This window comes from Columba livia, chromosome 3 (assembly GCF_036013475.1).
Source record: "Columba livia isolate bColLiv1 breed racing homer chromosome 3, bColLiv1.pat.W.v2, whole genome shotgun sequence".
In the NCBI taxonomy this organism is placed as follows: domain Eukaryota; kingdom Metazoa; phylum Chordata; class Aves; order Columbiformes; family Columbidae; genus Columba; species Columba livia.
Window position 1 is genome coordinate 87,957,811 of NC_088604.1, and position 117,272 is coordinate 88,075,082.

The window sequence follows — 117,272 nt, forward strand, 5'->3', positions numbered from 1 at the left end:
CTCAGACCCTTGGTGTGTCCCAGCAGCAGCTCCATACATCCTACATCAGCAGTTGCAGGGTCTGCTGTTGGACAGCTGGTGGGGCTGAGGGGTAACCCTGTCTACCCTGTCGCACCAAGGACAATGTCAGGGCGGTCACTGTGGTGTTAGCTGGACGCTGATGGGATAGGACAGGCTGGGAGCTTGTGCACGAAGGGCTGCTGAGTTGACACTGTCCTTTAGTGTCCTCTTACCCTGTGTGCACCTCATCCCTCTCGGGGTGGCAGAGCCGGGCACTGGCAGGGCTTGGGGAGCTGCCAGCTGCCATCACCGTCCTTGCAGAGCTGTGCTCAGTGACAGATTCACTTCTTGCCACTGCCATCCCTGGCTGCTGGGCATTCCCAGCCCTGCAGCAGGGTGTGGGGACCACGGCGGAGCCCCGGCCGCCCTCCAGTTCCCTTTCAGGGCTGGGCCAGTGGAGCAGGGGAGCCTGAGGCATCGTGCTGGGGGGAGCTGGGTGCACACTGCTGAATTCCTCTGGCTGCAGCTGTCTGTCACCGCCTGTCTACGTGTCTCTGCCGTGCCAGCAGCACTGCAGGGAGCTGAAGGAGAAACACTGGGCTTCCCTCTGTCCCGTCACTGCATTAGGATGTCACTGGCACAGGGACCTGGGCTCAGCCCTGGCATGCTGCAGGCTCTGCTGCTGAGCTGGGCTGCCTGAAAACTGCACACCTGGTGATTTGTTCAACGGCCAGGGCTTGCCTGATGGCTGCAGGGTGCCTTGGAATCCATGAGGAGCCACCTAGAGTGTTCTCAAGGACTTCTTAATTGCCAGCAATGTGCCAAGCCCAGCTGCTGCCTCTGCGCCTGGCCTGTCCCTGACTTGTGCCCTGCGGTGCTTCCTCCAGGCCAGTGTAAAGCCTTCCACCCCAATTTCTAGGCCCAGCTGTATCCTTCTACTGTAAGGCCTCCAGCTTCACCTGCCAGGGCCAGCTCATCCCACTCAGCTGTGCTTTTTGGCTGCGCTACTTGGTGGTCTCTCCTTCTCGCATCTCCCTGTCTGGATGCCCAGGGCTGGGTGATGCTGCTCCCATGGGGCTGTGGCTCCAGCTGCAGAGTCCTCGCTTGTGGTTTTTCTCAGCAAGGAGCCACCAGCATGGGAGCTCCCTGATGCTTGGGTGTGGACAAGGGGGTCTCTCCTCCCACAGCCTGACTGTGGTAGAGAGCAGTGGTGCCTGTATCAGGGACACCCCAAAAATCCCACCCTGTTCTGCTGCTTCATGGCTGCAAACCAGCAGCTCTCAGGTTGAGCTCGGGACAAGTAGCCTGCTGCAGGGAGCTCTCCTGGCTTTTTGGACCTCTGGTCTGTTACGGGTGGCTGATTCCTGTGTCTCTAACAAGACAGGTGAAGCAAATTAAAAACCCAAGTGAGCAATGCAGCCTGGCTGGGCCAGGAAACACCAGAGATGTCTCTGTCTACACGACAGCCGAGGCAAGCAGGCAGGCAGGCACCTTCTTAATTATTGATGGTGCTTATAAATAAATGCTGGGGCATGGAGGAGAAGGTTACAGCGGAGCAGAGGGACTGCTGCTGGGTGGGGGAGGGAACCTGAGATCTCACTTGTTTTAAAGGTCATTTAGTTTTGCATCTCTTGCCCCCTTTCCCTGTAAAACTCGGTGATATCTGAATTGATAGATTATTTTCCTTGTGTGTCTTCTTGCACCTGCCTAACCAGGCCAGCTGAGAGGAGGAGGGAGACACGCACAAGTAGGGGCAGTAAGAGAAGGAGGGAGGGAATGTCATCTGAAATGTGGGACAAACAGGCAATTGAGGAGACAACAAAATTAGTAGAGCAGCAAATCCCAACCCGAGTGTAAATAATTCTTCACCATGTGAAAAGGTCTACTATGTAGGCTCAGATTTATCTTCCCATTCCTGCAGCTCAAGCCCAGGCAACCTCTGACGCAAAGCAAGAGAGAAGTGCATGAAATGAGGCCGGGAAAGGACTAGAAGGAGATGCAGAGATCTTGGTTAGGGGCTGGAATAGTAACCCAGTGTCTGCATAGCCTCAGGGACTTTTGCAGTAGCAGGCTCGGGGTGGAGTGTTCCAGAAAGACCAAACTATCTGATGGCAAAAGCTCTGGGATAGGGGTCCCACAGCCAGCTGAAAACACAGGAAGGGTTTTGGACTGTAATCACAGCAAAACTTTGAGGTTGACAGCTCCCATGGGAGTCAAGTGATTGTGGATGGTTGGACTTCACAACTTAGTCTGAAGCCCCTCAGCTTGCAAAAGGAACACACAAGGTGCTGGGTGCTGTACGGACTCCAGCGAGATAGAAGTCCTTCCAATCCTCCCCACGGCAGACCCTGCAGGACAGGGTCTCCTGCCATCACCTCTCCAGTCTCAAGGGAACCACTACATATGGTGGGCAGCAGCACCCCAATGCCTGGAGCTGGTCATGGGTGTAGCTTTGCTCATCTTCCCACTGGGAGTCTGCTCGGGTTGCATGGTGGCAGGTTGTGGTGGTGCAGAGTGTGGTGGCTGCAGCAGTTGTGGCTCTCCAGACAGTGGGTATGGATGCAGACCAGGTGACACCATGGCAGCCTCACTGGCACACCTGTGCTGACATCCTGGGCTCCACCAACCACACTGTTAGACTAAGACCCAGAATGACATAAATCAATAAAAAATAATCCTTTGATTTCCTCCCAGTGGGCTATGCCCTTTTCAGGAGGGTGGGCTCAGCAGCAGGATGCTCCTGACAGGAGTTGGGATGGTGGTGTGGCTGGTGGTGGGGAGAATGAAGGGGAAGCAGGGCCCGTCTCCCAGCCCTGTGGGCTTTCCCAGTGTTCTCTGGAGGAGAGACGAGCTCGGGTTGCAGCTGAGTAAATCGCACCTCTCAGCAAGCGGCAGGGAAATGCCAGCTGCAATCCAAGCCGAGGAGCTGACTGTGTGGCGCCAGGGAACCAGCTGGCCACAAAGGACACCAGGCAAAGGTGAGCTGCTGGGATTCCCCATGAAGTGCTGCTTCTGCCTACTCTGGCTCTCAGCATGCAGCTGCAGACAGTTTTCTGCTGCAGTGGAAACATGGGTCTTTCCCCAGCAATGCTTCCCAGGAGCTGGGGGCCCAGGGTTGGAGGGGTGACTTGGCCACAGGGCTGCTCCTGCCTTGCCCACATGCCCTAACATGCTGCCTGTCCCTCAGCCAAATACCCTTAGTGCAGAGCCATCCTGTCCTTTCCCAGCCAGCTGGGATGCAGAAGGTGAGCAGCAGCACCCCTCAAGGTGCCCTGAGCTGCTCCCGAGGGATGTGATGTCCCACCTTGCCATGGATCCTCTAGGTCTGTGGTTCAGTGCTGCAGCCTCATGTGTGCTGTGTGGCAGCTGCCTGAGCTTGGGTGCTGCTCAGCGTGGGTGCCCACCTGCTGTGGGAGCAGGGAGCCTGTGTGAGGGGTGGTGTGATGGTGGGAGCCCACCAGAGCCTGCATGCAGGGGGTACCTGTGGGTGTGTGAGCTTCTGGATTGATCAACACCCATACTCAGCACTGGTGAGGCTTCCCCTTGAATCCTGTGTTCAGTTTTGGGCCCCTCACTACAAGAAAGACATTGAGGTGCTGACACAAGTTCAGAGAAGGACAATGAAGCTGGTGAGGGGTCTGGACCACAAGACTGATGAGGAGCAGCTGAGGGAGCTGGGGCTATTTAGCCTGAAGAAAAGGAGGCTGAGGGGAGACCTTATCACTGTCTACAACTACCTGAATGGAGGTTGTAGCATGGAGGGTGTTGGTCTCTTCTCTCAAGTAGCAAGTGATAAAACAAGAGGAAATGGCCTCAAGTTGCGCCAGGGAGGTTTAAATTGGATATTAGGAAAAAATTCTTCACAGAAAGGGTTGTCAGGCATTGGAACAGGCTGCCCAGGGAAGTGGTGGAGTCACCATCTCTGGAGGTGTTCAAAAGACATGTAGATGAGGCTCTTAAGGACATGGTTTAGTGCTAGATTTAGGTTAGGTTATGGTTGGACTAGATGATCTTGAGGGTCTTTTCTAACCAAAATTATTCTATGATTGTGTGCGAACAGACGACTACATGTGTGATGAGACTAGCTCAGTGCGGACTATCGCTATGTACATGCTGCCTCCTGCATGCATGTGAGTACACAAGAGCACCAGCCTGCACAGGTCAGCAGACGTGCCAACCCCGTGTGCTCAGGCTGCAGCACATACAAGTCCCCCTGCACGCAAGGTGACATGAGGGAGATCAAGCCTGAAATAATTCGAAGAGGGATCTGCATAAGTGCAGGTGCAAATTCTTACTTGGGAGGTGTGTACTGGTGTGCAAGGGTGTCCCCGGGCACGCAGGGGATCTGCTGATTCTACCTGCTGGTGGGCTGGTCCCCAGGGGTGCGCCTCAGCCTGGGGACCGAGAGGCTCGATGCCATGCTCAGCTGCAAGCCGGGAGAGCACAAACCTCTGCTGTCCCTGGGTCAAGGGAGGGTAGTGGTGGTTGATGGATGCTGGCGAGGTCTGAGCTGCTCCTGGTGGCCCACTGGCCACCTCATGCAGGCACTAGTGGCAGGGATGAGGTGTCCCAGCTGGGGAGGAGCTGTGCTCTTGTTCCCCGCACCAGCCCCTGAGCTGCTCTCCCTCCCTGCAGAGCTCGGCTTGGACTTGCTGCATTACATTTAGTGTCTCTGGGAGATGCTCAGCTCCAGCCACATGGGACCGAGCCCCATGGCTTTTGAACCTGTCGCTCAGCATGTGTTCACCATTCTCGGCGTGGCTCAGCTCAGCTACCACCACTGCAACTTCAGCGCCCTCCTGGAGTGAGTCCCATGGGACCTGGGGTTCAGCGCCTTGAGTCTCTATAGCAGCCAGCCTTGGGAGCTGGCACCTCAGCAGAGACAGGCACCTTGCAGGGGCTGCGTGCCAGACTCGCATGCTGCAGCCCAAGCTGTTGGGAGCAAAGCTCCTGGAGCAAAGAGTGGGAAGAGAGAAGCAGGTATTTCACCTTTTGCTGGTCAAGTAGTTGCTTGGGATTGAGACTGGCAAGCCCTTGCATTGTACATGCCCTTAAGGGACCTTGGGGTCCATCTGGACTTATGGAGGTGTTGCCAACCTGACAGCACCTGTTCACAGCAAAAACCTCATCATCTCTTTAATTAGTTTCCTGCTTCCTACCGTCCCTTCTGTGTGCATGTGTTTAAGGAAATGTAGGCTGCTATTTTGGCCAGAGAACTACATTTGAAACTCGTGTTTCATTCCCTCAAGCCGTCCCAGCTGAGCATTACCTGACCCGCCACTGAAATGCAGGGTGTTCCAGGCAGAAATGTGGCAGCTACTGCCGCTGCAGCACGAGATATGAACGCATTGTCCTTCTGGGGCAGGGAAAGGGAAGGATGGGAAGCAAGTCTGTGCACTGGGGGTTTGCCAGGAGAGCGGCAGGAATTGCTGCCTTCCAGGTTGAGCAGTGGCCTGGCATGGCCGTGGCTCAAAACCCAGCACTGCTACTGCAGCAACCCACTTTACCAGCCTGGGGTGATGTGGGCACCATAGATACCCCCACAAAACTACTCTTTGGTGGGAAAAGATCCTTTTTCTCCCTCTCTTACAGAGCAGGTTTAGTGCTACTGATGAGATGCAGTAAGATCATGACTCGTTTATGCCGTGACCTCATTGATGACCCACTTAAATCCTTACAGGCTCAGAAACAGGAAAGGAAATCCTGAATTTCATGCCCAGAGAGGCCAAGAGCAGCAAAGGAGAAGGAAAATGTGCTCCAAGCTGGACGGTCACCCCAAGACTGCCCTGGCTGAGGCAGGAGAAGAGCCAGCACCATCACAGCAGGCTGCAGCCCTGCTTGCTGACCGTGTGGTTTTTAATATTTATAGGAAGGCAGCACAGGAGATGCAGCACCCCTGGGCACAGGGCGTGTTGGGGCTGCTGCAGAGGCAGAGGAGGGGCTGAGGTTCCACCTGGGGGTGTAGAAGTTGAAAAATATGGATACCAAACCGATGTGGAGGTGGTGTAGGACTGGCCTGATGGCACATGGTGCGTGGCTTTTGCAGAGCTGCTCTCCCCTCCCCAGCCTGAGCAGGTCTTCCAGCTGACCCTGCTGGTAACCGTGGGCATGGAGAAGTTGAGGAGAGAGAGCTGTGCAGGAAGTTGAGTGGTCCCTGCTCAAAAATGTGCTGCTACCACCTCCAGAGCTGTTTGATGAGCTGTTTGCGGGACTTGGTCCTCAGCAGCCTTCCGCAACTCTGGGCCACCTTCTGGAAAGCCTGGCTGCAGAAGTCACCTGAGACTACCCAGAGACCCCATGTAAGATGGCCAGATTGACATCCCTGCTCTGCTTTAGAAGCCCTATAAGCTTTGCTGGCTGGCATGCAGGCAGTAATAAGGCTGTGGGAGGCCTTTGCTCACCTTCCACCATTGCTTGGCCAAGCTGTAACGGCTGTCACATAATCAACACCTTTTGGTTCCCCAAACGGCCTGGAACCGACCACAGGATCATTAAGCCTTCCCCTAGTGCCCCTGCTTGGGGGGTGGGGGCTTATTTCTCGCTGTAGGGCTTGGTCTGTCACCCTGAGAACAGGGAGCCACATTTCCCATGAGAGGGGAGACCAGAGCAGGAGTGCTGAGCCATCTCATCTTTGCTGCTCACTCATTACACAGTGCTGAGAGCCCAACAGCCCCCACAGTGGAGATGGATCTCCTTCCAGTGGCCCCAGGGATCACTGCTCTAGTTGCCTCTGCAGCAGCCACCCTTGGCCCTTCTGGGGAACAACAAGGGGGCTCAACTTCCCCCTCAGTAAAGGCATTGCCTTCAAGGACAGCCCCTTTAAGGGGCTGGGCAAAAGTTTACAAGGGGTTAGTAGTTTTTAAGCTTAAAAAAAAAAAAAAATGTCGGGCCAAAGTGGGTTAATGTTGTAAGGCTGGTGCTCAGGCTCTGCTTTTGGAGCATGGTACAAGAGCAGCTCAACACAGCATTCCTCTCCTCCTCCTCCTCACACCTACTCTCCAATGCCAGAAGCAGACATCACCTCCTGGAGCAGCTATTAATACAGTGATGCAAAGGCACCCCAGGAAAGTGCTTCCCAGTATGACAGAGCACCCCTTTCCCTCCCCACATCTGGTACCACTGTGGCCCATGAGCTGTGTAGCATGAGGGACTAACACTGCTTTTAACTGATGGCACAAAACATCTCTTGGGTCTCCACACACCCTCTCCAGCACCACTCCGGCCTTGTCACAATATCCCCACGTGCTGAGCTGGATGTTCCAGCTCTCTCCCCTGTTCCTCACAGAGATGTTATAAGCACCAGCAGCACCTCCACATCCAGAAAGGGAAAGAAATTTGTGAAAGCACCAAGCTGCTCTGCTACAGCCTTCAGGAATGCAGGCCAGGTCTGGGGTAAGCAGCAACCTGCCCCACTGGCAGGGTGATTAAAGAATGGGCCCCGTGCACCACTCTGATGGCTGAACTCCTGGCAGCAGGGGCAGATGCCCAGAGACCTCGGCTCATAGCTTCTGTTGCAACAAGCCCTGCTTTAAGCTCTTTGGCTGGAAGTAGCATTTATTGAACAAGCAAGCTCTGCAGTGCAATTGTAGCTATCAGTGCTTTGGGGGAGCACTACCAGCCTCTAAAGGCTCCCCATTCCTTCTGCCTCCAAGGCTCTTAGCCAAGTGCAAAACCAGCTTCCTGGCACTTTGCAAAGATGAGGAGCCTTAGGGACCACATATGAGATACTAGGCTGGACAGCCACTGAGATAGGGAAGAAAACCCCTTGTCCTCTAGTGATGCCTCTAAGTACACCTCAATTTTTCCACAGGTGAGCTGTTCCTTGAAGAGAGAACGGAGATGAGGCTCTGCTCACAGCAGCTTTTTACCCTCTCTCCCTCAAGCAGACAGCTAAAAGAAGCTGAGGACGTCTCTCATTAGGAGGTTGGGCCATTCCCCAACACACCCTCTTAACCAATCCATATCTATGTGACAGCCATTTCCTGCTCCCCATCCATCAGCATCACTGTGCTTCCACCCCTCCTCCTCCTCTCCCCAAATGCATGCAGCCACTGCCTCCTCCACAGTGCCAGGCAACCCTGCCTGCTGCTGAAATTCATCTGTCAGCCTGCTGTTGCTGCTCAGAGTGAAACCTGCTCGTATCACTGTCCTGTTGCACCTTTAATTCAGCTACTGTTTGTGATCTCTAGGTCAATACAGTATCTAAAATAATGGTGCTTTGGCCAGGAGCTCTAGAAATCACTCTAACAATGAAGTTTTAAATGTCTTTATGAGTTGCATTTGCTGCATCTGCTAATGCTCTTGAATAATCATTAGGTTAGGTGGGATGCACACTCACCTCAAGGTAAAGTGACCTGCTGCAGGAACTTCCACACTTTGACACAGCAACAGTTCCCATTCACACAACTCACCAGATCTATGGTGGTTTTTAGGTAGGTGCTGGTATGTGAGATGCCAGGAGTTACAAGGGAGTGGCAGGAGGAAACAAGGATAAGAACATTCAGCCAAAGCAAAGTGGTGGAACCTGGGACGACTTGGTTCCCTCTGTGCTTTAGTACCAAGGACTGGGTTCAGCACTACCCCCTGCACAGCCTAAGAAGGCTGAGCCTACAAGGAGGGTGGGGCTTCTCTTCCCATTTCTAAATTACAGCAGCATTTTTAATCAGAGGGGTGTCCTGAGTTCTGCAGTAGGATGGGACTGCTTAGACAAGAGTGCATACTGACTTGTGGTCCTGCAAGAGTAGAGCAGAAAAAAATGATGCAGCTAACAACAGACATTGGGAGATCAAACACTCTCTGCCACTTAATGGTTTTAGGATAACACTGTGCCACCTCCCCACTATGTTCTCATGGAGCCTCCCAGTGCCAGTCTTATGGCAGGAACTGCACTGTTCCAGAAGAAGCAGGATCTGATGCTGCAGCTGGTGCTTTCCAAGGCCCAGTCCACACGTGTCCATGTTGGTAACAGGCATTATTGTTTCTGTCAGTGCGATCAAGAATGGGGTTTCTGCTGATCCCTGATGGCCAGAAGCCAAATGCTCCAATGCAGTTGTTGCAGTAACGTTCAGTGTGGAAGCTGCTAAACCTTTTAGATCAGCAGCGTTTAACATGTGTTCTGCAGCAGGTGTCCACATAGCTTGCAGCTGGGCTGCATGCAGCTGTCCTGCCCCCAAACCTCTCAGTTACTTCAGAGTTTACTCTGAGCGAACTCTAGTGCAGTAGTAAGGGCTCCCTGGATGTCCTTGGCATTTCCACTGCCCTTAGCGACGATGGGAGAACCTCCTGCCTTCCCTTCCATCTGCGTACAGACAGCCACAGCCCAGTCGGCAGCAGAGAACACAGGGAGGCAATTCTGGGGAAGAGACACAGAGCAAAGTAATTTGGACTGTGAAGGACTCTCTAATCTAGATAAAGAAAAGTAAACACATCCTCTCCTCACCCAGCCTGGGCCCTCACTGCCTGAGGCACTCATGACTGCCAGGACCGCAACAGCTGGGCTTACATGTCAATGCTGTGTCCTGCCCCTGGGCAAACATGGCCTGGAGGATCCAGGGATATTTGTGCCCAGCAGAGACTGAAAGCATATCTGGTCTCTGTATGGTCATCTCAGGTTCTGCCCCTGTGTGACTAACCACCAACACTGGGCAGAAACCCAGCAAAAGCCTCAACTGGGACCTGCTGAGCAGTGGGTCCAGTCCTCCTTTGCAGGTAGGTTCTGTGTATCTCTACCAGGGTTCTGCTCACCTTGGACACCTGACAGGCACAGAGCACCTCACCAGAAGCCTGAGGGCTGAGCAGCAGGACTGATGTGCCGGGAGACTTGTCACACAGCTGGTTCACTACCTTCATTAGGATCTAGAAGAGGCAGAAAGAGAGGTCAGGCTACAGCAAAGGAGACTGGCACATAGCAGAAAACGTACCCAGCAGCTCCCTCTTACTGTATGCAGCACCTGAGGTACTGTTGGGCCAGCATGCAACGTGGGTTACTCACAGAGAGGGAGTCAGCTGGGACAGTATCAATGATGACAGGTTGGTTGCAGTGTTTCGCTAGCAGGCTTTGCACCTTCTCTTCAGCCTGGAGGGGGAAGCACACAGCACTTGAGGGGCTACAGGTGGCACAGGGTGAGCTGAATGGGGATAACATCTAACACGTGTACAGGAAAAGGCAGTGCTGCTCTGTGAGATTGAGGGGAGACATATGTCAGCAGAAGTCAAAGTAAGACTGGCAGACTGAAATCTCCACATGGACACTTGTGCAACCCTCCTTCCTCAAAAGCAAGCAGACATAAGCCCCTTTCAAAAGTGGAATAGACAGTGATCCATTCAGTCCCCAGCCTTTCTCCTGGACCTACACATCACTGCATGTCTCAGGAAGGTTTCTATGGCAAGATGCTCCTACTTTAAGAAAAGGATAGTTCTTACTGAGAACACTAAGTCACCAATAAGTATTTCCAAAGGGCTTTTAGTATAAATTGGCAGAACACAAATGCATGGGAACCCATGGCAGTATCTGTATGTCTGGAAGAAAGGTTCTATTTTGCCACTGTCTTACTGCAGAACCTTGTAAAGCCCACTGTCAGTGCCATCTCATCTTCTCCTCCATGTATAAAGGGGGAGGAGATGCCTATCTGCCTGTTGGTGTTTGCCAAAAGTGCTGATACAGGGCTATCCATCTTCACAGGCAGACAGACACGGGGATTCTGCAGGTGCCAAAAGCCCAGTCAGTCATTCACTGCCATTTTAAATGACAGCCCTGGTTAATGTTAGTGAAATCAACCCAACAGAGGGCTTGTGCTGCACTGTGCATGACTGTACCTGCTTTCTCCTGCCTTCTAATGGGAGCCTGGTGACTGAGTGGCTACGAAGTGTAACAGAGACACTAGGTCCACTGGTGTGTGCCACACAGTGCCGTGAGCAGGCTGCAGTAAGTGTGATGTTGCCAAAGTACCTGCTGGATCTCCAGTTTCCTGATGGCCGTGTTGGCTGTTCGCTGTAGTGCTTTGAGGATGGCCTGTAGTTCTTTTCTTTGCCACTGGGGCATCGCAGTGCTAGCCACCACCTGCAAGATAATTTGCTGTGTAAGGGCACTAAAGTGTACCTAGTAACAAAGTGCTAGTTCTCTTGGAGGTCAGGCTGGAGACCAGCCTCTTCCCAGGCCCTCCTGTACCCCTGTGTCATCAGGCCAGTCAGTCACTGTGGTGTGCAGCCTTGTCTTTTCAGTTGGGCATCTAAAGCCTGGGTAAAAAGCCTGGGATCACTGTTTTACCCTCCCTCCTACTGCCTTTTCTCACATTCCCACTGGCAGCAGGTCACCTGCAACAGAGGCACTACTCAGCTACTGGTGAAAACATTCGCGACCAAAGTAGCATCAGCAGGTAGCAACATGGCCTTGCTATTGACCATGGTCAGATATGAACCTGCTAGGTAAGAAGTTGTGTGCCTCAAGTGTATAGAGCCCAGGCTGGGATCTTTCTGTAATGGAGTGTAATCCTTACTTTGGTCAATTGGCCCACTTCTTTGGAGAGGTTCTGCATCTCAGGAATAGAGGTGCTCCTCTGCTTCATTCGCAGGGAGACAGAGTCCACTTCCATCGCCAAGCACTGGCCTACTTCCCGGGCCTGAAGAGAGAGAACACTCCAAATTCAGCAACAAAACAATGAGCAGAGAAGGAAAAAGTGGGGTGGCAGCAGGGTCATAAACACTGAAGTGCTGCTCAGGATACAGTGGGAAGACACCTACAGAGGCTTTAAGAAATGACTGTCCCCAGGAGACTTTGAAATGGAAGATTGCTCTCTAGATTTGCAATCAACACTAACTGGTCACAGCCACGGACCAAGCTGTCATGCAGTTATGTTTCCTCAGTATCTAGCATCAGATTATCAGGATTTCACTGAGAAAAGCTGGGAAGCCTCGCTTACTTCTTAGTGCTCTTTTTACAATATAAAATGCACTCTTGAAACTACTGACTGAAGAAACAAAGGAAACACTAAAGAAACCTCATCCACTGTCCAAACATATTTCCTAAGTTCAGCTGATCTTGGTGTATTTCTTATTGTGTTCTCCAACACCAATGCTACGATTAATAAAAAAAGCTAATACAAGATGTTTTCAGCAGTGACGATCCTTGTGGTTTGGAGCATTTTCTCCCTGCCAGATCTTTGTGCTCATGATGGTCCTGTGAGACTTCAGATGAGGAGAGCAGAGAGTATATAAGAAAAGCTGTGGACAGCAAGGATTGCTCTGCCAAGCTGGGATACACATCCCTTGTTTCAAGTCACTCCCTTATGCTGCAGTCTCCCTTGTCTGATTAACACATGCACACAGCTCCTCTCGGGGCCTTCCAGGTCAGCATTTCCAACAACGCATGCAGATGTGCCCTGTCGTGGTTGAGACGGACAAACGACATGCACCAAGTTCTTCCAGGATGAAAGTAGTAGATGCCATTTATTGTCACAAGTGCATTTTTATACAGTTTTACCAATTCATGTGTCTCTTCACTATTCGTTACAAGTTACAGCAGTAACATCTCATTGGCTATTTTTGCTATCATCAATGTTACTCTTCTACTCCCTTCTCTCTCATGGGTACATCCTTAACATCTCTGGATACTCCTTTACTCCCATCTTTCTCACGGGTAGGCCTTCATATCTTCAGGGCTAATTTCTGTTCCCATGCCCTCCGTCAGGGAATCCACGGACCCACCGTAGTCCCCCACATGTGCCCTGCAGCTTTTCGTTCCTCTGCACCAAAGAAAGCCTCACTAGGGACACAGATGCACAGGGGACAGCTAGCCAAAAAGCACCAGGGTGGGCTTTGCCTTTAGTCTTCCCAGTACTAACTGGGAGTGAGTCACTCTCCTCTGACTGCAGCCTTAAAGGAAGTGGGCAAGGTTGCGGAGCCCCCGACAGTTCCAGATATTCAAAGTACAAAGCGATCTCACAGACACAATAGTACTTTTTATAGAGGCCCAGCCAGACCAGAATCACAGTTTAGAAGGAAAAAGACTAAAGAAAAGAAGGAAAAGGGCTGTAAGAATGAGGCTAGAACCCCGTCATCATAAAGTGGGAATCCAACTGTGATAGGCAGGAGGTGAAACCAAAGCAAAGGATCATACCTTTACATACCTACCTGCGGACTGAAATTTATAGTCTAGAGGCTTCCTGATATTTTGTGCCAAGTTTCTATCTTGAAAAAGGGTGTCTGAGGGGAAGAATGAAGGTCAAGGAGACAGGAGACTGGGACAGGAAGGGGAGTGGAGGTGAATAGTGAGGTATGGCAGAGCTGTATCCAGGGGCAAAGGAGGAAGCCAGATCAGGCACAGCAGGGAGGCTCCAGCCAAAGCAGCAGGAAGCTGACTGTCTATGCAGGAACCTACAAAGTTGGGTTCTTCTGACATTGCCTTGGCACAGCAGAAGTCTCAGTTCCCCCATTCTTACCTGTTTGGCTTGTCCCCCTGTCACTGCAATGACACGGCTAATCCCTTTAACAAGCTGACGCTCGCTGATGATGGTCAGATCTTCCACAGCTCCTGTTTGTAGAAGGTGCCTGCAAAGTCAGCAGAGAAGAGGAAATTAAACAAGCTGCTCTCTGGGAAGAGAAATCAGGAACACTGCTTTTCTTTTAGGCAAGTCTCAAGACCAGCAGCCAATCTCAAGAGCTTCAATTCCCTCCCATCCCCAAAATCCTGATGGCACCGTCAGGCAAGAGACAGCAGAGTTGAGGCTACTCCAGAGGAACCTCTGTGCTACCTGCCCAGCAGGCTGCTGTCAAATGGCATGACAGCCAAGTTCTGCCTTGCTTTTCTCTCCTCCAGCAGTGGGGTGAATCAGGACTCGTCTCTTCTACTCAGCTGCTACTGAACCTTCTAGAAAGTAATCTTTTCCTTCAACTCCACCAGTCTCTTGTCAGACCAGCTCACAGAGTGGCCAGCAGACTCCAGTCCCAGGCTAGCCGTGCAGTCACAGGGCACCGAGAACCTTCCCTTTCCTTCTTGGCTATTCAACACCCGATATCAAAAATACAGTGTCTCAGGTTCTGTTACCACAAGTAATAATTCCAGAAAGCTTCACGAGAATCGATCACCTCCACTCCCATACAGTTTCTTGTCCCACTACTCCCACAAGAATGATCTCATGACTAGAAACTTGCTCATTTTCAGCTGTATCTGCTCAAATGCCAATTTGTTCTTTTTTGTGTGTGTGTCAGCATTGTCCTAAAATGGATTAACTCTTATTCTATTCTCATTACTGCTAAAAGCAGAAGAGGGCAAAAATAAAGATCTCACAACTGTCTCAGAATCTCCTGCTGGGTCTCCCACCCTTCTGCAACCCCAAAGACAAAGCCCTGTAACTCTGGTATGACAAGTCACACGCCCTTTTCCCACACTTTGCTGGTGCCCTGTGGCTTCCAGCTTGGTTTCAGACTGTGAAGCAAGGAAGAACACTTTGATACTTAGCATTTCACTACAGTTTTCTCACCCTGGGACTTCCAAGTTTCATAACTAGCCCATTCTGTCCTCACAGGATCCTTCTGGTGAGAAAGCTCAGACGCACAGGGACAGGGAGTGGAGCTTGTAAGAATGTCTCTACCTCAGCCACCAGTGCCCATAAACACACCTTCTGACTGCAAATAAAAGTCACTTACGTCCCACAGCAGAGCTCCACAGAGGTCTGCATTGCAGCCTCAGAGTCGCGGGTCAGCACACTCTCCACAGGGACCCCCAGGGACACTATCCTCACTGGATCTGGATACCCCTGACAGAGGAGACAGGGATCAGCAGCTAACAACATGGTCCTTTGGGGACACTTGCAGACTAACTGCATGGTTTCAGGTCCCTGACTCACTTTTCCCCTATTCCAGAGCAGTCCCATAGTCAGGGGCAGCACTGCTTCTTCCCCACAACCAGTCACCATGGGAGAAAGAAACAATCGGGTGACACTACAAGCTTCTGGTCCAAAGAAGTGAGCAAAAAGCCTATGCACCACAAGCCTCCATGTTTTACAATACAGCACTCCTGAGATCTCTGTTCTATTTTCCTTTCTTGAGTTTTGGCAGTCAATTCCCTTGCAGAAACCTGTTGCATCAACATCTCTTGTGATCCAGATGATTCCTGCTGAAAGAAGGCTCATGAAGACATGCGCTGCCATCCTGTCATACCTCATCTACTGCACGGAGTCCCTGAACTTCTCTTGCCAGTGTGAGGGGGACCTCAGCCATATGCACAACCTCATTTTGTTTGATCACATCTTGGACCACTTGTTCCACTTGCTGCAGCTGCTCCACCGTCACAGGGCCCTGAGGAAGTAAATCAGCCACCTTCAGGAGAAGCCTTCTAAGACATCGAGAACAAGAGGGAGAACTGGGGCAGGAACGTCAGGCAACTCGGCTTAGGCACACCACTTCCCCCTTGCATCTCATCTTCCCTACTTGTGAAGGAAATTGTGAGCATCATGACCCTCCCACCTCACCCCCTGAGGAGGGATAAGGATGTTCGATCCAACCAAACTCTTCAAGAAAGATGCTGCAATGAGTGACAGGTCACCAGGACCATTGTTCAGCCCAACCTAACAGCTTTCAGTTCCCAACCCTTCTCACCTGAACGACCGGCACAGACGTGAGACACATGCCACAGCCAAACTGGTGAATCTCTCAGAGACCCCTTAACACTACTCAGGTCAGCCCCACAACCACTGGCTTGCTAAGTCCTTTCCCTTCTGATCCCCATTCATCCCCTCAGCAAACTCTGCTCACAGCCAGGTCAAGGGAAAGCAGAGACAGTCATGTCTAGAGGGTCAAGTCTTATTGCTCAGATGAAACATGACCTATCTCTAAAGGAGTGATTATGGTGAGAGGAGAAAAATCCCTGGAGAGAAGACCAGTACTGGGATGCTCATACTGCTGAGAACAAGAAAAAAGAAGTCCAGAGTCACCTTGGTATCAAAGTCGAAGCGCAGCCGCTCTGCGGTCACATGGGATCCTCGCTGCTCTGTGTTGTCACCCAGGACATGGCGGAGCGCAAAGTTTAGCAGGTGGGTAGCGGTGTGGTTCGTCATGCAGGCCAGCCGCTTGGCCTGAAAGCAAAGACAAATTGGCAGGGAGTGCTGGTTCTCCACGGCTCAGGAGAGCAGGGAATGGCACGAAGAGATACGGGAAAGGCTGCATGTGAGAGGATGGGAGAAAATGGAGGGAAAAACAACAGGTAGTAAAGCTGTTAAACAAATTTATGTCACAGGGAAGACTTAACTTCTTTTCCCATGGGATCACTTCTGTGAAACAGCACAGGGTAGGCTGGATACTTCTGGACAGAGCAATGGCTCACAGAAGATTACAGAGTTACTTGTGAGGTCTCCTTCCCACTGCACATCATAACGAAAAGCAGTCTTGGGAAAACAAGGGACAAGGCTCTGCTGTGCCCAGGTTACTCAGGACATCACAAGACTCTCAAGGCAAGGCTAGGAAAAGGTTAAGAGCAGTGAGTTATCACCTCATCCACAAAGAGCTGCACTTGGTCCCCAGCACGCAGGGTTTCCACAGCAGTGACCGCATGGATCACATAACCACCACAGAGCTGAACAGATTCTACAGGGAAGAGTATGTCCTGACCAAAGAGAGACGGAAAGATGAGTTAGGACACAGGGAACATTCAAAGGCCTGTGCTAGGTGCCTTATTGATCTGACTAGGAAAAACAAACCCCATTGAACTCTTAAATACAGGGATGGGGTGGGAAAAGCAGGGACGAGCTCATTTCCAATGTAACCAGAGTGCCTCAGGCCTTCCCTGCATTCAGCCACTTGCTGCACAACATACCGAGGCCGTCAGCTTGCAGCGAAGGGGCTGCGACACCACCCATCCCAATGAATTTTCTTAACAAGGATGCTTGTCTATGAGAAAACAGCAGCTGCCAAGGTGCCTGTCTCAGGAACCGAAGGTGCCATTTCAGCCTCACTCGGCTGGCAAGACAAACTTGATCCCCACTTCAGCTTGAGGAGAAGTGCTGAGCCAGGCACTATTGCATTCTGCAAGGCTAAAAAGGCAACATCAATGTCCAGGGGTGATTCTCAAGAGCTGGAATGTGGGAGGGGAAAAAAGGCTGCACTCCATGTAACTTCCCGGGAGAGGGCAAGGTTAAAGGAACATGCTGCAGAGGTAGATGTCCTCCCTGATGCTTTTGGGAGGGATAAGAGTTTTTGCAACAGGTCTCAGGTTGGGCAGTGCTTGCAGTCATCAAGGACTCACCAGAGACAAGTTACTCAGCTCATGGACTCTCTGGTCATTGATTGCCTTCTCTCTGCATTGCAGCCCCAACTGGTGGGAGTGCAGCACACTGAAGTGAGACTCAAGAAGACTTTACAGTCTTCCCCAGCAAGCAGAAATTGCAAAGGGCTGAGAGAGACAGAGCAGCAAGTATACCTCTGTGAACTTACTGCTGCTTCTCCCCCACCTCACCAATCCCAATGCAAAACAAAGGGAACTATCAGGAGTCAGCAACTTGCAAATTAACACACTAAAACAGCCCACAAGTTGGGGAAGTCTGCCTGGCCTCAGTATTCATGGCTGCCTTGGGTTCAGGCAGCAAAGGGTCTCACCTGCTGTCCTAAACGCATCATGTAGCCCTGGTCAGAGTCCTGCCCGCCCTGCTCTGCATAGAAGTTAGTCCTGTCCAAGATGACACCACAGCGTTGCCCTGATCCAACCTCCTTCTGGAGAGACTGACCTCTGTACAGCATCAGAATGGTGGCCTGGCACGGGCTGAACTCTGTCAGGTGGAAGAAGATGGCAGCAATTAGTGCACATACCCTCTCAGATTGCAACATGGAAGGAGGAGTCACTTCCCCATGCCAACCCTGCCAACACTGAGTCTATACTGCAAATTGGCACTTTCCTTTGGCTTGGTGGGAGAGGAACAGCTATCGGCAGAAAGGACAACAGATTTGCTGTTCGGAACCAAGTTATCCCTCACTCACTTACCTAGTGACAGATCTGCGAGTAGCGGGTAACCAGGCAGAGACACCTAGTCCAGCTCCACATGAGTCTGACAGAACACGATGTACTACAGACACATTTGTATCTTGCTACACTGCCTGCCTGGCCAACCTGCCTGCCTTCTATGAAGAGATGACAGACTTGGTGGGCAAGGAAAGACAGGGATGCCACCTTCCTAGAAGCAGTGAGTTTCTGACACGCTCTCCTGTAGCCTCCTTGAAGCCAAATTTGAGTGACATGGACTGGGCAGGTGGATCATAAGGTGGGTGTAGAACTGGCTGGGCAGCTGGCCCCACACAGAATTGCTCAACAGTTTCATGTTCAACTGATACTCAGCTACCAGTAGAGCTACTTGGTGGCTGATATTAGGGCCCAAACCACTGAACATCTTAATTAGTGACTATCCATGACAAGATGGGATGTACCCATATCCTGTACGGCAACAAATTTGTGGAGACTAGTTGATACACTGAAGAGTGGGGCTGCTTTTCAGTGGCATCTCAGCAGGCTACAGAAACGGACTGACAGAAACCTCAGGGTCCTCAGGAGCTTGCTGAACTCAAGTCAGCAGGGAGCCCTTGCAGCAAGGAAGACTCACTGACTGCTGGGCTGTATGAACACAAACAGAGCCAGCAGGTCAAGAAAAGTGGTTATTCACCCCTATTTAGCATTTGTGAGACTACATCTAGAGTACAGGACATTCTGGTGGCACATAAACAAAAAAAAACAATTTTTCCCACCAAGAGTGATAATGAACTGGAATAGGGTGCAGAGAGGCTGTGAAATCTCTGTGCTTAAAGATACTGAAAACTTAAATGGACATGGCTCTGAGCAACCCAGTCTGACTGTGAAGCTGATGATGTTCTGTTGATCAGGAGACTGGACATCCAGAGATCTCCTCCAATCTCAATTCCTTCATGATTCAGTGACTGAGGAGGTAGGACAGTGCCCACTTGGAGATTCCAGCCAGTGTCGCTGCTGGGAATTTTTCCCCTCCATTATGCTCTTGCAGTAGTATATATAGTTTGAACTGCCTCACTTTCTGCTTAATGTGGGTTGCCCCCAGCATGCTGGGTAAGAGGGAGCTGGCTATACACAGCTATCTCTAATTGTTTGTGACAGCTACACCACCTCTTGCTCTCTGTGGTTGAGCTTCATGCTTTCCCTAGAGCATCAGCAACCCCAATCACCCTAAATGACAAAAAGCCTGCACTGGCATCTAGTGGTCTGCCAAAGAAATAGCAAGTGCACCGTTTCAGTCAACTATTATGCCTAAACCCTTTGCATAATTATTCGTCATTCTCCTCAGCACTCACACCCAGAAACCTAACTGTTGGAGACAGACTCATCTACAGCAAAAATTGACAGTCCCTGCTTCACCCCTGAATAGTAATACCAACCTGGAGCTCACAGCCTTGTCACCGGCTCAGACCCTTCCTGGTGACATACTAACAGAAATAAAAGCATCTGCTTTGGGATGAGGTGCAGGGGCAGAGAAAAGACACAGCAGCAAGGTAGACAGGTTTGAACCAGAGCACAAGTTCTGCATTCCTGAGTTTCGGTAGTAAAAAGCAGTCCTGGGTGGAATTCCAGTGCCCTCAGGCAGAACTTGCATTACACACAGGACTCGGCTGCTTACCATATTGCCCGTGCTGTCCAAGCCTGTAGGCGTATTTTGGGGAGTCATCAGTAGCAGGTACATTGTCACTCTGCAGCTGAGCCAGTGAGTGCACATCAAGGCGCGTGTTTGTGTCATCTCGCTGTCCTGCCTGAGGGCCACCGGCCTTGCACTGCAGCAGAGCAAAGCACACTTAGATAGGAGATACTCAGGGGCACTCAAACCAGTAGCTGGAGGAGCTACAAGGCTAGGAGCTTCTTCCACCTTCCTGGAAAAGGCTTGTTTAGGTCCAGGCTGATGAAGGCTACTGCTAAACCAACCCCATTCCTTCGAGGCCCACAAGCACTCAATACCACTCCATGCTGGCCTCCAGGCAGCCCATAAGCAAGAACTAATACAGCCCTCTCAGCACAGCTTGCTGCATAGCTGTGAAACTTCCAGGCCATTAAAGCAAGGCCTCAAACCAATTACTGCACTGGGTGAGCAGTGCACGTCTTCTGGCACTACAGAGACTGAGGAGGTTTTGTAAACTCTTCACAAATTGCTTGCTGTTTGGGCTAAGCTGGTTGTGCTTTGTGTGAGGAGTTGGACTACATGACTGACAGAGGATACTTGTAACCTGTATAATTCTATCATAACCTCCACTCCAGCAACAGTCAGCCTCATAAAACACTTCTTCTGATCTGAAGAGAATCACCAGCCAATACTTTTAAGTCCCACATGCACAAGCAAAGGCATTGTGACCCCACTGCTGTTTCCAGCCCCCTCCCCGTTCAGGGAAAAGGTACATGACCCTGTGGTTGCATCCAAAGAGCCTCAGCAGTGAAAGGAATTCTGCCTCCAAGGTAACAGGAGAGAGGGAAGGCTCCGAATTATTCTGACAAGGGAAGTGTCCCTCTTACCTTCGCATCTTCCAGAGCAAGTTCATTAAAAGCAGCTGAATTCAAACTGATTCCCTTTTCTTCAAGCATCAAGTCAATCAGATCCAGAGGAAAACCCAAATTCGCATAGAGAGACCAGGCTACTTCAGCTGTAGGACACAAAGAAGGGCATGAAATCTGTGTGAATACAGAAAGCAAAGGCATCTCAAGATTTGCTTTGATGGGACCAGTCTAGTGTGTGCTTTGGTAACTGGATTCATCTGTCTTGTGTGCAGCTGCACTGGTAATGGGGAAAGGAAGAGAAGCTATGCAGTTATTCTTGTATGGAACTGAGTACTAATGATGCCCTACAGCCCCACCCCTGCTAAAATTCAGTGCAGCACATCTGGACAGGCAGCTGCTCTGGTTGGGCCCTGAGCTCCTTCTTTCAGCTGCATCTTGTGAGGACCCAGTTAATCAGTCAATAAAGGAGCATGGGAATGTTTTGAACTTACCTGGTGTCTAGTTTATTTTGGGAACAAAGTACTAGAGAACAATTGCAATCTGAAGAAAAACATCTGTTCCCCAGGCAGCTGGGGCTAGAAGGTCACTGAAAGCACGTGGAGGAGGCAGACATCCACAGAGTTTTGACTGTGATGCTTGTGAGGACCTGGATCAAACCATCTTTAAGTGCAGCTTGTCAGAGGAGGGAGACTCACCTGGGAAGTTTGTGGAGGGCTCCATCTGCTGCACTGTGCGCTCAATGATGCGCCTCCCACGCTCAAGGGAGGACAGAAAAGCTGCCTCGTTCTCATTGATGATATCCATGATCTGCCCAAGGATGAGAAGAAGGGTTAGCCACACCTCAGGAAGCTCCCCAGCTCAGCTCAGCTCAGCTCTGCTACAGTCAGCTCAGAGAACATCAAGCAGGTGTCTAACAGGAGTGCTGTGTTTGCTTGAAGCAGTCTTTTTGTCCCATAAATATCTACCTAAACACAGCTCAGATACATTACTAAACAGGCCCATTGTGCCTCCTACCACCATTGCTGTTAAAGAAATACTGACCATCCATCTGGGGAAGGCTGGAGGCTGACAAATGCTCTGTCAGATATTCATGTATGTGACCCAATTAAAACTGCACGGCTGGAACAGCCAGAGAAATTGCTCATCAGTTGCTATCAGCAGAAGCAAGCCAGGACTAGCATTGAATCACCACTCCACTTTGGATAAAAGGTACCCAGGCCAGGACATGCTGTACTTGCACTCAATAGAAGAGCTACCCTAGATTTTTTTAGACCAACAGCTGCCTTATGCCTGGACAAGCAGTCCCTAGTGAAGACCTAGTAGAGCTTCCACAAGGAAATATGCCACAGACACTTCTCACGCCCAGGATACAGACATGTTCCCAGCACACCTCAGCCCACCCAAGAGAACATGGTTATGGAGTAGGCTATGCAAACTCCTCCAGCTAAGTCCCAAGGAAGGGCTGACTTCCACCTCTGAGAGCAGTGCCTTGCAAAGATAATGAGAGAGGGGGTTTCTCTCCAGGGGATTCCACATCACTCACCTGGTCTTCATTCTTCGTCAGCTCTGGATAGGCGTTTCCCTGCAGAGTGAGCCTCAGTTAGTGATACCATCCTCAACATCTTCCTCGAGGGATCTCACAGCATGCCACAAGCATTATAGAGGTTTCTCAGGCAGATGTGTGTGAAGGGAGCTCCAGTGCACAGTCCCAGGGGAAGAATCACATGTGGATTTACAGCTGCCATCTCCTGGCTTTCTCCCTGTGACCCACCTCTGCTAGCCCCTGCATAGCATCTCTTTGCAAACACATTCATTCACAACAGGAAGAAAGCTTTGTCTTTTAGGATGCTGTTAGTACTTACAGGGACCAATTTCAGATGGTTTTAACTAGATATGACAGCTTGGAAGCCACTGTCCTCAGGAAACAATGTGCACTTGCATACACTTACATGCACGCTTGTGATGACTGCACTGCTGGTCACACTAAGACCTCTCCCTCCCATCACAAATAATCAGGAGAGGAGATTTTTATTGCTGTAATGCACAGCAGCACATACACCCTCCTGGAGCTCCTTTACATCCAAGACTGTGTCCTGATAGTGTACAGGAAAGGGACGTGGGGCTGAACAGGACAAGTGTGACACTCTTTTTTTTTCCCCCAAAGCAGCTTTTTGTACTCACCAGCACTTCCACTACAGTAGGCACCAGAGAGGCCAGGAGCCCAGGTGGAGCATGAAGGACTTCAGAGCAGAAGCGGACGGCCCTGCGCAGGATCCGGCGCAGCACCAGTCTGAAAGCAGAGCAGGATTCCCCAGTCAGCCACATGAGCATCCCTGCCTAGCTCCCACATGCAGCACACCCAACGCACAGCTCCTCTGGCCTGATCTATCCACACAGACCAGCCGCTCCTCACATGCTAAACCCACCCAAGGATGAGCCTGCAGATCAGAACCTCTTCCAGGCTCTCACCTTCCTGTCTCTTCAAAGCTCATGAACTCCCTCCTCCTGGGCTCACAGCAGAACCTCTCCCTCTGGCTGTCTGTATGCCTTTCTACACCTACCTCCCTCCACCCATTTCCTTATGACCTTACTCTGCTCCGGAGAGGCCTGGGTAGATGCCATCAGTGATGCACACGCACAAGGTGCGCACATGATCTGCCACCACACGGTAGGCCATATTCACACACCCAACGTCAGCATCCCCGACCAGACCTTGGTATCTGGGCCCTCCACAGCCCTAAAAGACAAAGCAAAGAGACAGATTAGCAGAAATTAATGGCTGTAGAAGGAAAAGTTTCAATGCAAAAGGCAGCCAGCTGCACTTGACATCTTGCTTTTCAACTAACTCTGAACCTCGTGCATCTAAGATGGACCCATTAAATCCTTTCAGAGCATTATACACCGAGACTTCTATATCTGAGACATATCAGCCAATACCATGGCGCTGAGGAGTTTAAGAAACTTCGGAGGAAAAACCGATCAGCAATGCTGATATACTAGTGTTTTTTCAACCTGGAGTTCTCCCTAGTTTCCCACAAATGCTGGTCTGGACCTGGCTGTGCAAACCTCCTGTCTCAAAACACCATACAATAAGAGAAGGTTGTACTGGTACCAGGCATACAGTCTGCATTCAAGAAGCTTTTGTTTAGTTGTGAGTCTGAGCAGAAGCACTGTCACCTTGTGAATAGCATCCAAGATGGGAGTGAAGAGATCTGTGTCGTAGTTGGAGCGTTTGTTCTGCAGAACTGTCACCAGCCTTTCCAGACCCATCCCTGTATCCACATGGTGCTGCGGCAGGGGAAGCAGATTTCCCTCCACCTCTCTGTCAGCCAGCCAGCAAAAATAAAAGGCAAAAGAGAAAGCAAGGGTCAGTCCAGTGGCAAAATAAGGAGCAGGCAAATCAAAGACAATGGGAGAGTGACAGGTGATAGGAACAGTAGGTGACCCAACAGTAGCTGACCCCAGGAAGCTCAGGGAGAAGATTAACAGCAACCTGTCTTGGCACTGCCAGGCAGCCAGGATCCAACCATCAGATAGTGTGCTGGTTCGACTGAAAATGGATTAATTTTCTTCATGCAGTTAGAAACCTTTCTTTTTCACAGCTAGCACGCTCATTATTTGGACTTAGTTTGAGAACAAGAAGATAACACGCCAGGACAGAGTTAATGTTTTAATTGCTCTGGTCTGAGAGCCAAGGACATTCTGAGCACTCTGCCCACAGGTGTGAGGCAGCGAGGAAGTGGGGTACGAATGGGACAGAGCTTGACTGACATCTAGACTGATAAAGGAGAGTATTCCATCCCATTAGCATCCTGCTCCAGATTTAAGAGTGGGGCCTTCTGGTTTCTCCCCCCTTTTTCTCTTTTTTTTTCACACTCTCTCTCTCTGGGGGTAGCCAGGGGAGTTTCAGTCTGGAAGTTTAGCCAGGCCTTCTGCAATTTTGCAGTGGCCTCTGGGTTTTTATGTCTTTCTCCTCTTTTTTTTTTTTTTTTTTTTTTCCTCTCTCTCTGGGATCAGCTTTAGGATCAGGTGTGGCTTGCTGGGACTGGCTCAGTTGTGGACAGTGTTCGTGTGGAATTGCCTTGAGTATCTTTTATTTCTATTGTGTATATATATATTTTTATTTAGTAGTAGGCTATTAGTATTTTGTTATTTTACTAAACTGTGTTTATCTCAATCCAAGTTTCTCCCTTCCCTTTTGATTCTCTCCCCTGTTGGGGAGGGGTGGGGGAGAGGGTGAGAGAGCAGCTATTGTGGTTATATTGCTAGCTCGGGTTAAACCACAACAGATAGTCATGACAGACTGTAATGCAGCGAAAAGGGCCTTCACTAAACAGGAGCCCAAGGCCTTCTCCTCCTTCTGCAGGTTCCTCTGGGCTGCTGAATACCTCAAGAGACCTCTGGGATGCAGCAGTGAGGGAGAACAGGCAGCAGAGGTTGAAGGACAACAGGACAAGTAGAGCATAGGGGACCAAAAGCCACACTGGACACATCTCTACAGCTTCCTTTTTGCTCCTGTACTGCCACATCCTAGAAAGCAGTGAGACCTCTGAGAATATACAAATATGATTTTGGAGTCAAACAAGGGAGAAGGCTCTGGAGTTCAGACCTGACGCCTGGTACCTGCTATACTGCATGAAGACCAGATTCCAGATCTCCACCACATCAGGGCTGCCCTTGTTCACCAGCGCTGCAGCATTTCTGCCACCACCCACGTGGTCATAGTGGATCTCTGTGCAGGGACCACAGGGACCTGTGTCCCCCATCTCCCAGAAGTTGTCTTTCAATGGAAAAGGAAGCACGTGACTGGCAGGCACTCTGGAGAGGAAAACAGAGGTTGGCAGTGCTGGGGCATGCACACAAAGCACATAGTAGCTTAGATCACAGAGAAAGTTGGAAAGAATCGTTTCTGACTACTACAAATTCAATAAGCCAACACATAAGGATTCCTTTGCTTCTGTTCACACAGAATTACTCTCCTGAGCAGGAACAAACTGGACCAAACCAGACAGGATTCTACTCACTGCCCAGAATGGCTGGCAAACACAGTCCGGCTCCTGCTGACAGAGACAGGCTCTCCAAGGGGTCTGTGGAGCTGCCCTCCTCCCTGGAGGGAATTCCAGCAGAGCTAAGACCACATCACAATGGACAAGGCTGAACACCGGTAGAGGCACAGAACTGGCTGCTAGGGTTCAAAGCCCACACACAACCTGGAAAAAGCTCCCAAAGCACAGCAGTGCTCTCTGCAGCGGCTTCATCCTCACACTAGGGCAACTACTGCTGGCTCTCAGAGGAGAACGCATGCTCCGCAGCTCATGATGGGGAGCAAGCAAAGGATCAGAGCTCCTCCACACACTTTATCCAGGCCAGCCAGTCTTAGGCACACAGCCCCCCCCCCCACTGACAACATCTGAGAAACAGCTTAAAGGTCAAGTGCCCCAGAGCACTGAGAGCCCAGCTGATTCTAAAAGCCAAAACTGAAACAAAATTAGTTTAAAACACAACTTTTGGCCCCTGCATCTGATTCTCATCAACTAAAAAGCAAACAGGAGACTGCGGAGACTGAAGTGTCTTCACCTGCTGCTCAGAACCTCTTCTCTAACACACTTACCCCAGGCGGAGCCACACGTCCTTGCACTCCTCATCTGCGCTCAGCCCCAACAAGGAGTCTCCGCCAAAATAGGTGACATAGAGACGATCTCTGGGTATCTCGTAAACCTCTGTCAAGAGCTCCCAGGCCATGCTACATGCCTCCTCCTAAGCATGAAGGGAACATAAACAAAGTACAGTAAACCAGGATGCATAGCAATGCAGAAAGGCTCTTTAGAATGAGACTCAAACACTGAAGAAGTTCATTTCAGCTGCTCTCTCCCTTTCCAATTTTAAGGCATATTGCAAAGTGCAGGATGAGGGTCAGGTGAGTTAGACAGCTCACTGCTGCCTGTGGAAAACTGACATTCCTGAACTGTTGGGAGACCTGCAGGATCACAGCGGGGTCTACACTCACACACTTGCCAGCGGAGTTACATGAATTATTTTCTTTCCAAGGAAAAAATGTATTCACTAGCAATACAACTAGCACCCTTTATCCTTCTTCCCTTTTGAAACTTTGTAGCAGCAGACACCAAATGAACTGTAAACCTCTTTTCACTACATTAGATGACCAACACTGGTATTTGCACAGAGAACTTTGACTTGTATGTGGTGTTTACAACTTTGAAAGGCCAAGTGCTCTGAGAGTCTGTAGGGTACATTTAGCGATTCAGCACACCAGCTGACTACCTCTGCTCCAGTCTGCAGAGCGCCCAAGAAGCAATCTATGGGTTACCAAAATGCCTTCTGCAGTCAGTCCCACGGCACTACAGCACAGAACTATAGCCACACTCCAAAAGGAAAACCACATTTCCCTCTGCAGAGGATTCCCTCCCACTGCCTTGCCTTAAAGTAATCCCCAAAGGACCAGTTCCCCAGCATCTCGAAGAACGTGTGATGGTAAGTATCTCGGCCCACGTCCTCCAGGTCGTTGTGTTTCCCTCCTGCACGCACGCACTTCTGGCTGTTCACCACCCGCCGGTGCTGCGCCAGCTCGCTCCGGGGGTGCACCGTGCCCAGGAAAATGGGCTTGAACTAGAAACCGAGGCAGAGAGACAGATGAGCTGCTGGATGCCGCCCAGCGCTTGGTGCTGTGCCTGGGGCTCCCGAGCAGCCGCAGCGAACGGGATGGGGGAGCAGCGCCGCGGCCAGCCCCGCTAGGAGCCCGGCCTCCCGCGCAGAGCTCCGCGAAAGGGGTCACCCCGAGACGGGCCCCGGGAAGCCGGCGGAGGGGACGTGACGGGGCGGGCCGCTAGCGGCGGGGGAAGCACCTGGTTCATGCCCGCGTTGACGAAGAGGAGGCTCGGGTCACCGCGGGGCCGCACGGGGGCCGAGGGCAGGCGGCGGTGGCCGTGGCGCTCCTGGAAGAAGCGGAGGAAGGCGGCGCGGATCTGCTCCGCCGGCGGGCAGCCAGCAGCCCCACGGCGGGGGCCGCAGCGCCAAGGCGCCGCCTGCAGCAGCCGCCGCCGGCCGGCCGCCGCCATGCTGGCCGAGGGCGGAAAGCAGCGCAAGCAGCTTCCGGAAGGGGCGGGGAGAAGCGGGGTCGTTGGTGGGTCTGACGGGACAGCGGAAGACCCCCACGGAACCGGCTGCTGAGGGCGGGGGAGAGGACATCACACGACTTCTAGAACGCATGCGCAGGCCCTGCTCGCGCTCTGGGTTCGATTAGCTGGGCTGCTGGGGTGTGCGCGGCCGCCGCGCCGCCTTCCGCGAGCGCCGGTGCCGCCGGAGCGATTGCTCCTGCCTGCCGCAGCGGGCGGACGCCATGGCGACCCGCGGGGCCTCTCGCCTGGACTGGTGCCTCCGCCGGGTCGGGGCCAGCGGCGACTGGCTGCTGCTGGAGGCCGGCACGCAGGTGAGCCGCGCCGCGCCGGGACGGGCCCCGCGGCCTCGGGCCCCGGCAGGGAGGGGTGGGTGGGCGGGCGGCCGAGGCATCGGTACCGCCTGGGGTGGGGCGAGCGTTAGCGGCGCCGCTTGGCCGGAGCCCCGTCGCGGCCTGCCGCTCCGCGCAGGGCGGGGGCGAGTGGCCGCCGCTGCCCTTTGTTTGGAGCCTCGTTGTTCCTAGACGCGCTTTCCAGGGGGGGAAACCGCCGTCCCGTCCCGGTTAGCGAGCAGCTGTTGTTAATCGGCGTTCGGAGGGGCCGGCTGTTAGCCCGGAGCACGCCCGGCCACCGCGACGGGCGGCTCGGTGGGCGCTCCCACAGGCGCCGTGGCGGGGGCAGCGGCGGCCAGCACCGGCACGTTTATCGCCGGTAACGAGCGGGGAAGCGGGCGTTTGCGTCTGGTGGGCCGAGCTTTGGGCTGTTAACCTTTTTAAACACGATCTCGCATTTAAATTGGAGAGGGTCGTGTGACAGTTAATGTAAGGGGGGTGTGTGGAAGTTATTCCCTATTTAAGATGGTGATGGTTTGGCAAGGTTAGCAGTGTGGCACGTGTTTATGTTTTGTGGCTTACGTTATTCGAGTGTAAAGCAGGTTATATTTTAAATCGGTTTCAGATGTGTTTCAGAATGGTGCAGTAACAAGCCTTTTTCAACAATGACATTTGTGTGTGTTGGGGACGGGGCGCTGGCAGAGGATTGACGCACCAGTGGTCGAAATTGGGCAGTTTGGTGGTTTGGGTTCATGCTGTACCCTGTTCCTTTGTGCCTTCACATTGCAAAAGGTACCTGTCTTAACTCATCTCTCAGTACTAGGCAACTCTTCAAGCGAATGGGTAGTTTTGTTACTCTCCCACCATGGATCTGAAGCCAGGAGGAGTGCAGGTATGCTTAGTGAAGGACTTGAGTTAACACATCTGCACAACGTGCAGCCAGGATCTGCTAATTGCGCAGAGAAGCTCGTCCAAGGTGTTACCGCTCCGATAGTCTGCACAGCGCTGCAATCCTTGTCGCGGGAACAGGGGACTGGCAGCATCCTGGCACTGCAGGCTTGCCAGGTCACTGGTTGGTGTGTTGGCACAGACTGGTTTCACTGGGGATTTAAATGTCAGGGCCAAACTGCGCTGCAGAGGCGCGGGGTTATGCCATGCTCTGCCAGTGCTGCTGTGGGCAGCACCCAACTCCAGCAAGTGAGGGGTAATGCCTCAGCCCCCTACACAGTGTGCACAGTGAATTTGATTGAGAGAAGGTTTTGTGACTGGCCCTGCTTGCATTAGTGTGTGAGGCCATGCAGGTGTGTGTGACTGGGCACTAATGGCACTTCATAAGGGTTAGGCATTTCTGTTGTAACTGTGTGGACGAGGGGAAAGCCAAGTTTATAACTGAGTCTGCCTGGGTCTCTGTACTTCTTACGTATGCAATCTATGTTGACAGAACGCTAATAGGTGTGAAGCATTTAAGAGGGAGGGACCAAATGTGGATAAGTTTGCTTTCATGATCTTAATTTGCTTCCTGGCATTTAATTATGATGTGTGAGTCTGCGTTCTTGTTTTAAAATCAAGGTGAGACCTGCTCAGGTAATGTGTAGTGAATGAACTCTTCTTAACTGCAGCATCTTGCCATCTTGTAGGAACTGGAAGGTGTGACACAAATGAGTTGTGATTTCAGGACAAAAGAAAGGTGGCCTTCATCTAAGGCAGGGGTGTCAAACTCATTTTCACTGGAGGCCGCATCAGCCTCACCATTGCCTTCAAAGGGCCTAATGTAGTTTTAGGACTGTATAAATGTAGGAGTTGTTACGTTTACACAGTCCAAAAATTAAATTTGGCCTTTCGAAGGCAACCGCCAGGCTGATGTGTCCCCTGGTGAAAATGAGTTTGACACCCCTGATCTAAGGCATAAAAATTAGAGTGTACTTTTATAATATTCTTAGTCTGATTTAACAGTGGGCTTCTGCTAAAAGGTGTTTGTCCTGCTTTTCCTGCTTTATTACAGTGGATCCGTGCAGTTGTCTAATGACACAATAAGCTGACTGGAAACTTGTGCGACGCACAGATGAATGAGAAGAGTGTGTGTGATTAGCAGATCTTGCAAAGGAGGCAGTGGAGGGAGGGAGATCAGAGCCATGCTTTAAATGGCAGTCTGCAATTAGATCAGATTTAATAAGATACTATGAAACGGCACAATTAAATGATGTCTCTTCGTCCAGAAGGTGCTATTAGAGTCTAATCAGATTATTTAGATCACTTTTGTTGCAGGTTATGAACTGCATGTAGTTTAGTTTCTGAGCCATAAGATTGATGGTGCGATTTACAAACATATTACACATTTAGAGCACGGTTACATATGCATTTTTTATGATGGCAATTTTCTGGGCTGTGTTTTTCCTGCATCTTTCCTGTCCATAGGCAGTTGAGCAATGCAACTAGCGAAAGAAGAGAGTAAGAAGTAATCTTGAGACCCACAAACAATTGCACTGGTTTGAAGAAATAGTGTTTAGTTAGGTAATGACTAAAGCAGGACAGGGATGGATTGAGAGTTGCTTTGAGCAGCTTTGCTGCTGAGGAAGTTTTCAGTTAAACCAAGGCTGTAACCTGCCTTAAAACAATAAAGTTTTCCTCAGTGGGAGAGAAAGAGAATACTTCAAACTTTGTCATTTTTCATTTTTCTATGTGTGCTTGAATTTAAATGCAAAAAAAATTCATATTATCCCAGACTCCTTGAAATAACTATAAGATGCTGAAATAGTTTTCTCTTGAAAAAACCTATATTTAGCATGTTGTTGCTGATTGCAGTTACTAAACTACTTTATTTTTAGGTAACTATTGGCCGAGGATTAGATCTCACGTACCAGCTGGTGTCAAAAACCTGTCCCTTGATGATCTCTCGTAAGCATTGTGTTTTCCAGCAGAATGCAGAAGGGCAGTGGACTGTCAAGGATAACAAGGTACAGAGACTGATTACTGAAGAAAATATCGTGTTTGGATTCAGACAATGTATGGGCTATGCTATAATATGGTATACGTGTGCCAGAATGTCCATGGGAACATGTCTTGTCTGGTGTGGGCTTCCAGAAGGAAGCTTCAATCTGCTGCAATTGGGATATAAGCCATATTGCTTTCTGTGTGTAGGTTTGTCTCTTGGTTTAGTATTTTTCAGACAATTGCAGTCTCACCAAGGGAGCTTTGCAGTCTGTGAACCTGTTTTGTGTTGCTTTTTTAAAAAAAAATCATATGAATTTTGGCAGTATTCAAAAGGAGAATGTTCTTGTACTGCTAATGAAAGGATAAATTGATACTCTTTATTGTAATGACACAATTACTTTAATCAACTACAATAAGAATCCGTTGTTAGAAAAAAACCATGTTCCAGGTTACGTTCAAACAAGTTCTGAAAGTCTTCCTCAGCTGATTTAAATGCTGACATCAGAGTCCTCAGCTAGGTCTCACTTTGACTTCAGTGGTCTGTTATTTTATATCATCCCTCCACTGTCTTATTCAGGCTGAAAACTGTAAAATCAGTAACTTGCTTTAAAACAGCACTGGTAGAGCAAAAAAATGTTCAACATATTATGGAGATATGAAGGATGTTTGGGTCAACAGTGGATTAGTCAGGAATAGAGCAGCTACTATTGGAATTACGTTGCTCTTGAACAAAACTGTGCAGAACTTGTATAAACTTGAAAAACTTACCGTCTCTGATTGGAAACATCTGTGGTAGGTGAGCTACTGACACTTCCTCTGTTATCACTGCTACCATTTTGTCAAGTTGTTTTATTGAATCTCTTTGAGATGTAGCAATTGTTAACGATTCTGCAGTTCATCCTGAGCATGAATCAGTTTTGCTGATTTTCAAAACTATTTATTGAGGTAGTGCCAAACTTAAAACTCCTTTTTCTGCTCTGTACGTTACCTCTAGAAGAATCTTTTCTTTCTTGTTTTTATTCTCCTTGTATTTATGGAGAAAGGTCTCTCTTTAAGCAGTATAAGCCATTCTCCTTTTTCTTTTCTAGTTTTTCAGGTGGCATTAATTGTCAGGAATAATTACTGCAATATTCTTGTAGGAGTTGACAATGGTCTGCTATAGAGTCTTTTTTTTTTTCTGTTGCTTAGCTCTTCCTCTGAAGCTTTTGGGCAGCTTTCTTTCCCCTTAGAGTTCATTCTTTTCCTTATGCACAATTTATATCAATATTGTTCTTAGTGCTTGTACACAAAATCTGTCATGCGGGAATAACGTATGGTAAATAATATAATGCAGTAACTGTAATAAATGGGACGCTAAGCTAATTAATTGGATATCACAAGCTTTATTTAAAGAGGTGGCTTGTTCTGGTTGCAATACTGAAGAGGTTGGATATGTTTACAGTTGCCAGAAATAACTTGCAGAGGATTCTGTAACTGCATATTGAATTTTGCTGATTCTCTGTTCATTTGCAGAGTCTAAATGGAGTCTGGCTTAATAAACAGCGCCTGGATCCCTCAAAAGCCTATCCAATCACTGAAGGAGACCGTATCCAGTTAGGAGTGCCTTTAGAAAACAAAGAGACTGCTGAGTATGAGTATGAAGTAATTAAAGAGGAATGGGATAAAATCAGACCCTTTTTAGCCCAAAGGAATGACCAGGGGAAAGCTAAGAGTTTAAGAACTAAACGTAAATTTAGCGTGGAGGCATCGGAGACATGTGGATCAGAAGGCCCTTCAAATTCGAGATCCAAAAGAGACAGAGTGTCCTGTGACAGTGAACCTTTGGGAAAACCATGGGGAAGGGTAGAAGAGGCCAAACAGTTAATGGAGAAGATGGATGTCAAGCAGCCTTCTCCTGGACCAAGTGAGGAGGATCGTGGTCCACTGTGTAGTAGCCCTGTGCACTCTGAGAAAGCTGTGCCTGTCCCCCATAAAGACCAGAAAGGCTCTGGTCTTGCACAGTCATGGACTGGCTTGGAAATGCTGAGGAAGACTCTACTAAATATAATGAAGTTAAAGGTGAAAGTGCAGGAGAAGCAGACAGCAGTTCTGAATGTGAAGCAGAAGCGCAGGAAGTGTGCTCAGAAGGAGATCCTGGCAATGGAGCAGGAGCTGCAGGAGTTGCAGGACCAGCTGTGCATGGAACAAGAGCATCAGCAGCAGCAGGTGGAAGAGCTGAAGAGGACGTTCTCTGAAGAGCATCAGAAGTTAGAGGTATAATGGTGGTAGTCTTTTTGGCCTGTGTCTTTTCATTTTTATGGAATGCCTAGTATAAGACATTGACCAAAAATTAAATCTTGAACCATACAATAACACAAATAATGTTTGTGTGAATTACTCCTGTTGAAATTGTCATGGAAGTATTTCATTTCCAGGCCTGTGTACCAAATGAAAGTGCAGAGACAGAAGGGATTTGGCTATATGGGGAATTAGGAAAAAGGCACATATATATATATATATTTTTTTTTTTTTTTACAAACAGGTTCATTACAGCAAGATAGTAAAACATTTCAGTTGGTAAAAAATAATGTTTTTAAATAAAAAAAGTCAAAAGTCTTTGCCTGATCTCCTGTGGTTACTGAGAGTATAAGTTGAAAAGTATTCTCCTGGAGTGTGAATTTCTCTCTAGTATATGCCTGGATTAATGCCCAGTTTGCATGGTAAATCCATTCCCTTTCCAAGCAAGTGAACTGTTCTGTGCCTCAATCCTTGGAGGAAGGGGGACTTTTTTTTCATATTTAAAAAAAAATAAAAAACCTGTTACAATCTGTCTTCAAACAGTATGTATATGTTTATAAGTAGCTTTTTAGATGACAAACTGAAGTCTCTGAGTTTGCTCAAAATCTGGTTTGAAGAAAGCAAGAATTCATCTTGGAGTGAGTTTCATAATTTATCAGTTACTTCCTTTAAAGTTTGCTGCTAAAGGCTAGATACCTGTATCAGATGTGCAAAAAGTCTGGAGTTGTGTGCTTAGGTGCAAGGGGAGGTTCAGCTGGAGCTGTAGGTATGTCTGACCTCTTCGAATGTGCTCAAATACACATATTGGAGTTGTTGCTGACCTCTTTGCTGCTATGAACATGCTGGTGTCTTTACAGCTAAAATAACAGAGGTGTTCCAAGTATGTCACTATAAATGATAGGTCTATTCTAATGCTTCACAGTAAATGATGGCTCTAATTTCTGTCATGCACGTGTAACACACTGGAGTGGGACATCTCAGGGTTTCCTGACAACCAGTGTTGTTTCATATCCTCTAAAGAGAGTGTGCAAAGTAGTCATATTCTGTCCCTTGCTTTCTTCAACTTATTTTGTTGTTGTTGTTTTTTCCACTCGTAACAGATTTCTTCTAGAAAAAAGGTCTTGTTTTGGTTTGTTTTCTCTTCCTCAGGGAGCGAAGTGGCAACATGGGGAAGAGACTCTGAAGGAACAACTGGCCCAAGTGCTGCAAGAGGCAAGTAGTTATCAGTCTAGATTGGGTCTAACTGTGTACCTTGGATATTTAAGTCTTTTTTAGTGCTGTAGCCTCTTGATAGAAGACAGGACTTTGTCTCAGGTGCAGACTGTGTGATCTTCATCTACAGACCCAACTTATGTCAGAAAGTGGCAGACCTCCCTATGTGGGAGTTGCTATTTGCCAGGAAATATTGTGAGAATATGCATTCAGATAAGTAGCTACAATGATTTTTATTTTAATTTGGTCTTTGGGCTGGTGGGCTTTTTTGTGAGATCTTCCTGCTGATTGATCTCTTTTGGGGAAGTTGCTTTAGCAATTTTAACTAGGTGAAAAAAAGTTCACTCTTGGTTAGGAATGTTTTTGGAAGAGCTGACCACACATTTAGGTTTCCCAGGCTTTTTCCAAAAGGCCTTTCCTTTTGGAAAACTAGTCTGAAAACAGCTTCAGGTAACCCTGCATACAGTAACAGGTTTTTGTGATCCTTATGAATCAAATACCCCTTGATACTCAAGTGTCTCAGATGCACTCAAAATTGTGACTGTAAAACCTAATTGAAATGAAGGCGTAACCTGGGAGAGGGAATAAGAAGTGCCATGACACTGGGAAGGTCATAAACTGGCACTACTTTCCAATTTTAAGTTTAGCCTTAACTGTGTTAACATTTGAATTTATATAGATGTGTTGCTGTTTTAGGAGATTAGGAGAAGTGAATATGCCAAACCTCATTATTACTGTCATGTGTATTTAGTAGAGTAGCTGATAACGGCACTCGTAACATTTCTGGGCTGGTATTGTTACAGCATCGTGCTTTGATGGAAGAACTGAGCCGTAGTAAAAAAGATTTTGAGGAGATAATTCGAGCCAAGAATAAAGAACTAGAAGAAACCAAGGTAAGCAATAACTGAATTCTTAGTTTTATTCATAAGTGAATCATGATACGCTGCAGTAGAGGGAATGTTTTATTTAACATTTGTCTTGACTGTATTTGTCTCCTGTAGTGAAATATTCCTGTATTTTGAGGCTGCAGCTTACTCATTTTCAGGGTTGGGAGGGGGTACACCTTGCCTGTTCATGATGTACTGTTGAACAGTCATTACTAGATCTTTCTCAATCATGAAGAAAACCCAGGGCACCTGAACTGTGTGTTGTGCAGGAGGAGTGGGCTCATTTCACCCTTTTTAAAAAACAAAACAAACAACAAACAAGTGTGTTTGAAAAGCAAAGTGCTTCATTTTCAGTTGGAGTGCATTCAAGTAAAACTGCAGGGTTTCAGCAGTCTAACAAGGGAGTGCAGGACTGAAACAACATGGAATTTGAGTAATGAATGAGATAAGCCACATTTCTTCCTGCCCTTGACACAAGGTGATGAGTGGAAAAATAATTAAGGAGATCCTTTCCTCTGTTTTACCCTTGGAAATTATCACTTTGTCTGCTTTCTGGCTGTTTGCTTTATGGGTTTTTTTGGTTTGTTGTGTTTTTGGGTTTTGTGTGTTTTTTTTTTTTTAAATGTTGTCTTTGCAACTCTGTTGCTGTTTCAAGTATAGCTTTGATTGAAAGAATTTCTCTGTCATTTTCAAAAGATAGAGCAGGTACCTTGGAGCCTAATTTAACGCCAAACAAAAAAAATATTGGGCAGTTAAACACAAGTAAATGTTTTGAATTGTTATTCTTTCTTTTTAATATTTGAGGTATTTTGTCTGTTGGGTGTTTCAGTGTTTACATCAGACATAATTAGAATGGTTCTGTTGACTTAAGCCAAATTCATGGCAGGAAGAGGCTGAAAGAGATTCTGGAAAGATTAATCCAACTGGGATTTTCTTTAGGCTGAAGGGAGTTTTGGTAACAGCTGCTGGTTTTGCTTGTGAGTTCTCTACAGTGGGTTGGAATTTTCTCAGTACTGTTGAGACTACAAAGAGGAGAGAGGTTACAGGTCTGGGTATATAACAGACACAGATTGGCATGCAGAGACTCATATTTTTATGTTTTTCTACTTGTATTACCTTCCCTCTCACACACATTTCCCACCAGTGTTCTATTGAGTCAAACATTGCTCTTTGTTGATACATGACCATATGTACCTTTCCACTAGGAGGAGAAGGAAAAGGTGAGAGCCCAAAAAGAAGAGGTGTTGAATCAGATGAATGAGGTGCTGGAGAATGAGTTGCAGTGCACAATCTGTTCTGAGCACTTCATTGAGGTATGTTTAAACTGGCATGGGTTTGCCAGTAAAGACTTTAGAAGCTTTTGCTGGTTCTATTAAAGCATTGGTCAAGCTTATTTCTTTACTTTGCTAGTTTAACAGTTGCAGCAGACCTACAGTGAGTTGTGGGTGAGGGTTGACCCAGAAACCCATTCTGTCTGCCCTAACGCTGCTTCTGGGCAGCAAGTTCAGCTTTAGTGTCCCTACCTGCATAGAGATAAGTGCTTAATCCTAAGATGCATATAGGCTTGCAGCAGTTTTGGATGTTTCTGAACTGGTACTCTGAGCTGCTACTGACAGCCTACTTGGGGAAGAATCATTTTGTAGTGCTTTAAGTTGACTAGGGTTGCACTGCTTCAGGTTTAGATATAGGAAGAGGTTAGCAAAGGAAGGGAGGTGCAGTGTTCAGTCAAGTCCTGAGCTATTTATCTTGTTCAGATAAACTGTCTTTTTGAGAAAGATAAATTGGCCTGCTTTAATTTGATTCTAGAAGTAGTAGGCAGGCTGTGACTGAAATGTATACTGTTATTTCTGTTCACATTTTGCTAGAACTTCAGTTTTATTGCATTAACTTTTACTACAGGAAACTTGGTGTGTCAGCCTTGTTGTAACGGCTTAAGAGCTAAATGAAATTTTAGTTTCTGATTTCTCAGTAATTTGAGGTGCTATTCTGCAGTGTTGATTGGTTTTATTTTTTATTCCCCACCCCTTCAATTTATCCTTTTCAGACTGGGGAACCTCATAATAGAATTATTTTTGTCTGTGTTTTTTATTTGCTGTCATCTATGGTGAATCTGTTAACCAACTTGTAAAACTTGTCTGTACTCCGGCATAGGAGAGTTATTTAATGTGTACACCAAACAAATGCCAAAGAAGGTGGCTTTGGGCTTCCTCTGCTTCCCTTACAGGAAGAGTTCATCTATTTTTTTTTTTTTTTTTTACTTCAGTGTTGTTTTTTCTTGACAATGTGTGTGTGAGCATGCTCTGATAAGGGTCCTTTCCTCTAATTCCACAGGCAGTCACTCTGAACTGTGCACATAGCTTCTGCTCCTACTGTATCAATGAGTGGACAAAACGTAAAGTGGAGTGCCCGATCTGCAGGCAGGAGATAAAATCAAAGACACGCTCTCTGGTCCTGGACAATTGCATTGACAGAATGGTAGAAAAACTGGATGTGGAAATGAAAGAGCATCGCCTGACCCTTATCAGAGAGCGGAAAGGTGAGAGGTGGGTGGATGTGGCATGATGAGTACAATCTCTCATTCCATCTATTTTATACAACTTTCTTTGGCACCTATATACCAAGGAGATGCTCAGGGAAGGCAGCAGAAACACTAGAAAATTAATTTTAAGGTATGTTGTATTACTGGCTTTACTGCACAGTAAAATAAAATTAATAAAACGTTTGGAAAAATACATCAGGATTAATTGCCCAGTCGAGCGGGACAACTTAACTGTGCTAAACGTTATGCTGTTTTAGAGAGATAACTAAATCAAAGCAAAACTATATAGAATGGGCCTTAACATTTACCAGGCACTTTTTGATTAAACTACTGTCTACACCATTGCAAAAACTCAGCAGAGTAGTGCCTGGTGACAAACTCTGAATTCTCTTATGTGAGCTCAATTCATGTAGGAAATCTTTGAAGGGAATATCAGTGTGTCATGTAAGTTTATGGCTGAACTGGCAGCTACTTTGCCATGTTAATTTTTGTGGAATTGACCACTGTGACTTAAATGCATGATCTCTTGCCTTGTTGTAGCTAAAAGACTATGGGTGATGGTGACAGCTTGAAGTAAAACTCCAGTATGGGGTATTTCTGTTCCGCTTCTTGCTTTCAAATTTGTTTGTAGAGCACTTGACACGGGTATCTAGGTGCTGAAATGTAGAAGTATTTTCTAGCTACCCCTTAACAAATGTCTGTTGCAGTGTTCCCTTAAGAAATTGTCTTATTTTCCCCTTGTAGAGGTGAATGCATGATCCTTCATTTTGCAACATGTCAAGCCTTTTACCTAATTAAAGGTTTTTCTGAAACATTTCAGGTTCTCCATGGTGACATAGAATGACATTGCTAAGCAGTGTTAGTTCATACCTGAAATTATCACTTATTTAAGCAATTTGCTCTGATTCCTTCAGGAAATGCTACACTGCTCAGATGCTGCCCAGCTTGGCTTTGTGAGTTGCTGTCACCTCTGCAGAACTGACACTGCTCTTGTGTAATACACACATCTGCAGAGTGTGCCGTAGCACTGTTGATGTCTTGTCAGGTAGCTAATGGTGATAGGATGAAGTGGTGCCTTTGAAGCCCATTTCTTTCCATGTGGTAAACCAGTGGTCTTCATTCATGCTTGTTGGAGCAAAAATAAAATAACGTTATAGCCTACCTTTACATGTGATAGATGCTGTAATTATATGACTACTAGTAGGAAATCATTTAGCTTCACTATGACACACTTCAGGAGGAAGGATGTGCAGTCTTTTTATTCAGCGATAGAAACATGTTGATTGAGATGAAGGTAACTGTGTGTGTAGTTAAACGTTAATTCCTAAGAAGAGAGAGAAATAATGATGCAAGTGGCACTTGGGAGGTTCAGTCAGAGCTTTCCAAGAAGCCTTTCTAAGAGCCCTACTGTAACAGGCACCAATAGGACAACATGCATTCTCAAATGTATCAAGATTTTGATGGGGCCATAAGTGTCCTGAGCAAACAGTACTTGTTGGAGGGCTCCTTGCCACATTTTGTCCCTTCCCTTCTTCTTACCTGGCAAGACACTGTAATACTTAGCCACTCCCATTGCCGGTTGTGCATCAGTGGAGGGAAGGAGAATGTCCCCTTCTTATCTGTGCCATCTTAATAGGAAAAAGGATATAAAAAACTCAAGAAAACAAATTTAAAAAGCCCTTTGATCTTTTAATGCTGAAAATTGAAATGAAAAAGCCCTATTCCCTGCCACTTTGAAAGACCTATTGCAAACTGACAGTGAGAGGCTACAGTTGTCAGAGAACTAGTAATTTAGCAGCGTTTGTGGGTACAGGGGTCACAGCTAACTTCGTATCTGTGTGTTTTGAATGCAGAGAAACAGAATGTGTTGGTGAAACCAGCTGCGGACAATGACAGGAGAGTCATTTCTTCCATCTGCCCCATTGTGTTGATGAGCAGTTGTGACAGTGAGGACTCTGAGGAGGATTCTTACTTTCATGAAAACTACTATGTTATCTAAAAACTCGTACTGCAGACTCATTTGCCTGTGTGCTGCCCAAAACCAACCTAATGGTGTTTGGTTGACTGCTGCTGGATGAGTGGACTGGACATCTGGAAGGAGAGATTCTATGAAGAGGCTGGAGCTGAGAACTAGCAGCATTTGGAGAAAGGACCTTATTTTTTAAATGAATGTATGGAAACTTGATATCTAAAACAAATCCGGGATTGTGAAAGAACAAACTGCTGTTATGCTAGATGATTGACATACAAAACTTAGACTTCCACAATCACTTCTGACTTGCTCGGTGTAATGTATTCATATGCATCACTGCCCTTTCCTTAGTGAATGGCATCTCTAAATGTGTATGTCAGCTTCCCTTATTTCAGGCAGCAGAGGGAATGGCCCAGGCTGTTTGAGAACTTGGCCACACACACCAGCTGGCAGGAGAGCTGTTATCAGGAAAAAGTGACAAAGTGGGTTTTCCTCGTGAATTTCACGTGGCAGCTAGAGTCATCCCAGGCCTCTGGCAGTAAAGGTAACACGGGGTGGGTTATGGACCCTGTCAGCCTTGAGTGCTTAAATGCATTGTAAGTTGAACTGCTGGCCATCTCTTTGCTCTGTTATGTTACTCATTTTTTGTTAGATAGGGATGGAGAAGATTGAATCTTCTAAAATTCCTTAGCTAGTGCTCTTTTCATATATTATTTTTCGTTTGTTCCTTCTTCAGGCTTTTGCATAAAGGGTTTTAGAATTGGGAAGCAGCACATCCAGAAGTTATTACCGATGATTTCAGAAGCACATCTAGCTCTTGTCAGCAGCAGAGAGGAACCTCTGCCTCTTTGGAAGAGCTGTTACCTGAATTGGTGAACTGTCCTGTTGCAGGATAGGTAGGAAGGCAGCATCTGTAGGAAACCATGAGGCACAGAAAGAAGCATTTAATTTTATTGTTTACAAAACATTTGCTGTTGAGCCGTGAGTTGTACTACCCTCATAGCAAGTCACTCATCCCTAGGACTGAGCAAGTCTTGGCTTGTTCTTTCATGGATTTGTGTCTGAATTTACATTTTCGGTGGCATATGCTTTTGACTTAGCCATTAAATGGAAAGGACTGTTTTACACTGTGAGAAGTGGATGGGGGAAGCCCTTCTCATCTGTAAAATTTCTTTGGCTATTTGTATGTACTTTCTTGTTTCTATGTTTATTTTGTTTAAGAAGGAAAATATAAGTCCATTTCTGCATTAGTCTTCCTTGGAGCTAACACTGCAATGAATGTCTTTCTCTTAGTTGTCTTAGATTTTTTTTTTTTTTGAGAAAACACAAATTATCGAATTTTAATGACTTTGCTTTGTGTTTTGATTGCTGTAAGCAGTGTGACTATTTTGAAGTTATTTTAGACTTGTGTATTCAGGAATTCATAAAAGACAATGCAATTCTTCAAGCCTGGGGCTACCCTGATGGTAATTTTGTAGATGCAATCATACCTCTTATCTTTTTCCACTAAAGAAAGATCCCCTTAATGAGGTGCAAAAGTGATGATGCTGTTTTAAGGAGGCAGTGCATTCCGACGGATTTGATTGGTAGGACTTAAACGGCGCAGGTAGGTCTGATTTGTGGGCCAAATTTCTTAAAATCTTAGTGGAAGGTTTATCTTGTGAAGGAGCCATGACATCTTGAGTTTTCCTCTCTCCCTTTTAATGTTCTTTTTCTATATGAGCTCTTGAAAGTTTCTCTTGTGAATACATGCCCTCTAGGATGTCTGAGAGAAGAGTTCCTCAAAACACTTGTGAAATAGCTGACATTGGAATAAACGTTTCTGATGAAGAAGAGCAGGAAGAAAATACTCTGGTACCCTAGGATTGCCAAGTCTTCTAGTGTGTATCTCTGCCACGTTGCTGTGCTTTTTGCTTGTTTAATTTTGCTAAATATATTTATTTTGTTATGTTGGTGTTTATGCATATTGCAGAGAATATGCTAGCAACAGAGTAGTTTCTCAGTGTGCTTTCTGGGTGTGTCTTCACTAGAGTTTGAAGAACATAGCAGACCTTTTCCACTGTTAGCTGTGGGTGCATTGTGCGTAGAGGTCCAGGAAGAGTGGTTAAGTAATAAAACTGGGAAAAGCATTTTGGTGACAAAAGCAGACCTCTCTTCCCAGTTCATGAAGTTCCTCAGTAAAACTACTCTCAGATACAGACCTGACGACTAGACATACTGAAATGTCAGGCAGTGTTCCAACTGTTGAGCTTCTGGAAAAGTTGCCCACATTTCTCATATTCCTTTTGGCCAAGGTCTGGATCTTCTACTTGATTGTACATCTGAATGCACACTTGGAGATGTCATCCCTTGAACTGTTACCGCTCTTGGGATGGTGTCAAGGACTTCCAGTCTGTCATCCAGGATTGAGGTTGCCACTCTGAAGTAGTCACAGTTGATGCGCTGCAGGCTTGATGCAGATTCAAGACTTGCTGCTTTCTGTTGGCAGACAGCTGTCATGTAGTGTGATGATCAAATGCTTCCAGAGCAATATATTGTTTATCAGCATCAGGAGGAACAGCTGGGAGGGAGTGCTAATGGATTTCGGAATGGGGCCATCACAGAGGGATGTCCCCCGCTGTTTAACTTCTGCAGATCTATGAATTCTAAGATAGGTCTCACAAATGCTTTTCGCTTGCACATGTAGTCTACCATGTTAAGTGTTGGTGAGCATTAGCTCATGTAATTTTGCAGAGCACGTAACAGGCAATTTAATAATACAGTCTTCTCTCCCTTCCCCCCCCGTTTAAGTGTTTTTTCCCAAAGGTATGCTCTGGCTAGTCAATGTTTTGTTTACTGCTCGTATTCCTTCTTCCCTCCTGCCAGTCCCTTTTGCTGTGATTTCACATATTTAAGCACATGCCTTCATACAATCATAAACTACACTTCCCGAATAGTGTACTCCTGTCCCTTGGTGCTGCCATGTTAATTTTAGGTTTTAAGATGGATTTTTATCTGTGTACTGAGCTGTCTCCCCCTGGGTTTCAAGGTTAATACAAATTATAAATTGCCTCAATTAGTGCCTGAAATCCTCGTGGCAAATAACCTCTAGATGTGTACAGGCTTTTATTGTGTGAAAAGCTTTATCCTCAGTGGCCTTACAAACCCTGTTCTGTCTCTGCTGAGATAACAGCGTGGGGGTCGGTTAAGGGGGAGCGGGCCCTGGGCTTCCCCGCAGGCGCTGAGCAGGAACCGGTGCTGCCTGCAGGAGCCGTGGGGTCTGCGCTGAGGCGGGTCTCCGTCAGAACCACGAAAAAAGCTGTTTTCCTTAGCACCGTGTCTAAGGCAATGGCTAAATTATTTGTGCGTTAACACGCTTTATATATAGCTTAATATAGCGCGGATTTACAAAAATTAGATACGTAGATATAACATTTTACATCTAATTTACATATATTTTCACCGCTATGCAGCCCTACCTCGGCTCCCTCGGGCGGAGCGGGACGGCCCGGGCCCGGGGCCGCTGCGGCGCCGGCGTTGCTTAGCGACCCGAGGGGGCCTCGCGAGGGGGGCACCGGCGCATTTTCGGCTTGAGGCTGCCCTCGGCGTGCCTGCGGGAAGGAGCCCCCTCGGTGCCGGCGCGGGCGGTGCGTCACTGTCGCGCGCCGGCGGCCCGGGGAGGACCCGTGGGAGGGGGGCGGGGCGGGGGCGGTGACGGTGACGGCGGCGCCTCTGAGCGGGGAAACGAAACGGCCGGTGGCGGCGCAGGAACGGGCCCGCGTTGCCCTGCGCTGGGCCCTCGGGAGACGGGGCCGGACGAAGCCACCCGCCCCTGCGCTCCGCCTTTTCTCCCGTGAGTGCCTCCCGCTGCGGCCGAGCGGTGTCCGTGGGCCCCGCTCCTGCCGCGGTGGGTCAGCGCGGGGCGCGGCTGTCGGCGGCTCCCACGGGCTCCGCGCTGCCCGCGCTCGGCCTGCTCTGCCCGCCCTGCCCGCCGCCGGCTTGCGTGGCTTCTCGTAGCGGGAGCGGGGCCCCTGGCGGGGCGGCCGGCGGGCTGGGTGTCGCAGCGGTGCGGGCTGTGCCGGTAAAGCGCGGGCGGGCGCCTGGGGACGCAGCCGCCGGCGGCCCCTGCGGGTGGCGGGCGGGGGCTTTCCCTGCGCGGGACGGAAGCTGCCTGACTTGGGGTTAATTCTGCGTAGTTTGGGGTCCAGCGGGAAGGCGGGTGCGCCAAGGGGCCGCTCGAAGGGCGGAGAGGGAGCTGGAACCGGTGAAGTAAGAGTGTGTTGACTTATTAAGAGAGTATCTGAGAAGAAATAGAAAGCTGTTCTCAGTTTGTTAGAGATGAGCAAGCAAGGGGAAGACAAATCAAAAACCAAACCAAATCCCCCAAAAAACAAAACAAACCAAAACCGACAAATACCACCACCACCAAAACCCCCTGAACTAACTTGTCTCAAGAGCAGATAAATATGAGTTGGCTGTAAATGAAATTCTGGTGGAAGTCAAACAATGCCTTAGCCGCAGTCCAGTGAAGTTGTGAGATGATTTTGAAGTCGGAGTTATGAGGATGAATAACGAAATTGGGTTTTAAGCTATCTTTTATATGTGTTTGGAAATAATTTTGATAATTGAGCGTTAAAACCAGTGACCTGGGGCATCTTTTCTAGCCCAGTATTCCTGTGTAGCATAATAAACACTGATGGGTTTTTATTGCTTTGTATTGATGGTGAGGAAGTTTAGTTAGTGCTCCAAGCACCTGTGCCTTTTAACTTCCACCTGCTTTCCTGTTCCTTGGTTCTCTTCTGCTGCAGGCCTTCCCAGCTGGCTTCTTTTAAGTCCAGCTTTAGTGTTAGTCCTTTCCCTGGGTTTATGCAAAGTTTATCAGCTGTATCCAGAAGCTTGAAATCTTGCCAGTGATTCTTGGTGAAAAACACAAACACTCCCCAACTTGAGCACACATGTTTAATAAAGTTCTGCTGTAGAAGTCATGTAGGAAAGCTCTTTTGGTGATTAATATTTGCAGAGGTGAGGTCAGAGGTGCTCCGAGTCTCTTGTGAGGAATAGGTTCCACCATGTGTGTTCTCCATCACACTGATCTTATTTCCTCATTTTTTAGTTTTTTTTTTTTTTGATAAAAACAATCTTTGATTCAGTGGTGGTAACCAACTGTCGTATATTTAAGTTATCTAAATGGTGACATCTAGTTTGTCTTCATCTACTAGCGTTTAATGGTAAGTAGGTTGTAGAAATCATTTGAAATTCAGGTAATCAGTAATAGAGAAGTTTCTGCATAGATTTTGTGTTTGTTTAGTTAGACTAGCTGTTAAAATGTAGGTTCAAAAGAAGCCAATATTTTTACCTAGAGCAAACTTAAGTTGAGCAGCATTATACTGAATAATCCATAAAATGATCCATGCCACCGTGCTGCTGCACCTTGCCTGTCAGCGTGCAAGAAAAAGTTAATTTCCTTAATGTTTACCAAATGCGATCACCTTCTTTCAGCAAAAATGAAGAGAAGGACAGAACCTGAATTTGGCAGCCCTCAAAAGAAGCAGAAGAAGAAGATAGAAGACTTGGGATTAACCCTCAGTTCAACTTCAGATGATGAAACTCAATTTAGTAATCATACTACTCAAGGTAAGTTGGAGACAAGGTATATGCTACTGTGGGTAATCTAAATAATAACTAGGAATTGATCCCACGTCTCCTAAATCATAATTGGTAGCCGAAACTTCAGGGGCACGCTCCCTCTTTAGGAGAAACGTTACGTTATTTCTGTTCACAAACTTGGATTGGTGTGAATTTTTTTTAAGCTTTAAAAAAATCTCATGTAAACAGTTTGTTCTGGGAATGATTTCAGGCATAGAAAATGGAACTTGATGTAGATGACAAGTGTGTGGTCCAAAGCTGTAAAGATTCTTTTAATATGTGAGCAGCATTAATCTTTTCAGCCTCAGCAGTTATTTCTGTTTTGGAAACTTTCAGTAGTGAGGAGTTGTAGATGTTGTACCATAAGGAAACAACATAATCCATCATTGTTTAAAAAACCAAAAATAATGAGTGCACTTATTATATTTTTACAGATGGGAGAAATTGAGATTAATACAAGGGTTGATTGGGACTCCTGCATTGTAGCACCATCTCTTTTGCTGGCTCAGTGTGATTTTTGGAGGGAAGGAGGAATTCTGAGGCCTCACAGGAGTTTGATTACAAAAAAAAAAGTTTCAGAGTTAACTAAATTAATTGCCTGCTTTTTCTCAAATTGGAGTGTGCTTTTTGACCTGGAGCTTGGGCTATACCAAAGATGAGGAGAGTGCCCTACACAACTGGTACTGCTGTTGCAGGGTGCTTTAAACTCTCCCAGAGTGGTACTTCATGTTGCCTCACAGCTAAGTGTGCTGCTTCCGAGCCTTGGAATTTCCTATGGTTGTAAAATGCTGTGAAAGGGCCTGAATGCATAAAGAAGCCTTTGTCATGTGAAAAGGGAAGGGGGTGTGTGTGGAAGCTGAGTGGGTCGGTTTGGAAGCAGTCATAGTGGCAGCGTATGGTGTGTGTACCTGGCTGGCAAGGTGGGAGGTGAGTGAGGAGGTCAGAGTTATGGGGTGTGAGGGCTCCTTTTGATTATTGAGTTAATATAGGGGTCAGAATAGGCTGTGAGTCTTAATGTTTAAGAAACAAATTGATACACTTCAAGGACAACATTTTGGGTACGGTTAATTGTTTAGTAGTCTCGCTACTGTGGTGGGTAATGGAGTCAAACTGAAGTCTGATATGGGGATTAAGGGATTCAGCTCTCTCTTCTTTCTGCAGCGTTGGCCACTTGGTAGATCCCTGTGTACTTGATGTGGATATTTGGTTAAGTTAGGGATATGTTTATACCTATAGTTAGGTAGGAAACTGGGGAAAATCCAGTGTGTTTTATCAAGGTGTCAGTAATTGTCATTATTCTTGGGAGAGTATCTCTGTGGGCTTTCGCAGCTCCTCAGGATCATTACAGAGGTCAGGAACTCCACAGTGACTGTGGTTGTGCTGTGGCCTGCTCTGCTGCTGCCGTGGGATTTCCTCGGCCTTTTGCGGGGGCTGGAATCCAGTGGCTCAGAGGGGCTGTATGTGTCCCAGAGACAAAGGGGCAGCTAACCAGGTGTTCGTTCCATGGGGTATTTTATATTAACCCAGCGTGTTTCCTGTAGTGCTTTTGAGATACTGAAGTGTCTGAGATACTCTGTGTGTCTGTTGAGACGATTTAATGAGTGGCACTGTATAATTATTAATGTGATTGCTGGGATGTTGTTCTTCCATTTTTATTTTGATAATCACTTTTCTCAATTTTTTTGTTGTTTTCAGAGTCTTCCAGTAGCAGCAGTGCGTCTGACAGTGAGAATGATGAAAAAAGACCAGTCTTCAGCAATGAGTTCAAACAAGACTCTCTTGTGGAGGGTACTTCATCTCGCTACTCAATGTATAACAGTGTTTCCCAAAAGCTCATGGTAGGTCAAAATAGTTTTGAAGAAAGCCGTTAAAACCTGATGAGAGTGAAGTGAAAAGACCAGTCTGTTTCAAGACATTTGGATTCTGATCCTCCTTGTAGTGGGGTTCTCTGTTTCTTTGATCCAGCTACTGAGCAATTGTGGGAAGCTGAGAGTGCTTGGTTGAAGAAGATCAGTTTAAAAAAGAAAGTTGATTCATGTTCAAGGCCTAAGAGCAGGAAAGTGAATGAAGGGAAGGATCTCTGGGTCAGGCAGCCTGCTGAGCTTGTATGAGAGTATGAGAGTGTGTTGTTTTGCAATGCTTGAGTTAACAAATGCCTTGTAAGAAAGTCTTTAAGAAAGTCTGTGATTTACATCAATTTATTTGTTCTTGGAGACTGGCTGGCATACCCTTGTAGAATTATTATGTTAATTATTAAGTAATTTATTTTTCTTTCAAGTAGTGCCACTCTGCTTTATGTAAGGCCAGAAAGGCCCTTCTAGTAAAGTGTCGAGGTTTAACCTGAGCAAGCAATATAACCACAATAGCCACTTGCTCACCTCCTCCCCCACTGCCCCCCCTAACAGGGGAAAGAATCAAAAGGGAAGGGAGAAACTTGGATTGAGATAAACATAGTTTAATAAAATAACAAAGTACTAATACACTACTAATATATGCATATATATATATATATATATATATATATATAAAAGATACTCAAGGCAATTCCTCATGAACGTGCTGAGCAGCCAGTCCTAGGAAACAGCTCGATCCCAGCAGCTGATGCCAAAGAGAGAGAAGAGAGGAAAAAGGCAGAAGAGCCCAGAGGCCTCTGCAAAATGGCAAAAGGCTGGGCTAAATGTTCCAACTGAACTTCCCGGCTACCCCCACAGAGAGAGAGGGAAGAACCAGAGAGATTGGTAGAGCCAAAACTGGAAGATCCCAACTTCTCCTTAAATAATTAGCATGATGCTAATGGGATGGAATACTCTCATTGATCAGTCTGGATGTCAGTCGAGCTCTGCCTCACTGCTTCACACCTGTGGGCAGAGCATCAGAGCATTCAGATTGTCCTTGGCTCTCAGACCAGAGCAATTAAAAACATTAGCTCTGTGCTGGGATGTTATCTGCTTGTTCTCAAACTAAGTTGAAATAATGAGTATGCTAGCTATGAAAAAGAAAGGTTTCTAACTGCATGAAGAAAATTAACCCATTTTCAGTTAAACCAGCACAGAAAGGCAGGGAATTGTGAACGGTAGCAACTGTGATAAATAAACTTTGAAGGTGATCACCAGCCTCTTGATTGCACAGTGTTAGTGTGGGGAAGAAAGTACTTTTAAGAAGTTCTAAGAAAATGGCTGACTGTCTGTCTCATGGTAGTCCCAAATTCAGCAACTTGTTCCTGAATTTAAAGGCACTAGTAGGCTATGGAGATGAGGAGTCTCTTTTGGTGCATGCTTGTTACACTTATTCTCTGATGCAAACTTCATGACTGTGGTATTGTGAGGGTCTCATAGTCCTGAAAGAATTTCCATTTTTGATAACAACAGAGAAACAAAAATATTATTTCCAAGGGCAGCAGAGATGATGTGGTGTCTAGTTGTGTGTTATTTGAAATGTGACAGGAAGTTTGGAACTTAATGGGGGTCTGAATTCCGGTCTCCTTTTGTTCTGTGCTGCCGCTGAACTCACAGAAGCAGGGGTCAGCAATCTTTCCATCATGGTAGCCCAGCTTGTACCTGCCTTTGCCAAGTTACAAGTTCAGTCTGCTGCTAAAAGCTGGCAAGTGTTAGCTGCACTTGGGAGTGGGAACAGGGAGATGTCTCTCAAGGAGGTTGAACGCTGCTGACCAGCAGGATCATACCTCTACATGAAAAGAACTTTCAGCTCTTGCTGAATTCAAAACTCAATGGGATCCAGAGGTCTGAGAGTTGCTGATTATGCCTGTCTGCAGCTAAATCCTGTTGCTGATCGTTCAGAATCTGTCCACGTGCATTTTTGGCAGGGGGCTGCAGTTTGCTGGTGCTAGCATGAGACTGTCTTTCACTTGGAGAGTTCTCTCCTGAGCCAATTAAGATGTGTGCTGTCAATCACCACAATTTAGGAGCTTTTACTACTGCATTTGGGAGGCTTTTGCTTGTAAGGCCTCATAAATTTGAATATGAAGATTGATGTGATATCAAGTCTAGTTGAATGATTTGGTAGCATTAGATAAGTAAAAATAAAATAGTCCTTGATTACTAGATGACCAAAATTCTCTTCTCTGAAAATCGGTGTATAACAGGCTCGATGGCTGTTGTTTGGGGTACATATGTCAAGGTCTGATTCGGAGCCAGGTAGCAAAGGCAATGGGAAACACTGTATACCTTTGTATAAAACCTGTCAGATGTTCTTGTGCTGTTTCTCATACAGATTGGTAATAAACACTGGTTTTGTTGCTTCACACAGGAAGCAGTGTATGGATAATATTCAGAGTGAAACTTAATCCATAAGTCTTTACTTAGTATCCTGTAGCTGCCTACTGGAGGGAGTGAAAGTGACTGCATCTGTGCTTTTCATTGTTGTTCTCTTGTTGCTAAAATATATGAAAAGCCTGAAAAAATAGCAGTTAATGAACATATTTCTTTTAACCCAAGATATAGGAATGTGTTTCAGGAGCAGTGTGTCTTGTGTTCCTCCTCTGAGTTTTAGGTGAAGTTTTAACTGACGCTTGAAATGTAAGTAAGTGCATGTTCACAACAAAGGATATCATCAAACATGAATTTTTTCCTGTTCCAGTATCTTTTGTTTTATGAACCTTCCATGCTTACTGAACACTGTGATGAGTGGCTCCAGGCTCCTCACTACTTCTCCTCCTGAACAGGCTGTTCCTGCATTACTGAACCTCTTGTAATTTGCTGTCATCTCAAATATTGTTCTTCAGATCTAGTTTTTTCATGTCCTGCCTCAGTGAACTCAGTATTAAGTCCTGAAAGCCAGAACTGAGATTAAAAATACTTAATGCCTTCAAGTCACTTCAGGGTGGTGTGCTGTTTTCCCTGCTAGTCTTTGACCCCAGTAATGGTACGTAAACTCAAGTCCACTTGCCTCAGTGTGCTCCCATTGCTTTCCTTATAGGCCAAGATGGGCTTCCGGGAAGGAGAAGGTCTGGGAAAATATGGCCAGGGCAGGAAGGATATTGTTGAGGCCTCCAATCAGAAGGGAAGGAGAGGCTTTGGGCTGACCCTCAAAGGATTTGATGGGGAGCTCAATATTGATTGGCAGGATGAGCCAGAGGTAAGTAACTCCTGTTTTGAATCCCTTTTCGGTTGTTGTGTTCAGGGTTTGCCCTCTGAGAACAATGTCTAATGTTGTCTGATACCATTAAGTGGCTCTGCTGGGTAGACCCAGGCCTTGTTTTGTCCCAGAACAGCATGGCAAAAGTTGCTTCTTTTTACATGTATTAACATTCTGGCACAAAATTGGTTTCACCTGGATTGTTGCCATGGTTTGTAGGATTTTTTTTCTGAGTTTACAGTGGTGAATGTGATTGAAAATTATCAAGTTCTTTTGGGTTTACCTTTTTTTTAATGTCATTTTTCATGGCTGTGATTTTTTTTTTCTTAATGTTTTCTTGGTGTGTTAAGTAGTCCCAAATAAAATGCTCAGATATTCTATTCCTGTGTCTTGTCAAGCTCTTCAACAGGGAATAACATTGGGAAATGGAAATAGATGTGGTCAGGAAACTAAAGCCCAGGTTTTTTTGGTATTATTTGGTGCAAAATAGCTGCTATATGTTTGTATTAAAAAAAAATATAAAAATCTGAACAACACTGTGTCCTGAGAATCTTGAAGCTAGAGAGTAACCAGAAGATCACCAAAGGCAGCAATGCTTGTCAGGTTATATATGGTGCATGTTACAGTACTTTGCTCTCCTTTCTTTGAATTGTTTTCAGCAGTTGAAAATAATATCAGAGGTTATTCCTTGAAAGCCAGGACTTTGAGACCTGTTCTATAGTCTCACTGGTTTAGGTCTCATTCTCCATTGTGTTTGTACAGCTCACAGCAGTTAAGTATTATATATGATTAACCTTTGTGGATGATATTATTAGAATAAATATAAGAAGGTAAGTAGATCTTAGCAGCCTCTCTTTGGAGGATGTTAGAGAAGTTTTCTATTCTCTAACAAGGAGTAGCATCGCTTTGATCTTAACTGCTAAAACAATTCCTTCCCAAGATTATAAAAATTGTTCAAAGCCTGAATTAAGTTGTAGAATGAGGGAGCATTTCAGATAGAATTGGGAGAAAGAAAGAACTGGGAGAAAGAATGTGTAAAGCACCATCAGGAAGTGTGCTTTTTTGGCAGCTGTCTCTTTTACAGTGTCTCTAAAATGTACCCTGAGAGTACTTTGTCTTGATTACTTATCAGACTCTAATGAAAATGGTGTGGGGTTTTTTTGTGGTGGAGTTTTTTTTTGGAGTTTTGCTGTTCTTGTTTGGATTAAAAAAAAATACATGTTTTAGACTCTGAGGAAAAAAAACCTCTATGGTCGGCCCTTAAGTCATGGCATAATGCCTTATGCTAGGATTGGGAGGCAAACTTTTGGGGAGCAATTAGTTGTTAGTTTTGCTAGCAAAAACATCTTTGGCTCTTCCCATGTCTTGTGCTTGTAGCCCAGTGCCTACGAGGAGGTGGACTGGTGTTTGGAGTGTACCACAGAAATCCCTGATGCCCAGGAGCTGAAGGAGTGGATGACTGTGGGGAAGGTAATGTTTTAGATCTCAGTACTTACACCCTAAGAAGGGGCAGGACTACTTAGCCTGGAACGATTGCCTTGTCAAAGAGTTGTAGAATAACTTGGGCTGGAGGGAACCTCTGGAGATTGCTAGCACAGCTTTCTACTGAAAGCAGGTCTAACTAGATTAGGTTGCTCAAGGCCTTGAGTATCTCCAAGGGTGGAAATTTCACAACCTGTTCAGGTGTCTGCTTCAGTATTTGATAACTCTGTAGACAAAAGAAAATTTCCGTATGGTTAATCGGCATTTTTTGTATTGCAGTTTGTGTCTGTTGTTTCTTGTCCTATTGCTATCTAAGAGGCTGTATCAGTCTTCTCTGTTTTCTGCCATTAGGTACTTGTAGACAGCAATAAGATCTCCCTTTCTCCATTCTGAACAAACTGTTCTCTCAGTCTTTTCTCATACACCAAGTTATTCTGTACCCTTGTTATCTTGGTGGCCCTTTTGCTGGGCTTGCTCCAGTATGTCTGTCTTGTACTGGGAAGTGCTAAACTGGATGCTGTATCCCACATGTGGTCTCAAGATGCCAAATAGAGGAGAATAATTCCTCAGATGGCTGACTACACTTTTGCTGATACTGCCTAATATGTGGTTGGCAGCCTTCATCTACTACTGGTGCATGTTGCGTTCTGAATGACTGATACGGTGTTTGCTAATTGTTGTCTATGTTCTCATCCTGTTCAAGAGGAAGATGGTGATTGAAGATGAAACCGAGTTCTGTAGTGAAGAGATTTTACATAATGTCCTGCAGTGCAAGGTGAGTCCCTTTCTTTAGAAAGGAATTGAAGTTTTGGGGAAGCAAGTGAAATAAGTAATTCAAAAGGACTGAGTAGTTTGCTTAGGTGATTGGCAAGTGCCAGAATGTCCTCTTTCACCTCCATGCACTGACATGACCTCGCATCTTGGTTGTTACTGTCTGTTCAGCAACCTGTTTGCACCTCAGCCTTCAAAGAGATGAATGAAAACACTCTGCCTTTCTTAGTCCAACTGAAAGGCTGAAGACTTAAATAAGCTGAGGAAGTAAGCTCCATGTCTATTCTTCTGTGTTCCATCTTCCTCCTTGATTTTATCATGCCCCTCTAAATTGCAGCAGAGTGTGAGTGTGTGTATATGTGTGAGGGCAATACCTTAGGCTGGCACTGCTTTTGAGGTGGTCAATCATGTTATCAGTCTCCGGAGCTATCAGCACAGAATTCTTCAGTGTCTCTAAATTTACTTAGAAACTGGGGTAGCTTAGCAGAAGGGTGAAAATCGTTGTGACAGAAAAACATTCTATATTAGTGAATCAAACCCTGCGTGGAGTTTACTGTCTAAGAAATACCTATGCCTGCCTATCCCTCAAGCCTGTGTGAGGTCCAGCTCAATTCTGTTTCTCTTTATGCAGAGTGTATTTGATGAGCTGGATGGAGAAGAAATGCGTCGAGCCCGAACAAGGTCTAACCCCTATGAGATGATCCGGGGAGTTTTCTTCCTGAACAGGTTTGCAGAACTTCTGGTAGTGTAGCCCCTTTCCCATTCATGTCCACTTTCAGCCTTGGGAGCCAAGGTTGAAACTTAATAGGTCCATATTTATATGTTCACAGGGCTGCGATGAAGATGGCAAATATGGACCATGTCTTTGACTACATGTTTACAAACCCTAAGGACTTCCATGGGGTGAGGGCCTCTATTTAACTTTCAAACAGCAATGCTTTCTCAGAGAATGGAGAAGGTGGGGAGAAAGAAGAATCCTTAGAATACTAGCTGGGAAAACAGGTGCTTAAAAGAGACTTCTCTGACTGAGTAGTACAGTTCATGGTGTATCTGCTTTGACTGATGGGTGCTGTTACTGGGTCAGTAGAATTTCTTCAGTTTCCTTTTGCAGAGGCCCTTGATAAAGGAGCGAGATGCAGAGCTGCTCTACTTTGCTGATGTGTGTGCTGGTCCTGGAGGCTTCTCTGAATATGTCTTGTGGAGGCGGAAGTGGCATGCAAAGGGATTTGGCATGACGTTGAAAGGACCAAATGATTTTAAACTAGAGGACTTCTATTCTGCTTCCAGTGAGCTCTTTGAGCCTTATTATGGTATGTAATGCATACATGAGTATTACCTGATGGTTTTGCTTATGCTACAGTCTCTGTATTGGGAGCAGGGCTGGTATTGATACCAGCATGGAGATCTAAGAGAAGCCTGTTCATAGGGAACCATTTTGCAAGGTGTAAGAGGGCTGTCATCTGAGAAAGGGGTTGAGATTGCTGAGGCTGCATATATCAACTCACATTTCTGCACTTCCAGTCTGCCCTGGAGATGTGTGTCCCATTGTAATAGCTGATACTTGAGTGCTTTACTTATCTGAAAATTGCAGAGTGCTTTAAGGTTGCTTGACAATATTTGTCCCGCTTCACTGATATCAGCCTGAAACATAGTGAGTGAGATGACTTAGCACAGATCCATAGAATGGTTTGAGTTCCAACCCCTGTCATGGGCAGGGACACCTTCCAGACAGGTTGCTCAAGGCCTCATCCACTCTGGCCTTGAACATTCCCAGGGATGGGGCATCCACAACTTCTCCGCGTAACCTGTTTCTCACAGTAAAGAATTTCTTCCTCATATCTAATATAAATCTACCCTCTTCCAGTTTAAAACAGTTACTCCTTGTCCTATCACTACCTTCCTTAATAAGAAGAGTCTCTCCCCATCTTTCCTGGAGTCTCTCCCCATCTTTCCTGTAGGCCGCCATTAGGTACTGGAAGGCTGCTTTAAGGTCTCCCCAGAGCCTTCTCTTGTCCAGACTAAACAACCTCCGTGCTCTCAGCCTGTCCAGGCAGAGGAGCTGCTCCAGCCCTCTGACTGCCCAAAGATCTGTTAGCAGAGCCAGAGACAGAAACCTTAGTTGCCTGACTGGCAGTATGCTTCTGTATCAAACCTCCCTAGCTCTGCTTTGATAGTTGATTGTGGGCTTTTAGTAAAGATAAAACAGATTTGGGTTAGAGGCTGTATCTGATTCACTGTAGCTAAATGAGCTTCTTAATCCAAAGAGGTTTAAGCTAACATGTTTCACCTTGCTTTTAGACAGACTAAGCAGGTGTACACAGACAATTGCAGCATCTCACCTCATGGATGGTAGCTTGTTAAGCTTACTGATATGTTAGAGCCTTGTATCTGTATAGCCTCTAGGAGCAGGAAGGATAATACAAGTATCGCTAGTATTCCTGCTTCTTATTTCAGACTGTATAAAGGAAACTCGAGTGTGACTGTTGTGTCAGAGAAAGGGGTTTGCTTTTCCACTGTTGTGCCTTTTATTATTTTTTTTTCCTCCCCCTCCACCACGCTGACTCTCGTTGGCTGCCAGTTTTGACACCTGGTCATGAACTCTTAGAGAATGGTTAGCACTTCAGGATTAGGTTTATTAAAGAGAAGGTTCATGGCAAGGGCAGCAAGGCAGATAAACACATTGTTCTAATGGTTGCAGCATTTGGATGTTCATAACTCACTGCAAAATGGTGATCTTACAGAGAGGGGATATGTGGAGCAATGAACAGCCAAATGAATTTGATGCATTTTCTTGATCCCTTTCTGTCTGTTACGCTAGGAAGCCTAGTGAAATGTGTACAAACTCTTTTCCACTGATGGGAAGGAAGTAGAGAGTTGTGATAGTTGTGTTGTGAAAAATGGTAACAAATTCTAGTGTCGGCTTGCTTACTGACAGGATGATTGATGAGGAATTTGGTTATCAAAGCACTATCATGCATCCTGATCTCTGCTGCTTTCTAGTCCTCCAGTTCAGTTAATAGAAGCTGTAGTTGTAGAAGATTTATAGGCACTAATACCAAAGAGAAGTTCAGGTTTCCTCAAAGTCAGAGTTGATGAACTTTAGAATACACCTTAGATTAGCTTTCTAAAACACCCACCTGGGGGACAATGTACATCTCTTTAAAAAGAGCCATATGGGAAAACAGTACAAACATTCATGCACAAACCCTGTTTCCCTTTCCCTACTTCCCTTATAAACTTGTTTGCAGGGGTGTTTTTTTGGTTATATTTTAAAATTCCAGATTGCGTTGTGTCTTGAAATAAGAGTATTGTATTTCTTTGGAATGATTTGAATTCTTAGAAGGTTGCCAATGCAAAATGTAAATAATTTGGACTTGTCTGTAAAAACATGTTATTAACAGGTGAGCTCTACAGTGAGATTGAGCCTTACATTTTTAGTTTCAGCTACGTGTCATTCCTCCTTGAATGAGAATATTATGTTGTCGAGTAGTCCTCATCTCAGGGGTGGGCAGTGAATGATTTGTCTTTTGCTGAGGCTAATGTATAATTCATCATTTGAGCATGGTTACTATGTGGCCTTGTTTAGCCCTTTCCACAAAATCTGAATCATTTTCCTAAATTAACGAGCATTTTTGCTGGTGAACAAGGGAATGGGTTAATGCTTATTCGCCTGCCAAGGTCTGTGTAATTTATAAACATATGTTGATTGAATACAATAGATCACCTGCACATACTGATCTTTTGTCTGTACTTCTAAACATGTTAGTAATTGTCTCTTCTTTTCCCCTCAGGAGAGGGAGGGATTGATGGAGATGGAGACATCACTCGCCCAGAGAACATTACTGCTTTCCGGAATTTTGTTCTGGACAATACTGATCACAAGGGAGTGCATTTCTTAATGGCTGACGGGGTTGGTCCATTTATTTTTTTCCCTGCACTAATGACCTAATGACTGATACCTCAGTCTGCATATAGTAGGATGATTGACACATGTCTGTCCTTACAATGTGAAATTCTTCAAGGCTTACCATTAAAATTCCCAGTGGGAGTGCTTTTTATTTTAAAGGAACAGAAATTACCATGATTCTGTAATTTAGCTGTATAGAATCCTTTACTTGACCAACTGATTTGTGGAGATACTAATCATATGCTATGTGCTTTGCAGGGTTTCTCAGTGGAGGGTCAGGAGAATCTGCAAGAAATCCTAAGCAAACAGCTCATGCTTTGCCAGTTCCTTACAGCACTGTCCATAGTCCGGACAGGTACATTTTATCCATTAATCTTCTTCCTCCTTCTCTAAGGTGTGGGTGGCATTGTAGGAGGATGCTGTACAATTTTTATTAACATGTCACAAAGTCTGCTCTGCAGTGAGGCTAAGCTGCAAAGAACTGAGTGTGTAAGCATCCATCCCAAGATGGTTGTCACAAAGCTAAGAGATCTAGGGCAGAAAAATAACATTATCTATGTCTATTTTGCTTTTAATTAATGGCATGAGGTAAAATGCATTAGTTTAAAGCTCTTACAATGTGTTACACTATATAGCTGTCTTGAGCTAAGGTCACTAGTGTGGTAACTGGCTAATGTATCTGAGTTTTATGGCACCAGGTGGGCCAACTGCTTCCTGAATATTCTAGCAGACTGGTTGGAACAGTGTGGTGTTTATTCAGTTCATCCTGCCCTCTGACTTGTGGCTTTTCTGCTTTAAATCTGCCATCTCTGTGATCAGAACAAGATGATGTTTCACATTGTCTGAGCAGTACCTTGTTGTTGCCAAATGACGGACATTACAGCTCTAACTGGTTTTGATGGCTCCTCTCTTCTGCTGCGTTTAGTTAGCATTTGGCACTGACCCAGAACATAAAAATGCTCGTTATATTATCATTTGTCTTACGCCCTATGTTTAGAAATACCTGAGGCAATGATTACTTAGCAGTAGTCTCAAATGCGATATGGTAAAAGGAGCAACCTTCTTGAAGTCTTTGCTGTCTGGGGAGATAATAGTTCTCTAAGACTGACTGGTTTTTGCTTGGGGAAAGTGGGAATCTTGTTTGAAGGCAAGGGGTGACACAGACTCTTATTTTTGGATGGTTATTCTGTTTAGGTAACATCTGTTAGTTTTTTCCTGCAGCCTCAGGTTTCTTGTTGCACTTATCAGAGCTCCTCTTCTGTTGAGGCTTTGGCATAGCATGCTGCCATTCTATAGGCACAGTCTGGGCCTGGAAGGGGAGGATGGCGGATGGATATAGTGCTTGTTTGTGACACAACGTGCATACTGATGTGATCCTGGTGAGAAAAATGCTTTTCTTTTTGCTGCAGAGATATGGGAAAAGTGGTTCATGGAGCCCAATTGGCTCACTTCATGAATGTGTTTTAGATGCTGTTCGATTGTACAAAAAAACTCTTACCGGTTCTGCAGAAGAGAAAGCCATTGAGGTGCATGGTACCTCCTTGTTTCCTTATAATCTGCTGGTATCAGTGTGCTGTGTCACTTTTTTTCCAGGAGGACATTTTGTCTGCAAAACCTTTGACCTGTTTACTCCATTCAGTGTGGGACTCATCTATCTGCTGTATTGCTGCTTTGAGCGAGTGTGCATCTTCAAACCTGTGACAAGCCGCCCTGCTAATTCAGAGAGGTGAGATCCTTGAGCATGAGGGGCTACTAAAGAAACCCTGTCCTCTAAATACAGTGATAGATGGATTTGGGTAAGTCTAGTGGAAGCTCTGTGACCTGCCTCAGTTGGCAACTGTCGTGGAGGAGGAAACATTATAGATGCTTAGCAAGTTATGATGTTTGCCAAGGTAAAGAAGGTATTTGCCAAATTACCCTTCTGGGGAGAAGGCAGTGGAACTAAATGTATAACAAATTCTGTTTTGCATGAAACAGTTACAGTTCCAGTGAAGCTAGAGCATATTATGTGTGTTGTCATTGTACCTGTCAAATGTAGAGAATTGATTTACAACCTGAGGGAGATTTTTGGATTTTTTAATATGGTTGAGTTTCCCAGTCTTTCCAGATGTAGAAAACGTATAATGATTTTGTGACAGGTGAGATTGCACCTTCCTAGGGATACCCAGGAGGAAAGATTTCCTGGGATTTAGGAAACTGTCTTGATAATGGCAGTGTGGCAGGAAAGGTGGCTGTGTGAAAGGACTGAACCCATGTGATCTCTCTGCCTTGCTCTGCAGGTATGTGATATGCAAAGGATTAAAGCTGGGGATTGATGATGTGCGGGACTATCTCTTCATGGTGAACATCAGACTCAATCAGCTGCGCAACACTGATGTGGACGTGAATCTTGTTGTCCCATTGAATGTGATCAAAGGCGACCAGGATTTCTATGATTACATTGTCCATTCCAATGAAAGGTGAGTGCCCATGGGCAATGAGGGCTGCTGGCTGTAGGCAGGTTAACCAACAAGGCTTTCAGTTGTAGCTTCTTGCACTTACAGAGGTACTTGTTGATGCTGCTACGCTGCTCTGCTTTTGCTCCTTGAGAGGCTTAGCAGAGCAGGGGGACCCTGGGCAGAGGCAAATGCTGTGTACTGTTAGTGACTGGCCTCTGAGCACTGTGTAGAGGAGAGGAGGCTACTGCCTAGTTCTTTCTAGTGGTCTTTCTGTCACTTGGAATCATGTTGGCAATGATGCATAACTGCTCTGAAGTTCAGACTGGCTTCCTCCTTCCTGTTGCCCCAGGACTCTTCCTCGTTTTGAACAGCAGAACAATCTTGGTGGTGATTAACTTGCGTTTTGACTGGAACTTGTCCTCTCTTTCAGCCACTGCAAAGTTCAGATAAAGGCACTAGCCAAAATTCGTGCCTTTGTTCAAGACACGTGAGTATATTCCTTTGGCTTTTGGTGAGGATTAAATTAACCTACTGTAAATGAATTGCTTTACCTTTCTTTAAGGTATTCTTGATTTGTGCTGGTATTTGGCTTGGCCTTTGGAGCCAGGAAGGTGAACAGTGATTTTTAGGTAGCTCCGTTTGTATCTCTGCCAGAGTTATCCGCAGAAATGTGCGGGTGGCTGGAGGAGTCCTAAAAGTTGGTGTTCTGTTATCAGCCATGTTGAAGAAGCTTCCATGCATTGCATGATTTCAGATTACCATAAGCAGGCCCACTTCTTAGCTGGAACGTAAACAGAAAGGTAGCTCCTACCTGCTATGTTAAATTCTACAGTAACCATCTAAATTGGGTGTGGTTCATTACTCTTTGCTTTCCAGGAGCAATTCTGAGTATTTAAGTTACATACCTAGACTTACCTAAAACTTATGGTGTGGATTTCTTGCATGAAACTAGAGCCATTGCACTGTATAGCTGTTTCCCTGGCATGGCTTTTCTGTTCAGGTGTCATTCAGAGAGAATACATAGTAGGAAGTTGAGTGAGTCTGATAGCCAGGAATTATCTAAGAGTTAATCCTAAAATTGAGACTGTGTTTTTCACGGCCTGCAGCAGATCTTCATTGCTATTAGTAAACAGGGCTATGTAGCGAGCTCTTGGAGATGAGCACAAGTTCATACTAATACATAACTTCTTGAAAACATTGATGCCTAGTGATATTTTCATGGGACGGAGTGGTGGCTGTGAATCAGTAGTACAGCCCATGAAACAAAGCTAAATGTGGGTATTAGAGGTGGGCAGAGGGTGGGGAGGGAAGGCAGCATTCTCTTTTGTGTAACCTGTTGAGGAGCGGTGCATGTTTGTCAATTCCAAGCCAGGCACTGAAGATGCAAGTTTTATAGGGCTGGGGTGTGTAATGCTGCAAGAGCAAGGAGGTTTCACCATTTTAACAGTCTGCTCTTTCTCTAGGACGCTGATTGAGCCACGGCAGGCTGAAATCCGAAAAGAGTGTCTCCAGCTATGGGGGGTAAGGAAGCTGCCAAGCAGGGAGGTTGTGACGGTGGGCTTGCTGTCATGAAACAAGAATGAAACTGCAGTACGGAGAGGACTTTCTAGCCAGAGGTTTAATACGTTGTCTTGTAGGAAAGTCAGAGGTCATTTGAAGCTGTTCATGTAAGTGAACATGGCATTTCTGATTCATGATGTGTATGGCTTAACTGAGCCGTCTTCTGTGCTGCAGGTGAGAATATTTAATTGCACACAGAGTGAACTCAGCACCTAGTTCCCAACCAGCAGAGCTCTCCAAAAGGCCTTGTCTGCAGTTTCTCCTTCCCGAGCTTTTGACTGCAGTGGGGCCATAGATGCAGCAGTCAGTTTCACAGCCTAATTCCGTATGTTTGATAAAACAGTACTTCATCAAAACATGCAGGAAATCAAAGATTTAGCCTGAAACTTTCTGAAGTTGCCCGTTGTTTCCTGTGAGACGTGGTATGCCTACATTAAATTTACAAAACATGTGAGACCTTTTATTTGCCAGATGACCTCTCCAGTGACTGGAATCCCAAGAGCAGGAGTTTCAGGGGGCAGGTGTTCTGTCATGTATTGAAACCAAAAAGGTTCCTATGAATGTGCCAAAGAAGAACGCTTATTATAATCATTTGGATTTGTTTTCAGATTCCTGATCAGGCTCGTGTTGCTCCTTCATCTTCAGATCCCAAGTCCAAGTTCTTTGAGTTAATCCAGGTGAGACCTTACCCAGAAGCTTGTTCTGAGTCCTTTCATACAAATAGAACTTTTACCCACAGGAAATAAGAGATGAAGAAGCCAGTCTTGGGTTATGGTTTCATGTAGGAGTTGCATTTACCTACCTGTTGATGTATTGTGTCTAATTTGCGTTTTCCATAATTTGCTTTTTAGGGCACAGACATTGATACCTTCAGCTACAAACCCACTCCTCTGAATCCTAGTACACTGGAGAAAATTCGCCAAGTGTTAGATTACCGGTGTATGGTGGCTGGAAGTGAGCAGAAGTTCCTCTTGGGACTAGGGGTAAGTGCTGAGAACAGTCTGGGAGTTTTACTGGTTAATTTCAGTGCTACTATTCTGCCTTGCAGTTTCATCCCATCCTTTCCTGTCCTCAAAGGCCAGAAAGGATCCCCAACACCAGTCCCTGAGACTGCTAGTTGTTTTATGTTTCTTTCTCCTGACATGAACTGCTTTTCACACTAATTAACCTGATTTTGTAATCACAGCCTACACAGAGACCTGTACTCTTGCTGGTGTCTCTAATTATCTTCACTGTCCTTTTAAAGGTGTTCTATTTCTGGTTCTTTATGTGGGAATGAAAACCCACTGGCAGGTTAGAATTGGTTGTTTTGTTCTTTTGCTGTAGAGATTAAGTTTCTTCCTTAAAACTTCTGAAGAAGAAACTGCCTATGACAGCCTGGGACAAAAAGATTCTCTGAGGGCTGCTCTACAGTTAGTCAGAGGTCTCTCCTCCACCCCTGCCCTCATGAAGCTTTGGCTGAATCTGACTCTGCCTTCTACACACAGAAATCACAGATCTACACCTGGGATGGACGCCAGTCAGATCGCTGGACAAAGCTGGATTTGAAAACCGAGCTGCCACGAGATACCCTTCTCTCTGTGGAGATTGTTCATGAGCTGAAAGGAGAGGTAGGAGGCTATTCTCTCCCTTACCAAGTGGCTGCAAATCTAACGAACAGTTTTGCCTATTCTTTATAAGATACTGCAGAATAAATGTTTCATCTGTGTCAGGTGCAAGGTTTTTTGTGTATGATACTTAGAGAAACGATTTTTGATCAAGTTCCTTCATTTTGTCCAGTGATAGAGATACGAGCTTTTAATGTTACTTTGAAAACACTTCGGACCTGACATGCCACTGTTGTCTTAAGTGCAGCAGCAGATGACATTACCAAGATGACTTCATGTGTTCTGTGGCTCTTTGGGTACATAAGTGCTCAGTAGTCATTGCAGACCTTGGGGAAAAGATTCTTGTGGTATAGTCACAGTGCAAGGTATTGCTGTCTGGGAGTTTGCCTGTCCTCTGGCACTGCAGAGGAGGATGCTGCAGTGCACTGGCCTTTGTGCTGTGGCACCTGATAAGGCACAGAGAACTGGCGATGGCAGCTGCGGTCCTGCCCTCTCTCCCTTCCCTGAGACAAAGCTGTGTAGTCGAGATACACCAGTTTGTGGACGATGGCACGTTACTGTACAACGGGCAACAGGGAATTTGTTTGCTTCTAGTATCTGGAAAGGTGATTTCTTGTTAGAAGAGAATGATGTCCTGTCAAAAACCAGGCTATAAATCAAAGCTGAAATAGCAACAGTCTGAGTAGCAAGTCTGTGTATTACCCTCCCTAGGGGAAAGCCCAGAGAAAAATCAGCGCCATCCACATCCTGGATGTCTTGGTACTGAACGGCAATGACGTTCGAAAGCAGCATTTCAACCAGAGGTATGTAGGATCTGGAGAAGCTTCTTTCTTGTACGTGAGTAGGAGTGACTGGGAAACAGCGTTCACACTAAAAGCAGAATGCTGAGCACAGGGAGGCAAGTGCATTCTGCTGAAACACTGCTATAAAGATGAACTGTGAGTGAACCTGCTCTGAAGTGAAGTGCATATAGCCTTTTCCAGCTGCACCTTTTCTGTGTATGAGGGCAGGTCACAGCTCCTTTCTTAGTCTGGGCTGAGCCAGGCAGTCTGGGTGAACTGAGCATCCTGGGAATATGAATGAGCATAGCCAGAACAAGCCCCTCTGTTCCTTCCTCAGGGACTTGATGTCTCTGCCAGTCCTACTTTCCTGTTGATACATCAATGTGTTCAGCAGCATGTGGGCTTGCAGGGGAAGCTATGGAGACCCTTTCCTAATGGATAACAACCAGTATCACTGGGCGCTGAACTGGGAGGGCAGGGTGAAAAAGACTTGCTCAGTCCTCATTTGGCTAGCAGGGGAGGCAGTCTGCATGTACTGAAGTGTCTGATCGGTTATTCTGCTGAAACTGTTACCTACCTGCTGTGCCAAAGATCTTGGTAAATTGCTGGATTCTCCTTCTGTTTTCATTCAGGATTCAGCTGGCAGAGAAGTTTGTCAAAGCTGTTTCTAAACCTAGCCGGCCAGATATGAACCCCATCCGGTGAGTGCCAACTCCTTCCCTCAGCCTGGCATGGTCTGGTTTCAGTGTGTTAGAGAATGAAGATAAGGAGCTGAAGAAAAGTTAAATTTCAAGCTGAAATTCATAGTTCTGTTATGTTCAATGGAAAGAGGCTAAAAGCCCTTTAAATAACGAAGGTAAAGGTTGATAGTGGAGAAGTTTTGCCCTCCTTTCACATATTAGACAGTCATGTTTTCATTATAGGTGGAGTGGCTGGTGCCGATTTCAAGTATGTGCTATAGTAGGTCTAGCACCCAGTTAGCTTGATCATTGCAAAGACTTCTGCGTCCTTGTCTGCCCTGAAGGGTCAGCAGTAGCGCAGAGATGCTGACTGTCAGTAGATAAATGAAGTGCTGACCAGCAGTTGTAATCTCCAAGTGATTAGCCTGAGGACAAGGCTTAAGTTACAATCCCGAGAAAGTTCCTGACAACGGGCTTCAGCTTTGGTTGCCTCCTGACCTTCCATTTCATTAATTCTGCTCCATTTCATTAATTCTGCTCCATTTCATTAATTCTGCTATGGTGGAGCATAAAAGCATCATTGTGCTGGGTGTCAAAACCAAAACCAGCTTCTGTTTCAGAAGGTAGAAGTGGTGTGATATTGTGAGAGAAGCTGGAGGAATGGAAAGAGGATGTTCTTGGTGACTTAATGAAAGATGAGTTGGATCTCAAACTCAAGACAAACGTACAGTTGCAATAACTGGAGGAACTCAGTGTTGGGGAGGACTGAAGGTGAAGTGAGGAGAGCTGTAGAAGTGGGTTTTAGAGGGGTCCTTTGCTCTTGTGAAAAGGTGTTCAAACTGTGCTCTTTGAAGCCTGATGCTTGTAGCAGTGTATGGGAAATGAGTAGTTGGGATATCAGCTCAGAGGCAGTGCTTTTGAAACTTTCCAATTGTCTCTGTGTCTCAGAACAACAAAACCTTGTATTTTGACCTAATGATAGGAGTAATGATTTCAAATAATGTTTATTGTTTGGGGGGAAAAAAAAATGCTGCTTTTACCTCATATAAGCTAACAAGTTTGTGGTGTCCCTGAGTGAAGAGCAGGCAGTTTAGTTTAGCTTGTATACCTCTTAGAGCAACCCAACCATGAGTGTGCAGGTGTCAGGTTTTCTTAAGCCAGAGAAATAAGGAACTGGAGCAGAAGATTGAGAAGGGTGAACCTCAGTCATGCCTGACCACCTCACACTGTACAAATTAACTGTTTGGCTGCTCCCTGTAGCTGGGACAGAAAAAGAAACCAGTTTAAATTTTACTGTAAATCACATTTTTGTCTTTTCCCCCCAGAGTGAAGGAAGTGTACAGACTGGAAGAAATGGAGAAGATTTTTGTGAGGTATGTGACCAGCAGAAATGAGAGACTTCAGGGCCCATGGAGGTCATCTGTCACCAGTGCAGAGGAATGGGAGGGATGTGCTGATCAATGTTTTAGGAGTCCTGGAGGAAGAGCTGTTAGAGATTTTTCAGCTGGTGGCTGCTGTTTCTGAGATGCTGCGGACTCAGATCATCATCCTGCTGAGTTCTGTTGCTGTAGATGTGGCCAGTGTGCTTTACAGAAGGAGTCGCATTGGTGCTTGAGTTTGTGTGCAGAAGGGTCAGTGGCTTTTCAGTGCCTGGACAGATTAAGAGTTCATACCTGAAATGGGAACCCTTTCATTGCAACACTCGATTTGCTATCTGACTTAGACAGCTCTGGCTGGTTTCTCTGGCCATGTAGGAGAGGTAAGAGACTGAATTATCCAGGGTGTGAATATTTTGTCCTGTCATGTGCAGTGCTGTCGGTTTTACTGGGACACTCTGGAGAGGGTGTTCAGATGGCACATTGTGTTCAAGAGGCTGGTAAAGGAAGAAACAGAGAACCTCTATCACTGCCTTCTCTCAACATTTAGGTTAGAGATGAAAATCATCAAGAGCTCAGGAGGAATACCCCGGCTGTCCTACACTGGCCGAGATGACCGGCACTTTGTACCCACAGGACTCTACATCATACGGACCGTGAATGGTAGGAAGAGAAAAGTCGCCACTCTTATTTAACTTTTCTTTGTATCCTGAAGTAAAAAGTATTGAGCAGGCTCGCTCCTGTTGTAACTTGGTAAAAAATTAATGGGAGTATTCCAATGGCTAGAGATTAACTGTTTGGTTGTAATGATGGTAGCTTGGACCTCGATAAGGTTTAGGCTATTTATATGATAGGTTTTTCTGTTGCAGGTTGATTAGCTGATGTATAGGTAATTTCATTTATTTACTAGACTGACTTTTTTAATGAGATATTTTTTCATTAAAAAGACATTCTCCAAAGTCATAGTACATGGAAATATCCTATTTGGAATGTCAGCTTGTAAATGCAGGGAGAAAGGAGTTTTCTCAGTGAGTAGCAAACAGCTTGGGAAGCAGGTCTTGGGGTAGAGAAAGAGAAAGGAGTAACATAAGGAGTAACATTATTCTTATAGATCCTTCCTCCCTGCTTGCACAGGGTACACGTATTTATACTCTGCTTTTTTACCCCTTTCCATTTTCTGTCTGATCCCTGTGACTCTTCTGCAAGATCCCTGGACAATGGCATACAGCAAAAACTCCAAGAGGAAATTCTTCTTCAACAAAATGACCAAGGCAGCAACATATGACCTCCCTTCTGAATCCATTGCACCCTTTCAGTGAGTACAAGCCAGAACTGAGGCTATGGAACGATAGCTGTGTGCAAGTTTCTGTGTGTGTCTGGGTATCTGGAAGGGAGTTCAGGCACACTGTGCTATATTCTTGGAGTTGTTCGCAGTGCCTGCACAGCTTGGTTACCATCAGGGTGTGCTGCGAAAGTTGGCACCTTCTCAGACTTTCAGGAAACTGCTGATCTGGATATGTGGATTTTGCAGTTAATTGTTATGAGTAACATACTTCTCACAATTTTGTTCCCCTGTCTGCAGCAGAGTACAAGTTACTGAACCTCCCTGCACAGAGGGAAATGGAAATTGAGCCCAGCAACTGTAATTTGCTGTATTTTAAGATTCTTGGTTGAAAGTCACTGATTTAAAAGCAAATCCCAGTTCATTTAGCGCAGGCTCTGGAATAAGCTGTAGGTAGCTGGGATCTGTTTAAAGAAAGAGTGAGAGAAAAGCAGCAGCTCCTTTGGAAAGGATGGAATGGCGGCTTGTCATTGAGCAGTCATTAACACTGTGGCTGCTGAACTCTATCTGTACCTATTGAGTTTTAGGTTAAGGCCATGTCTTAAGTACAGCAAATCCTGAGTCTGAGACACCTTGGGGCTCATGGGTGATGTTCTGCACACCCTGCCCTCAAATAGTCTCAAGAGTTGTCCTCTAACACCACTACCTGGGACTGTGCCTCTGAGCAAGAGCTTGATGTGATTTTCTCACTTTGAATCTCCTTACCTACTTTACAGCAGTGCTTTTAAGAATCCTTAAGCTTTACTTAAGCAGCTAAATGGAAGAATGGGCTTAAAACTGTTAAAAGCAGGGGCACACAATGCTTCTTCCCCTCAGTGTGCCAGGATAAGAGTTAGTTCCGCCCATGTACTCAGAAGTAGGCTGGCATGAACCAGCATGAGTGCTGGAGGTGGAGCGAGCTGTGTGTGGGACTCCAGAAGGGATGTGTTGTCTTGTGGTTAGTGAGTACTAATGTGTCTATAATTAGCCATTGACATGTGCTCTTGTCTCTGTGCTAGTACTGCTTTGTTAGAACAGCAGCACTAAATAAGCTGTGAATATTAAGTGTCAGTAATGGTACATAACTAACACTGCTGTGTCGGCAGTAATTAGCAGCTCTGTTTTCATTATGGCTGGGACTATGTTGATGCAGTGAGGGAGGGCTGTGCTTAATGGACAGGAGTGAGAGATGGCGTTGTAGGACCAGAACTCTCGCAGCCAAGTGGAGCTTGGTTATTTCAGGCAAGGGGAAAGAGGGAGTGATCCTAGCCGCTTTTGTACAGCGTGAAATGCTGTTCATTTGCAAAGCTCCATAGGACAGCTATTACTGATTCTAGCAGGTTTGTGGTGAGTGATTAGATTGCTGCTTGCTGCTGCTGGCAGACTTTTAAAATTCTTCATTAAGGCTTTTTTCCATTGCCTGCAATGACAGTTTCATCCTCTCAAAAACTTGGGGGGAAGTAGGTTTTCCCTAATGACCTGTCTCCTTCCAGCAAATACTGAACTATATATCTTGAGTGACGATAGAAATAACAAGTTTGTTTCCATGGGAATCTCTTAGGCTTGGAAGTTGCTGTAACCTCAGGGCTGTAGAGTTTCTAAGGTGAATGAATGCACTGGCCTTATTGTATCTATGAGGTGCCTTAGAAAAATCTCTGTGCAGCTCCCATTGCAAGAGCAGCTGTCTTTGTAGTGCACTTTGTGGCTAGGATGACAGTGTTTTCTTTCCCCTCTCCTGCCCAGCTAATCTTGCTCTCCTCTCTGCCCACAGCATCTGCCATTACAGCCGTCTCTTCTGGGAGTGGGGGGAAGGTGTCAAAGTGCACGACTCTCAGAAAAGGCAAGATCCAGAGAAGCTATCAAAGGAGGATGTCCTGTCTTTCATCCAAGCGCACTACCCCTAACCCTGCTCTCTTGAGGGATGCAGGGGGCACCGAGCCCGGCTTGGATTCTTCAGGGACTGATGAGACTGGGGAGGCTCCACAACTTCTGGTCTTCTCCAGAGCTGATTTCCTGGAGGTGATTGAATCAAGGGGGGAATATGCAGAAGGCACAGGACGAGGCTTTACCCTGGCGGTGTATATAAGAGTATGGCCCAGGTAGCGCCTGCTGCTGGAGTTCCTGTGGTGACTCCTGGAGCTAAGGCCTAATGCCCTTCTGTCCTGACCTACTGCATGCATGAGGCCAAGGGGCTGGCAGCTTTCCTTGCTCCTTTTCAAACATTCAGCAATGTTTGTGGAGCTTTGTGTGTGCCAGAGCGCTCCAGGCTTGTGCTTCCCTGGCTGTGTGGGAAGGAACAGAGGTGTCTTGGTGGCAGAGCTGGGCAACAGCTCATTGAAGCAGCCCTGTGTCATTCCTGGCAGCTGTCTCCTTGGCCTTGTCAAAGGCCTACACTGTGCAGTGGAGAGTGTTAACTCACTGGAGAATGCTAGCTTTGGGATCAAAGTATGTATTCTTGTTGGGGTCTCCAACACTTCAGCTTATCAAGGCACTTGGCTGGCCACTGGCAGTTCCTGTACGATGGTACCCTGTTGGACAAAGACCAGCGCAGGTGATGAGTAGAGTTCCTGGCACAGATTTGATGTGCTCAGTGCCAAGGATTTCTCAGACTCTAGAAGCTGCTGTGACAGGGATTTCCCCTCCAGGTCAGTGACTGATCCTGAGCCAGCAGCCTGGGGTTCATTTGTGAACATATCTATGCCTCATGGTACTTCTGAGACCAGGGTGCTTTGATTCTTGGTACTCAACACTGTTACCCAAATCTTCAGGGAGGAAAGCAGCTGTGGGAGGGAAGACACAGGAAGGTTGGGATGCTGGAGGTCTTTGGAGGAAATCATGGGAATGTCTGACTTCATTAAAAAGACCCAGGGCTTCAGTGAAAAGAGATCTTGACTTTGACCATCTTTGTTGGTGAGAAGAAATCCTGTCCTCTGACTATACCCACTGGAAAAGTTACCATACTTTCCTTCTTAAGTGTCAGAGTGGGCTTTGTAACCTTCCATGTCTCATTTGGCCCTAGAGCTGCATCTGGGGTGAAGGCACAGAGCTGTGAAACTCTCAGCATGGTATCTGTGTGCCAACAGACTTCTCCATGCACTTCTGTGCTGGGCTCAGTTGTCTTCTGCTGCATGTTTTACCTTCATTTCTGGCTTCCATGGCACTTTTGCCAGGTCTTCCACATAAATCAGAAGACAACACACAAGTTGACTGCTTTCAGCCAAGCAGCAAAGTTGCCCCTCCCTGGGTTGTTTTATTTTTCTGTTGTTCTTGGCTTGTTTTTAAACACAGATTGGCAGACTAGGGAGGAAACTGATTGAGGGGCTGTCTGAACTGTGCCTTAAAGGAACCTGTAGTTCTAGAATCTGTAGCAGTTGTTCGGATTCTTGTTTCTTTCTCTCCACACCCATATGTACAATTTGAGCAAGCTTTATGTAGCAAGACATGGAAATTTTCACTTGTAGGTGATCTGCACGCCAGCCAAAGAAGCCAGAACAAGGATGGCATGTTGTAGAAGTTCCACCTCCACCCTCTTAAGGCCCAGCATCATGTGTAGGTTTTGTGCTCATTCTTAGCACACCGTTGAATGTCATCTTACAAGTAGGTTGTGCTCTCTGAGCACTTCCATGTCTTCACAAGCAAATTGTCTCCATATACCCATGTATTAATTCTCCACAGTTTGGTATAAATGAGCTTAGCAGCTGCAACTCCTTGCAGCAGAGAAAATTACATGCAGGCTTGATCACTGCAGAACCATACCCCTGGCTAAAGGAGCAGCACAGAAGTTGGTGTGGTCTGTTGGACAGTGGAAACTGGAGGAGGTAAAGCTCAGGAGTGGCTACAAAAAGGCAGCTCTGAATTTTGTGCAGAGGAGCTATTCTATTTCTTTTTCTCAAGCTCTGGCCAAAAAGCAAGTGGGTCAAAGCTGTTTTTTTCCTCATTGGTGATTATTAGTTCCCAAACACAGTTCTACCAAAGCAGCTGAGGGACTGCATGCTATTAATGCATCCTGTTGCTGTGCTGTAGACCCCCTCTGCTCTCACGCATTAGTAAAACGTATATGAAAGACATGGTGACCCTTCCCACCAAAAGAACCATTACTGGCAGCTTTGTTTTGGCAAAGACACTTCCATGAGGGATGAGGAGGCATCTTTCCCAGTGGGCAGTGAAGAACCTCCAGCCATGTGGTTTCCATACCTGTGTGCTTTTTAAACCAACCAGTATTTTGAGTCCTGCTGCTTCTTTGGGCTGCCCTGAGGCTGTTCCAATGCCAGCAAAGCATGCTGCTCCCTTTGCCAGGCTCCTTTGTGAAGTGCTGTGTCCTCCACTCAGGGCTTTGGTCTCCTGTGGGCTGGCAGACAGAAGGGTGAGTAGAAGTATACTAGGATGAATATAGGCCTCTGAGGGTGTAAAAAAACCCTGGTTAGCCTGCAGGCTTGCTTTTACAAACAGATACTTTCTGTTTACCCAACTGCCTCCAGCTCTTGCTGATTTTAATTTGCTTTTATTTTAAATTTAATTTTTGATGCACTGAACCTTGATTTTGAATTCCCCTTCAGGAAGGCAAGCATGAGCCACCATGCTACTTGCTTCCCTGCTGCAGGGTAAATACAGAGGGACTATGTTGGGAAGAGGGGTAAGGAGGGTATTGCTGAAGGGAATGTTTATATACATTAATTGCACAATGTATTGTTATTAGGCTGTGTATCATTTTGTGTTGACTTCTCTGCTTTCATTGTCTCTTATTACCAATACAGCCCCTTTAGTTCACAACAGAGCTTGTTGACTTTGCTTCCCACAACTTTCTGGCAAGTGGCACGTGTTAGTGTGGAGACCGAGAAATGTCTTGCACAAGTTAAATTTTCAAGGCAGTCCCCTTTTAAAGGCTTTCCTGGTAACTTAGAGCACACTCAGGCCTACTTAGTGTATGTCACTGGATCAAAATAAGGGGACAGTCTCCAGCACCCCTCTGTAGCATCCTAGGCTGCTTTTCCACTCAAAAGAAGCAAACACTCAAGTAGATTCTGGGCCACAACAGAGTAATAATCCACTTCTGAAACTCTGCTGACCAGGGATGTTAAGTGACTAACCCAGGCTAGGCTTACTGTGGGGCAGTGTGTCCCAGCCGAGAGATGGTAGGTGAAAATAAAGTAGTAGTTGAGAGCTTTGTTACAAAACAGGAAAAAAAGCAAAACAGGAATTTTGAAGGTCAAATTATTTTATTTAAAGCCCTGCAGAGGCAATTCCATCCCTGGGAGTTGATAGTCAATTCTCTTCTGCATGTGTCAGTTCTCAGAGGCACAAAAAAGGCTATCAAGCTCTGCTGCACTGGAGAGGTAGGTACATCTTCTCAGAGCACAAGCACTCAGATCTCAAATTGGTTGCTACTTGCAGAAACAGAGATACCAACCTCCCATCAGTTTTTGTGGAGGTAGGATTCCTTTGGTCCTCTAAGTTAGTGTGGAGGAAGAAACATCTTTGTTTAGCTCAGCTTTGATGACAGGTGCAGTATTTAGGTCACGATATCCAAGTTATCCTTTGAGTCAAAGAGCTTGGTGTCCCTTCAGCTTCTGGCTGAGTCACAGGAACCAAGAAGGTGGCATGTATTCAACTGGGCTGGGCAGAGAGCACTTGCCTGCAACCACAGTGGTCCTGTTCAAAAGGAAGAATGTATTGCTTTCCTGCATCAGGCTGGGTGGTCCAGACTGCATACTGGGTAAGGCAGCACCTTGAGCTCTGCTTGACCCTATTCCCAGTTGTAAGTGTGCTGTAATTTCTGGTTTGTCTCCTGACCCCCTCAGTTCTCAAGAGAAAAAAACTTTTCCTACAATGAGGCTTGAGGATAAATCAGAAGAGCAATTTGAAATGCTGATCCTCACCCTTGGGGGAAGCACAGCAGTGAGGAGGAAGAGTTCTTTGCAGGACAGTCATTTGGTCAGCGGGGAGAATTCTTGAGTGCAATCACATTGTCCAGCAGATGTAAATAAGAGCAATCAGCAACCCCATGGCCACAGCAAGGGCAGCATTCCTGCGATTTTCCTTACGAAGCGCATTCAGTTCTTTCTCTGGGAAACAAACAAAAGCTTTGCCTGTGAGTGTTCTTTGTAGTGCAGCTACATCTCCTTTCAAAACTGTCTTAAAAGCACAATGCTACCTTGGACACTGGCAACTCTTTTGGGATCAGTATGCAAAGCTACTCATTATCAGATGTACTGAATAGGAAGTGAACTGGGTAACTCTCATCCTGTCAATCTCAGTAGCTGTGCTTGGGAATACTTCAGTGCCAGACCAGTTCCTGTTTGAAAATCACCTTGTTGCAGGATCCCGCTACGGACAGAATAGGTCATTGGAATAATTGCTTGTTCCCTAAAAAATGAAGGAGACAGGGTGGAAAGTAATACTTTTTACTGTCTTCCAGACGTAACAGTCTGGTACCTTTGCCTTGTGCTTAAATTTACTTAAATACAACTGTGGCCACCTTTGAATGCTGCAGAATCTGACTTTCCTCTTTCCACAGAAGGATGAGTATGGAATAGGTCTGAGCCTGGATACCCGTTCTGTTGGGCATCTGCAGCTTTTTAGAGACAGGTTACTCTCCCTGGCCCTGGATTACAAAAGAAGAAACACAGATGCAGAGAGGAGGAGGAAGTGGCTACCAGAAGTATGGAGTCCTACCGATCTCCAAGTCTGCTCTGTTCCCTTTACCAAAGGTGAGAACACCATTCTCGCTAGTTCTGTTCCACAAGACTTTGGTATAGGCAAGAAGTGAGGCCTACAGCATTACACACTGCATGGCCAAGCAGCAGTAATTATTTTGCAGGGCAAGGCTGGGTGCAGACTGTGTCCAGAGCCAGACTGCTCTTGTTGCTAAACTCAGCTGCAGTGACTGCACCGGTTACTGCCTCTGCAGTTTGCACCAGCAGCCTCCAGGGGAATGCCTTACTACTGCAGGTTCCCAAACTGGGGCTGCTATCAAAAGAGGCTTTTAGCTGTTCTTTCTGCCTCCATTCTTCACATGCTACAAGCATTCTCATGCAACCACAGAGCAAACTGCTTGAATCTGCAAGGCTGTCGAAGTGGTAGGGGCAGGAGGTCACATAACCCCAAGTGCACCAGTGGCAGCTTAAACTGAAGGAGCAATGCCATTGTCAGCAACTGCAGTTCATGGTCTCAAGTGTGTCAGCTAGAATAAGCAGAGATTTAATCAGAGGCCGTGTAAAAAGGCTGCATGCACTGTCTGGTCTGTTCCAGGAGAAGCAGCCATCACCATAAGGTGAGGCTGTTGCTGCTGTCTGAGCAGCCTGTCAGCCTGCTCTGTTGATGCTCGCAGTGATGGCTGACTGCTGGTATAACAGGGTGGCAGTGATAAGCAGAGTCTTCTGCCATCTCTAGTGGCAGGCCCTTAGGAAACAGCTTGGAATCTGTTTAAAAAAAACCTGTTAGTCTTCTAGAAGAAGTCCTTTAACATGAGTTAAAACAAATTTGCTGGCCATGTCTCAGCTTTCAACTCTCCAGGCCTAGAACACTTCTGCTTCTTTCCCTTGTGTGAGTTCTGGTGCTTGCGCTGCTGCAGAGTGCTGTCAAGCAGTTATCAACACCAGGAGTCTTGAAGACATGCAGAGCAGCATCCTCAGGGGAAAGGAAGTGCTGTAGCTCAGTAGTACTCTCATTTTAACTCTCTACAGCAGTTCTTGCTGTAAGGAAAGACCCTGGCTCTCTGGAATTGCAGGTAGCACAGCAGTGTGGATCCCTATGCTTGTGTGCTGAATATCCCCAAAAACTGATGCAGTGAGAACCTTCCACCAAGGAATGTATACTTTTCTACACTCCAGATAGCACTTGCAAGCTTGTTTAGCAAGCCTCTATTAAAAAAGGAAAAAAAAAAGGGGGGGGGAGGGAAGGATGGTAAAAGCCACTCAAGTTAATCTGTTGGCTAAGACTTTTATCTAAAGATTGGTAATTTGAGGTATGTGAAATGGATATCTTTCCCTCTTCATTAGCTGATGCTTATTTTTTTCCCCTATCATAGCACAGGTAAAGCAGGAGGATCCAGACTCCTATTATAATATGCTGTCTCCCTTTGGTTGAGCCTAAATTCAAAGGCAGAAGTCAGAGGTGGCAGGAGCTTGAAGATGAAGCTAAACTGCAGCACTGATCCCATCCAGCCCACAGGGACCATTTTTAATGAAGCTCTTACCATAGTTGTCAGCTTTGGTCATTAGTAAGTTTCTCTCTCTCTCCAGTGACTTTCTGTAATGAGAAGAGGAGTTCATTACCTGCGAGGCACAACACAGCCTATTTCTTTTCTTATATGATGGAAGAGAGACTGTCCCACTACAGGGTATATCTGCTCATAGAATGAGCCCTTCACCATGGAGAGGTGACAGTTTAGAAACCCCCAGCTATGCAAGAGAAGAGATGCAACAGTTTTAGATGACTTTTGCATTCCCCCAAACTGCTTAATTTCTCTACTTTCAGGACAGTGTCAGTGTAGGTGAACAGGCTAGGAAGGGGTCTGTGTGTCAGAGAGCCCCCTACTCTGTTCCCCCAGGTGGGGTAGGAAGTTCTGCCACAGCTGTTGGATTGGGCAGGGTCCTTACACACTCTCTGTAGGATCCTGCACCTCCAGGACATCTGGCTCAGGGCTAGAACACTAATTCTTCTCGCTGACTGGAGCTGGGATCCCTTTGTCAGAGGTATACAATTTACACAAACTGGTCACCTCAAGGAAACAAGCTGAATCCAAGCCCAGTATCCACCAGTTGAACAACCTGTTATTAGACTGAAGACATAGGATAATAACAATAAAGAATAAGCCAGGCCAACCCAACCTTTGTCTTAAACTACACAAGATGATTAATTAATATACAGTTTAAAATATAAAAGCAAAACAGATTGCCTGAAAGCAGCAGCATTTCCATTACAGCAGTGAGGACATGGTCACTCTTTTCAGACTGTGTGCATATAAATAAACATGCACTAACAAATCATCTCCTGGTTCAGAGCAGACAGTAAGTGTAACAGAGTTTGCTGTTCCCCTTGGGGCAGAGCAAGAACCTGTAGGAGGAAAGAGATCCAAATCTCTGTGTACAGCTAGTTGAGTAAGGGATGGCAAGAAAGGAGGCTACAACAGGGCAGCAGCAGAGAAAAGGGCTCTTAAAGGCAACTGGGGAAACAGGGTGCAGCCAGGAGGCAGCGAGAAGTCAGATTTACCAACATAACTGAGCTGCTACTTAAAAACTTGTCTTGTGAAGAGAGTCAAGGGAAGAGGCTTTGAGAATGAGACATGATGAAACCATGACAACTGAACTCAGAATGGGAAAGGAGAGCTCTCCTTTGTGTACTGCTCACTGAATCAATAATTTTGATCCTGTTACCTTCCTCTGGGTTTTTTCAAATGGTCTGGATTAGGGCAACAGAATTTCTGTTTCCATCTCCATACAAGTTGTAAAGCTCAGAAAAGGCCCCAGGAATTCCTAAATCCTAATTCTTTGCTCTAGGCCCTGTATTTCAGAGAGAAATCATACAGATTAATTCCATCCTGTCAAGTTACCACAGCTGTAGGTTTGGTTGTTAGCCACCTCAGTACCAGATAAAGAATACAGAGAGTAAATATAAGAATTTAGGCCTAGATGAAGGACAGGTGAGATGAGGAGCTAAAGAGATGAGGCACAGGACCCTGTCCAGATATGGATCAGGATATTAAACCCCAGTAAAGAAGGAGGAAAGAAAGAGAGAGTCTAGTTCAGGGAATGGCAGACAGAGCAAAATAACAGTATGAAAAGGAAGAACAAAGAAGATAACTTGAGGCTGGTAAATATTGGGGTGTGAAGATGCCACCACTGCCAGAATCACTTCTAACTGTAGGACAGTACTGGAGAGCAGACAGCAGGACCAACAGTACCACTCTCTGGGCCTACAACTGAGCTTCCAAGGCTTTTTACTAGGAGCAGTGAGATGCTGGTGATGATTTGAGAATCAACTGGGAGATCTAGGATCTCTTGCTTCACACTCTAGAGAAACAGCAGGTTCTGCCTGTGTCTGCTACAAAATCCAGGTCAAAGTCCTTGCTTGGGTCTCAGCTCTAGAAGCCTACAGTTGCCTTTTCTGTGCTAGTGACAGATTTCAGGGGAATTGTCCCTCTTCCCAAGGAAAGCCCGTGTATCACTGCATCCCTGCATCCAGACACATTTGTGATGCAGGCAAAGATAGAGTCATTGCCCTCAGCCCCTTTTCCAGATGCATCCCAGCCTGGCTTGGCCCTCAGCAGTGTTGTGGCACATCCCCTCTGACTGAACTCAGGCAGCTTCAGCAAGGCAAGAGTAGCAGTGAAACTTTGCCAGACTCACAGAACTGTTTCCTAGCAGGCCAGGAGCCAGCCCTACAAATGAACTGGAAAGTTTTGAGCACTGCTTGGCTGGTTGCAGTGCAGGTTAGAGTGATGCTGTTCATAAGATAAAGCTCTCCCCATCTATTACTGAACTTCTCACCCTGGCAAGTAAGCTCCAAGTCAAGGGAGAAGTCTTGTAATGGAGAGCCACATTCCCATCCCTTCAAGAGCCCTTTCTCAGTACTACAGCAGGATGACAGCTAGCTGAAGTGCACAGCCACAGCTGTGAAAGGAGGTGGGCATCAATACCTTCCTTCAGGGCTGAGCTTCTCCCTGCGCAGTTTCACATCCACCTCCTCCATGCTCTGTCTGCAGTGCGCCAGCTTCTCCTCCAGGCCGTCAATCTGAAAAACACCACACCAGTCACCATCATGTCCTCTCCCAGCTAATGTGGATCCATCCCCACTCAGACGGGAAGGGTGACAGCTCAGCCACCCTGCCTCCTTCCTCCCCAAATCAAGGGAGGAACAGCCCCAGCTCTGTGTAGAGATCACAGTATAGACAGCCCATCGCCTTCCAGATCAGCCTGTATTACATCCCAGGAAACAGTGACATTGTAATCCCAGACACAGCCAAGCCAGCTCTAACGCTCCCACTTGTGTGGCTGCCCTTTTTGCTAAGATCTGAGCCTGTTCCAGCCTGTTCTAGTTTCTTTGCATGTGGCTCCACAAGCAAAGGTGTGATCTAGGGTATCTTTATGCAATTAAAAGAGGATAAAATAAGAGAGACTGGCTTGAGGGACAAGGCCTTCATTTAGTGCTGTAAATGGATGCAGAAGTTCATGGGATGGGACTACAAAGCACTTGCAGCTGTCTAGTTGGGAGAAGAGGGGACAAAGGGGAAACACTGATACCTACCGTCTCTTCTGTCCAACTAAATCTAAAACAGCAACAGCAGTCTGCACAGTATGCTCAAGAGAGCATTCACCACCACATCTGCACCTCTGACTTGCACCAAGTTTTGACAGCAACATGTTCCCTTGCAGAAAAAACACTGGTCATCTCCTTGTGTCTCCTCCTCAGGATTCCTAACAGCCACCCTACCCCTGTGTCTTCCTGTGGAGGGGAATAACTGTGGATAAGTACAAGAAGGCTGATTTACTTGTGTCCAAATGGGTTGCCCAGGAGTGAATCCTACCACTGGCAACAGTTCTCCTGGGAATCATTCTCCTTTCTGCCTGGCAACCACAGCATAGACATGATTAGGAAAACTCTGTCTTTCAGGCTTGCTTCCAGCAGGGAAACAGTGGGACTAATCAGATAATGTGAACACAACATCCTAGCCTGAAAGAAAATGGCCTCAGAGCTCTGAGGTGGCAATGACCTCTCATTTTAGCTACTTAGCGCAACACTCCTGCTGCATCTGGATCTCCAAGCAAGGCCAACGCTGGCTAAGGTGACTGGCAGCATGGCCTCTCTGGTGGGAGCCTTCTCAAACCAGAAGCTAAGAGGCAGCACAGTCCCAGGTAAAGTACTGAGGTGGAATGAGATACCAGGTGCCTGGACATCAGCCCCAGCAGTGGCCCAGAGCACAAACACTTTCATAGGCAGTGATACGGGAAACAAATCAAAGGTAGTGATCCCTAATTATTGCTGCTTTGGGGATGAGCTTTATCCTGAGCTCATTAGTAATCTCACACCTTCTGCTCAGGAAAGGCAGGCAAGCATTATAAATAAGCAGGATGGGAGAAGAGGCTGACAAAGGGGAGAACAAAGCAGACTGAGAAAAGCAGTTTAGCCAGTTAGCTGGATAGTCTGTGCAAGGAGCACAGTAGAGCTGGGGAGGGGACCACATGTAACAACGCTCAAATCAATCTTTGCATCTTACTAGATAGCAGTGTCAAAGTCCCTCTTTATTAGGCAACTCTGCTAGGGTTGTTGAGATGCCAAGCTCCTCAGAGGCACCTGCACAGCTTCCCCTGAGCCCATGGGGAGCACCAAAGCACATCACCTGATCCCAGAGCACAAGGAGTGGTGCTTCTGTGTTTGGCAGGGCTTGGGTTTGCCTGGATGGGGACACAGATTTTTTTGAAGCATGTTAGCTGAAAATCCATTTGGGCAGGGCAAAGGTTATTGTCCTCCTCCATATCCAGCTCTGCCAGTTAAGAATGTTAACTCCAGCTGCTCATCATTATCTGTCATCTGCTACAGCTCAGTCAGTGAGATGTCAGTCTGCTTCAGAGCCAACCAAGGACTTCATCAAGTCAGCTCTGACCACGCTTATCAGCAAATTAATGTAATGGCAGAGTGCAGCAGAGTGGAGGTGGGTTGTCCATCCAGTCCAACTTAAGAATGACCATCTCCCTCACCAGTTCCTACCATTTGCAAATGACTGTGTCTCTGCTCCCTTATTTTCTGGAAACTCTCACATATACACACAACATGAGGTATTTCAGTATGTGTTACCTGTCCCCTCCTTAGCTAATTAAACTATTACAATGCACCATGCCTTCTCCAGAAACCCATTTAAAAATCATGTTAAATAATACAATTTAATGAGAGCTTTGGTTAGCCAGCTGCCAACCCCACAACTAAATAATCCATGTCACTATAGTTCCTATCCTCTCCTCCAGTACTGCTCCTCCTGCTCACTTTGCAGTTGCTCTCACTAGTACATTCTCTGCCCAGACTTCCATCATTTCATGAGACATAACAAGGGAATATTCTGCCCAACTCTGCCAATGCTTTTACTTTCTGCTGACTAAAAATCTCCAGATTCCACATAATACTTTAAAAGTTTCAACTGTTTTTACTGCTTTTAAAACCAAAGTTGGGTCTCCTGCTGGAGAGCGATAATTTCCTAATAAACCACATGCCCTAGAACTGCACCATCAGCTTTGCTGAGCTGGGGGCACAAGGGACAGAAAATAATTTTTAAAAAGCAAGGAAGGAGAAACAGATTGCTGAAGGAGCAAAATATTTTTCCTCCAGAACCTCACTATTTCTTTTCTTCAGGCTAGTCCGGGGCATTAGGGGTTGTAAGGATGACAAGAGTAAGGATTCCCAGATGTTATCCATTCCCTGTGCCTCCGTATCGCTACTTATAAATTAAGACAATACTATCTGCCTCTTGGAGGTGGCTCATTTACACAAGGGGCCTCAGACACAGATACAAACTATGTGCAGAGCACTATCTTGATATGTCAGTGCCACTGGCTCACTTGGGATTTGGAATCTGTTCCTGCAACCTAGGACTCCCTCAGCAGCTCAGCCACTCCAGTAACCCTTCACTGTAGGGCAAAGAAAAGAGAGAAGTAGAAAGTAAGCACATGGAGAAAACAGAGCAATGCCCGAGAATTACTGATTATTCTTTGGGCTGCTGGGGAAACTCCCAAAGGGGCCATAGCCTGTAAGGCTGTAGCACAACAGAAGCTGTAGAGCAGGGGTGTCAAACTCATTTTCACTGGGGGTCACATCAGCCTCACGGTTGCCTTCAAAGGGCCAAATGTAATTTTAGGACTGTATAAATGTAGGAGTAGTTACATTTATAAATTCTAGGAGAGCAATCCTAGAAGCAGGTGCACACCTGGGCTTGTTGTGGATGGAAAGCTTTCCCTCCTACTAATACATCAGTTGGCTAGTTGGGGCATGTAAGTAGGCCTGCTGGAGGCCTGCATGAAATTGAAGAGCTAAGCTCACCTAGCTGAACCATGACTGCACTTCACACTGGCTTATCTTTTTAGTGGCAATCTCAGCACAGTGGCTTATAAATTGCAAAGACAAACCCTTGCTCCTCTCAGCTCTCTTCTCCATAAGAGGATCCTTGGGGACAGAGCTGAAATGCAGCATGCAGAAAGCTCACACAACAACCCCTCAGGTTCATATGGCCTGTTGCAGGGACACAGGACTTCAGTTGCAGCAACATCTTTAAGTGGTGCCAGATAAAAGGGGCAAGTGAAACAGGTGCTTCACATCTAGGCAGTAGCTGGGGGCAACCAGAGCTGCCCTTCTGCTCCCCAAGAGCCATCCCAGAAAGTCAAGTCCCAGCAGCTTTGGATGCACACAGGGATCTAAAACCAGATGCTTCCCTCCCTCCAAAAGGTATGACAAGGCACTGAGCCATTTTTGTTGAATTCTGGCAATGCTTGCAACCTGGAGACCTTTTTGAATCAGAGAGACCTGGAGTGGATTTTAATCCAAACTGACTTACAGGTTTATTACAAATCTCATTTGTTGGGACCATCTTGGGCAGGGAGCCCAAAATGGCTCACAAAAAGGGAGAGACAAAGAGAGAAGGAAGCAGCTTTGCTTACAGAGTTGAGCTGTATCCCTTTTAATACATTTTGTAATGAATTAATAAAAGCTTTTTTTCCAGCAGAAAGGCTAAAAGCCCTTTTCAAGAACTGGCATCCACCCTTCACTTTTATGAATTCCCTAATTAAGATACTGGCAAAGAGCCATATCACACATACGTCGACATCCAACAGCGTTAGGTAATGAGGTTTTCATCTTCTGACCCTCGCAAAACAGATCAAAGCCAACTGAAGAGGTGGGGGCACAGAAAAAAAACCCTTCCTTGAGCAGTCTTCTCATGCCTTGTCACCTGCCAGCACACTTGAGCCGTTCTTTTCACACAAGAATTAGTGGTTCCTACATCCACAAATTGGGCTGCGCTACTAAAATCAGTCCAGCAGAGATGAGTTTTGTTTTAATGCAAATGCTAACGTACAGTTCATGGATACACTTGCATTTCTACTATGCTCTTGGAATAATTTGGCATGCTGGCAAATAAGTTTGCAGATGTTGCACCCAACAGCGCGCTTGGGAATATTTACCAGGTAAGCTACTACACAACAGAGGATGATCCACCAGCAAAGTCTAAATCCTGCGGATCAGCATTGGTAAAGGAAGAAAGGCTTGATCCTGCATCTCCTCCTTCAGCCTCACAGCAGCTTTCCAGTCAGTCCTCTCACCCTCCCTCACAATACTTTCTCCAAACACACCCTCGACATTTTGCAGCTCAGGCACTGCCTGAGCACAGTGTGTTCTCTTTGCATTTAATAGCCCCCTTTTTTTCAGTTGTTGTCTGAGCCACAAGTATACTTTTAAGGACTACAGCATCCTGTGGCAAGGAGATTTACAGCACAGCCACAGGTTATGGGAAAAACCAACCCTTCCTGTTTGTTCTGAGCTTGTCAGCTGCTACTTTCACTTGATTGCCCTTATTTTGTATTTACAGTGAAGGTTCATTCTTCGTTTAAAATTACAAATATCATACAGACCTATACTGGGTCCCCTTGCAATCAAGGTTTCAAGCTTAAAAGGACCTGGTATGCTTAATTGTTTCTAGCATAGAAGTTTTTTACCCCGTTGATCATTCTTGTCACTTTCTTAAGCTTATTCCACTTTCATTGTTTTGCTACAAAATGGACCAGTCTTCCCAGTCTTTCATTTTCCTGATGGGTTTCCTTGAGAAAGTTCTGTGCAGCTCAGCATTGTCTGTAGCGCTACCTGTTGAAAGACTACAGAGCTATATGAAAGGAGAAGTAGCATGAGTTTAAACCACCACAATGTTACAGAGACACATTTATGTCAGTTTAAACCAGGTCATATCAATTACACCTGCAATCTGTAAATGCAAGCTAATCTGATAAGTGTCCACACACAAAATTGCATTCATTTAGCATCATGACTTCAGTTAAACAAGCATGACTCTGCCTAGATTAGGCCTTTCAAAGCTAGCCATGCATCATGTCATATGAAAACTAATTTGGAAAGCTTTCTTTACAATCATAACAGCTCAGAAGGTAATACTGAACTAAATGAAAGTTTAAATTATGAAATCAATATCTTAGTTGTCATGCATACTGACATCGGAAACACAGCTCTCTCTTCCTCTGGCTTAGAGGGGTTTTGTTTTCTTCCTCCCCAACTTCTGTTCAGTGCCTTTCTCATCACTGCAAGGGGGAAGGATTTTATCTTTTAGTATCACATCTTTGCACTGAGAGGTTAACTTTTCATCTATAATACATCAAAGAATAGTTCTACAATCCTTTCAAAAGTAGTGTGTTCTATCATGACAACTTCTTTTTAAATATATTTATACGTATCTGAAGATACCGCAAGTCCCTAGACACTTCACAAAAATTTTCTATGGTAGCTAAAATCAGTCCCTTTTCATTCTGTGACCAGCAGGTCCATGACAGGGTCACCCTTTTTCCCATCTCTCTTCTTGTAAAGTAGGCCCTATCACCTCAGCTCTCCTTGTCTGTCACATCTCAAACAACGACCACCAAAAATTGATTATTTCACCTCTCCCCACTAACCTCACTGAGGAATAGCTTGGACAATCAACAGAATCACAGAATGTTAGGGATTAGAAGGGACCTTTGAAAGATCATCTAGTCCAATCCCCCCACCAGAGCAGGAACACCGAGGTGAGGTTACACAGGAATGTTTCTAGCCAGGTTTTGAATGTCTCCAGAGAAGGAGACTCCACAACCCCCCTGTGCAGCCTGTTCCAGCGTCTATCACTCTCACTGAGAAGAAGTTTCTTCTCATGTTTAGATGGAACCCACTGTGTTCCAGTTTGAACCCATTGTCCCTTGTCCTATCATTGGTTATCACCAAGAAGAGCCTGGCTCTATCCTCGTGACACTCACCCTTTACATATTTGTAAACATTACTGAGGTCACCCCTCAGTCTCCTCTTCTCCAAGCTAAGGAGCCCCAGCTCCCTCAGCCTTTCCTCATAAGGGAGATGCTCCACTCCCTTCATCATCTTTGTTGCCCTGTGCTGGACCCTCTCCAGCAGTTCCCTGTCCTTCTGGAACTGAGGGGCCCAGAACTGGACACAATATTCCAGATGTGGTCTCACCAGGGCACGGACTCTGGACAATCTTTGGTGGTTATATTTGGGTAAGAGTGCCCAGAAATGTCTGTTTCTCTAATGAAAGCCTAACTAGATGAAATAGACTGGAAAACTACTATAAACTGAACTCCCACTCATAGAACACAGAAGGACACTCACATCTACAGTACCAGCTGACGAAACATATAAGATCAGCCCCAAGTCCCTTCCATAGCCTTTCTACCCTGGTTGTCTTGGTCTGTTGTACATGTGCTCATCTGAAAGACTTCAGGCCACAGAGGTGACCAGCGAGGTTCACTGGATTGATTCTGCCCCATTTCAGCCATTTGTCAGGAAGGCGCAGGCTTCTGCTGTCCCCAAAGTATCCATAAGCCACAGACTTGAACTATGGGCACTCTCTCCACTGCCCCTTCCGAAACAGCCCAGACAGCACTGGTCAGTGCAGCAGCTGGAATGAAGTCTGCTTCAGAGAGACCTTAACTAACATGCCTTGATTTGTTAATACACATACAAAGCTAACCAGCAGCCCTCCTGCCACTCACAAGGTTACAAAATGCCTAAGCTTAACAATGAAAAGGTAGCTTTCAGAAGGAAGGCACGCTCTTAAAAATCAGTATTTTCCCTTTCTCCTTGCTGTGAGTTACCAGCACCTCAGGTGCTGGTTTATCATTGCGTTCCCCACAAGCAGCAGCCTGCTGCTGCCTTCCACCACCACGTGTGCTGGCTGGGGCGAGAGCTCGGCAGGCAGCGCCGTGGGCACACGCACTGACCCCTGCGCCCTGCCCGGCCTCAAAGGCTCCGCAGGAGCAAGGGCACCAAACGCCACCACACAGCCAAAAGCGTGGGATGAATCACAGAATCATTTTGGTTGGAAGGGTTAAGGTTGGTTAAGGTTGAGTCCAAGCGTAACCTAACTCTAGCACTAAGCCACATCCCCAAGAGACTTGTCTATGCACCTTTTAAACCCCTCCAGGGATGGTGACCCCACCACTTCCCCAGACAGCCTGTTCCACTGCTTCACAACCCTTTCTGTGAAAAAAAAAGGTTTCCTAATATCCAACCTGAACCTTCACCAGCTCAGTATGGGACACTGAGCTTTGTGCTCACGGCACAAGCGAGGGCCCAGCCCCCGCCACAACCCTCGCACATCAAGATGGCGGCCGGACCTGGCAGCAGCGCAGCCTGGTCACAGCAGCGCTCCCGAGACCCCCGCTGCCCCGGCCCTACCCAACACCCACTTGTGAAACGCTTCAGCAGCGGCAACAACTGCCTCGCCTCACCTAACCAAGCCGAGCCCAGCCATACCCCGCACCACCGCCGCCGCCGCCCCCCTCACCTCACGGGCCACGCTCAGCCTCTCTCGCCTCCTGCCCATGGTCCCCGGCCCGCACGCAGCTGCGCATGCGTAGGCTGCCGCTCGGCGCCACCGCCACGTCCGCGCGGCCGCCACCATCTTTGTGAGGGACTGCGCTGTGGGGCTGCCGCTGCCATCTTTGTGAGGTCGCTTCTGCCCCAGGCTCCTCCCGTGGTCCTGCCCGGAGCCGGCGGCTGCGGGTCCTGTATTGCTGGTGACTCACCTAGGAAGAAGGCGATCTCCCAAAAAACCGAGACGCCAACAGCATTGCTGTTTGGCTGCGAGTTCCACCACTGAGAATTTCTGATTGCCCTTGGGGCTTCCTTCCCAAACATGAGCTTTATGCTAAAGCAGCTGCAGGAGAAGCCAGCTGTTTGATTGTAGAATCATAGAATCATTTCAGTTGGAAGAGACTCTCGGGATCATCAAGTCCAACCACAACCTAACCTAACTCTAGCACTAAGCCATGTGCCTAAGAGCCTCGTCTAAATGTCTTTTAAACACCTCCAGGGATGGTGACTCCACCACTTCCCTGGGCAGCCTGTTCCAACGCCTGACAACCCTTTCCATGAAGAATTTTTTCCTAATATCCAATCCAAACCTCCCCTGGTGCAACTTGAGGCCATTCCTCTCATCCTATCACTTGCTTCTTTGGAGAAGAGACCGTGTGCCAGGAGACAGCACTTTGTGCACATTAGCCAGTCCATCGCGAGATGCTAATCACAATGTTACGTATGCATGGCAGCTTTTGTCCTCACCCAAGAAAGCTTTTTATGAAACACAGCCATTTTGTATTAGGAAAAAACAAAAAAAACAACACCTGAAATGCATCTGTCTTCAGGGTTAGACATGACTGCTACATGACAGAGAACAGTGGAGCTATTTGCTGACCAAAATAAAATGGAAGGTTGGGCAGCAGCAGCATGTACCAGACACACAGACTGGATTTTCATTTTGGCTAAATGCCCTCTGCTGACTGAAATTTTGCTAGGGTGGCAGGAGCACAGACACCTGTCATAGAAAGAGTGATAATTCTAATACTTAATTTGTGTATTATGGAGCCTACGCTGCTGAACCCAAACGAGACAGAATCCCCACATCCAAGGTGAGACAGTTTTCCCAGCAGAAGCAGCTCAGCCAGAAGGCAGTAAAGAAGCTGAGTAGGACCCTACCAGCATCCCTGGGAAAGCACAGCACCAGGGGGAGGGAGAAGATGAAGAAGGGGGAGAACGCTATTTTTCTCCTCTTAAAAGACTCGCTTAGTGAGTGTAAATACAATCTTAAAATGCATAGAAGTTTGAAGAAAACCCATCTGTTATGGTTTGCAACGGAGTGAAATAGCCATCAGTTCAGCAGAAAGCATTTTCTCCTTTACAAAGGTGAGTATTGATTCAGGGGAGGACTGTCAATTCTCACCATACGTGCTTCTCCACAGAGAGACATACATATACCGTTTTGTGGGCAGACAAGCGTGACCTTTGTTGTCACATCTTTTGGGAAGATGGAAAAGGGGAGCTGGTTCTTCCTTCACAAGAAAGCCACCACTCCCACCATTGCAAGCAGCAGTTTTCAATTCACATGTTACTCCTCCTGGCCTTGCTGAATCCACCAAGCTGATAACCTTATTATGCTTGTCACCTGGTCTTGGGTCTCCCAGTTCTGCCCTGAGCAGGCACCCTCTCTTCAGCCTTTCCTGTGTTACCTCTTAATTTCCTTTGTAATGTCATTTAGGTCACCTATGTGCTGATACAAGAAAGAAAAACTGTTCTTTTTCCTCAGCAAATTTATAATATTTTCCTTCTTGAAACCCAAAGAACAGATCTGGAAGTTTTTCATATGCAATGACATCAGCTTCTGTGTTTTGGAGTATCCACAGGCATGAGTATGAATTCGATCTGTTCCATATGAAGCAGCTGTTGACTGCCCACAAGTGTATTTAAGCTGGAAATCAGAAGTTTCCAGCTGTGAGAGCAATCAGATGATGGAACACACGTCCTGTCAGAGGGGTGAGAGGAAAAGAATGAAATAGTTTTTAGTAATCTCTTGAATGGGATGGTCTAACACAAAGCCTTTAAGAGGAAGGCATAGGATATGATGACGTACGGGTGAACGCCAAAACACACAACCAGTAATGAGCCTGGATAAGGCCCTGGGGAGACCCTGTGTGGGATCTGTGATTAGGCTGTCCCTGCTGTGTTGGGGGCCACATCCCTGCAGCCAATATGAGTGATGAAGTGATATTAGAAACTAAAAATTACACAAGCATCACTCAGAAGCGAACATTCAGAATTGATTCCATCTATGTGCCCAGAGGCAGGGTCAGGTACCCTGACGACACCCAAGCGTGTGTTTGCCTTGCCTGCCCTTAACACATGCCAGGGATGCTACCACCTCCTCGGTACCAGTTACACTGCTCACTGTCTGATAGCTGGGAAGGTTTCCCTCCTCTTTATAACCTGATTGACCTTGTTGCATCTTCACCTATTCTCAGGAGACAAGGGGAACAATTGATCAGCATCTTATAACAACCTTATATATTTGAGGTTCATTATCATATTCCTCCCTCTGTTTTCTCTCTGCTAGACTCAGTCCTCTTCTTTCAACCCTATGCATTTTGCATCTCTTATACTGTTTGTTACCTTCTTCCAATTCAAACCTAGACTAAGCCTCTCTAATTTGGGAGTATTGAGAAAGCAAGAAGTTATCTCCCTAGTCTTATAGGCAGTATACCCTAGTAATACAGCCAAGAATGAAATGTCCCTGTTTATGCAATACTTTCACAATGGCTGTTCATATTAGATTAATGGTCTCTCTAACTCTTTGATCCATTTCTTCAGTGCTGTGGTTTAGCCAGCTGTTCCCCATTTCTTTACTGTTGCATTTAATTTTTTCCCCTTCTCATTGCAGTATTTTGTGCTGGTTTTATGGAAGTTTAGCTGGCTGATTGCGAGCTGTTTCTCCAATTTGTCAAGATAATTTTTTTTTTCCTATCCTGCCTTCAGTCTTGCAAGCTCTTGCAGCCTTGGGGCCAGCTATGTATCTTATAAACATACTTTATTTCATCATCTAAGTGACTGAGGAAGGCAGCTGATAGATCTGGCTGGGCATCCCTGGGACTGATCTCTGTAAACCATCCTCATCTGACTGCAAACTAGTGATAACTAGTTTCAGAGCACATACCCTTGACAAACATCATACAGGATTGTTTCAAATACCCTTACTATGCATCAGGATAGCCTCCATTGCTGCACCTGCTCTCTCAACTATTCCAGTTACTGTGGCAAAGAAAGTTAACTGGTTTGACATGATTTTTTCTTGGCTTTCTCTCTGCTGGCTTTTTCTTATCAGCTGATTATCTTTAAGTGATAACAAATTGATTATTTAATAATTTGTTCCACATTCATTGAGGAGATGGAAAGGTAATGACTGAGGGCTGAGGAATCAACGTTTTCAAGAAGGTTTAGGGACACTTGCTGATTTTTATCGGGGCAGTGCTGACTTTGAGGGTAATTTAATAGAACAGACATTAAGTCTTCACTAGTAATTAAGTCTTTACTAGTAAATTAAACAACACCAGGAAGCGTTCCCAGAATAGAAACTCAATCACCAGTATTTAGTGTCAGCACACCCCTGGCACGATTTGGCTTGGTCCCACTAGGACGGTCCCAGACAATTTCCAGGCATGATTTGGGAGTTATCACAGGCAGAGGACTGTTCCCAATAGGCTTTTGCATGAGGTCACTCTGTTTCAGAGTTGAAGAGAGTTTAATAATATGGATGTGAGCCATTTGGTGTTAGTTTGCAGGATGTGTCTAGAAGAATGTTCCTGGGCACTCCTGATTTACTGCCTTCCTGCCTCTTTTTGCCCTCTCCATCTGTAAGATTCACTGTGCTTTGTAAGCACAAATGAATCAGTCCTCTGACAACTCTGAGAGGGAGTGGAGGCCAGACATCTTACTTTATAGATGTGAAGAGTGAGGCAGTGTCTGACTCAGTCTCTGCAGCAAGTAAGTAGTTGGGCCAGCACTGACTCCAGGGGCCTGACCCCTTATCCTTGGCAATACCATGGGGAGCAGTCCTCTGTCCCCCAAACATGTCCTTCCCTGCTTGTCAGGCAATGCCTCGTGATCCATGACATGGGAGCGCCCTTCCAGGGACCGTCTGAGAACAGGTTTCCCCCACATAGTGGGTGTGCAGATCTAGCCCAGTGCCACGTCTCTTCTTCCCTCCCAGCCCTGCTGTACCAAAAGCTTTTGTGACCACTGGGGTCACAAAAAGAATGAAATCACTGTCCCATGTCAAGGGAGAAGCCCATCTGCAGGGGAAAGTCGAGGTGAGAGCAGTCAGGGCAAGTCTTCCTCTGTCTGCATACTTGCACCTGTGGAGAGATGGAGAGAAGCATCTTGCTGCTGAGGGCAGCTGAGGATGGGTGGTACCCAGGACAGGACAATTCCCAGCACAAAGGAATAAGCAGAAAATGTCACCAGAGGCAGAGACTGTGTGTTGATCTCCTGGAGGAATTAAAAACTGAGTGCAAGGCGGGCAGACAGCAAGCTAAGAGGTGCTGTGAGCCAGAACTGAAGTATGAGCTTTGTTTTTCACCCATTTCTCTCTTACAGGACCAACACAAAAATTCTCTCCTTCCTTCTGAAGCCCTATAAGCAGGGATGAAATTGCATCTTTGTGATGATGACTAGGGAACACATATTCCAGTGCAGATATGTCTGGCCCTGGCAAGGACATTTGCAGAATTAAATGCCACCAGAGAACAGAAGAACAACAGAAAACACTGTCAGATTTTTACAGGCTAAAAGATGCTTGTGTAGGGTGGGGTGTTTTTTTCTTCTGGCAAGATAAATATAGAGAAGTCAATGGACTACGTCATCAGTTTATGTCCATCATGTTCTCTGCTCCCACCTTGATGGGCTCCACACAGATTCTATGAACAGCTTGAGATGATACAATTAATTAAATTAAATTAATTTAATCAAACAACCTACCCAGAGACAAAACTGACATCGGTGAAATGCAGAGTTAGGCCAGGAAGGGATTCTGTAGCCAAGGCCGATGCCTGCCCTCTTCAATAGATTCTGTTTGGACAAAATCCTGCGTCCTACATGCCTCGGTCAAACATGAGGGGCTCAGAGGAGTTGTGTTCCTCACACAAGATCATGGCTGTCCATGCAGTGCAGTAATTGCAGTGGGAACAGATGGAGTCCTGCTTTACACAGAGCCAGGCACAGCATGTGATCATAGATCTTGTTTTGTTGCTGAATGAAGCTGAATTCCAAATCATGCTGTGTTAGTCTGGAGGATGCGGGAGAAATGGAGCAATGGCTTTTAGATGTGATCTAAGAGGGATCCATGGGTACAGTGGGTGCATCCTACTCTGCAAACCTGGGAACAGGGGTACAAATTTGCTCAAATTAATTACTGATAATTTGAGATTGCCCCCACTTTAGTCTCTCCCTGTTCTCCCAGGATGTCAGCCCAAGTTTTCTTACGCCAGATGCCAGTTTGAAGGCATTTTTTTGGCCTGTCCCAGCCATTTATGTTTTTTGTTTTATAAAAGCATTGCTGTTCTCCCAAAAACCTCGAGGGTCTAAGAAGTTGTGTGAGCATAGTTCCTATCTACTGAACAAGGATAAGAGCACAGTTACAAGAAATATCTGATCAAGTGTGAAGTGCTCGGATATATCATGGGGATGGGCCCCTTATAAATATCTGAGCACACAGAGAGAGACCCAAGCAGCTTTATGTAGTGCTGTGTTATTGGGGCCACAACCCCGTGGCTGAGTTTATTCTGCAGCCAGCAGAGGTGCATCCATCACAGAGATGGCTACCGTGGTGCAGAGGCAGCACCGAGTCCTGCTGGTTGCCCAGGAAGTCAGAGGGAGCTGTGTATTTCTGCATCAGGGCATGGGTGAATGGAACAGTGTGCTCTGCTTTTAACATTTTGCAAGTATCAGGGGAAGGAAAGCATGGCCATTGCAGTTCCCCAGAGTAAGATTTCTTCTGACCTGCGTATGGGGTCTTGGAGAGTCTCTTGAGGCAATGACCCTGGGCTTCCATTCCACTTAAAAATTGGGTGAGTGTCTTTATAGCCATGTTTATAAGTCCCTCAGCTAAAAAGCCCTCAGCCAAAGCCCTTTCTTGGAGATTCATCCCCTTGAACAGGCTCCAGGAAGTCAGAAAGTACTTATTTGGCAAATGGGCTGCAGAGATTTTAGAGTGGTGATGTCGGCCTGGTGAGATGGAGCTCACACACGCGTCTGACCAAAGTCTCCATTCCTGCCTCAGTTGCCCCATTTTCACCCACTCTACCACCTTTGCTTGGCAGCTGTTCGGAGTTAATGGGCTGGTGCCTGATTCTCTTCTGTTTCCACCTTGACTTTCCCACTCAATTTATGTGCGACATTTCCCCATCTCCTTGTCCCAGGGGCATGAAGATCTCCAGTTTTGGTGGATGGTGCTGTGAGAGGCATGAGGAAGCTGAACCACATTTGCTGTTTGTCAAAAGTGCCATGTTCTCTTTTGGGATCCCATGGGAGCCTTGTCCTACAAGGTTCCAGGTGCTCTTAGAGCAGTGAAGTGCTCAAGAATTTCCTAGCCTTGCTGACAGAGGCAGGAGAAGGCAAATCTTTGCCTCTTCCTACACTGTCTCTTCTGCAGGCCTGTCATGTGATGGACAAGCTGCTGAGTGCTGCAGCTGATCCAAACAGAGCTGTCACTTATATTACATGTAAATGTATTCCCTGGCTGAGATACCTCTCTGTGAAGTCAGCCTAAGTCCACCCCCATCTGCAGAGGTGGTGAGGGACTTGCCCTCTAATGTGTCCTGTGGTTTTCTGGATAGTGGGATGCTCTTTAAAAAGGAAGCACCTAGTATTTAAGCTAAGCACTGTCCTTCCCAGTCATCCTCCTGCTTCAAAGCACCTCTTGCCTGGTGCTTGCTACTTGTGGTCAGGCCCCTGTGCTCCTAGGAAGACATGGCCAACCCTTTGCTACTTGTTTCCCCTGAGCAATGGGAGAGAGGCTTGTGATGACAGGGAATGTTTGGATCTCCCCAAGCAAGGGAAAGAAAGGAGTTTGCTCCTACACCAAGATGTCTGCAAATGGGAGATGACAGCCCTCTGTATCCCCACATGCTCTTGTGTTGTTTAAGTAGAAAGAGAGCGATTATATCCTTCCAGGTCTCTGCTGCGCTCCAAGGGAACATGTGGCTTGCTGCCTCTGATCAAGGGGCTACTAGGGAGTCTGAAAATAGCATTATTTCTCCTGCTATAATTTCTGCTTCCTCAAATGACTTCCTGGGTGATTGGTGGAGAAAAATCCTCCAGAAATGGGAACCTGGCAAGGAATCTGAATGCCCCTAGGTCTGAGAGGGCCAAAGAGCTGAAATCAGACAGACACGCAAACGTACATTGTTAGCCGCTAGCCTGCATGTGAAATGAATTGAGATTTCCTGAGCTGAGATCCAGCTGGCGCCCTAATGAAGACTTCCCTACATTCTTACAAGCAGACAATAAAAAACAACCCAGATACACCCCAGCTTCCCCAGGCATTTCTGTTATATAAGTAGTCCGGGTCTTCATCACTGCTTCTTTGATTATCTCTCTGCGCCCACATAAATATACCGTGTGTGCGTATACACCAAATCCATCTATTTGCTGGGAGACAGCATGGTCTCCTGAATTTTTTATGGTTCTGCTTAGGTTGGAAACAATCCAAGGGTCAAACACTGTGCTGTATCTCCAGTCACCTTGCCAGTCAGCACAGAGCATGTCTCTCTGATACTTTCTGAATCTCTGATCACCCACAGGGCACTAAATTACAGCTATTACACTGCAATTCACTGTACAATTTTATTCTTTGATACACTACCTGCCTTTGTCTGTCTGCATAGCAGCGAGAGCGGTATGCATTATTTACCAGGCTAAGTATGCTGCTACTGCTACTGTTGGGGAAAGAAAAAAAAAAAAAAAAAAGGAGAACTGGAACAGGCTTCAAATATAAAAAGATGGCACAAATACAGCTTCCTGAGAAACATATTTGTGGTTATATAAAACTTTCTGAGATTTTTGTGGTCCTTTTGCCTCCTGGCACAGGGGTGTGGCTGTGGCCTCCCAAAGCTCATCAGGAAGAACAGAGATAGTGGGGCAGATGGGGAGTTCAATCTGGCCAGTACCCTGGCTTCAGTGGGCCCCATGGCAAGCACTGTGCCTAATGGGGAATTAGAATTAAAGGCACATGGTGAAAAGAGCAGGATTTGCTCCTCTACTCATGGGGTTCCCCAGAAAGCCCTACTTTGGTTTGTGCTCCTTCTTTAAAGCCAGAAATCCTTCTGGGCTGCAAAGAGCTATTCCTGTGTTACTTCAGTTGATATATTCCAGCCTTTCTCCAACTTAACCGTGGTTTGTGTTCCCTCCAGTTTGTCCCTTGAACCCTGAACCTACTGGAGCAGGGATGTGGGGAATAAAATCAGGTCCAGAAGATCTCCATTCAATGCAGAGAAGATTAAAAAAAGATTACTGTCCTCTACTTGGCACCCTGAGAAAAGCAGGCAATAACTGGGCTTTGCTGCCCTGCTTCAACTGCTGCATCCTTTGGGCTTCCTTCCAGGGCAAGGGTCTGTCTGCGAGGCAGCTTTTGGAGCGTGCCCAGGTAGAGCTGGCTGGGTGATGCTGTCCCTGGCTGACCTGCTGAGAGGCAGCTCCAGCCTTCTCTGCAGTGTAGGCAGCTGGTCGAATCCTGGCAGGAGGGCAGGAATAAGTGGCAGAGCCAAGGCCAGACCAGAGAGGGAGAAGCAGGCTTGCTACTCCTGTCTGGTGAGAGGAGGTGGGTTGTACATGGTGATCAAGTTGTTGCTTTCCTTCCTGAACATCCTGCAGATGTTCCCTTCACTTCCCCCTCATCAAAGGCAGCAACAGCTGGACCGACTTCCCAGGGCTCTGGTTTAGGCACTGCCCACGTCAGTGGTCAGACACCTTATCCATCAGGTTGTGAGTACACTTGGTGCTAATTCTTCAGAGAAAGCAGCTGTGCACAAGCTGCCTGTAGGCAAAGCTGAGCAGAGTCACACAGTCAGACCAGCTCCTGGTCTTTTATTTGTTGGGATAAACTGCAGCCAAAGTGGCTTTAAATCTAGTCTGTGGTCAGAAAAATGTTTGCTCTCTGGCTCAGTGTCGTGAGGCAAATTTAGAGGGCAGAGAGTGCTGGGGCTCTCATTATTGCAGAGTTGGTTGAAGTGGCATTGGTGTGTATTGCAGCAGTTGGTGCTCTGATTGTTTCCACTCTCCCCAGTGTTGGGAGCCTTATTCTTTGCATCTGCTTTCCATCTTAGCTGGCCCCATTATTCCTCAGCAATACAAAGCAGATTGCAGATTGCTTTCTCCATTTGGCCCCCAAAGTAGTCCTTACAGGAGATGGATTTCTGATTGAAATCCTCCCTGTCAATTGCTGCTGGGATTCTTCTGACATAGCATGAAGACACTTCTGGTGAAATTGCTAGCAAGAGAGGGCTGTATTTCCACCAGCCTCAGGCTTCCACTTCCTTCCTTTTCCTGACAATGTGACACTGTCCCAGTTTCAGAGATGCTTCACACCCTCCTCAGCTTTTGTAAGGCCCTGCAGTGGGAGCATCAGAACAGCCCACGGAGGAGTGCCCCAAATCTCATCTCTTCTCTTCTCTTCTCTTCTCTTCTCTTCTCTTCTCTTCTCTTCTCTTCTCTTCTCTTCTCTTCTCTTCTCTTCTCTTCTCTTCTCTTCTCTTCTCTTCTCTTCTCTTCTCTTCTCTTCTCTTCCTCTTCTCTTCCTCTTCTCTTCCTCTTCTCTTCCTCTTCTCTTCCTCTTCTCTTCCTCTTCTCTTCCTCTCCCCTCTCCCCTCTCCCCTCTTCTTCTCTCTTCTCAACAAGCAAGACAGTGGGCTATGCCTCCCTAGATAGGCATCTTCCTGAGTATTTTCCCTTTCCTGCTGAGCTGAACCATATCTGGGTGAACCCCAAAGACTATGTTTCCGACACACAAAGCATCAACCCTCTTCCTGTCCCTTGTGGGAGGCTGGACTCAGGCCACTGGCTGTGGGCTGTGCTGGGTAATGTTGCCCTTCCTTGGGCCTGAGCAGACCTGACTGTGGGGGCAGGAATTGAACCCACACTTGGACAGCCCATTCCAGCTCTCCCCTTACAACTGGCCTCTCAGCATTGCTTCAAGGTTGACAATGTATTTTTCTAGCCCAGTCAAACTGTGACAAATATGGGATCTCCTAGGAGGTCGTGTGAACCTGTGCATACAGGTTAAAAACAGTCTAAGGATTGGATGTGGTATCATATACAAGCTGTGCTGGGGGGATGCAGGAGCATCCTTTTTTGCTGTTTCTGGAGACTGCTTTGACAGCGAATGTGGATACAGTCCGAGAGACTTTTCAGCTCAGCTGGGAGATGGTTCAGGCAAAGTCTGATGTGCTCCTGCCTTGTTTCAAGGGTGGCACATCAACCATAAGGATGCTGGTGTGAAAAAGGACTTCCCTTTACTGCAAGGTTTTCCTTCTGCAGACAGCAGAGGCTGTGGCTGTGTGAAACAGGCTAATAGCCTTCTTATCTTTTCTTCTCAGACTGTCTGTCTGATTAATGTAAAGAAGTTAAACATCAGCACCATTTTATCTACTTGTGTTTCAGACCTGAGAAAAGGTTTAAATGTCCAAAACCTCGTCTGTCTTTTCTAACTAGAACAGTTGGAAAAACGATTCTCCTGCCTCACACGTTAGGGATAAAGCAGCTGCTGTGGCTTTCCTCATTCCTCTCCAAAGAAGAATATCACCGCTCTGTGCTCCTCTGTTGTCTCTGAACCTGTGGCAGATGCACATCTCCAAGATGAGGCCAGATACAGCTGGGTGTGCTGCTCTGGGCTGTGTCTCACAGCCATCGCCTTGGCTGTGAGTGTGGCATTGGCAGGCAGTAGGGAAACCAGGGCATGGAAGGAAGCGGCAGGGGAAAGAGGCTGCAGTACAAGACACGCATTTTCTTTTCTAATTTGGGATTTGAACTCTGTGTGGCACATGCAGGTGGGATTTGAATGCTTTTTGATGACTTTACCAAAACACCCCACTGTTGCCAGATTTCACAACTTGGAGAGAGAGGGAAATAAGCCAGACTGCTTAGTTCCAACCTCCAAAGGCCAGTTCTTGAAATTACATCAAATGTATTGCTTCAGAGGTACTGTCAGGGTTTGGAAGAGGCTGTCAAAGTGCCATGAAACAGAGGAAGACATCTATAGGGGAAACAAATAGATGGAGCCATTTCGTGTATCAGCTCCTTCTAAGACTGACAAACATGGCTTTGTCATATTTTGCTCTCAGGTAGAGAGCAACTCAGGTGTTTTCCATACATGTTCATCTCTGCACTTTATCTTCGAGAGGAGTTCACCTGCAACCCAGAAAACACCATGCCTTAGTGACCATAGTCATACTGGCAGATGCTCTTTTGAGGGCTTTAGGGATAAACTGACCTGTGTCTCCCTGGAACATCTTGACACCTTGGCCTGAAGCACCAGTCTCTGATATACTAGAGCTGCTTTAACTTTCTTTAAATGAAGAGGACCCAGGCTGGGGCTGGAGACACTGAAATACTGTGAAAGCATTAATTCTCAGAGGACTCCCATGCAGGCACGCTCTTCTGCCACTCTGCTCCTGTGAGGTGGGTTGCTTCCCATCTGGGGAATTTTGCAAACAGAGTTTATTTGGTTCCTTGCCTGAAAAAACATACTGTTCCTCTGCTTCACTCTTCAGGTGCTGGAGGTCTCTTCAGCAGCAGAGCTTGCAGTGGATTAGCAACAAGGACCCCAGAAAGGGATCCCCATTCTCCTCCTGGATCACTTGCAGATCCATAGGAGTGCACTGAAGGCAGTACTTTCCCGATATTGGGCAGACCTGGCAGCTGACAGCTTTGTCCAAGTGCCCCAGCAGGCGTATGTTTGGCATATGAAGGCAGCAGGTGTGCCAGCTGAAGTAAGGTCCACAGCATGAACTGCCTGCATTGAGGCAACACTCCTTCCAACTCCAAATGTGCTCAATGGGAGACCTGACTTTTAAATTAGCAAGAGCAATTTTTTTTATGATTTCTCTTGCAGTCCCTGAGTGCAGCTAATCCAGAGTGTTTCTGTTGCCAGTCCCCCATTGTCAGGGCTTTCAAATGGCAGCTTTGGGTCCGTGCTGCTTGGAGGGCTTGCAACCCTCAGAGCCAAGCAATTAGGAGACTGATATTAGCTGATATCTTCCTCCTCTTGTAGTTTATTATTAGGAACCTGGAAGCAGACGCCTCACCCTTCACCTCACCCTGGCTCTTCCCCTCCAGTCTGCATCTTCTGTCACCAGAATTCCAGGCACTTCCAGGGACCTGAATGGAAAAGCGATGAGAGGCAGATCCACAGGCCTTGGCAAGCGAGCAGAAACCAGGAGCTGGTAGCGGTTCGGTTTAGAGCATAACATCCCAAATTGTAGCGCTCCAGGAACACAGATGTGGGCAATACCTGCTATGAAAGCAAAATTTACTCAGCAGGATGGTAGTTGCGGTTCACAAGGAGCCAACACCTCATTAATTTTCTGCTGTGTGTAAAATAAAGCTGTTAATGATATTTAGTCTTTCTTTTGCACCTTCCCTTTGAGGAGCTTGAAAGTGTTTTGCAGACACTAATTAGTAACAGGTTGCAGCTCCTTGGGAAACACAGCAAAAAAATAAACGGTCTTTTATACCTAGAGAAACTGAGGCACAAAGTCAATGCATTTCCTACGTTATACCAAGAGAGTAAGAAGCAGCAGGTGAATAGGTTGAAGGCACTGGGATCCTCTGTTGTGGCTGTAGAAGGTGGTGGGAAGTAACCAACTGTGTTTGCTCACATCAGGCTAATCAGACATGATCTGTAGTTATCTCTTGAGACATCTTCTGTCCCAGGGTTTGTAGGAGCAGCTTGTGGGACTGTAGGAAATCCTGACCCTCACCGTCTGCCTCTCTCAGCTTGAATTGTGGTAGCTCTGGCTTCCCTTCTCTGTCATAAAGCTGGAAGCAGAAATGAATAAAAATGTTTTGTCCCTTGAAAGGCAGGCTGAACTGAGTGCCTGCCAGAATGCTTTGAAAGCTCCTCTGCTGAGGGTCAAAGTAGGAAAGGGGAGTGGGGACAAGAAGTAAACCCTCCCTCACTGGGTGGCTGGTGCCTCGCTAGAATTACCACTTACTTTGTGCAAGCTTTTCTCATCGCAAGCTCAGGACTTAGCAACATGCCTCTATTTGTCAGCTGCAAACCCAACACATTCAAACAACAGAAAAATCCCCCCTGTCCTGCCCAGTGAAGACACCAAATCGAGTGTTGTTAATTGGCAGAGGGCTGGGAGCAGGGGTACGCTCTCCAGGTGACCAGGCACTAGTCTTCAGGTGAGGCTGGGTGCATCTGAGGTGGGTTTGACTCCCTGTCCATGCTTCAGTGTGGCTGCAGGAGGGATGTGTAGATGTGAGGCACTCAAGGACTCTTTTGTGGCTGCTCTGGAGGTTGCTCTTTCAGAGCTTTACAGGCACAGGTGGTGATTTGCAGGCTAGACAAACCATTAGCTCACTCTGCCTGCATAAAGAAGGCCATAGGACTTAATGCTGGTTCCTTGTATCTCACTCAGCTGCAGGGACAGTCAGGCACATGAGCCATGGAAGCACTCTCCCTTCGCTGCTGTCCATTGAGTTCTGTTCCTCGCTGCCGCTAGGAGGAATTGTCTCTCCTGTGGGAATGTTCCCAGCATTTGATTCTTGGCTTCCATACCTCCACAATAACAAGCACGGTGTTTCCCACCCATGGCTTCTGTGGGATCCATTCTCCAGGGCTTTGCTCGAGCAGTCACCCTGAGACCTACTGTAAGCCCCGCTGTGAAGGACAGTGGGGTTTAGTCACAGGAGGGAGACAAAAAGTTATTTGCTTTACCTTTTCCAGTCTTATCTAAGTTCATGCAAGGACACATTTCATGCAAGGAAAAGGCTAATTGTCCTCTGCTTTATTTGGGTGAGAAGAGATTCAGGTCTTCTAGCTTCTCTTGGAAGGGTCTATTTTCTATTTAGCTAAATCTTTGTCAGCTAATGTTGTTAAGGCCTGGTGAATGCATTGCAACTTCTGTGTGAAATTAATTTGGCAAGCTCATTTCACATCCCAAGGGTATAGTTAGAAGTGTTAGAAACCAGGAGCTTGTCTCTTGCCTGGCTGTGGCCAGGGAAGAATCCAGCAGCCTTTGTGAACTGGGGCCTTAAGAACAGATCCATTACAGCAGAGGGAAACCAGCAATGCTCTTCCCCAGCTTCTCTGGGGACAAATGACAAGCTTTCTGGAGGTTTCAGCTGGCCATCTTTGGAGCCACATAAGAAAGCTGAAGAAGAGGCATTTCAAGGTCTGACAAGCTGAGTCTGTAGGCGGTGCAATGGCATCATGCATTTGCTACCTGCTTTAGAAAGGTTGACTGACTAAGGGTTAATTGCTGCTGAAAGGCCTCCCCCAGGTAGGTCTTACCCTAATGTAGCAACAGCATGGCTGCAGAATCCTCTGATCCATTAGAGCCTTATCTGGAGTTCTTTATTCATCCTCTAAAACCCCTTTAATTCATGTCTTCCCAGAAGACGATCAACCCTCTTCTGACTTCATCCCACTTAGCTGCGTATATAATCACCTATAGTAATCCACAAAAACGGTCCTGATACCTTGCTGCTTGGGTTATTAAAAATCCACTTTATCCTCTGTAGGAAGAATATTTTTATCTCTTTCTTCCTTTTTCTTAGGCAGATTAATAATTTCCTCAGGTTAAGGTTTATCCCAACCCCCATGGGTGTTGGACTTTTCTTTTCTCCATGCCTGCTATATATTGTATTGTTCTTTGAGGGTAAGTTCAGTATCTCTTTCAATATTTTAATAGCACTCCATCACAAAGTGGTTGGTTTTTATTTGCTTTGCATTCCACTCTTAGTTCCTTCTTTTTTTTCTTTTTTTCTTTTTTTTTTTTTTGTCCCTGTAGTATCACACAGGTTTGATTTGTTCCATGTGGGTGACCCTGCGATGTGATTTGGTGTATCCCTCAGCAATACTCAGGAGCGAGGGCTACTGAGTTCAACTCTGCTTGGTGCATGAGAGTGAGTAACCATCTGCCACTGCAAAGTTGAGTTGATTGGTACCTCATGTAGAAACACCTGGACTGATAGCCTCAGATTAGGCACCTTGGCTTTCTGATGGGGAAAGAGAAGGTCACAGCTAACCCAGCCTTCCTCTGCGACTCATATGCCCACTTCAGCCTCTCCAGTCCTGTCCCGAGAGCAGGAAGCAGTACTTGAAACACAACCTGTCCTCAATCTGTCTTCAACTTCTCACCTGTCCAGTGCAGGAAGCAGGAGCTCATGAAACCATCCTGACAGCTAGCAGGTTCAAAAGAGGAAATATCTGTTCTTCACATATCATGTATCTAAGCAGTGGAAGTCCTTGACATGGGGTGTTGTGTGTACTTAAACTTTACTTATGTTCAAGGGGAAGTTGGATATGTTCATGGAGAAAGAATCCAAATTAGTTTACTAAATATTCAGAAACCAAAGTGATTGGCTAGATGGGCTTTGGTTTGATCAAGCCAGCCTTGGGGTGTTTCTTACACTCTTCACCCCATGGGGGACATAGTTTGATCTCCTAGTGGGGTGCCTGGGGACATCAAGTCCAAATTTCACAGGAGCCAGCAAACTGAACACCAGAGCTGGTCGCAATAGGTCATTCCCCAGTCCAGCAGGAGCAGAGGTAGAAGCAACCCGTGGGCTTGCCATGCCTTGGCTGTGCCATTTACCTGCTGAGCTGAGCTACGGTGTTGCAGGGAAAGCAGCAGCAGCGTTTCCCCTGACTGTGTTTTTCACAGAGACTGACTCTGGCAGCACACTCTGAAAAGGCTGAGCAGGGCGAAGGAGGAGGGTGGAGAGTTGCTTGGTTGATGTATTGCAATGCTCTTAGCTGCTCATGGAGCAATAATTGTAGCTCATAGGCTCTGCAGGGATGTTTTGGGGATCTGTATTTTGTGATCACACATGCTGCTTAATTCACATGTTAATTTTTCAGTTCCAAATGGCAATGGTATTCACCCATCTGCTTCCTTGGCTTATTGGGTTGCCTCCATAAACTTATTGAAATGTTTTGCATGCTTGGGATGGAAGATGGCCCACAGAGGCAAGAGCTGACATGTTATCATACCTAGGTAGGGAAAGGTGGCCTTAGCATGAAGGACTGGGAGATTTGTTACAGCTCGTCTCTTTGGGATAGATGGTGAACCACATCCCTCTGACACACTCACTCCTTCTGAAAATAAGGGATAATGTAACATGTCTCATGGGGAACCGTCAGTGAGCAGTAGTAAATGAGGCTGAGCTCTTCTGGGAGAGAGTAAATACTGAATGTAAAACAATACAGAAACAACTCCAGCCTACTCTGTAAATCAATTAAAGAGTTGTTAGCACCTAAGTATTTACTCTCTAGCTTCAGATAACTGAAGTTATTTTGTAACTTTGGCTTTCCTATGAAAATGTCAAAGGTATAGGTGGCATGAGTAGCTGAAAACTGGCCAACTTCTCTGTCAAGATTTGTAAGAAATAAAACAACAGCCTCATCTGGCATAAAGCAGGCTGAATTCTCCTTTCCTCCAGAGACATCAAGCTTCTTAGGCCTCGGGAACTGGCAGATGGCTGAAAAATGCAGAGATGGAAATGAAAAGCAATTAAAATCCCTTCTACCAGAACACTGGAATTACCATACGAGAACAGCTCTGCTGTCCCTCAGTCTGGTATCCATCCTCTTTCTCTTCCCAGCAGCAAGAGTTGCAGAGAAGGAGGTGGTACCCACCATGGTGGGAACCCATAGACTGGAACAGAGCAGATGCCCAAGGGACATCTTCTCCCTTCCCTCCTAGTCAAGCAGTAGAGGACCTGTACTGGGCTGGGAGGAGTTAAAATCCCTTCCAGAGAGATTTTGTTCTGTCAAGTGTGACAGCGGATATTTTCATTACTCATATCAATGGCTTTTCCTGTTCTGAATGCTGCTAAGTCTCTGTCCTCAGTAAAATCCCATGGCAGTGAACTTCACAGGTTCTTTTTTCCATTGTATAGAAAGAGTCTCTCCTTTTATCAGTTCAAAATGCATTGCCTTTCACTCTAATTGTGTGTCCTCTGTTCTCATATTATTGAGCAGTCTACACAAGGGAATGATTTACTTCTACCTGTCCAGCTGTTATTTTGTACCTATTTTTTGCATCCCTTATATTCATCTTCTGTTTATATTACCCTGCGTCACTCTTCCTATCTCCCCCACTCAGAAGGCTTTACTGACTTCTAATCATTTTCTCTACCCTCTCTGTTCCCTGTGCCATTTTGAAGGCAGAACTGCCGTAGTCAAACCCAGAAGATGGGACTCACCTCTATGTGTTCCAGGCTTCAGTCCCACAGAGTCAAATAGGGCTGCACTGTGGTGACACAGTGACAGAGCAGGGACAGGCCATTATCAGACTTTTTTCTTTGCATCTTATCCTTCTTGCACCCAGGTGCTGTGTTGACCTTGGCAACGCATAGCCCAGGTGGCATTGGCCTTATGGACACCCTTTGGGGTGCCATATCTATCAAGGAAAGGTGTGCTTCCTGTCAGCATTGCTCACTGTGCCCCACTCATGTCTGTCATTATGGTGCTGCATCATCCTGACTACTGTGATCCTCCAACGCAGCACAACACAGCTACAAAATGAAGTCAGCTTCAAGATCATGTTGCTGTAAAGATGTTTTGTGTGTGTGTGTGTATTGAGTTTCCTTTTAACGGGGTTTTAAAAATGCTTAGCAAATGCAGCTTCCAGCTTTCTGTTCCATAACCATGTGGTTTGAAAGTGTACAGGGAGAAGGTAAGCTGAGATGCTCAGGAAATAGCATGCCTCCAGGAGGTAAGGATTTGAGACTCCCCATTTTCCTATCCATTAAATAGTATAAAATTTATGTCTGAAAGGTGAGGACTGATAACACAGGCTCAACTGGCTTTCCACACTTTCCTCTAAGATTGATGAACACAGACACTCTCGCGTGATCTGAAGAGGTCGCAGAGGTACTCCAGTAATAGAGCTACATAAAGAGAGGAGGAGATTGCTAAAGTCCTCTTGCCTCTGTGATCGCTTGTTAATTCTATTACCCATATAGGTGCTGCTGCATTTGAAATCCCTCACCAGATTGACCACTGATTGTGTTTTAGCAGTTCTTTGAACCTGTACTTGATCTTCAATAGCTGCTTACATCTTACTTTTGACTGCCTTGCTTTCAAATGGTGCCAGCCAGCATGAGAAGTGTGGATGGAGGCTTTTTGAAAGTCCAAATAAACCACCTCACTTTTCCTTTATCTGCTGTTTTGCTGACATGTACAAAGCATCCTAGTAGATGTGCGAGGCATGAATACTTTTGCTGAAGCAGTGTTGGTTTGTTCCTGTTATATCACCGCTGTCATCTAGATGTTTTATTCTTTGTGCTTTAATTATCTCTTCGGCTAATTTGCCTAGTTCAGAGTAAGGCTCATTGGTCTGTAATTCCCAGGATCACCACTAATGCCAATTTTAAAGACAGATATGCTTTTACTGCCCTCTAATCCTCCTTCAGTACAGTAGCTTATTTTAATGAAATATCATAAGCATTGGAAGACCTGGATAAACCACTCAGGCTCTGTGCCTTCCTGATCTGTGGGTGCATTAGGTTGTTCCTGCACCCATTCTTTCAGCCTCTCAGTCCTTTGCAGCCCCTTTTGTGTTTTTCCTGAAAAGAGTGGTCACGGGCTAACCTCAGCCTCTTACTCCTCTGTCCTCCAAACACATACTGAGAGGGATACTGAGGGATCACCTTCTTTCCCGACAGTGTCTTTCCTTTCTCTAGTAGTCCTTCTCCATTCCTTGCAGTTGACTCTTGGCAATGCTTCTTGCTTCAGACAATTACTTGAACAGAGATTTTCCAGATGTTTTGATCCATGGGCTGACAGCTGTGGTCTCCCATTGGTAGTACAGACTGGTACCCACGAGATGTAAGGCCTCAGATGTCCAGTGTGCATTCCTTACTTCTCTTTACATCCCCAAGGAGGGCTGTGGAGGGAAACTGCCTTGTTGCAAAGCTGATTTCTTCAAGGCTGAGTCTCTGCTGTCACTTCTGTGGTGCTCAGTGAAGCTTTTGGGGCCAAGGTTTCCACAGGGCAGCTCTACCAGGACAGCAGAAAGGATGCAGGCTGATGTCTAGGCAGGACCTGCTTTTCAGACAGTGAGAGCAGAGGGAGGATAAACCATGTGAAATCACTTTCTGGGTCTGCAGATTGCTGCCACTTTGTCTCTTGCCAGGTGAGGGGAAGAGTCCCAGAGGAGAACAAGTCTTCAGCATGTGGTGACTCCAGGATCTGGTGCCTGACTCAGGTGGAGATCTGAAGGGCTTGCTGGGGGACTAAGTCAGGGGAAAGGCTGTGCTGGAAATGCTGGGGGGATAAGACTGAAGTCTTTCCTGTCGGAGGCTTGAGATGGTCTGTGGTACCTCCAAGCCCAGGTGCAGGAGGCTGAAGAAGCTTTGCCTGGGCTACATCAGGGGCTAGCACAAGAGCCTTGTTGGTCAGCTTTCCTCAGCACCACAGAGGGTGGCACATGCCGGGGGCCTTACAAATGACCGTACGGGTGAATAAAGCCTGGGATAGATCTCTTAGTAAAACTGTAGCCTTTGTGGGGCACAAGAGGAGGCAAGTACATTGCCTTTTCCTTCACCTCCTCCCATGCTGAACTGTTCTTTTCAACTATGATTGATTTATCTACATAAGAATGACATTTAAGGGCAATCTGTTCACATTTGGTGTGCAGCAATTTATAATCCATATCTGCACCTTGTTTAATCCTGCTGCTCTAAAGCAAGTCTCTTTATCATCAGCTGGAAGGCTCAGTAAGTGAAATGATACATCTTCACTCATTAAAAACACAACTCCCCTTCTCTATGATGAGTATGTAGCGTAAAACATTTTAGCATCCCATTTGCTTTTCATTTTCTCATGCTCGCTATCTGTCAAATGAGTCTTTTGCCTCTTAATATACTGATTTTGTATGTGTATGCATCTGCCTTTCAACAGCTTTTTCTGTTCCTGTAGGCTGCTATATCAGAAATCCAATGGTGATTTCTAAACAGCAACTCAGATAACCCCCAGCTGAATTTTCTCCTAACTTTTCCTATTAATTTCACACCTGGGGACTTTAATATATGTGTCTGAGACCTCTTAGTATTGCATAGAATCATAGAATTATAGAATCATATAATGGTTTAGGTTGGAGGGCACCTTAAAGATCACCTAGTTCCAATACTCCTGCCATGAGCAGGGACACCTTCCACTAGACCAGGTTGCTCAAAGCCCCATCCAATCTGGCCTTGAACACTTCCAGGGACGGGGCATTCACAGCTTCTCTGAGCAGCTTGTTCCAGTGCCTCCCCACCCTCATGGTGAATAATTTCTTCCTTATATCTAATCTCAGTCTACCCTCTTTCAGTTTAAAGCCATTACTCCTTGTCCTATCTCTACGTGCCCTGGTAAAAAGTCCCTCTCCAGCTTTCTTATAGGTCCCTTTAGTTACTGGGAGGCTGCTATAAGGTCTCCCCAGAGCTTTCTCTTCTTTAGGCTGAACAACCCCAACTCTCTCAGCCTGTTTTCACAGGAGAGGTGCTCCAACCCTTTGATCATCTTTGTGGCCTCCTCAGGACTTGCTTGGCCTCATCTGCTCAGTCTCTCAGTCTTCCTGGTTAGGTGGTCTGCAGCAGCCCCCACTATAATGTCATCTGTCACATATACTCTGTCCTTCTGGCACAAGACAAGCTGTGGTGGCTGATCACACATCTAAAGCACACCGTGATCATCAGCAGTGTCATAGCTACCTACTTCTGTGCTCAAACCTATCTGGAGATGGGGAAACATAGTTTAATACTATCATCTGCAGTGCTCCATAGGAGACAAACAGCTCATCCAGCTCGGACTGCCTACTGGTTAGGGGTGGAACAGAGAAGGCACTGAATGTTTGGTGCCAAACAAGGGGTCAGTGCTCCCACTTCATCCAGTAGAGATGGGGTCAAGGCAGCCAGTACAGTCTGGAGGGCAATGCAGCTCCCCAGAGGGACATACCACACAGTGAGCCATGCAGCTCTGCAGGCTGCATTGCCAAAGGTGGGATTTAGTTGCTGAAATACAGGTGTCTCATGTTGTTTGAGACACCTTGGGGCATCCAGGAGGTTCTCACTGGACCCACAGCCCCCATGGAGCAGTCCAGGGAGGCTGGGAGTCCATAGAGCCATCATATTAGAGTGGTGAATGGCTTATCTATGTGGGAAACATGTTACCTTGAACTCTTCTGCTGGGTTCAGTCTGATTTTGATGTGGGAAAATGTTTATTAACATCAAGTATTAAGTAAGTGTTGAGTGGTCATAGTCGTTGATATAATGACAGAAAACATTGATATAATCTCAGGCTTTGAACTCAGACAACAGTATCTGAGCATCTTCACCCTGCTGCATGGTGTTAAATTGGTTTGGATGTGGAGGGGAATTGCAGAGAGATGTCGAACTCAAAAATGAGAATCCTTATGAATGGCATTAGAAATGCCCATTTTTGTAGGCATGGAACAAGCATTAGAATCTGCTTCTTTGCTCAACGGGATTTCTAGTACAGAGCAAGGAAAAAGGCATAAAATAAAGGCATATTCTGATGATATCCCTCACAGAGTGCCAGATACCTCTTTTATACCCATTCACCTAGTGCCTGCACACAGTGTCCAGAGGAAATATGCTGATAGCACAGCTTCTGGAGAGCTGCATTATCGCAGATAGTTTCTGGACTCTCTGTGTGTGCATAGAAAATAACCTGGCAGCAACATGTAAGAAACCTGCCTGGATGGCTAAGGGACAAACGAGAATAGTGTGTTTAATTTTAACTGTCAGAGCTACATGCTGTCCTCATTCGTTCCGTAGCCAAGCTACTAGCACGTTTTTCTCTTAATTTGATCTGCTTCTCCTAACCTACTTTATTTCTAGCACAACCTTTCACCACAACAGTTACCCATCTGCCAGCTGAACAACCTTTCTTAATGCAAGGAATAAAATAAAACATACCTTTCTGTGCTTGAGTTCCTGAAAGCCCTAGACCAAAGCAGTGGGTGATGCGTGTAGGAAAAGCAGTCCTGGTGCCACCTGGGAATGTCCCTGAGCATCCCTCACCCACCAGGCATGAGCCACTGACGGCTGCTGCCTTCTCATTCCCACCCTGGCCCTTCTCAGTTTGCTTTCCGACTAGAGGCAGCTGTATTAAACCGTCAGCACATTCTCTGTCTTTTGATAGCCAGCTGACAGCATCAGAACCAGACAGCCGAGCGATCACATCAGAATGGAAGCTGACTTCAAATGCTGGATGTGGTCAGTTTGGGAAGCATGGGTAATTTGCATTTCCAAATTCTGAAAGACTTGCAGGCAAATGACAAGCAGCTGGCATGGAGCTTTGATACATCCTTCAAACTGTGAATAACACCTGATTAGAGATTAACAAAGGTAGTATCTCTGGGCATGTACATGGCCATGTCTAACCTCAGCAATATTTAAAGCTTTTGAGCAACTTGTGAAGGATGGACAAATTAGCAGAGGTAAATGGAAAAGGTCATACAATGAAACATGAGTTTTGCCCTGGGCAGATCATGGCAGAGCAATCTGGTATCTTTCTTTGAGAAGACAGCTGATTGTCTAGACAAAAGAGATTTGGGAGATCTATTTATGCTTCAAATACATTTTTGAAAAGGATGCCACTGAGAAACCAGTGGAGGTCAAGTATTTGGGGATCAGTGGAGCTGACAATTAGGGTAAAAAACTGGCTCAAGAGGAGATGACAACAGCGTGTTTCACAAGAGTGTACATACCAGGCTTAAGGGCCTAGCAGTACTTAGGAATGAATCTTAGGACTGATCTAATGTTTTCGTTAATGGAAACATAGGTGTCCTTTGGTAGAATTTTATATTCCCACAAAGACAGAAGACATCAGCAGGACAAAAGAGGATCAGAATATCATGTAGCAGAAATTGAGTCACTTTGACGACTGGACTGAAGCACAGGAGGTTCTTGAACATCAGGGAACACTTTTTCACTGTGAGGGTGACCAAGCCATGGCACAGGTTGCCCAAACAGGTGGTCGTCTCCATCCTTGGAGATATTCAGAAGCCATCTGGACACAGTCCAGGGCCACTGGCTCTGGATGGGCCTGCTTGAGTAAGGGGGTTGGACAAGATGACCTCCAGAGGTCCCTTCCAACCTCAGTCTTTCTGTGATTGTGTGAATGATACAGCCAGGAGAAAGGCAAATGCTAGTCGTCTCAAATGAGGTATTTCTGGCAAAGACTGGGAATGACTACTGCTGTAAGAAGAGCTGCTTACACACAAAAGTAGGCTGGAAAAAGGCTTTGTAAGCATTAGAAAGCAGCAAGGTTCTGCTGTAGTTTCTCAGCAGGTGTAATGGGGAGAAAGAGCTCCACTGGGATTTAAGAAGGAGCTTGTCAACATATAAGAGGAATACGGTCATTTGGTTGCCAGAGGGAGCAGGGGCTTGGGCTCAGGTATTTCAATTGCAAGCCTGTATTTCTAAACTGCCAAGAAGGACAAATCAACCTTTTAGGGTATTTCTCCAGACCTGAAGCTTCAGAGAGGGTTCCTTGGCATCAGCAGGTCAGTGTTATGTTTTATATTCTTTCCTTTTCTAGATAATAATTTTTAAGCCCTTGCTGAAAGTTCACATCTTCCTGATTGCTTCCTAAATTGGGAAAAATTACAGACATAGCAGACTTATAATGTAATCTCCTGTGCTTTTCTAGGTTGTTTTAAGTCTAGGTTTCGGAAAATCAAAGCTGTCAAGATAATTGGCTAGGGCTGCCTCCCTGATACTCCCTCCCAGAGATTTGTGCAGTATTTCCTGTTACTGGAGGGTTATCTTTTCCCATAATATACCAAAGATCTTTAAGGGTCCTCTCTGGAAAAATGTCTCCATTCAGCAGTTTCATGCCTCTGGGCAACCTACCTGCTACAATGAAATGTAGCACTCTGGTGTCATGAGCAGTGAGCTAAAGCCCCCCATTCTGCACATCATGGCAGAACGTGTTTGTATTCCCACTTGAATTTTCCTGCTCATGGACAGTGGCTCACACCCTCTGTGGGTCGCTCTGCTTCGACCTTTGTTCTCCTAGAGCTGTCGCTAGCCTGCATGGGTGCGTGGGGGTGTGCTGACACGGAGAGAGGAAGAGGTGTGCAGGACCTGTGTCACTTGGAAGTGACAGGAGCTGGGGGAGAGGAGGGTCAGGGACATCCTGACCCCAGGTTTGGGCTCTGTTGTCCCTCCCTCTGCTTGCTGTGCCCCTGTGTACACCTGGCACGGACCTTGGCGTGCGCCTTGCAGTGCAAAGCTGCCTGAGAACCAGCCCGCTCGCTGCAGGACTTGAAGCATTACGGAGCAATGTTTCCAAGAGAGAAGCTGATTCCAGGCAGGTCTGGACATACCCACCTCAGCCTCTGCCATGAGCCCTAAGTCAGCCACTGCAGCCGAGCTCTTCTTGCTGGAAGCTCATAAACACAGAAGGGAGAGAGGGGAAATTCAGGTACTTTCACCCAGGCAAGGATGTGATCAGTGTGTCCTAGTGTCCAGACCTGCGCTCCGGTGCTGGTCAGTGTTACATCTTTTTTTGGGCTAATGGAGGAGCTGTGGCGTAAAATTAACTGCAAGCCCGAGGGAACAAAACAGTGATGTATCTGCCAGCTGAGAAGGGTAATTTTTTTTTTTTTTTGCTGTACAGAGGTGTGTATTTTACTGACAGCTGAAGCTGTACAAGAACAACAGAAAGATGTTTGTGCTGTGAGACAATAATCCGTGACACGTTGGGGACCTGTGCTACTCTGCTCTCTGCGTCATAGTTAATGACAGTGTCACAGTGCATCTTCCCATACGAACAAAAAACCACCACAGCAGCAGCCCAAATGCTGCAGCTCAGAGTAATGATGTCACCAAATGCACAGCTATTACTAAGAGATATTCTCCTTTCTGTGAATATGCTGCATGCATTCAGCTTTCCCAGCTGTGGTACGTGGTCTGGTCAGCTGGTGAGGCAGGCTTGGAGAGGCTGAAGTGTCAGCTTTCTGTTCAGTTTTCTGGTGCTGCTGGGAACACTCAGAATCTGAAAAACCAGAAAGGATCCTGTTCACACCCCTGCTGCCACTAATGGCATTTTGTGGCTATGGCCAGAGTTCCATCTGGCCAGGCTCACACTGGGTAGCTGGGGAGCGCCCCTTGTAGCCAGTGCTCAGAGCCTCCTCCAGCTTCGCCTTTCCTGGGATCCCAATCGAAACTGGGGGAGGAGGCAGAGGGGGTCTCAGAGCTGCCAGCCCTCCTTGTGCACCACACTAGTGAAGAGGGAGCAAGCCATGAGCCCAGCAGTGCCTGCTGTCTGGAAAAGGCTGGAGGAACTTCTGACATCTTGTGTTCCTGGGCTAACTTCTTTTCCTTGACCAAGGACTGACAGCCACACTTGTGCCAGTCCTCCAGTCACTAAAAAGGGGAAAATGAGTCCACTAGCAAATATTTTATTCACCTCCTGTTTCCCTCTGCTGTTTGCAATTTGCAGAGCTCACTCCTGGCTGTGTTGCTGGCTGACTTGTTCAAAGTGCTACCCTAATGCAAGTGACAGTGACAGGTAAAGGGTCAGCCAGCAGATCCATCCAGTAATCTGCAAAATTCTCAATGGGCTGTAACTTGGACACCCCTGGCTGGATTTCATCCACCCAAGAAGGCTGTGAAGGCAGCATGACATCCAGCTTGGAGGTGACGGGGGTATTACTCTGGTGGGGTGCTCCTGATGCCTCCTCAGAAGACAGGTGCTCAGCAGGGTCCTGGCCACAAACCCAGCACTTCTCTGCAAGCTGACTGAATGCTTGGTTGCCTAGGAGTGCACAAACACTTTCCAGGTGAGGAGGACTGTGGAATCAGCCTGGGATGCTGCTGCATCTTCTACCTTAGCCCAAAAGGGCCTTAACTGGAGAACAAAGGTTCACCCATGTGCCCTGAGGCTCAATGGTGTCTGCTAGAGCAACGCCAACGGCAGTGCCTGAGCTTCTCATGTGCGAGTAAATCATGTTTCAATGGACCAAGTCTGGTGCTTGTCTCTCCCCTCACTTAGATGTAGCTCAAAGCCTGACTGAAGTGGGAGAAACATCCTCAGGAATAGGTTATACCTTCAGGTTTATATCGGTTGCCCTTGGAAGAGTCCAGCACTGACAAATGCCAAAGACTGGTGACATTAAGCCCATTGGTTTCTCTTTTCTCTTGTAAGCAGGCTAAGCTGCTGCTTCTTAAGACTCATGAGATTATAGAGAATATTTCTATACTCATTGCACCAAAGCCTCCCTCGCTTCAGAGCTCCGATATGCAAAATATGGAAACAAATCCGAGTTTCGTCTTTCCTAATTACTGCTCAGTGCTTGAGATGTGTCTCTCACATTTCTGGCTGTCATGGGAAGGTGATGATGTGGAAAGCTGATGTATATTAAAAGAGCGTGGATTTGGCTCCCTGTTGCTGCTGGCTCTGGTTCTCTCTGTAGAGCCTGCAGTACACCCTGAGTTTCTGTAGATGTTGCTGCATGCCTGCAGTCTCCTAGCAAGGCTTTTCACAGAGGGGAAGCCCACAAGGCCTGACCATCTGGAGGAGTTTGCACTCTCAGAGGGACTTTTCTTTCCTGCTAGAGCACCACAAAGCAAAGATACAGGCACGGAGGCTGACTGCTGCTGTCTGGCAGCGAGTCTTGAGGAACCAGCTGTCTAAGATGTATTGGGATGGGTGCTGAAAGGTCACTGTGACTAAACCTGGTGGAGTTAAGAGTTTGTTGAAAATCATCACTGACCTTGCATGCCAGCAGTGTGTCCATGTTGCCTGTGCCACCGTGTTCCTCAGCACTGGCCCCGCATTGTTGGGTGGTACCTGGTCTGAAAACATGACCATTCCTAAAGTCACCCTTTCATCTTGGAGAATCAAAGGGTTTGCAGGTATTGCAGTCCCCAGTGTGTCAGAGAGCATCACCCAAGTCCGAGTGTGCCCTTCCTCCGCATTGCTTATACGCACCCTCTTGGGTCCCAGGAGCCCACTAGCTCTGAAGCACAAGGTCTGAGGGCAGAGGGGACACCTTTCATGACCTTAGACTACTGTGGCCTCTGCAAAATAATCTGCAGAGTTACCAGCTGAAACTCCTGGTGTGCAAGCCCAGGTACTCCCTGTGACAGGTCCTGCCCTGGGGTTGTAAGTTGAACCCAGGCTGGAGATTGATGTGGCTGCTCTTGATTGAGGGAGGGCAGACAGGAATCAGCTGGGTCCTGGGAACCTGGTGTAAATCCCAGCAGATGGAAAATACTCCTTGTGACAGATGCAAGACCTTAGAAGCAAGGAACCTTCAGAGATGATTACCCTGAGATGTGCTCTGTGCCAGGCACACACAGAGTGACTGGAAAGACTCTTGCATCAGTGCTCTCAGTGTCATATATCATTGGGATTCTCAGCCCCATGGGAGGGACAGAGTTGGAGGTGGGGAGAGGGTAGAGAGAGGGGCAGCAGGCTGCAGCCAGGGAGGGAGTTTGGCTGCTGCACAGCTGTTCTCCCCCAAAACCACCTGCAGCAAGCAAATTACAGGGTAATGGTGATGGCAGGGCTCTTTCCTTCTCCGTGCCCCTCCCAAGTAAGTCCACCTTGTTTAATTAATACAAGTCTCTGATGTGCAAACACACAAGAAATTTCTCATTGGAGAAATTACTTACTCTGGCTTAAGAAAGCAGACAAAGAAAGAAGGTGATGGCTTTAAAGAAACATCCCTGACTGAAAAGCACACAGCAAGAGCTGGAACACAGGACTAATGTTCTCATATCAGACCTGACCAGGATCTTCTGGGGCTGGTCAACACTGTATGGTAGGCTCAGCAAGAGTGTTTGGCCTGTTTGTTTAGAGGTATTTTTTCTTTTCAATGCTTATGTCCTGAAATGAAGGGTATAGTGTTTTGGAGAAGCTGCAAGTCATGGATTGTCACTGTCCTGGGGCAGAGACAGAGCTGTGAGCCCTGAACTGAGGCTGATAGTGCAAGAGCAATGATGATGCTGTTATAAAAATATGGCCCTGTCCTAAAATGATGGTACCCAAAGGTCTTAGCACTAAATGAAGTATCTGGCAAAGGTCAGGACGGAGGGGTTATGACTCCTCACCCTTACCTCTATGTGTCAAAGCAGCTGAGCCTGACTGCAGGGCAGAGAATATCAATATGCTGAAGGGAGTGCAAATAGTTACAAAGCCAGAAGAGCTGACGGTGCCATCCGCAGCAAGCAGGGTACAGAAGTGCACTCTTCTGCCTGCCTCCATGCAGCTGTCTCAGCCCTCTGCTCCCTGCTCATGGTGTAAGTCATGGATGTCCTGAAGAGTACAGTGGGGACCACAGGGCTGTCAGACCAGGCTGCCCAACAAAACCTGGCTGGTTTGATAAACTTGCCTACTCTTCCTCAACTCGAATCCTGGAGCCAAGGGATCTTTTTTCATCCTGCCCACCCCAGGCTTGTGAGGATGTATGGCTCCCATGGAGACTGAAGTGCAGGAGCAACCAGCAGAGCAGACCTGACGGTGTGCACTCAACCAGCAGCTGCTGTGGAGGAGTCAAAACAGGGTGTTCAGGCCCTGCAAGTTTATCAGTCCACATCCCTTGCAGGGGTATGGGATCCAGCCAAATGCCTGTCAGGCTCAGCATCCCAGCAGCTCGTAGTGTGTGCTTGGGAAGAGCATGCGAGGAGGCTGCAGTGCAGCCTCTCCAAAGGACTCTCCCAGCAATCTGCAGCTCAGGGGCTCCTTGACCAGAGCTGCTTGGTTAAACCATCAATGCATTTGTCTTCCTTGAGTTTGGTCCACCATCTTCTGAACTCATGTTAATGTTGAGCATGCCCAACACACTGTGGCCAGGAGTCCTACAGCTTAACAAAGCATTGCATGAAGAATGACCATTTCTTGTTTGGTTTGGACCAGTCACTTCCTACGTTCATTTCATGCTCCTACACCTAGTTCTGATATCAGAAGAGGCAGCAAATATCTCTGGCTTTGGCAAACACACTGGAACCTGCCCAGTCCAATCTAGAGCCTGGCAAATCTAAGGGCAGGCTTAGGCTACATTCAGCTCGCTGGCTGTGGATTGCCCTTTACTTTTAGGATTTGCAGTGAGCTGAGACCTCACCAAATACATCTCATCTCCTGAAATGCCAGACTAGTGTCAAATCACAAGCTGCTCAGGAGGTCCTTGCTCTGCAGGCAGAGCTTGAAGTGGGGCTGGGCGAGACCCTGGTTGTGCTGAGTTCCTGGGATCACAGCCCCCCACGTCACCATGGGCTCCCTCTCCAGCTAGCACCTGGAGAGCAGATAGGATCCCTGTCTGGCTGTGCCACTCATGGGGCTTCAATACCTCGTCCCAGACTGGGTTTGAGGCAGAAATAAGCCTGTTCTTCCTTGCATGTGCATCAGGGGAGAGATAAGTTGGTCAGCCGACAGGACTGATCCACTTTCTGAAGGGCTGCAGTGGGTGGAAAGCACGGTCACCACGTTCACCAAGCAGCAGTGACAGAAGCTCATCTCCCCCAGGGTCTCCTGTCCTTTCAGGCTTAGCCCTGAGCACAAAGGGAGGCAGCTTTGCATGCCAACAGGAGCTAGCCTGGCCTTCAAGAAGCACAATCTCCCCTTTCACTCCTTTCAGCTGCCTTGTTCCCCTCTGCACCCCCGCTAGGGGCTGGGAGCAGAGCCTGGTGTGCCAGAAGCCCAGGGATGGGGATCCTTTGGCTGGGACATCTACCGCCTTGGTTATTTGAAGTGGCTGCTTGGCTCCTTCTGCATCAGCACTTCTCCTTCCCACCAAGAGCTGCAGCACTGAAATGGTGACACAGCTACCATAGCAGCTGGGGGATAAACCTTGGCCCCATGCAAGGGTGTGTTTTCAGGTGGCTCATTGCATGTCCTTGCCAGCACCTCCCTGTGGTGGGACCCAGAAGGTACTCAGCAGCAGGTGCTTGGCGGCCCTGCCAAGCCGGGTACTTGGACCTGGCTACCCCTGTGTCAGTTTGGGTGCCCAGGTCTTGCACCCCTCTTTGGGACTGGTGCTCTGGTGTGCCCATTCACCCCTCAGGGACAGGGAAAGGTGACCCAGGCCCTCTCCCTGCCCGGTCTGTGAGGTGGCAGCTCCTCTCAGGGACCACGGCTGCTCAGGACACTGGGTCATTCACCTCCTTCTTTCCTCTTCCCTGTCTCATATTTTGAGGCCTCCATTCACTCCCTATGGTCATTCATCCCCCTGCCCTGACATGTTGTTTTAGAAGTTGCCCCTTATTTTGGATAGTCCCCTGAATCACTTCTGCTTCAGAGGGGTGCACCAGGGAGTAAAAGCAGTGGGGGAGCAGCTGTGGAAGGCAGGGGTATCAGCATCAGTCGGGCTGCAGGGTAAGCGGGTCTTGGGAGGAAAAGTGTTGGAATTTGACTTTTTTTTTTTTTTTTTCCTTTTTTAAAGAATACCTTAGGACCTCTAAATCCTGCTCAGAAATCTGCTTTTTCAAAGGCCAGCCCTGCCTCCCAGAGACTGCTCCCTTTTATTTTTCTTGTGCTTCTGAGCAATCTGCTCCTACACATGTTAAGAAGCACTTAGTGAGTGACTAAAACAAAGCCTCGGAAAAGGAATAACCTAAGGATTTAATAAACTGCAAACAAAATTATGAAAAAAAAAATCCCAGGCAGTTGAGTTTTCAGTGATTAAGAAAATACAATTTCCTGTAATTAAATCTTAACAAGAAATGTTATTAAAAACACTCTGTCCCAGCTTTTGTAATAATTGCCCGTTCCCCCAGAACAGTAAACAGAATTAGAGTCTGCAACACACACTGTAATCCATGTGTCATTTTGATCAAATTTGCCTTAATAACTTTATCCAGAGAGAAAAGTTGAATCACAGTGTCTGAAATGGAAACCTCCCCATGGCAAATGTGACACGTGGCTGCTGCTGGGGCAGGGGACAGTCAGGGTGGAGGGGGTGCTGGCACCGGCTGGAGGTGGGTGACCCTGACAGGGCTGCCCTGTCCTTGCACGGGCTCCCTCCACAGCTGCTGCTGCACTCTCGGCACTGGGGGTTAACACGCTTGGTGCTCATCTCCATGTCGTGGGGCATGTACCCCACCTGTGGCTCTACTGCTCAGTATCTCCATCCCAAACTCCTCTGACACCCCAGCTTCCCCTGTGGTGCCGTAATCCTCCCTCCTGGGAAGTCCTGCTTCACAAGGGTCATTTGCTCACATCTGTGGTTTCAGTCCCTTCCCATATGCTCATTTGTGCCAGGTGAAGCCCTCCTGGTGCTCCTTTCCACATGGTGTTTGATGGCACCAGGGCTGGTGCTGGGCTTTGTGCCCACAAGTCTCTGTTGCCTGCTCCCGAGGTGCGGCTGCCGGGGGGCTCCGGCTGTGTGGGTGCTGCAGCCTTGCCTGTGCTGCTCTGCCCTCCTTCCATCTGCCTGCCTGTGCCTGCAGCCCGCTGTGCCATTTCTGCCATGCCCCCTTCCAGCAGCAGCTCCCTTTTGCCAGCCCTTGCCTCCTCTCCCCCTTCCAGACTCTACATCACTCACCCAGCACTGGCTGGCCCTGGCTGCATGCAGAAGGGAGGTTTTTCTCCCCGCCCAGTTGCTCTCTCTGGTGTGGTGCAGGATCCCCACCTCTGCCCAGTGTGGCTTGAAAGGCATTGTGTATTTTTCCTCCAATCCCCCCGCAAAACCTCCTCCTGAACACCAGAGCTGGGAATAAAAGTTGAGCGGAGCACAGAGTGGGGAGCACTGGCACATCCTTCCCAGGGCAGCAGAGACTAACCAGGGACACTGTCAACCGGTTGACAGTTTCCAGCTTAACCTGAAATCAGTCTGACAGCAGCTGGGCAGCCCACTCACCTGGGAGATAATTTTTAAAGATGGTAATTGGCTGCCATTGCTATTGTGTCAAGTGGCTACGCCACTTGCCCTCTGGCAAAGCCTGGGAAATGGATGGGGAGCCTGCTTGTACAGAGGATGAAGGTTTCTCATGTGTGCCAGAATGGCCACAGGTAGAAATGGGGCAGTGGCTGCATACACTGGGCAGGGCTGTCTTGGATGCTCCTGCTCTTCATCTTGCAGCAGTGGGGAAAAATAAAGCC

General features: G+C 46.7%; 4 protein-coding genes across 9 annotated transcripts; 2 read left to right on the plus strand and 2 right to left on the minus strand.

Moving 5' to 3' along the window:
• Positions 1-8,250: 8,250 nt before the first annotated feature.
• Positions 8,251-27,643, minus strand: AARS2 (alanyl-tRNA synthetase 2, mitochondrial). Its single transcript, XM_065058098.1, has 22 exons — positions 27,349-27,643; positions 26,924-27,112; positions 26,097-26,242; positions 25,109-25,303; positions 23,663-23,807; positions 23,077-23,222; positions 22,667-22,775; positions 22,029-22,067; positions 21,181-21,292; positions 20,504-20,631; positions 19,623-19,773; positions 17,587-17,756; positions 16,484-16,597; positions 15,930-16,070; positions 15,157-15,294; positions 14,644-14,753; positions 13,437-13,545; positions 11,496-11,618; positions 10,949-11,059; positions 9,992-10,075; positions 9,745-9,855; positions 8,251-9,352 (listed from the first exon to the last, which is right to left on the minus strand). Exons 1-22 carry the CDS (start codon positions 27,559-27,561, stop codon positions 9,188-9,190), a joined length of 2,949 nt encoding a protein of 982 aa, XP_064914170.1. The 5' UTR covers positions 27,562-27,643; the 3' UTR covers positions 8,251-9,187.
• A 27-nt stretch (positions 27,644-27,670) lies between these two features.
• On the plus strand, positions 27,671-41,215 carry RNF8 (ring finger protein 8). 5 transcript variants are annotated; one of them, XM_065058115.1, is made up of 9 exons: positions 27,834-27,932; positions 28,576-28,742; positions 30,776-30,904; positions 32,394-33,134; positions 34,308-34,370; positions 35,174-35,263; positions 36,463-36,570; positions 37,589-37,800; positions 39,650-41,215. In XM_065058115.1, exons 3-9 carry the CDS (start codon positions 30,836-30,838, stop codon positions 39,687-39,689), a joined length of 1,323 nt encoding a protein of 440 aa, XP_064914187.1. In that variant the 5' UTR covers positions 27,834-27,932; positions 28,576-28,742; positions 30,776-30,835; the 3' UTR covers positions 39,690-41,215. The 5 variants fall into 5 exon arrangements, with proteins under 5 accessions (XP_064914184.1, XP_064914183.1, XP_064914187.1 ...); XM_065058114.1 differs by having other exon boundaries at positions 27,837-27,932; positions 37,589-37,793; XM_065058112.1 differs by lacking the exon at positions 28,576-28,742 and having other exon boundaries at positions 27,671-27,932.
• A 2,218-nt stretch (positions 41,216-43,433) lies between these two features.
• On the plus strand, positions 43,434-71,181 carry CMTR1 (cap methyltransferase 1). 2 transcript variants are annotated; one of them, XM_065058099.1, is made up of 24 exons: positions 43,434-43,600; positions 45,247-45,381; positions 47,089-47,231; positions 50,329-50,487; positions 51,865-51,957; positions 52,673-52,744; positions 53,372-53,466; positions 53,571-53,643; positions 53,852-54,050; positions 56,532-56,650; positions 56,906-57,002; positions 58,241-58,373; positions 58,927-59,106; positions 59,516-59,572; positions 60,549-60,606; positions 61,254-61,322; positions 61,497-61,628; positions 62,133-62,255; positions 62,964-63,055; positions 63,667-63,735; positions 65,040-65,087; positions 65,641-65,753; positions 66,297-66,405; positions 68,183-71,181. In XM_065058099.1, the coding sequence occupies exons 2-24, from the start codon at positions 45,252-45,254 to the stop codon at positions 68,313-68,315; spliced, it is 2,496 nt and encodes an 831-aa protein (XP_064914171.1). In that variant the 5' UTR covers positions 43,434-43,600; positions 45,247-45,251; the 3' UTR covers positions 68,316-71,181. The 2 variants fall into 2 exon arrangements, with proteins under 2 accessions (XP_064914171.1, XP_064914172.1); XM_065058100.1 differs by having other exon boundaries at positions 43,443-43,654.
• A 427-nt stretch (positions 71,182-71,608) lies between these two features.
• CCDC167 (coiled-coil domain containing 167) lies at positions 71,609-85,098 on the minus strand. Its single transcript, XM_065058128.1, has 4 exons — positions 84,944-85,098; positions 77,048-77,142; positions 74,606-74,658; positions 71,609-72,473 (listed from the first exon to the last, which is right to left on the minus strand). The coding sequence occupies exons 1-4, from the start codon at positions 85,058-85,060 to the stop codon at positions 72,370-72,372; spliced, it is 369 nt and encodes a 122-aa protein (XP_064914200.1). The 5' UTR covers positions 85,061-85,098; the 3' UTR covers positions 71,609-72,369.
• Positions 85,099-117,272: the final 32,174 nt, after the last annotated feature.

Coding starts and splice junctions, on each gene's coding strand:
- AARS2 (XM_065058098.1), bottom strand. CDS start 27,561: ATGGCGGCGGCCGGCCGGCGGCGGCTGCTGCAGGCGGCGCCTTGGCGC. Junction 23,808..25,108: donor GTCTTCATGCAGTATAGCAG/GTACCAGGCGTC, acceptor GCTGGCTGACAG/AGAGGTGGAGGGAAATCTGC. Junction 9,856..9,991: donor TCCCAGCTGACTCCCTCTCT/GTGAGTAACCCA, acceptor TGCCTCTTCTAG/ATCCTAATGAAGGTAGTGAA.
- CCDC167 (XM_065058128.1), bottom strand. CDS start 85,060: ATGGTGGCGGCCGCGCGGACGTGGCGGTGGCGCCGAGCGGCAGCCTAC. Junction 74,659..77,047: donor AAGCTCAGCCCTGAAGGAAG/GTATTGATGCCC, acceptor TTCTCATTACAG/AAAGTCACTGGAGAGAGAGA. Junction 72,474..74,605: donor GACCAAAGCTGACAACTATG/GTAAGAGCTTCA, acceptor TTTGTTTCCCAG/AGAAAGAACTGAATGCGCTT.
- RNF8 (XM_065058111.1), top strand. CDS start 27,843: ATGGCGACCCGCGGGGCCTCTCGCCTGGACTGGTGCCTCCGCCGGGTC. Junction 36,571..37,588: donor GTTCTGAGCACTTCATTGAG/GTATGTTTAAAC, acceptor CTAATTCCACAG/GCAGTCACTCTGAACTGTGC. Junction 37,794..39,649: donor CCTTATCAGAGAGCGGAAAG/GTGAGAGGTGGG, acceptor TTTTGAATGCAG/AGAAACAGAATGTGTTGGTG.
- CMTR1 (XM_065058099.1), top strand. CDS start 45,252: ATGAAGAGAAGGACAGAACCTGAATTTGGCAGCCCTCAAAAGAAGCAG. Junction 52,745..53,371: donor ATAATGTCCTGCAGTGCAAG/GTGAGTCCCTTT, acceptor CTCTTTATGCAG/AGTGTATTTGATGAGCTGGA. Junction 61,323..61,496: donor AGTTCTTTGAGTTAATCCAG/GTGAGACCTTAC, acceptor TTTGCTTTTTAG/GGCACAGACATTGATACCTT.